We start from the raw sequence: 144,179 nt of genomic DNA on the forward strand, positions 1-144,179 counted from the left end.
CAATACAATTGTATTTGCAATTATCAAAGTAATGTTCTAAAAAATAGTATATATATATATATATATATATATATATATATATATATATATATATATATAATGGGCGTAGCCAGGATTTTTTTTTGGGGGGGGGGGGGGGTTGGGGGGGGATTTTTTCACCCACTCTCGCCCCCCCCCCCCCCCGAAAAACAAATATATATATGTTTGTATGGATGGATGTGTGTGTGTGTGTACATAATTAATCTCAATTACATTCTGACCCTTCATTCTTTTGGAAGACGTTTATTGTGCCTCAGAATAGGTTCTTCCTGGAGTTAGTGCAAAAAATTGTAGACTCCTTGCCCTTGCTAGCAAGGGGTCTGGGGGAGCGCTGAAAGCACTATTTCTGGTATTGAAAGCCAACTAAATGCATATCCTGAGGTAACTACAGTGCATTATTTTGCTATCAAAAAGTTTTATTTCAAAAACCTAATGTGCTATTCTTACTGACTTAGATTCTTCCGCGCCGTTCGGCGCATTTGCTAGCAAGCTGTTTTCACAACAATCTGTCACTGGTAATGTCTAACTGTAAAGCCTCTTCCCACCTGCTCTGAGGACCTCCATGAAAGTGTGGCGCCAAGTTATAATAGGATGTCATTGCAACTCTTATTATGCGTAATTCATTTTAACGGAGAACATGTCCCGCAAACCTCATGCGACGCTCTGTCACAATCTTACTAAGGGGTCGACTCCCAATTCGGCATAGGATTTCCTTGATTTAGACCCGATCTCTATAACTGACTCCTAAAATTCGTCTTAGCCATCTTTGTAGAGCCACATTTAGTGCTTTTCAATTTCATTGCACTTTAGTAACGGAGCCCAGCCACTGGTAGACACGTGTAACTTCTCTTGACTACGATCTTGGTAAAAGGTGACTATTTTGCTTTATATGTTATATCGAAAAGGGAAGGTTAATTGTCAAAATCATGTGTTGGGGGGTTTTAAACTAAAAAAATCTGGAGTTGTTTTTTTTTTTAAATTCAAAACCACATTTAGCTACGGTCATAGAATTTGCTTTAGAAATAACATTGAAGAGAGAGGCTTTCAACCTTAAAACGCTCTGTAGGAATATTTTAAACTCAAAACTATCTTGAGGGGTTTTAAACTTTTTAAAAAGCCATCTGGAGGAGAAGGGTTGAAACTCAAAACCCCCCATTGACTTGGCTACGCTCAAATAATTTTAGAGTGTATTTTGATTTTTTTTTATATTGAAGAGGTATTTTTTAGCATCAAACCCCTCTGAAGGGAAATTTAATCTCAAAACACCCAATAGGCTTGGCTAAGCTCAAAGCATTTTGATTGCGAAATGTGTTTTTTTTTTTTTTATTATTTTGAAGATTTATTTTTAGCTTCAAACCCCGCTGGCGGGGGGTTTAAACTAAAAACCCCTTTGGCTATGCTCATAGCATTTTTAATGGATAATTGCTTTTTTTTATATTGGAGAGTTATTTTTAGCTTCAAACCCAGCTGAAGAGGGGTTTAAACTCAAAACCCCTTTGTCTACGCTCATACAATTTTGAATGTGTAATTTGCTTTTTTATATTGAAGAGGGGTTTATCGTAAATTATGGTGAGGGGTTTAAAATCAAAATCTTCCTTAGATGTGCTTTTGGAATTTGGGGATTGTCGTTTGCATTTTTTGTTTTTGTTTTATAGAACAGGGGAATTTAAATGCAAACAGGGGAATGTCCTGTAATAAACACCTATTCTCGTGGACTTCCTATCTTTCTATTAATCAATAATAGTAATGTAGGGTTAGAGATAGGATTGCGTTAATGGATCATATGATAGTTTTGATATTGGTGCATAACAGTTTGAAATCTGTTTTCCTGCATTTCGGAACCTTATGTAGATCCGTCTAAATGTCGTGCGCGCGTGAAGTTTTCTTTGTATTTAATATTGGTGTTTTGGCGTATAGGAAGTAGTTTCTTTTATGTGCGTTTTGTTGTCTAGAATATTGTGTGTGTGTGTTTACGTCATCCTTAGTTCCCGCAAGAGAGAGAGAGCTTCTTTTCTGAGCTGGGTAGCTGGTTTTGTTGATTCCCCGTTGTAAGGGTACGTAAGTACATAGTTTTATTAAGTAGGCTGATCGTTCGGTACGGGTTTCGCTATTGAAAAGTTCTTCTTGTAGCGGCATCGCTAGATCTAGGTTTTCTTTTCGTTTCAGGGTGTTAGGCTTTGGGCTATGGGAAAGTGTGTCGCCTTTCCGCCCCTGGAGTCGTATAGTAACAATCGTTGTTGAGGTGTAGGAAGTTGGGATGAAGTGTGAGCGTGAAAGGTGTGTTATTGAAACTTATTGGTGTGGTATTGGACTAATTATTAATCAAATGCTAACATCAATGATAGTGATGTACATGTAAATGTGTTGTTAACTTACAATTAAGTATTATTAAATAGTGTTCCTCTTGCCAACTGTTGTTATTCACTAAATGTTCAGTTGAATAACTGTTATTCAATGTTCGTAGTTTACATGCTATTACCTTTAGGTTCTTGTGTTACTCTGTTCAGGCTGGGGATACGGGACCGTAATATCAAACCCTAGCTAAACTGTTATCCCACCCTGACACTAAATACCTTTTGTAAGATCATTGGCAAGCAACACCATGCTCTAATTCAGGGGTGGGCAACCTTTTTCTATCGAGGGCCGCATTAAAAGATTTTTAGGAATGGGGGGCCGCATAAGTATAGGCCTATAATATGTATTTACAACATAGAAAATATACATGTATACTGTATTAAACATTTGCATCTTTTTTTACACTACCAATTGAAGAATTACAACAAGATTTACCGATTTCTGAAACTAATTTTACGAATATTTTTCAAAATTTTGTTATTGCCCTTTTACATCACAACAATTCAGTTGTGCTGTTGTACATAATGTAAAATATCTAATTTTACACTCATGCATAATGTTCTGGAACTGTGGTGGAACTAGCTAACTAGTTGTTATCCTTGTGACTGCTGTCAAATTACAGTCTGTCAGCATCGAGTTGGTCTTACACTTGTTTTTTTTTTTCAAACAAAAAAAGCTTGTTCACGATTTATGTGAACCCAAATAATGTAAACATTTAGCATCAAGTTTTTTTAAGTGTGGAAATACAGCTTCTGGCACCCATAAAACTCCCGTGGAAGGTCTTAATTTGCTTGAAGGTATTTCGTCTGGAGCTGAATTAGCTTCTGTCCTAAATGGTGAAGTGAGGATATTGAGAACTGGTTTCAAGATCTTGATGTCTTAAAATTTGCATTGCAAATTCAACAAGTCTTGTACTTTTCAACCATTTTACTAGACACTTTTCAGCAAAGGAAAATGATTAAAACTGTTTTCATTTGCTTGCCTGGAGAAATGGAAAAGTTTTGTTTGGAAAGATGTATATACATTTCATGAGCAATCAACCCATTGATATGATGACGATGAAAAACATGAAGTCCGTCTTCCACTCCTCATTAGAAATATTAGAAACAAAGTCACAGTAAATGTCCCTCAAAGAACATAACAATTTCTTCCTTGAGATCATATAATCTTCTCAATACCTTGCCCATGCTAAGTCTGGGGACACTACTGTGGTACCGAACATCGGAATGTTTTGTTCTCACACCTTCAAGTAGTCTACTTCTCGGAACTGCGTGTGGTTAAGTCCCCTAGCTCTGATCAGTTTGATCGCTGATAATTGGGTCAATAACATGTTGGCCATTCAATGCAGTTTTGTGCAAACTTTACCACGTAGAGTTTATAGTGGGGATATTGTTCTTTCATTTATTAAAAAAAACGCTTTACTCATTCAAAGCACGGGCTCCATTTGTTGTTACACTTGCCATCTTGTTCCAAGCCAACCCAACACTTTCAACACAGTTCTTCATAGCATTGAATAAATACTGACTTGAGTTAATGTCTTTGACTAAATGGTTTGAAATATTGCAAACAAGCATAATCTTCATTTGTTTTAAACTTTTTAGAATGGATGCAGAGACAATGTTTTTTAGGCTCTTCGTCATAAGAGATAAGAAGATTTTTTTTTCCCTTTATTATATGTTTAATCTGTGGGCACACCTGAATTCTGTAGGTGTTCGCGGGCCGCATAAAACACTCTGGCGGGCCGCATGTGGCCCTCGGGCCGTAATTTGCCCACCCCTGCCCTAATTCAATCTTTTGACGACATGATATATTAACGTCTAGTGGTAGAGCTATAAAACACTATCCAAGGTGACATAACTCTGATTTATTGTAAATAAACATTATCTATCAAGACGAGAACCAAGCGGTACAAAAACTCGTTCGTCCCTTACTCGGTCAGACTATATCAACGCCACTTGTTGTTCAGGAGACATGAAAAGGACAAAGATGCCTGTCTGTAGTCGCGGAATGAACTCTTTATGTTGTGTCTGTTCTATTTATGTGAATGAATCTGCAGTGTTGTTTTATATGAGAAAGAGTCCTTGTATTCACAACCAATTCCTATAAGGATCAATAAAGCAGTCTTAGTCTTATTTAAAGTATATAACATATCTACTCAAGACTTAAGTTATCATCAGATCAATTCAACAAAAAAGTACATCGTCCAACACGGACTATCTAGGATAGGAACAACTTTCCTAATACAGCGTTTCTCGACTCTCTCAAACTCGAGTCATCAACTCTAACTCTCTCAAACTCCAGTCATCAACTCTAACTCTCTCAAACTCCAGTCATCAACTCTAACTCTCTCAAACTCCAGTCATTACCTCTAACTCTCTCAAACTCCAGTCATTACCTCTAACTCTCTCAAATTACAGTCATTAACTCTAACTCTCTCAAATTCCAGTCATTACCTCTAACTCTCTCAAACTCCAGTCATCAACTATAACTTTCTTAAGCTCCATTCATCAACTCTAACTCTCTCAAACTCCAGTCATTACCTCTAACTCTCTCAAACTCCAGTCATTACCTCTAACTCTCTCAAACTCCAGTCATTATCTCTAACTCTCTCAAACTCCAGTCATCACCACTAACTCTCTTAAACTCCAGTCATCACCACTAACTCTCTCAAACTCCAGTCTTAACCTCTAACTCTCTCAAACTCCAGTCATAACCTCTAACTCTCTCAAACTCTAGTCATCAACTCTAACTCTCTCAAACTCCAGTCATAACCTCTAACTCTCTTAAACTCCAGTCATAACCTCTAACTCTCTCAAACTCCAGTCATTAACTCTAACTCTCTCAAACTCCAGTCATAACCTCTAACTCTCTAAAACTCCAATCATCAACTCTAACTCTCTCAAACTCCAGTCATAACCTCTAACTCTCTCAAACTCAAGTCATAAACTCTAACTCTCTCAAGCTCCAGTCATCAACTCTAACTCTCTCAAACTCCAGTCATTACCACTAACTCTCTCAAACTCCAGTCATAACCTCTAACTCTCTCAAACTCCAGTCATCACCACTAACTCTCTCAAACTCCATTCATTACCACTAACTCTCTCAAACTCCAGTCATCAACTCTAACTCTCTCAAACTCCAGTCTTAACCTCTAACTCTCTCAAACTCCAGTCTTAACCTCTAACTCTCTCAAACTCCAGTCATAACCTCTAACTCTCTCAAACTCCAGTCATCAACTCTAACTCTCTCAAACTCCAGTCATTATCTCTAACTCTCTTAAACTCCAGTCATCGCCACTTACTCTCTCAAACTCCAGTCATTACCACTAACTCTCTCAAACTCCAGTCATCAAAACAAACTCTCTCAAACTCCAGTCATCAACTCTAACTCTCTCAAACTCCAGTCATCAACTCTAACTCTCTCAAACTCCATTCATTACCACTAACTCTCTCAAACTCCAGTCATTATTTCTAACTCACTCAAACTCCAATCTCCGACTCTGATCAGCTTCCTCTGTAGGAACCCATTTATTAACTAATTTTAACACCTCATATACCTCTACATACATTCACGTGGACCTGTTGACCAATATTTCAACATCTCGTGCTATCTCCCTTGCTAATACTGTTTGTGGGTGGTGGGTCTATATTACCTCCACTTGTTATAAATAAAAGGAAAGAAAGAAGAGTCGAGAAAGAGCGATGGCTGTTCAATTCAAAGTAACAAATATAAGAATTCAAGAGCTAAACAATATGACATAAAATGTTTAGTGCTGGTACTAAATAAACAATGGAAACGACCTTTTGGGTCACATCACGCCTGACTGAAATACACATTTCAAGCGAATCATAAGTTAACCATAACCAACTCATAGCGATCATAAGAGTACTTAATCTGTAGACATTCACATCATATCGCTAAACCATAAACGCTACAAATAATTTGGACGTAACTAGAAAAGGGACACAATGTAGTATTTAAAAGACGGACATATTCAGTTTAGAGCGAGAGAGGACTAAAGTAAAAGAATTTACATTAAATTGTTGATCAATTATAAGTTTATTGGTAGTTCCAGAATAATGTAATACTATGTAAATTTTTACAGTTATACTACCTTACATATTTACAAATAAGAAACATTTAATTGATGTTAACCTAACTATTAAGGAAAATGATATTATAAGTACATTCATAGTAAAAAAATACGACAAATACTATTGAAAATAATTTATTTTTTATAAATAGTGTGGGAGTCAATATGGTGAATAATACTACGAGTTACATCGTGTACTACTGAAGCATCAAAATGAATTGATCTGCTTCTCATATGAGTTCCCTGAAACAGAAATTGCAATGAAATCAGTTACGTATAGGTATTTAGCATGCATTAATAAACTAGTTTTAAAACATATAAATGTTTGTTACAAGATTAATCTGATATGAGTTGAAAAGAATAGAAATCGAAACAGCATGCAATTAAATTAGTTATTTTAAGTAAAAAGTACGATAGATAGATAGATAGATAGATAGATAGACAGATAGATAGATAGATAGATAGATAGATAGATAGAGATACATAGATATAAATATATAGATATATAGATTATAGATATATAGATATATAAATATAGATATATAGATATAGATAGATAGATAGATAGATAGATAGATAGATAGATAGATAGATAGATAGATACATAGATAGATATAGATAGATAGATAGATATAGTTATATAGATAGATATAGATGGATAGATAGATAGCTAGATATGCTAGGACAAATTTGTACAAATACTCCTTCTTCCCTAGTGCTATTAGAGCATGGAATGGGTTGCCTGAACTAGCCAGGAAAACCAGTGACTTGGCTGAATTTAAGTCAATGGTTAATATGCATGACTAAATGCATGACGCGTAGGACGTAATCATCTTCTTTTTTGAAGTAACGTCTGTATTATATAAGATAAGATAAGAAGATATAGCTAGATATAGATATACATAGATAGATAGATATAGTTAGATAGATAGATAGATATAGTTAGATATAGATAGATATAGTTAGATATAGATTGATAGATATATAGATAGATAGATAGATATAGACAGATATAGACAGATATAGACAGATATAGATAGATATAGATAGATATAGACTGATATAGATAGATATAGTTAGATATAGATAGATATAGTTAAATATAGATAGATATAGTTAGATATAGATATAGATAGATATAGTTAGATATAGATATAGATAGATATAGATAGATATAGTTAGATATAGATAGATATAGTTAGATATAGATATAGATATAGATAGATATAGTTAGATATAGATATAGATAGATATAGTTAGATATAGATATAGATAGATATAGTTAGATATAGATATAGATAGATATAGTTAGATATAGATATAGATAGATATAGTTAGATATAGATATAGATAGATATAGTTAGATATAGATAGATATAGTTAGATATAAATATAGATAGATATAGTTAGATATAGATAAATATAGTTAGATATAGATATAGATAGATATAGTTAAATATAGATAGATATAGTTAGATATACATAGATATAGTTAGATATAGATAGATATAGTTAGATATAGACAGATATAGATAGATATAGACAGATATAGATATATATAGATAGATATCGACAGATATAGATAGATATAGATAGATATAGTTACATATAGATAGATATAGATAGATATAGTTAGATATAGATAGATATAGACAGATATAGATAGATATAGTTAGATATAGATAGATATAGATAGATATAGATAGATATAGATAGATATAGATAGATATAGTTAGATATAGACAGATATAGATAGATATAGACAGATATAGATAGATATAGTTAGATATAGACAGATAAAGTTAGATATAGACAGATATAGACAGATATAGATAGATATAAACAGATATAGACAGATATAGACAGATATAGATAGATATAGATAGATATAGACAGATATAGACAGATATAGACAGATATAGATAGATATAGTTAGATATAGACAGATATAGATAGATATAGACAGATATAAACAGATATATATAGATATAGATAGATATAGATAGATATAGATAGATATAGATAGATATAGTTAGATATAGACAGATATAGTTAGATATAGTTAGATATAGACAGATATAGACAGATATAGTTAGATATAGACAGATATAGTTAGATATAGTTAGATATAGACAGATATAGTTAGATATAGACAGATATAGATAGATATAGATAGATATAGATAGATATAGTTAGATATAGATAGATATAGATAGATATAGATAGATATAGACAGATATAGACAGATATAGTTAGATATAGACAGATATAGTTAGATATAGACAGATATAGATAGATAAAGATAGATATAGTTAGATATAGATAGATATAGATAGATATAGATAGATATAGACAGATATAGTTAGATATAGATAGATATAGTTAGATATAGATAGATATAGTTAGATATAGATAGATATAGACAGATATAGTTAGATATAGATAGATATAGATAGATATAGACAGATATAGTTAGATATAGATAGATATAGTTAGATATAGTTAGATATAGATAGATATAGTTAGATATAGTTAGATATAGTTAGATATAGATAGATATAGACAGATATAGTTAGATATAGATAGATATAGATAGATATAGATAGATATAGACAGATATAGTTAGATATAGTTAGATATATATAGATATAGACAGATATAGTTAGATATAAATAGATATAGATAGATATAGATAGATATAGACATATATAGTTAGATATAGATATATATAGACAGATATAGTTAGATATAGATAGATATAGTTAGATATAGATAGATATAGTTAGATATAGATAGATATAGTTAGATATAGATAGATATAGTTAGATATAGACAGAAATAGATAGATATAGATAGATATAGACAGATATAGACAGATATAGACAGATATAGATAGATATAGTTAGATATAGACAGATATAGATAGATATAGACAGATATAAACAGATATATATAGATATAGATAGATATAGATAGATATAGATAGATATAGATAGATATAGTTAGATATAGTTAGATATAGACAGATATAGTTAGATATAGTTAGATATAGACAGATATAGACAGATATATTTAGATATAGACAGATATAGTTAGATATAGTTAGATATAGACAGATATAGTTAGATATAGACAGATATAGATAGATATAGATAGATATAGATAGATATAGTTAGATATAGATAGATATAGATAGATATAGTTAGATATAGACAGATATAGTTAGATATAGACAGATATAGATAGATATAGATAGATATAGATAGATATAGTTAGATATAGATAGATATAGATAGATATAGATAGATATAGACAGATATAGTTAGATATAGATAGATATAGTTAGATATAGATAGATATAGTTAGATATAGATAGATATAGACAGATATAGTTAGATATAGATAGATATAGATAGATATAGACAGATATAAACAGAGATAGATAGATATAGACAGTGGCGTAACTAAGGGGGGGGGGGGGATGGGGGGGGAGAATTTTCAAATCCCCCCGGGCCCCCACCTAGGCGGGGCCCCCAAATGGGTGCCGAAATAAATTTGCAAATACATAAATTAATATATTTGATTGACAAAAGTGTCAACAGGATTAAATTTATCACAAAGACTAAACCTAGATCTAGGTCTATCAGTACGTTGACTTTGTTGACATTCTAAAAATATTTTTTACCACAGAGATCAAAGTTGTTTTTTAAAGTTAGTTTTACATTTTAAACTTTGTTGCCACGAATAAAACTGCATGATATACAGCGAATTCCAGGTATCTTGTTACCTTTACTAATAATAGATCTAAATGGCGAGTATTTTGTGGCTAAACTAATTAACCTTGAACCAAAATTTACAGAATCGAGTATAACAGATCTAAAAGTTATTCTTAACAACGCTAAAATAGTCCATTATTCGGGTTTGGCGTCTATAATTTCAGAATTAAACTTCACACTCGAGTTATTACCCCTCTATTTATCTTTCCTCCATTCAATGGAAACTCCCTTTTTATTTCCATCTAATCCTTTTGCTTTCGCACAAAACATAAACAACAAACAATGACGTAATATCATATAATATTATCACACCCTTCCTTTTAAAGTTCTTAAGAGTGATATCTACTAAGAAGGCCTGCATTAGCGAAACGGATCGCGCGGGGCCTATTCTGGGTAGGGATAAGCATAATGTCAAAATTATTTTCTTTGAATTAGAAAATAGGCCTACTTTCGTCTTTGCAATAATTTTTTATCAAATGAAGGCTCGCAATGCCACTTTTTATTTATTGGCACCCCAAAATGTCAATTTCGTCTATTCTTCAAGAGATCTGAATAAATTCAAAAAAAGTTCAGGACTTTATCGCATATTTTGCCTTTTCGTGAGATTTCCTGGAGGCCCTGGAAAATCAGGAGGTCGCGAAAACCCTGTTAATTTATTTACGTTATAATGGTTTAATTTAATACTTAGAATTAGCGCGGGGCCTAGGCTGCAGAGGCCTAAGGCCGGCCCTGTCTACTTTAACAATTCGTCCACTTCTGGTTGTCTTGACTGGCACAACAAGTTCTCTAGACATTGGTCTATAACTGTCTGTTTCGTTTGTTCCAACAGTTTGTAGTTCATTGTCTTCATCGGTATCATAGTACTCAGAGATGTCTTCATTGAAACTCTTATTCAAAAAGCGTTGATTTCTTCTGTATGTTTTTCCATCGTTTGTCTTTATGATGTAAAATCTGGGTGCTGGATGTTTTTTTTTTATTTCAACATCTTTTGGCCATGTTTGACATAGACGAACTCTCCGACAGAATAATCTTTAGGTAGTCTAGCTTTTGCATCGAATTTCACTTTGCTTTTCATCTGTCGTTCGTTGAGTAATGTCTCTGCATTTTCAGCTACCGATGGTTTCAATAGTTTGGGATCAGTTGGAATGATTCCCTGAGTCTTCTACTCGTCAGCAGTTGTGATGGTGAATACGGTAGTCCGATTATCGGAGTATTTCTATACTCGAGCATAACGAGATATGGATCTTTCCCACTTTTGTATGCTCTGAATCCTTTTGCTTTCGCACAAAACATAAACAACCAACAATGACGTAATACCATATAATATTAGCACAGAATATTCTTCATGCAGTGGAAAATTAAGAATTTTTTGCCTATCTTGAATTCCGGTCAAAGCTCCTGCGTCCGATTAATATAGTTCGGAAGAAACTACAAAAGTCTGGACTGCATATACGGGAAGCTGCTAAAGAAATTAGTACCCTTTCATGCTTTCTGCAAAATGATGAGAAACTGACAAAAACCCAATCCATCGAAAAAGCAAAAGAAGGTAGTGAATACTATGGATTCCTTGTAATCAAAACAACCAGAAGAAAGAAAAGACTTGATGGGAAATTGAGTTCTAATGTAGTACTGTCAATAGAACTGCAATTCAAACGTGTTGCGACAGAAGTGCTGGACAGATTTCATATGGAGATGAAGGGCAGATTCCAAAGGCTGGAAAGAAAATGGATACCTTTGGGTTTCTTCTTGAACCAAGACACCTGTTAGATGAAGACACGCTTATGACAAACTGTGCTACTTTTCCTGTTTGTATGATGAAATAAATGGAAAATCGCTTTTTCAATGATGTCATTGATGCACGAGCACTTTTCATCAACAAACCAGTAATACAATCACCAATAGACATATTTAGGAAAAAGGCTTCATATGGGAATTACGTGTGCTCAAACTTTGCAACCTCCTCCGAATACCGCTAACTCAGGCCACTTCCATTACGTCATGTGAGAGATCATTCTCAAAGCTCAAGTTCATCAAAAAGTATCTCAGGAGCACAATGACGCAAGAAAGGCTTACATGGCTTTAATGTCAGTGAAGTCACAAATACTAGAAAGTATCGATGTAGTTGATGTTATAGATGTCTTTGCTGCACAGAATGCACGACGTGAAGCGATATCAATTGAGAGCTGTCACTTGTGCATTATTTAACTAATAAACAACGGCAATATTCATTAAAAGAGTCTTCATGATTATTTTTTTGTTAAGTTTACTGATATACTGAACCAATTTGATTTTGGGCTTATATATATTTGCGTACATTATCTCAGGTCATATGTCGAATGTCAAAATGCAAGGGGCCCCCAAAGAGGTCAATCCCCCCGGGCCCCCAAATCCCTAGTTACGCCCCTGGATATAGATAGATATAGATAGATATAGATAGATATAGATAGATATAGTTAGATATAGACAGATATAGTTAGATATAGTTAGATATAGACAGATATAGACAGATATAGTTAGATATAGACAGATATAGTTAGATATAGACAGATATAGATAGATATAGATAGATATAGATAGATATAGTTAGATATAGATAGATATAGATAGATATAGATAGATATAGACAGATATAGACAGATATAGTTAGATATAGACAGATATAGTTAGATATAGACAGATATAGATAGATATAGATAGATATAGTTAGATATAGATAGATATAGATAGATATAGATAGATATAGACAGATATAGTTAGATATAGATAGATATAGTTAGATATAGATAGATATAGTTAGATATAGATAGATATAGACAGATATAGTTAGATATAGATAGATATAGATAGATATAGACAGATATAGTTAGATATAGATAGATATAGTTAGATATAGTTAGATATAGATAGATATAGTTAGATATAGTTAGATATAGTTAGATATAGATAGATATAGACAGATATAGTTAGATATAGATAGATATAGATAGATATAGATAGATATAGACAGATATAGTTAGATATAGTTAGATATATATAGATATAGACAGATATAGTTAGATATAAATAGATATAGATAGATATAGATAGATATAGACATATATAGTTAGATATAGATAGATAGAGTTAGATATAGATAGATATAGTTAGATATAGATATATAGTTAGATATAGATAGATATAGACAGATATAGTTAGATATAGATAGATATAGTTAGATATAGATAGATATAGTTAGATATAGATAGATATAGTTAGATATAGATAGATATAGTTAGATATAGATATAGATAGATATAGATAGATATAGATAGATATAGATAGATAGATCTGAACGAAGTGGTCGTCTCCTCTCCATTAGGATTAAAACAGAAAGATTTAAAAACTCCTTTATCCCACTTTCGGTCAGAGTGTTACAAGATCATCTGTCGTCATCGAGAAGTACATAGAAGTTTAATTCATAAAGTGCTGGTTATGAGTGTGTATATCTTTCGTGTGTGAATGGTATTCGTATTTGCATCTATATTGTTATTGTACAGTAGTTACGCTGATGTTGTCAATTGTAGTCAAACAATAATTTCCGTTTGATTGGATCAATAAAAATTATTTTAACTTATCTAGATATATAGATAGATTAATGTTAATTTTGCATCAAATGTGTTTGTAAGTTTAAAGAAGAAAAAGGCAAAAAACACTTGTTTCATCCTGTCTCTCTTGTGACTCTTTGATATTAGTTCCCCTTTCAGACCATGTTGTCTATATGGAAATGAATTTAAGGTCATCTGTTTCTGTGATCTTCGGGTGTCATGTGACCAGCACAATGACCAACCGCTTCCCCCCCCCCCCCAACAAATGTCAAGTACCCATTAGAGCTGGGTGGACCTAGAAGCGCGCTTAAGATCTCGGTAATTAAAAATCCCAGTCTTCACAAGGATTCGAACCTGGGACCTCCAAATTCGGTAGCCAAGCGCTTTACTACTAAACCACTGTGGCTTCTTTTTAATGTTACGCGATACTTTAGAGGTTAAGGTTCTGCTCTAATACAACTTTCTCTATCTCTCCTTTCCAACCACAAAGATATTTCGAAAGAGCTATGAGCGAATCAAATGTTTCAAATTTTAGAGTTATGTCTGTTGTTACTTGACCATATAACATTACTATTAAAAACTTGTTTTTTTAATTTTACGCTCTATTAATTGTAATGGAAATAGATCGTGTGAAGTTATATTGATGCAATCCTTGATCATGGTGAAATGTATGTATAATTACAAGTCCTGGCTTTTTAATGTAGAATTAGAGAGTAGGAGAGTAGTCATTAAATTAATTAAGATGTCACGCATTATAAAAGGCACCACAAACGAGGACATCAAATCACAATGGCGATTAGGCCTCGTGATAAACGAGCAATGCAAAAAAGAAAACTATTTTAAAACTGAAGCTCATCTAAGGGAAATAACCACAAATTACTTCCATGTATCGAAAAATACAGGATTTAGCTCCCTTTCTGTTATATAAACAAAACTTTTCTAACTAGTACTATTGTTATCGACTATGAATGATTATGAAAAATATACACTTGATCCTAGTGAGAAGCGTGGTCAAGAGGCCAAGTGAACTTGGCTTGGCTTGGCTACCTAGAAGGGGGCTCGAGGTTCGACACCCGACTTAGCATGAAAGTAGCGCTATATAAAAGCTATAATAATAATAGAATGGTAAGTGGAATAAACTCAAATCGTAATAAGAAGATTAAATCCATATCTATCCACATCTTCAACTAAGTAGCATTTGTTCCCAATCCCTCAATTGGAAATCAATCAAAGTAATTAATCACCAAAAAATAATTAACTAATCGTGATAATGTTTTTGATTGATTCATGTCTTGTCGGGTTCAATTGATTAATTGACTAGATTCGAGAACTGAAAATAGGAGAGAAAGCTGCTAAAACTCATACCGTACATACAGACAGACAGAGACAGAGTGAGTCGATACAAGCTTTGTAACAATTACAAAACAAAAAGAAACCAAAGAGTGTAATACCTAATCACAATATCCTCTTGACTCAAAAAGACGTTTCTGCAGATAAAACTAGGAGAAAAAACAATGAAAGACAGACTAAAGATGTGATGGGAACAAAACAGAATAAACGTCCCTGACTTTCAGAAGACGAAACGTCCATCTCAACCAGGTTGTACGTTTATCGGTAAACAAGCATAATATAAAAGAATACTCTTAAAAAACAAAGCTTCTTTACCAGGACATAACCACTAATTTACTGTCATTAATTTCAAGATTGGCAGGGGTTAGCGACCTCTGAAACAAAATGTATTAATTGCAATTAGTATTTTTTTTAATTTCGGGATCTTTAGGGCGCCTCTGAGTTCACCCAGCTCTAATAGATACCTGAAATTAGTTGGGGAAACGTAAAGGTAGTTGGTCGTTGTGCTGGCCACATGACATCCTCGTTAACCGTGGGCCACTTAAACAGATGAGTTTTACATAATCTGCCCCAGAGATGGCAATTTTCTGAAAATGGAAACTTACTCTTTTGAACTACTATTTGTATATAGCCGTTGGTTAAAAATAATTATGAATAATTTCAACTTGATCCGAGAATGGGAAGTGGGAGAAAGAACGTGACAAAACATAATAAGGGAATAAATCCACATATGCATACACATCTCTCATTAAGTAGCACTTATTCCACAAATTTTGATATTAAACTAAATAATAATAGTTTTGATAGTTAATGAACTAGTTGATGTATTGTTTTAAGTGATTAAAATTGTATTAGGTACAATGAATAATTGTGCAAAGTTTCAGCTGGATCAGAGAATTGAAAGTGGGAGAAAACTCATGTTCAAACATTTTCCCGGACACACAGACAGACTGAGTTGATATAAGACTTGTAAAAATGGGTAATAAGCATGCATTTTGTTATTTACTATAAACTTTACCGTTCAGATAATCTATTTGTTGATTCACATTTAAATTTACAGGATACAAGTATGTACTAGTACTTCCATCGGACTCTACATCTAATGCAATGTCATTAGCTTCAGAACCTGGTTTACATGAGGCAAGCAAATAGTTTGGATCTTGGTCATTAATGTATGAATTTCTTTCACAAGGTGCATTCATCTCACAATAAGCTGCAAAAGCCAGAAAAAGATATGTATATAAGGGGTGCACGGGATAGTACCTCTAAGGTAACTAGGTATATTTCCAGATGAACAACACCCTCCCCCTTTTATTTGTTTAGTCCATCACATTGAATTCATTGATTGACAGGTGACCCCAAGTCAGATACGATGGACGTAAGCACTCTCTAGAGGTCACACGAGGGAACTATGTTTGTTTACTTAGTAGCTAATCTTAATGGGGGGGGGGGAGTGGACTGGACTTCAAGCCGAACATCTACACGGGTATCTGGACAAAGAGTTTGCTTATTTGGAGAAAAAACTTAATCACGTGGTTGGGCTAGAGGCCACACCTTTTCAATTTTGCCGAGTTACTTGAACATGAATCTCAATGGACCTCATTCACCAATGGATGGCTGCCTGGTCGTGCGGTTTGCGCGCTGGACTGTCGTTCGGATTTATCGATGGTCGAGGGTTCAAATCCTGCCCGCTCCCATCCCCCGTCGTCCTGCGGGAGGTTTGGACTAGGAAGTAAACTATCTTCAACTCTGAAGGAACATCCGAAACATATAAAACAAACAAACAATCGTAAACAAACAACATTTAGTCAAGTGATCTTATTGATAAAACAACGGAAAAAAACTGTCACGTGACAACCATCATGAATTAAACATGAGATCGTAAATTATATAGATGAGACAGAGCACCACGTGCTAAATGTTGTTTGTTTACGATTGGTGAATGAGGTACATTAGTAAGCTGGACTAAAGATCACACGCACCTAAACGAGTGACCTTTAGCTCCACAGAACACAAACCGCGAGATTATATAGCCCAGTAAGCCAGTAACTAATTATTTTGTAGAAGACACGACCAGGGCTATCTTTAAATGGAGAGCTAAAAATCCCCTACTCTTTATTTTATTTCTTTGGTCCTTGACACCCAATTTATTGATAGACATTTTCCATTTTTAAGGCCAGAATGAAAAAACACAACGTGCTAACAAAGGATATTACACTGTCAATAAATATTACGGTTAAATAATTTTTCTAACGTGTTAACTTGAATATTACTCCTGGAGTTAAGTGTCTTGATTTGATAACAATATTCTTAATAATTTGTGACATTCAATGAACTCCTTGTTATTACTATTTTTTTTTTACTTAAGATGCGTACTTGGCCACTGTGTATCAAGCCAGGACGACTTTTACACACCTGACATCCATAGGCACACTATCGTTCCCTTTTGTAACAGTGAGAAAATTTAAGAGTGCAATATGGCATGATTTGTAAGTATGTGCCAAATAATGCTAAAAAAAAAAAAAAAAGAAAGATTGTCTTCTAGTCCGCTATCAACATCAATGGCCACATTCAAAGCCGACAAAACTGCTGTCTGCGGACTCTGCCAGTGGACACTTTAGGATCTTTTTCTGCTGTTTACTTTCCTTCTCGTCAATACTCGGAAAGAAAGAATAAAACAATGACAATTACATATTTAAATAAAATGTAAGAACGAAAAAAAAAGACAAATATAACTACCATCAGAACCATTTCCTTCTTTGCTGGTATGTAAATGATAAGCATGCTCATCTGATGAGTGTTTTGCCAGCATATTATAACCTGGAAAATAAGACAAGATAAATAAAATAGAAAATTATCTCAGTTATATAACAAAAAAAAAAAGAATGGTATCTATAAATAATTGTTTTATAAAGTTGTTTTGTTTTTTTTTAATTTCGCTCTCTCTCTCTCTCTCACTTATTCTTTTGAAAGCTCAGTTCTCATGTCAATCTTATTACATCGCTAACTCTCACTCGCTCTCTCCCTGTCTTTTAAAATGTTTTTAAAAACCCATTACTGTAAAATTCTCAAAGATATCCCTTACTTCTCTCCCCTCCCCCCATTTTCCCAACTTTCAAACAAGGTCCGAAAATGTATATGAAAATTTTAAATATATAATAAAAAAATAGATCTTTTATACTGCAGAATTTTCTTATTCGCTAAGACTAAACAATATCAAATATAATATGAATAAATAATATTCTTTAAAAAGAAATATCTGAGCAATTAGAACGATATTGACGTATGAAAATTATCGAAAGACAAAATATTTGCTTTTGAAAGAACACAGAAAGCTGTTTGTTACATGTATTTAAAGTAAATTGGTTACGATGGTAAAATATGATTTTACAATAAAATAGACAAACAGAGACAAACGAATCATTTAGCTGTTACTTAAAGAGATCGAGTATGATTATGAAACATAATTTTGAAATCGCACAAGCCACTATTTAGATATAAGGTTTCTTGAAGCTTTCTTACCGTTTGAAATATTTGGATCTTCCTTTTCGTTCACCTCATTGTAGTCTTCGTGCTCAAGCTTGCTTATATGGTCATATGGATCCTCATCTGGTTTAGTGAATACAAGTGATAAACAAAATAAATCGACACAAATCTATATATAAACGAGAAGAAGAAGTAAAGGAAATATCACTCTCTTATTTCTTCGGATAGTCATCCCACGGCATAACAAGAGGTTGGGGGGGGGGGGGGGGGAGAACGCGTCGCTACGGATGGCTGCGCACTGGACTATCAAACCCTGCCCGCTCCCATCCCCCTTCGTCTTGCGGGTGGTTTGGACTAAAAAGTAAACTATCTTCAACTCTGAAGGAACATCCGAAACATGTAAAACATTTTACAAACAAACTTTTTACAAACACTAAATAGCAGGGCCGAACTTATTCATTGTGGAGCCCTATTCGAAATTGATTTCGCGGGACCAAGTTTGGGTAGGGAAGCTGATAATAAGTGAAATTCAAGAGTTTGTATTAGAAATAAAATTCGTCTTTGAATTTTATTCATTGTTTACTATATACGTACAGAATTACTTAACGAGCCTTGCATGTATCGAAGTCGTACAGTATATCATAATAATTCTGTTTCCTACATAGATCACGCTCAATAGCAAGAATTAACAAATGTTTTAATCTATCTTTGAGAATTGTTGACCTCAAGTAATTCTTCATTAGTGTGAGGCGCGAGAAGCTTCTTTCAACTGATTACACAATTACGGCTAACGCATAATGCCGATTTTATTTATCGCTATTAAGATTGGCGTTTTCCATTTTGAATGACACCCTGAAAATGACCATTTTTTTTCTATATATATCAGTATATTTTATGGGCTTTTTCGTATATTATGCAATTCCGGGAGATTTCCAGGAGCTACTGGTAAATCGACAGGAGGGCGCGGGAAATCTGTTTTAAGTTATAAAATGGTTTAATTTAATAATTTATACACCTTGAATTAGCGCTGGTCCTATGAATGTGCGGGGCCCACTGCGGTCGCATAATTTGCAGTGGCTTAATGCCGGCGCTGCAAAATAGCGGCGTATGCTACGCCACCGGTCGACTAGTAATAAATATTATTGTTTGTTCACAGTTTTACTTACCATTTACTATCTTTGGGGAATGTGTTACATCATGACTGTAAATAAATACATTACTTTATTATTATATTATTTTGATTTACATTGTTTGTTAATGAGATATTTTAATAACAAAGTTTTCGTCCTTATATTAAATTATTCTCTTCGTAATTATTTTTCCACGTTCTGACAGAATTTTTCATTTTTTTCACATTTGTACATTATACCCTGTTTTGATTTAACTTCAATAACATTTAATTTGTAATCAGAAAACGTTTTATTTTGCTATAGAATTATAGGAGAATGCATGCTGTTCTTATATAACACAAATTATACTTTCTAAAACCAAAAATTAATTTAATGTAATGGGATCAAATCGACGGTGGTATCGTTAATTAGGAGAGAATAGAATTTGCAAAGGCAAGCATTTACATAGTGAACTATTCGCATGAAATCATCAGTATAGATATTATAATTATTATTATAGCTTTTATATAACGCTACTTTCATGCTTATAGCATGCTCAGAGCGCTTTTCGTCCAATCTCATTTGTGGACCAGTGTGGGGGAGGGGGTATCTAGGAGTTGGTTTTCCGTGCTGCCTTTAGGGCTTAGGTGCTCAGTAAACACAACTCTGCCCGAGTCGGGTATCGAACCTCGAGCCCCCTTCTAGGTAGCCAAGCCAAGCCAAGCACTTGGCCTCTCGACCACGCTTCACATATAACAATATTAATATTCAGAAAAAAGATTTTTTTTTAATACACAAGGATTTCTAAATAAATTTTTGAAACTTACGCATTTTCCTTTGGTTTAAGACGCAATTTTCCTGTTTAAAAAAATAAAAAATTCTTGTATATAGAATAGAATTACAATTTTCGTAAAATTAAGTATGTGTCAACGGTGTTTATATTTTAAGGACAACAGTGGCAGAGAAAAAAAAAAGAGTTTCGTTGAGTCTATCTAGTGACATTTTAATATTACGTTATACTGAATCGGTATATGTTCTGAATACAACATCCTCCCTCCCCCCCCCTCCTCCTACCAATAGATATTTTGCATTATTTATGAGTGAATCAAATGTTTTGTTTGTTGTTAAGCTTGCTATTAAAAAGTTTTTATTGATTATGCACCAAACAACTTTTATTACAAAGGAAAGGCGTACGCATGGAAATAAAACAAAGCATTATAAATGTGCATTATATGCATAACTGCGATGACTGGCCTATTTTATTTTTTTTAAATTTTGTCTTGACCTTTAATTGGGCTAGTTAACAACGTCACGCTGACAAGTGTCTGTCCAGCTGTGTGGTAGAGAAGAACAACTCCCTCCCTCCATACTATTGAGTTCACAGATTGAAAGGTGACCACTTTTAATCAGGACGAAAGTGAATGTAAGAATGTTGGACACTGTTCGTTTAATTGGTTGTAAATCGTAATTAGGGGGGGTTGGACTTCAAGCCTTACTTTTACAAGGATACCCGTCACGCTGACCATATGTTTAGCTTAGATTAGTTCGTGATAGGCTGATATATTATGTTTTACTATCAGGTTCCAGATGGGTATTAAAATGTACGATCCCGTGCACCTCTATAACAAGCACCACAAACAAGGTCATTAAATACTTAATAAAAATGGCGATTGGGCCTCATGATATACTATCTCTCTCTCTCTCTCTCTCTCTCTCTCTCTCTCTCTCTCTATCTCTCTCTCCATATAGATATATATATTGATGATTGTATGTTACATAATATGGCTTAACAGTTAAAGTTTTGTATTTAATTGCCCTCTTGATAAATGCATTTTTAATGCTTACCATTGACTTTCAAAACTATAAAACCAATTACTATTGCTAGTGTCACTGCCAATGCTATTGATATTGCAATGGCTAAAACAGTCTGTTGAGAAAAACTTTCGCTAGCCTCGAGTACTGTGGAGTAAAATTACAATAATAAGGAGAAATGAGAGACAGTTGTGGTTATCGAACAATGTAACATTTTACTTAGAAAAAAGAAAGAAAGTATAATAAATAACATACAATTGTTTTTAAAATCGTGATTTAGAAAAGATTAGGGCGTACGCATGGGCAACATTGATAGGTTCATTGGCGAACACAGCTTTAGCTTTAAAGACACAAATTGGATGTGGCAAAGAAGCGTCATTATCCCTATACTTCAATGTCTCGCTCTACAGTGGTATTTTACGTCTCGAGAGACGATCTTTTCCCTTTGCAACTTCTTGTGTGACTAAAGAGGCCAATCCTTGATACACAGCTGCGATCGAAGGTTGGGCACATATAATCACCAGGCGCCATTGCAGTTTCACCCTTCTTTCTGCTTCTGTTGTGTATGACATCTGCAATCTGTGACCCTTCCTTTATGCTCTCTCTCCATGTCGATCTGTCCAGTGCCACCTCTTCCCAGTTGCCAGTGTCGATTTTGAAGAGCTTCATGTCGCGTTTGCATACATCCGTATGTCTCGCTCTAAAGTTGTATATACTAACATCATCACCATTTTTACTTTTACTTGAGTCGTACAGATGCTGACAGGTTGCGTAATCAAATGTCCATCTTTATTTTATTTTTGCGGTCAGCGACTAGGTTTAGAAGAATACCAAGAGAAATCGGTACATTAGTACAGGTAGCTTTTCTTCATGACGGTGAATCATGTCTTGCAAAATGACCGAACCAGCCAAGCGTTCATTTCCTTATGCATGGATGAGTTTCTCATTTTGTTCAAACTAGTGTATGGAATCGTAAGAGTAGAAGTTAGTGTTAAAGACTGTTTAGTTTAGTTGAGAGGCACACTTTAGTAGACGGACTTTGACATTAAGTGACTTTACACTGGGATTGAGATAATTGATATAGACCTTTAATTAATTTTAAATGGCTTTAAGACTCTTAAAGTGATTATAGTGACAGATTCGACCCTAACCCATTCTCTAATAAAGTTAACAATTATGTTATACCAGTTTGGACTTAGTCATTCAATGTTGATCTTGTTATGATGTAGGTTCCAAGTTCCCGGGTTCGCTATTCTGCCTCAACGTGGCACTCGGGTGGAAACAATCAACTTCATGAAGTGATTAGGCTAAATGAATAGCAAAACAAAACTCCCATGAGAGTGTCTAAGGGAATGCGAGAGCTTTCCCATTGCGCAGTGCGGTACACATTAAAATAATTGCGAGTCCTGCACGGTTACCTTGGTAAAAAATAGGAAAATGGCGGAAGGTCCCGGTGTGCCGGCCTTCGGCCATGTATTCTAGTACATGCGCCCGGAGTGCCAGATTCATCGGAAATAGCAATGTTTTACATAGACATTGACTTGGATCTCTTCCAGACAGAACGGTTTGTTCAAGCAGGCTTACACTCCTAGAATTCGAAGAGCCTTTGGCTCAACTCTTTTGGCAATCACAGGATTCCAAGTTCTCGCATCAAATAACACTCGAATAGTACGCTTGAGAATCTAGAGCTATTATCAAGTTATTGTAGAAATACGCGAACTTTAATCAGCCGTCACATTAATACCCCATACAAGTCATTGTATCTTGTTTCATAATGAAGCAGGTACATAAAACAAAAAGGTTTGTATTAGATTGAAAATTGAAAAAGAGAAAAAAAAAATTAACTTTCAAAAGCATACAGGTTTGGCTTGTTATGGTCGATTGTAACGCAGTGGCGTAGCTAAGAATCTGCCATCATTTGGGGGCCTAGGAGGTGACCTGCATTTTGACATTCGACATCATGACATGTGATAATGGCGTAATTTTTAATATTAAATGTAAACAAAAATTCGAACACTGATTTGGGGGCCCCCATCATGTGGGGGTCCGGGGGGATTATCAAATTCTCCCCGCCAACCCCCACTATCACTAGCTACGCCAAAATTTTGTAATGGGATATTCTTTACAGATTTTAATTTTTGATAATCAAATGTGACAGACACAATGACAAATAAATAGTGCAAAAACAATAGCGGTTTTGCCAAGGTGGGGCCGCTACATACAAAATACAAATATCCGCGATGCGCCATATATCTTCCGTGAGCTTACAGAGAGTACAGTTTGTTGAAGGCATACAGCCTAGATCACAGAATCCAGTTATACTGTCACATGATAATTCAACACAACTGTTGCTGCATTTGTTGGTACAGTTAACTCCCCATGATCCAGTTGCACATGCTAAACAGAGAAAAGATAACATAATTTAATTTGAAATCTTTATAGATACAATAGTTTTAGTTTCTCTTTATTACATGTAACATGTTATTAATTTTGAATGTATGGATAAGATTAATAATTTTTGCTTTTAAAAATATAAGTATACGCTAAATTAATATATGGAGTTGCTGTAGCAGAGGGGTAAAGCACTTGGAACTGGAAGTCCCGTGTTCGAATCCTGGTGAAGACTCTAGGTGGACCACTTCGGGGGCCGATTTTGAGTTTGTGTTTCCACACAAACTGTTTATGTAACCTTATTTTTCTTATGTTTAATAGTTATATTCTGTTCGAAAATGTCTACTTTTAAAAAATGGAGAAGAGAGCACACTATTGCATTGTTGGTAATGTTGTCATGTGTCCTAATCGATAATGAATTTAACCCTAAATCTGATCGAAAGTTATACCGAAAGTTACAACAAAAGTATAACCATACCGGTGGTGCAGTAAGGTGCGTCACTGAAGCCAACACATCCACTGTCACACCATCCAGTTTTACTGTTGCACGATAAGTCAACACATCTGTTGCACTTGTTAATACAGTTGATACCCCAGAAGCCTGTGTCACAATCTGGATGAAGAAAATAACATTTGAGCTATCTAGATATTTTACGCAATGTTAAGTGATTTGTATCGTGTGGTATAATTATATGTCGCCCTCCGATTTCACTATAATAATAAAATCAAATATTTAGCTGTTTACATATTTTAATCGCATTTAATGAAGGTCCCTTTTTTTTTATAATTTCGCAAATTAACTCTTTTTCTCCGTAATTATTTTCCATAATGGACATAATTGTGCTCATTTGTAGTTCCCAGTTATGATTAAAATAAAGTTCCCCTTTCAGACCTTGTGGTCTATAGGGCACATGTAAAGTTCATCTGATTCTGTGGCCTATGGATAAAGTGGGTGTCATGTGGCCAGCACAACTACCAACCGCCTTTACTTTTCCCAAACTATTGTCAGGTACCCATCAGAGCTGGGTGGACTCAGAGGCGCCCAAAGATCCCGAAACTAAAAATCCCAGTCTTCACCAGGATTCGACCCCGGGGACCCCGGTTTAGAAGCCAATCGCTTTACCGCTAAGACGCCGCGCCTCCTCCAGTTATGTTTTAACTTTAACAACTTTATTATCAGAAACTTTGTTTTGTATAGATGTAAGGATAAATAGGCGGCGCGGTGGTCGAATGGTTAAGCGCTTGGCTTCCGAACCAGAGGTCCTGGGTTCGAATCCCGGTGAAGACTGGGATTTTGAGTTTCTGGATTTTTAGGGCGCCCCTGAGTCAACCCAACTCTAATGGGTACCTGACTTTAGTTGGGGAAAGTAAAGGCGGTTGGTCGTTGTGCTGGCCACATAACACCCTGCTCGTTAACCTTTGACCAAAGAAACAGGATGACCTTAACATCATCTGCCCCATAGATCGCAAGGTCTGAAAAGGGAAACTTCACTGTAAGAATTAATGCATGTTCTTTTTTTTTATATATATAATACAGATTAGTGTTTCTAATTCAAACATTGAGTTAATGGGACCTAATCAACGAGGCTATTTCAGTTAATTCAAAGATTAAGGAAAGAGACAAGAAAATAATGATTATGTGATTAATTGCTGCAATATTTATCTCCTCTATGAAAAAATGTCTTTATAATTTGCGATTTAACTTTTTAAAAATTATAATGCATAGCCGTATCTTAACATTTGATTAGGCGTTTAGTTGCACAGCTGTACTTATCTGGCATTTATATTTTGAAACAGTCATTTAGCTGCACAGCCTGATTCATTGCAAATCATTTTTTATTTTTTTAGCTGTCTAAACACAATTGAGAAGGACGAACTGGTTGCACGTGAAAAAAATGACCAGCCTCCTTATTGACATTATGTTGACCAGTTGAGGGATTTGATTAATATTTGATTATTCACAAACATTCACAAAATCGAAACGAAGCCAGTAAAGAGACTTTTAATCATGATAGTGAATAAAATAAACATATCTTAATAGTAAAATTAATATACAAAAATATGTAAGTGTAAGTGTCAAATTATGTATGAACTACCTGTAGTACAATGCGGGGGATCCCTGTATCCAATACATCCTTTGTCACACAGTCCAGTTACTCTGTCACACGAAGAGATAAGACAATAATTGCTGCATGTCTTGGTACAGTTTAATCCCCAGGTTCCTGATCCACATGCTAGAGAGATGAAAATGCATATCAATATAATACTAATGTTGTCTTAAGTTTGGCAGCTTTATTTATAGACACTAATTTTCCAAGCTGTATGTATACTGATGCAGATCACTGGACATGTATCTATCTATCAATCTATCTATCTATCTATCTATCTATCTATCTATCTATCTATCTATCTATCTATCTATCTATCTATCTATCTATCTATCTGTCTGTCTGTCTGTCTGTCTGTCTGTCTGTCTGTCTGTCTGTCTGTCTATCTATCTATCTATCTATCTATCTATCTATCTATCTATCTATCTATCTATCTGTCTGTCTGTCTGTCTGTCTGTCTATCTATCTCTTTACTTTCTTTTTTTTTCTTTCTTTGTGCGTATATGTAATGACGAAAGTGAAGAACTTCTGATGCTAATAAAAAACACTTATTACTAGAATATATATATTACAAATATGCCAATGTAAATGCCAATGTTTGATAAGTTGTAAAAAATACTTACCTTTAGTACAATACGGGGGATCACTATATTCAATGCATCCTCTGTCACAAAGTCCAGTTATTCTATCACATGTCGAGTTGAAGCATTGATTGCTGCATGTTTTGGAACAGTTAAAACCCCATCTTCCTTCTTCACATGCTAGTCAAATGAAAATGCAATTCAATAAAATATTTGTATCTAAAAATAATTAAAAAACAAAACAAGTTACTTTCCCTTTTTTCAGACAATGTTATACCGATTTTCCCTTGCGTATCACAGATATAGTCAGAGATATAGTGTATTAGAAACACTTGAAAAAATACTTTTAAGTAAAGCGAATGAGTAAAAAAAATATAAATGGAGCTATTTAAACTAATCGACCTAAATTCATTAAAAAAAATCAAAACATCTATTTTATATATAGTTATATAGATAGTCTAGAAGCTATTATAAATTTATGTAAATTTATATCTCATTTTGGCCCTCTTGTTGACCTACATTCAACAAAATCCGAAATAAAGACTCGTTATTAAACTTAAGATGCCTAATATAGTTGTAAACCTGACTTAAATTACATTCATTTGTTTAAATTAAGTAGAATACATCTACTTTTACTGAATGACTGCCTGGTCTTTCGGTTTGCGCGCTTGACTGTCGTTCGGACTTGTCGATGGTCCCGGGTTCAAACCCTGCCCGCTCCCATCCCCCGTCGTCCTGTGGAAGGTTTGGACTAGGAAGTAAATTATCTTTAACTCTGAAGGAAAATCCGAAACATATAAAACATATTACAAATATAAACAAACACTAAACATTTTTGGTCTATCAGTTTTAAGAATAGAAAGGCACAATTAGCTTATTAATTTAGTATTTCATGTTAGTATATCTAATATCCCCCATAAAGAGCCTCAATTTTTTACCGTGTCATATCGTAGTGTGCTTACACTGTATATGTAAGAAGCAAGCGATATCATGAATGGAGCTATTAACATGTAAATTAATACGGCTAAAGTAGCAGCTATAGCCAACGAATTTATGTAAAAATGCTTTTGAAACACAAATTTGAAGTTTGATTTTATTAAATACAGAAATGAATGGACTATATTTCTCACATACCTGCGTTAAAGTGAAAAAATTATCTTTACGAAGAGTAGATGTCATGTAAACATGGCTCTATGACCTAGGTTCATTAAATTGTAATCCTTTCATAGAGTTAGGCTACTCTAATTTTTTTTTGAAGGTCTTTAGTTTGTTTTAGGGTTACTTAACATTTGTAAGCTTTTCGGTTAGTAACCAAGGATAATTTATGCGAAGGTTTGCCAAACAATTTTTTGTTTGTTTTGGACATACATGCATTTACATTACTTTCTGCTTAATATTATAGATGCTTAGTTTATCCAAAATTGTGGCGAAGACTTCGCACAGTATTACCATGTCAAGAATTCGGCGCGGAAATAAATGCTTGACATGTTTCCTAATCATGAATGAATATAATCCTTAATATGATATACATGTTACAGGATTTAGTATTGTTTATTATTAAATAAAACTGTAACCGTACCTATGGTGCAGTAAGGAGCATTACTGAAACCAACACATCCTCTGTCACACCATCCTGTTTTACTGTCACAGGATGAGTCAACACAGCTGTTGCAGCTTCTATATTGTCCAAATCAGAGTCCAGCAGAACATAGCTATTTGTAACGTAAGTCTTGCCAGAGTATGCTCTTTGTATGGCTCTTTGTATGGCGAAGGTAACTTTGATGGAAGCGTTGGAGGAGCCTTACTTGCCTTCGATCGAGCACCAATGTCTCATAGCATGCAAAAATGTGGTGAGAACCACTGCTTTAAAAATATTAATTTCTATTGTTTAGTGAAGAGACCTATTCCTCCATACTATCAGTTAGAGGTGACAAAAGCGAGATTGGCCCTTAGCCACATAGTTGTCTAAATCTGGACAGTGATACATCGCTGGACACTGTGCTACTCAGGCTGGTGAAGTGAACAATATTAAGGTGATGATCATTGAATTACATTAGCATTACCTTGGGGCGCGGTGGCTGATGGTTAAGCGCTAGACTTCTAAAACTTGGGTCCTGGATTCGAATCTCGGTGAAGAATGAGATTTTGAATTTTGGGATTTTTAGGACGGTTGTTTTTTGTGCTGGCCACATGACACCCTACTTGTTAACCGTTGGTCATAGAAACGGATGACCTTAACATCATCTGCCCCATAGATATATAGATTACTTACCTTACAGTCACTGAGTCAGTAGCGCGAATAATTCTTGGCAGAATAATCATTGACAGATACCTCGATAGTAATCAAAATGTTTTCTGAAAGTCAGCTTACTTTCCGAGCTGGTAGCGGCATATCGTCAAATGCAGTTTAAAATGGAGAATTTGTATTTGCATTCATCGATCACGCCAAAGCATTCGACAGTGAGTCGCGATGGCTTGTTGAGGTTTCTATCTCGGCTTAGACCCCATCTAAGATTCATGGTTATTCTAAAGTTCTAAAAATGAGGGTCGAAAAATCTAATAATATACAATGATGATCTATCAGCTCACTTCTCTTTAGTGAATGTTGTAAAGCAGGTTTGTGTGCTGGCTCCAACAGTATTTGCAATATTATTTGGGGCAAAGCTAAATAAAATGAGACGACGCCTTCGTGAAGGCATCTACATCAGGCTCCGCATTGATGGCAGCATATTTAACAAACGTTCCTGCTCTACCGAAAAATTGAGATGATCGCTACTGTGCTTCTATATGTGGACGATTGCGCCCTACTTGCACAAACAGAACTTACTGCCCATCAATTCGCGGAGACTGCTACCTCGTTTGGTCTCTCAATAAACTAAAAAAAAAAAACGGAGGTCATGTTTCAGAAGTCCACACCTTAGAAATAGTGTAGGCACATTTAAGAACAATACATCGGTGCGTTAGAAACACAATCTCATCTTATCGTATGATAAATGAACCGGACAGGAAAATGTTAGTAGCGTTCTAATTTGCTAAAATTCTACTACGATATAAGCAAAAAAAAAAATAAATAAATAAAAAATCTGCTAATGATTTAAAATTAGATCTAAAGCACAGACGCATTTTGTTGTTGTTTGTTACTAGTGAAAACACTAAAGGGAACATAAAGAAACTGTGGTCTCGAAACAAATTTTAACCCGGAATTTCAATTTATATTGTGTTCACGAGTTGAACGATCTGATTACGTAAAAGTTCATAAAACCACAATGTCGCAAGTCAAGGAACTTTAGAAAATGTTAAATGTCAAATATATTATTTGAACTTATATTTATATTAAAATAATACACCAATGAAAAGGTCAAAGTATGCATGTACCTACCTGTAGAACACCGCGGGGGATCACTGTATCCAATACATCCTATGTCACACAGTCCGGTTACTCTGTCACATAATGAATTTAAACAATGATCGCTGCATGTCTTGGTACAGTTTAAACCCCAGCTTCCAGCTGCACATGCTAGAGAGATGAAAATTCATATCAATATATATACTTATATATATATATAATATATATATATATATATATATATATATATATATATATATATATATATATGTAGATCTAGTCTATATCTAGAGCTAGTCTAGAAATCTAGATCTTGTCTAGATCTAGATTCTAGATATATTCTATATTCTGGATCGAGTCTAGATATATTAAGTTAATAGAGCAATGATTATCAGGGTATTAGTAGGCCAACTAGTGGGTAATAGTGTATTAGCCTATGCTGTTCGCATTGGAAACCTGTTTAGTTGTGCAGGCCCTACTACGTGTACTCCTATATATTAATCAAAATTGTTGGGAAGAAGTAGGTATCTTGGAGCAGTGTCGTCATTGGATGGGGCGGGGGTGCGGTCAACACCGGTTGACACCATTTTCGAGGTGGCAAAAAAGTTTGAAAAATTATAACTTAGCAAAAGTAGACACACTGGAAATGATAATAATAAAATCTCGAGATATATCTTAAAGCAGTGGCGTCTATATGGGGAGGGGGTGTGAGGGGTGTGGTCCACACCGTTCGACACCATTTTGGAGGTGACAACCAAATTGAAAAAGTTATAACTTGGTAAAAGCAGTCACATCGGAAAAGATAAATATAAAATCTCTAGATATATGCCTAGACACATCTAGATGGTAGTTTAATTGTAAACGATACAGCACAAAGTCATACTATTACTGTCTTAAATTATAACAAAAGAAACCTGTTCATATAATGTTAAGTCTGTTTCTAATTTTAATTATTATTGTAAAATTTGCAATAACATTTGAATAAATGTAATAAACATTGGGATTTTACATTTGAGTAAAAATCAATAAAAGTAAATAATCAGATCACTGTATTGGTTCAACAAAAAGTACTAGCTAGCAATAGTGTTTATTGTAACACATTTAAAGAAAGTTGATGTGGAGGGGTGATATCCTGAGCTACCGCACTAGGTGCCACCGACACTGTATCGGGAGGTTTTCATGTTGATCCTAGGTGATCACTTAACGCTACTCTACTTATTTTAGAAGAGTTAGAAGAGTCTTATCAAAGACGACGTGTTGCACTGTTTGCTTTTATGTGAAAAATAACGCCAATTGTTTACAATTTCTTAAAACGATCAAAACAAGACTATGGCTTAAATATTGTTCTCGTCCATTGGTGAATTTGATGGGGCTTGGCTCTGAGTTTGTGTTATAACACAAACTATCTTTGTAACTTAAAAAAAAAATAAGATTTAGTTAAGTCATTGCATTTTGTCATCTTATTGGTAATTTTGGATGGATTTGTTTGTTAAAGGAACTTATTAATATAGATATACTGATAATTGTACATCTTTGCATATTTTACTCAGCTGGTCTTGCTAAATTTATGCATCTGATATGTTCCATGTTGACCAGTATCTAATTCGCGCATTATTAAAGTCTGAATTCAAACCTAAGTCTAAACAGTGGTAGACGGTTGTGTTTTGCCAATGAGCTATTTAAGTACTTATAAAAATAGATGTTTTTATGGTCTATTATTGTGATTATTATTAAGAGTCCTCTTTAAAGATTTAGTAGTTTCCATTTATCAAATAATTGGTTTATTATCGATTGATTGATATTTTAAGATCGATAATAAATTATTTTTCTAAGTTTCAACTTGATCCAAGAATGAAAATTATACTGAAAGAAATTCGGCTGTTGTGATTTTGACCAGACTTAAAAAGTGCATAGATTTTAGCTCGGTGAAAATGTTTTAAGCCTTTGTTCCATGTTGCTAAAAAACATCTCATTTGAAGAATTTGAGGAAGAAAAGAAGAGAGAAAAATAACACAATGTAATAACAAAATTAATGATGTATGCAAGTTTTCATAACTACCTATTGTACACCTCGGTGGGTCACTATATCCGAAACAACCGTTATTACACAGTCCATCATCAAAACGGCACAGGTGTGGGCAGTCTTCATTGCAAGTGTTTGTACACTGTACACCCCAGGTTCCTTCACTACATTCTTAAATAAGATAGAAATAGAAAATGCATAATTAAGACTAATACAACAGTGCACAGCACACATTTTCAGCATAATGCTATAATAAAGGAACCACTCATTGAAATGTTAATTACATGCTAATTTGCTAAAAGGAAAAACAAAATCTATATCTATCTGTATAATGGTCAAGATAGGGTTGTTTTCTGCGTCTGTCTTGTCAATGCGCATCACCAAGTCAGGATAGTTTTTCTTTTGTCACTGCTAGGCCATCAATGTCATCTGCGAAGCGCAAGCTAGTAATTCTTCTTCCTCCAATGCTTACAGTATCTTCAAGAGCTTTTTCCCTTTCAAGGAAGATATTGAAGAGTGTTTGTGAAAGTAGGTAGCCTTGTCTCACTCCAACTGTGGTTTTGAACCAGTCTCCAATATTATTGTTAAAGTACACCGCACTGGTAGCCTCCTTGTAGAAGTTCTGGATAACTTTAATTATGTTTTAATTTATGTTGTACTTTTCCATTGTCGCCCAGAGTGCCCAATGCCATACTCGATCGAAAGCTTTTTATGAATCAATAAAGACATGAAAAAGATTTTCTTGTTGTTTGAGATATTTTTCACAAAGTATTCTAAGGTTTAGTATGTGTTCTGTTGTGCTGATACCTTGTCTAAAACCATTGTCTTGAACATGTGTCCGTTGTAGTGCATCCTGGTACACTTCCGCCATGGCCGCTAACCTTAGTCTAGAAGGCTGTTCGCCCAGTGGTGCCTTGTTATCACCACTTCCCAACATGGTTTTGTCCGCCAGCTGAAGAGGCTTTCCAGAGGATGTTCGCACGGAGCCACATGTGGAGACATTTAGGAGTTTGAAGGAAACCAGTGAGGCCGTCTACATAAAGGTGCAGCATGCCAGACCTTCAAAGGTACTACCTCTTTCCAGTACCCACTAAACCTATATGATCTGAAATTAGGTATTGTAAATAAAAAAGGCAAAAAGAGAGAAGAAAGAGTGGGGAAAACAAAAAGAAAGAGAAGAAAAAGTGGAGAGAAAAAAAGAGAGAGAAGAAAGTGATGGAGAAACAATAAAAGAGAGAAGAAAGAGTGGAGAAAACAAAAAGGAGAGAGAAGAAAGTGATGGGGAAACAATAAGAGAGAGAAAAAAGAGTGGAGAAAACAAAAAGAGACAGAAGAAAAAGTGAGAAAACAAAAAGAGACAGAAGAAAAAGTGGAGAAAACAAAAGGAGAGAGAAGAAAAAGTGGAGAAAACAAAAGGAGAGAGAAGAAAAAGTGAGAAAACAATAAGAGAGAGAAGAAAAAGTGAGAAAACAAAAAGAGACAGAAGAAAAAGTGGAGAAAACAAAAGGAGAGAGAAGAAAAAGTGGAGAAAACAAAAAGAGAGAGAAGAAAGAGTGGAGAAAACAAAAAGAGAGAGAAGAAAGAACAATGTATAGTTAAAAAGTAAGAGGATATATGTTTGTATCATTTTTTGCTAAAAAATTCCCTCACCAGTGAAAGCTTCTACTTCACAGAGTAAAAGTGTAAGGTTTGTATAGGTAGACGAGCTGGTCAATTCAAAAGTAAACGCTTTTGTAAGTGTATTATCTCTTGTGATGAAACCATATGCGTTAGCTGAATTTATTTCAGAAGATTTGAATGTATTGTATATTTCTCCATCGTTATTAAATCCTTGAAATGTGAAATATCTGGAGGCGCCTGAAATATTTACAAAAAAAAAAACAAGTAACATAAAAACATTTTTTTTTAGACAATCTCTCCTTGACAAAGCTGCTATTAGCATTTCTAAGAGATATTGTTACTCACCAACAATAAATTGTCATCAACATGTGTTTAAAATTAAAAGCAATTTTTATAGATACTATATTTATTGCGATGTTTTCGGATGAAAATTAAAGGAGAAATAGAAATTTATAAAGCTTTTATACATTTTTTGCGATCTTAACGTGACGTACAGACAGACCGACAGACAAAACGCACAAAATTAAAAATCTTTTACCATTACGGGTGCAATAACAAAAAAATAAAAGAATCTATTATTTTAAAACTATTTGAGGGGACTGATTTAGAACTTTGTGGCCGCTACCGTCACGCTACTGCACGAAAATCGTTGAATAAAAAGTCGATATAAAAAAATTACATTTACATTCAAAGTGAATTATTAGCTTTTATGAACAAAAATAAAATTCTGTTATCATTTTAGTAGCAAGAGTATATAAATAAGTGAAACTTTCTCACCTTATTGACGACACCATCCTTGATTTGTCCTCATTAAATTAAATTAATGTTTAACTTTATAAATTTTATTTTGTGTTATATAAAATGAGGATTATGCACTAAATAAAACATTTCCGAACAACAAACGACAAAGCTATTGAAGCTGAATCATAACAGGGGAGTGAAATAGTAATGAGCAAAATGAAGAATTCCTTCAAAACGTGGACAAATAATTACGGTGAGAAAGAGTTAAAATGTATGTCATCTGTCTTTGTTAACATATTGAAAAAATAATAATATCCCTTACATTTATTTATTGTTTTAGAAGTGGTGTATTTTTTTTTAAATTGCTTCCATAAATAATTTTTTTAAACTAAAGAGTGTTGCTTTTAGAAAACTAAAAGTAGCAGTTGCACCTGAACTTGGCAAGCCACAACGTATGATGAAATAAGGTTGTTTATTTCTCTTATAGAATTAGTGAACTGAGTGTAATAGACGGACAGAGGGACATACGACATTTTACACAAACCTAACAGCGGCTTTTTTTTTTCTTACGGAGGACGCAAAAAAAAAAAAAAGAATGATTATAGTGAGAATTCATGAACAAAAGACATTTTTATGTACAGAGTATTGAAAGAGATAATTGGCGATAAATGATTCACGTTCTAATTACCTTGTCTTTATTTTGTTTACCTTCTTATAAAATAATAAATCATTTGGTAAGAAGCAAACCACACTTGGACACCTATTCAACTTAAGCAGTGATGCTCAAAATACGGCCCGCGGAGCAGATCCGGCCGCGATGAGGTTTAATCCACCCCGCCGAAACGTCGGCACAAAGTGTCGAAGATGTCCCCTTCATAAAAAGGTTACCTACGTTAGGGCCCTTACTATTTATCTCATTGATTGGTACCATGCTCCTGAACATTTGTGCGTTTACGTAATGGGACTGTAGGATGTAGAATCTATCAGGAAATGTGAATTGATGTTTACTTTTTGTGTAGGATTGTTGACAGATATTGCTTCAAATCTTTGTAGCACTGGCAAAACTTAAAACAATTTGGAAAGACAAAAGGCATATTCCTCAACACTTTTGTCAGACTGATTCGTTCCCTGGTCATGGCAACATTTTTATAATGTTTGTGAGTCTTGAACGCTGACTGCAGATCTAGAGAGGAGGATCCTAGCAATGGAATTGAGATGCTTCAAATCCTAGGTATCACATTTAAAGACCGCATCACAAACGAAGAGATTAGAGACAGGGTTACTGTTTAGCAATCGGACCCCACGATGACCTGCTAACTATCGTAAGCAAATCGGAAACTAAATCCCTATGGCCATATCAGAAGGTTTTGCAAAGACCTTCCGTCAGGAAACAGTACCAGAAAAAACAAAAAGAGGCAGACAGAGAAAGCGATGGGAAAACAACAAAAAAAAAATGGCGGGCCTGCCATTGAAATAGGCTCTATCCAAGGCAAAATAAAGATTGGAATGAAGAAAAACGGTCGACTAATCTTGTGTGGAGCCCCAACGGTCCAACATACTACGAGATAGGTGAAAGTGTAGGTAAATGAGACCATTGAACGCAATCCTACTTCCAAATAAAAACTTTAAATATAATGTTTAAATGAAAATGGTAAAACATAATGTATTGCGTGCTATCAATCTTTTTTGTATTTGCTCATTAAATGTATTGTGATATGTAATGCACAATGTTAAACACTTTTATTAAAAAGATAAATATATAGTTTATTTTCATTATTATTATTATTATTGTTGTTAGAAAAGAACGAGTATTCATTCTCTTGCGCTGCCAGGTTAGAATTTCGGTAAAGAGAAACAAAAGTCATTGTACTCTCTCTATCAGTTTCCACTGAGGAATTTTCTGGTGATATGGAAGGTCTGCAGCAGTACCGCCCGATGACAGGCAACGAGAATTTCCTAGGAATGTTAAGGGCTTTAAAGGTATCTGTGAGTTCAGTTGTTATTATCCCCTCGGTTGATACAACATTGGGGTATATTGCTATTCTAGATAACTTCCATAAACGCCCAATCTCCAAGCCTAGGTTCCCATATTTTCTTTGTTTTTCCATTTCAGTTTTTCTTAAATTATGAGACAGTGGTACGGCGATATCAATAATGGTAGTTTTTTTTTTTATATCAATGAACAGCAGATCTTGGCGATTAAAATCTACCGTTATTTCGGTCGAAATAGGCTTATTATTATTATTATTATTATTATAAAAGAGCGAGTATTCATTCTCTGGCCCTGCCAGGGTCAAGTTTCGTTAAAGGGAAACACAATTCATTGTAGTCCCTTTAACAGTTTCCACCGAGGAATTTTCTGGTGATGTGGCAGGTCTGCAGAAGTACCGCCCTCTGGCAACGAGAATGTTCCTAGGAATGCCAAGGGCCTTGAAGGTATCTGTGAGGTCCGTTGTTATTATCCCCTCGTTTGATTCGACAATGGGGTATATTGTTATTTTAGATAATTTCCATAAACGCTTAATCTCCAAGCCTATTATTATTATTATTATTAGTGTTATTACGAAGAAGAAGGAGAAGAAAAATTTAGTCGATATTTTCAGTTTTGTGACAATATGCACTTTTTCGCTCCATATGTTTTGACGAATATATTTACCCCCAAAATGTTAAATATCTTTGTAAAACGTGTTTTACTGAATCTACATTTAATTTGTCTGTTCTATTAAAATAAAAACAATTTAAGAAAATATTCTTACCGAAAACATCGTTAAAGTAAAAACTATATTCATTGAGAACAAATGAAGAGTTCATTACAATCTCCCAGTAAATCCCAGCATTTTCAGAGTCATATGTGTTACATGTATAAACTCCATCTGAAGCTTGAGGATACTGTGGTAAGTCTGTGTCAATTTGACTTATACTTAAATTACTATGGTAGACATTCTGTTTTGTCGCCACATTCTGACCTAATAATATAAAAAGTGGATTATTTTTAAAATTATTTTTTTTAAATGAATGTATGATATAAAAGTTTATTTAAAAAAAAAAACGCATTAACAAAAGATAGTAAAATGACTACCTCACTAACTGAATGATTAAGTCTTCATTTACTCACTTTGAAAACAAGGAGACATTTAAAAGAAATCCTTTATATAACTTAACGCTCAGTTTTCTCTTGATAACTAGTGAATGCTAGATTAGCAAAACAATGGAACATTTTTTACCCCGCCCCATTCCCTTCATCCCCCCCCCCTCCAATAAAGACACCTGGTTAAGCGAATGTATAGATGTACTAGACTTTACACAATTCCAATGCTAGGCCTTTAGATCTAGACTTAGAAGACGATGTGCAACATTTTCCTGAACATTAATTTCTTTTGAATCAATAATGCCTTACATTCGGAAATTTCCTAACGCGATAGTTCTTTCAAGATCAATGTTTATTGTTTATTGTCTCTAGGAGAAAATCGCGTTTACAGACACTAGCACTATAGAAAAGGCCTATATAGAAATAAATTTAAATTTCCTTTTTTTTTTTCTTTTTCTAAAATATAAACCTTAAACATATGTTTGACTATTTGTGCTTATCTATTAAGAATATTATACAGGCTATATTTCAATTTTAATGCACTACTTGGGAGCCGAACACAAATCCGAACTCAAGTAAAACAGTTCTTTGCACTGGCGGATCCAGGGGGGGGGGGGGAAGGAAGAGTTTTAGTAGAAAAATTACACAATTTATATACGAATTCTATACTTTTGTTAATAATGTTTACACATTATTTAAATTTTAATATATTTTTGAATTATATCGCCCTTTCCTCTAGTATAATGGACGATTTGGTGGGGTGGGACAATGGCATCAATTCCGCCCCCAGCCTTTATCTTTCGAGTTGGGGGGGAGACGATCCAATTTAATGCAGAAATCGCATATGCTTGGCAGAGCACGTTTCCGGTTTGAGAAACGACACAATTCTAACTTTAAGTTTAAAGATGGTCGCCGTGGTAGATGTGCCCCCTTCCTGTGAGTGTCAAGTAATATAGGTTCGAGCCCCCTTCCTGTGAGTGTCAAGTAATATAGGTTCGAGCCCCCTTCCTGTGAGTGTCAAGTAATATAGGTTCGAGCCCCCTTTCTGTGAGTGTCAACTCATATAGGTCCGAGCCCCCTTCCTGTGAGTGTCAAGTAATATAGGTTCGAGCCCCCTTCCTGTGAGTGTCAAGTAATATAGGTTCGAGCCCCCTTTCTGTGAGTGTCAACTCATATAGGTCCGAGCCCCCTTCCTGTAAGTGTCAACTCATATAGGTCCGAGCATGTACCCTAAAGGGGGAAGGGTTTGTCCTTGCAGTAAGAGATGGCTCTTCCCAGATTCCTAAGTCCGTACATTCCCCGTAGACTGGATGCTAATGTAATCACAACTGTTGTTTACGTCAAGACTGGATTCAACTATCCAAGCGAGGACTGAGGCCAATCTTACTAGTAGTTCATAATGAAAAATGGTTTGTGATGATGTAAGGCATATTATGATAAGCTCAACCATCCTACATAATGTTGATACCTTTGTGGTGCAACTGTTCGTAGAGACATGAGTTTTATTTTAACTCTTTCTATCTGTAATTATTTTTCCACGTTTTGAAGTCATTCTTCATTTTGCTAATTACTGTTTCACTCCCCTGTTATGATTGGGCTTCAATAGCTTTGTTGTTTGTTATCAGAAAATGTTGTATTTGGTATTGAATTAAAGGGAAATGCATGCTCCTTTTATATAATTCAAAGTCAAGTTTAAAAAGTTAAACATGTTTTTAATTTAATGAGGTCAAAATCAGCGATGGTATCGTCGATTAGGAGAGAAAGAGTTAATACCAGCTTAGAAGAAAAACAACATGTTCAGTACTAATAACCCAACAAGTCTATTATTGTGTAATACACATCGATAGCTGCAGCTACTTCTATTGTCTAAGAGTAACCTTGTACTTTTAAATAACAAATTGTTATAAACTTGGTGATGGCACAGAGAGGGGTAGTGGTGTGTGTGTAGTCAGCCGATGCAAATCGCCCCAGGCCAGCGCTAGACGAGCGGTCAACCGTGACGAGTTACGACGGTCAGCCGAGACGGGTATCCACATGAAGGTTCGAGTAGGATCGTCGTCGTGAACAGAGCTCAGGAGCGTCACGAGAGTTGTAGTCATCTGACCACCTAGAAACCTCGAGCGGCGTTCTGTCCGGTTCGAGAAGGCCAGTAGGGACCCTATATAAGAGCGGAGGCGACGCAGTCAAGACGGTTCAGAAAGCGGGTTCACGGCAGGGGTTCACTACAGTCCGGTCGACTACAGCACAGTTCAGCGGTGTGGTTCTGTACGGAGCATTACGACGGTTCAGTGCGGAGTACTATCAAGTACAGTTGAGACGAACGGCGTCTTGATCTTGGTCTGTGATCGAGTCCGACACAACGAGCCTAGTGTGTGAAGTCAGTCCTGAACTGTTGAACCCAGTGCAAGCCCGGAACGAGACGGAGAGGCCAGTGCAAGACTTGATACGGCGGTACGGTGTTATCGGAGAGATATTTGTACAGTCTTGTGTTACGTGCTGCCAATTGTACAGTATTGGCTGTTATTTATTCAACCATTAAACTGTTACGTTATTTTGGATCCCTGACTTGTCAAGTTCTTTAATGTATGGTGCAGTTTGCTGAGAAAGTGAGATTCGTAACAATATTTTTAGACTTAACATTTTCCACTACGTTTTGAGAAGGATGTCAGATGTATAAAAACTTACCAGAAAGTATCCAAAGTGAACAAATTCGTTGTATCGCTTCACCTTGTAATATAATGTAGTGTATAAAATCATAATTAACTGAAATGTGAATATCTACAACATTCTCTTGAACTAACAATCTCTCCTTTGATGTTGCATTTACATATTGGGAGTTATTATCCCGGAAAGATATTTCTAATGTGTATAATAAATCTGTAGAAATATGAATGAATACAATTTTATGTTAAGACAATCAATATTTTATAATTACATATTTCAATAGGACTTTCTAATCAACTAAAAGATATTTATTAAAAGAGATTTCTTATAATCTAAAAATAGATACACACACACACATACATACACATAAACATGTATATAACCTGGAACCCGCAAGGAAAGAGGAAGCGGGGACGTCCCAGGAATACATGGCGCCGAGATTTGGAAGCAGATGCCAAGCAGATGGACCAAGACGTTGGGACAGTTGGAGAGACTCGCCCAGAACCGAGATAACTGGAGGAAGCTGGTTGGTGGTCTATGCCCCAGAAGGGACCACTGGCAGAGATGATGAGATCATATATATATATATTGAAATAAAGCCATTTAATTGTAGCCTTTATATAGCGCTACTTTCATGCTTATAACATGCTCAGAGCGCTACGGTCCAATTTCATTTGTGGACTAGTGGGGGGAGGGGGGTGTCTGGGAGAACGTTTTCCGTCCTGCCTTTAGGCGTTCTTAAACACAACTCTGCCCGAACCTCAAGCTTCCTTCATAGGTAGCCAAACCAAGCCAAATTCAATCATACTTATCTTCTCGACCACGCCTCCAACTTTCCTATTAGTTTCCATTGACATAATTTTTCGAAAATTCTAGATCGAAATAATTCACGTCTGTTCATTTAAAATCATGTTATGTAGGACTATATTTTAAAAATATTTATTACCTAGATTTTATAGATTATGTATCGAAAAATTGCAAAATAATAATTATTATCGTCAATTAGGAGAGAAAGAGTTAAGTCTGTAAATAAAATGCAGGACTAATTGACACATCAAAATGAGTAGGATGTAAATTATCTTCTGTACTTTATAAGATCAGAAAGGTTCTAAATAATCATATCGGGAAACATCCTTAATAGATGTTTAAATACGTTAAACTTGTGCATTGCTCTGAGATCTGAATGCTCTATCGAAGGCATTTAAGGCTCCTCGAACTCTTCTATCAAAGATGCCTTCGCTTCATTTTGGGCGCATGCTGGCAAGACTGCATTACAAATAACTTTGTTCTGATGGAGGCGGTTTGGACAGTATAGAAGCAATAATAATCATTCGACAGCTGCGCTGGATCCAATTCTTAGCCTGCATGGCAGACGACCGCATGCCTAAGTCGATCTTCTCTGGCGAGTTAAAAGAAGAATGGCGTCACAGAGGTGCCCCCCCTCTCCCTTTAGCCCTATAAAGATAAACTAAAGTGCCATTTCGCTTTCAATGATAAAGAGGAAATTAGCTGACAGCAGATGGCCTCTGAAAGAGACAGTGGGAGAACTGCGGGACACACATTTAACACCCAAAGGAAAGCCATTATTAAAGACACTATATCACTGTAAGTTAAGATCTAAATATACTTCAGAAGATATCTTGTAAACCAAAACCCTTTGACACTTCTTTAAAAATTATTTACCTGGTTGCTGTGTAAACAATCGAATCCATGGGTTATAGTATATTGTAGTTAAATTTATAAAAATCTGTTCAGCCTCGATTTGAATGCACGTAGTCTCATCATTGTCATTTAATAGAGTTGTGAGATCAACTTGGGAATAAAATGTTTTTACTTTGTATTGAACAAGACCTTAAAAAAATGTATGTATGAAAATAATATAAGAATAGCTATAAATATTACAAGTGTGAGGGAGAGAAAGAAAGAAATGAGAAAGAGAGGAATAAAGAGAGAGAAAAAGAATGAAAACGAGATAGGAAAGGGAATACATGCAAATAGTGTGAATAAAATAAAGAAGGAAAGAGTGAAGGAAAAAGAGAGAGAGAGAGAGATAAAATAAGATAGAAAGAGAGAGAAATTAAGGTAGAGAAACAGAGAGAAAAACAATGAGAGAAAGAAAGAAAGAGAAAAAGAGAGAGAAATTGAGGTGGAGAAACAGAGAGAGAACAATGAGAGAAAGAAAGGAAAAAAAAGAAAGAAAAATAGAAAGACATAGAAAGAGATAAAAGGAAAGAGAGAAAAAGTGAGAGAAAGAGGAAGAGATAGAGAGAGAGACAAAAGAAAAAGATATTGATAGAGACATAGAAAGAGAGAGAGAGAGAGAGCCATAGAAAAAAAGAGACTGATAAAGCTAGTTAAAGTTATTACCTTACTCTACAATCATACATTGGATAGTAAAAAATAGTTTGTTTTTGCTGTTTATTTATATTTTTTAAAAAGTATTTTTTTTTAACTTTCTTTAGATCTGCATATGTGGCATGTTGGGTCTGAGTTGTAAAACGCTTGCTTTCTGAAACGAGGGGTTTCGGGTTCAAATCTCGTAGAAGAATGAGATTTTAAATTTTTTGAGACTTTGAGGACTCTATAGTCCACCCAACTCTGATGGGTACCTGATACTAGTTGGGGAAATGTGAATGCGGTTGGACGTTGTGCTGGCCACATGACACCCTGGTTAACGTTCGGCCATTGAAAAATTTGATCATTTCATCATCTGGCCTATAGCTCGCAAGGTCTGAAAGAGTCACTTTTCCTTTTTTTTTTTTTTCTGATCTATTTGTAAGCAATAGTTTCTGTTCCAACGACTATTCTGTATTGGTCTATTTTATTCCATATCTGTGGCATTTTACGTCTCGTGAGACGATCTTTTCCCTTTGCAACTTCTTGTGTGACTAAAGAGGCCAATCCTTGATACACAGCTGCGATCACAGGTTGGGCATATAAAATCACCAGGCGCCATTGCATTTTCACCCTTCTTTCTGCTTCTGTTGTGTATGACATCTGCAATCTGTGACCCTTCCTTTATGCTCTCTCTCCATGTGGATCTGTCCAGTGCCACCTCTTCCCAGTTGCCAGTGTCGATTTTGAAGAGCTTCATGTCGCGTTTGCATACATCCGTATAACGTAAAAGTGGGCGACCAGCGGCTCTCCTGCCTTCAATTAGATCGCTATACAGGATGTCCTGTGGAAGTCGACCTACTGGCATTCTACGAACGTGGCCAAGCCAGCCAAGGCGTCTGCTGCTGATAACAGAGCGGATGTCCTGGCATCCTGCTCTATGTAGCACTTCCTCATTTGTTATCTTATCTTGCCACCTTATTTTAAAGATCCGCCTTAGGCATCGGAGGTGGAAGACATTCAGCTTTTTTTCCTGCCATGAGTAGGTTGACCATGTTTCACTTCCGTACAGCAAGGTGCTCAACACACAGGTCCGGTAGACTAGGGCTTTAGTACTGCTAGTCAGCAATATGTTGTCCCAGACTCTTTTCTGCAACCGTGACATGGTGGCCATTGCCTTGGCTATCCTGTTGTTTATGTCTTTATCCAGTAGAGTGTTGTTGGATATGATGGAGCCAAGGTAACAAAAGTGATCAACAATTTCTAGTGGTTGGCCATTAATGCTTACTTGAGGTGCAGTGTTTGTGTTTTGGACAAGTATCTTAGTCTTGCTTTGACTGATGTTTAAGCCGAACTTCTGGCAAGCAGCAGATAGTTTGTCAACCATGGACTGTAGCTGAATATCAGAATCAGCCACAATAGCTGCATCATCAGCATACAGGAGTTCCCTGACGAGTAGCTTCCTAACCTTGGTTTTTGCCCGCAGCCTTGATACATTAAATAGTTTTCCAGAGGATCTTGTATGGAGAAACACACCTTCGTTTATGTCGCTGTACGCATAATGCAGTAGACAGGAGAAGAATATGCCAAACAGAGTAGGTGCGAGCACACATCCCTGCTTGACACCACTGCAAACCTCAAAAGGTGCTGATTGGGCTCCATTGAATTTGACAGTACATTTAGTTTCCTCGTGAAAACATTCAATTAACTTCAGTAGTTTGGGAGGGCAACCTATTTTCCTCAGGAGTTTGAAAAGGCCACTTCTGCTGACCATGTCAAAAGCTTTAGTCAGATCGACAAAAACAATGTAAAGGGGTCTGTCTCTCTCTCTGAATTTCTCCTGCAGTAGTCGTAGAGAAGATATCATGTCTATAGTGGACCTACCACTCCTGAATCCACACTGAGACTCTGGGTAGACTCTAGAAGCTATCACTTGCAGCCTGGATAGTGCCACTCTAGCAAAGATCTTGCCCACTATACTGAGGAGAGAGATACCCCTATAGTTGTTGCAATCACTCCGATCCCCTTTGTTCTTGTATATTGTGACTATAGTTGCGTCACGCATGTCCTGTGGGACATGACCTGTTTCCCAACAGCGGCAGAGGAGAATATAGAGTTCAGGGAGCAGGAGTGATTCGTTGACTTTCACTACTTCCACTGGGATACCATCACTCCCAGGAGATTTTCTATTTTTTAAGCAGTTAATGGCTTTTTTGAGGTCACTAAGGCTCGGAAGCTCATCTAGGCATTCCAGTACTGGAAGATCTGGTAGAGAAGCCAGGGCGACATCGTCTACTGTATTCTGTGTGGCATAGACTTCGAGGTAGTGTTCTGTCCATCGTTCTAGCTGCTTGGTTTGATCTGTAATTTTTTCTCCTGATTTGGATAGAAGGGGGGCAGGCTTAGACACTGCTGGACCCAGGGCCGCTTTAATGACATCAAATAGAGCTTTGCTATTTCCTGAGTGGAGACTGTCTTGGATTCTGTTGCAGGTATCCCTCCAGAAGTTGTTAGCACATTTTCTAGCCATTTGTTTTGCCTCTTTATTAGCACTTTTGAAGGCCTCCAGAGATTTTGGATTAGGCTTTGTCTTGTGAGCGAGGTGTGCAGATCGTTTTTTCTCGATGCAAGGTTCCATATGTGCTAGATTCGCCTCAAACCAGTCTACATTTTTGTGTTTTTGAGGCCCAAAGGCGGTGATTGCCGAACTGTAGATTACGTCTCTTAATTTCTCCCATCTGATCGAGATGTCTTCTTCATCACTTAACGAGGGGATTGAACTGTTCAGGAGCTCGCCAAAGAGTGCACACTTCTCTGGGTCACCTACATGGTTGACGTTAATTCGCCTAGTTCTGGGTTGAGTGGAAGTGTAAGCCTTCTTGAGAAGTAGTTTGATTTTGCTTAGCACTAGTGAATGGTCTGAGTTGCAGTCCGCACTATGGTATGAACGGGTGTGGATGACACTTTTCAGATCCATCCTTCGGGTGATGCAGAGGTCAAGCTGGTGCCACCTTTTTGAGCGTGGGTGCTGCCAAGAGACTTTATGGCGTTCCTTGCCAGAGAAGAATGTATTTGTTACACACAGTTCATGAGAGCTACAGAACTCAAGTAGCCTTTGGCCATTGTCATTTATTTTGCCAACACCATGAGGTCCCAAGCATTTTGGCCATGCATCATTTCCATCACCAACACGGGCATTAAAGTCTCCATTATATAGAGGTGCTCGGACTTTGGAATACTTTTAATTACGTCCTCTAGAGCTTGAAAGAATCTGTCTTTGTCCTCTTCTGGTGCAGCAAGGGTTGGTGAGTAAGCACAGATTATATTAACTTTGCCTTGCGGTGATGCAAATTTCATGTGTGCTACTCTTTCATTGCCAATGGGAAACATTGCAATGCAGGGGACGAGACTGTTTCTTATTGCAAAGCCGACGCCATGTATTCTAGGGCTTTGTTCTGGTTTTCCTTGCCAGTAGAATGTATAGTTGCTTTCTGTAAGCGATCCACTGTCTGCCAGTCTGGTTTCTTGCAGGCAGGCCACATCAATGTTTAGTCTGCTGAGTTCTCTGTCGATGATAGCTGTTTGTCGCATGTCGGTGACGAGTTCAGGGTCAGTATTGAAGCCGGGACACATTGTCCGTATGTTCCAGCTTGCTAAACGCATTAATGTTGAGGGTTTTCTTTTCATTTTATTTGCAGGTGCGGGTGAGCAGCTTGCTTTTTGATTTTGTCTTAGCACCAAGCACCCAGTGGTGCGGCAAGCTGTGGCGGGATAGCACTTTATTGTCCGAGGGCTGCTCGGCTTAAGGCAGGCAGTAGCTATCCAGTGAGGCTAAAAAGCCCCTCCTACCGTCAAGAGTGGTCCCTGGCGTTCCAGCTTACGCCAATCGGCTAGGAACTTATCACCGGTAACTACCACTCTCCGTGTTTTTTCAAAGACATTACTGTCAGAGATGGAGTGACCTCTCCATTGCTGGGGGAAAGCCTGGGCGGTAAATTTGCGAGTGCTGGGCTGCCCACACGTCAGCACCCGCCTCTCTTCCATACTGACCGGGTCCAAAGGGATGGCGAGCCATCACAATTTGGGGACAGGTGGCTGCAGGAGTTTGCCAGAGAGCAGTAGTCTTACTACTGTCCCCCCGCCTACGGGGCTCCAGGACCGGATTTTCTGTTAGGGTTTACTCCCTTAGCCTTAGACCTTACAGGGACACACACACAAGGCAGTGCGGCTATTGACCTATAGCTAGGGGTTTGGTTTGTGGGCAACAGGGCGTGTCCGCACGCCGACGGGCCATGCCTGCCTCACATCTTGGGGCCAAACCTCCTCCGAGACCCTTGCAGTTTAGCCTGAGGCTTCGCAGCCTCAGTTTCCATCTGCCACCACGAGGAGGTACTGCATAGGAGTTGCTGTGGAGAGGCTATGTACTGGCAAGAGAGACTTACAAAGTTGCTCCCCTTTCACAAATGCTAGCCAGCGGTGGCAACAAGTTAAGCTACCACACTAGACGCTTCACACAGCCATTGGACAGATTTTATTCCATATATAGATCGTTAAATTGTGATTTTATTTTATTTTACATTCTCTACCAATAATGTTTTTCTAACACTTACGATATTGACACTTGTAACCAAACCATCCATCCTGACACTTATCTGGGCATTCACCTTCAGGGCTACACGATTGTTGACAGCGACATTTATATTGACATTCAGGTCCAAACCAACCTTCTTCACATGCCTGAGCTAAACAATAGATATTTTTTTTTAAATATGCCATCTGAAGTTGACAAAATACGCATTTCAATTATACCACGGATTTTTTCACATTAGGTCAATATATTAGAACTCGATTTGAAATTATGAAAACTATCCATTTGATTTTATGTATACATTAAGGTGTGCCCATCTTTTTATACGCAGCCGTAGCTAGTTTTATTGCGGAATTTTTTTTTTCGTATTATGTAAATTGTATAACAAAAAGAGAGCGCCGGTTTATTATATTATTCAAATAACGCGCCACGTTCATCTGGATGGTTCATACGTTCCTGTGACGTCATTTGACACAGTGTTAATAGTTGTATATTTTTTTATTAACGCTTTGTCAAAATGTATTAAATTTATTATGACGTCATTTGACTTTTTTAAAAATATATTTGGGGTCTTGTCGACATTTTGAGCGTTTTACAATAAGCCGTGTTTTTTGGTCTGAAATAGATTTTCGGCTTTTAACCTAGAGTAAATTTTAGCCATATGGCTTGGAACTGTCAGTAGATTATTGGCTAGAAAAAACAAGGCAAACATTTATCGATATCTCTTTTATCAAGGCTAGGACAACGATATTATAGAAGTGTATTACAACATTTTATAAATGCCAACTATAAAGAATTTCACTAAGATGATGCAGGGTAGAAACTGACAACATGAATATTATTGCAACTTTGTCTACAAAGAGGCTGTAGCTATTTTTGGAACACTACCGAAGGTTGAAAACAAAAACAGATTTATTTTGTTACCTGTTGAAATTTTAACTAGATTATCTGAAGCAATACACAAAATCAATACATGAATTGTATTTGAAGCAATAAATACTCAATTATTATATCTTTTATATAGCTTATAGCATGCTCAGAGCGCTCTTGGTCCAATCTCATTTGTGGAATAGTGGGGGGGAGGGGGTATCTAGGAGTTGATTTTCAGTGCTGCCTCAGTAAACACAACTCTGCCCGAGTCGGGTGTCGAACTTCGAGCCCCCTTCTAGGTAGCCAAACCAAGTTCAAGCGCACTTGGCCTCTCGACCACGCTTCCCACCAATTCTGCCAAATAAGTGTACTATTGACTATGTTTGTCAGTTTATCGCAGATTTATACAAGGAAGTTTATAATTTGTTTTTAAATATTGAGGTAGTAAATTCTACCCCATTAAATTCCAGTAATGGATCGTTGAAATGTTTTCTAAGGAAAGTAACGCAAAAATGCCCAAATGGATTGAAACATAAAAGTCAGAGCAGCACTCTTTGCTTATGGAGAGTTGTCAAATAGGATTACAGGCATATTGCCACATTAGATGGTCATTGGAAAACAGATGAGAGAACCTTAGTATTATTGAACAAGGATGAGGAGGACGAATACAAGAATGTTTATTCATAACTTATGAAACCGAAAGAGAAATTATATTATGTAACGTCAATTGCTAACAGAACTAGTGATGTTATCAAGCATGCATGGGAAGCACATTCTGACATACATATGAAACTTTGCCTAATTGACCTCATTTGGTAATTACGAACCAAAATATGCAAATTTACGAAAGCAACAAAGACTATGCTTTATTGTCCTATATTATCTATTATTATTTATTATTATGGATTGCACACAATGAAGATTCTTTAAATTTCTCTTAAATCGTAAATTTAAGCTGCAGAATTCAAGTGGAAGACCCTAAACATAAAATTCTTAATTATCGACACTTATTAATGCAGTCCCTTTCTTTTGTTATGAAGTAAAGTCTGTAATATATAAGATAAGAACGCACTTCGTCAACTAGTTTAGATGGCGTGTGCAAGGCAGAGTAGCAATGGTATTATAATACATTTACAAAAAAAAACATTTTAACTCTGTAATAATTTTTCATAATTATTTAATATCTAATGCGGAGGTGAGTTATAGCTGAGAGGTAAAGCGCTTGGCTTCCAAACCGGCCTACCCGAGCTAAAATCCTATTGAAGACTGGAATTTTAAATTTAGGGATCTTTGGAAGCCACTCATCTTTAATGGGTACCTGACATTAGTTTGGTAAGTAAAGGCAGTTGGTCGTTGTGCTGGCCACATGACACACTCGTGAACCTGGACCATAGAAACAGATGACGTTTACATCCTAGCCCTATAGATCGCAAGGAGAACTTTACTTACTTTACTATGTGGCAATTGAAAAGGTTTGAAATTAGATATTCGTCATTTAGAGCATTTTTCAAAACTTTTTAATCATAAAATCTACACAGTTGAGCTGGTCCGCAGTAAAATTAAAATAACTCAAAAGACACATTCTTACTGAAATATATCATTTTAATTTACCTGAATGCTGATAGGCACACAAAATAACACAGACAGCTGAAAAAGAGAAACATATATAAAAAGTGCAGTACAATAATGAATACAATATTACAATACTATATTAGAACGATATAGCCTTTCTCAACTTATTGTCGTGTATACCGATTGGTGTACTTAAAAGTTACGCATAAAAAATCTGATTATGTTTAACAATTTGCAATGTAGTTAAATCTATTTAATTTGTCGGACCAAATATAAAGTAGTAGCCAAGTAATACTATTAAATAGTTGATGACAATATTCGGTCTAGTGGCGTGGCTGGGGTTGGGGGGGGGGGATCCAAAATTGAAAATCAACACAGGCCCCCACTTGATGGGGCTCCAAAATGAGTGCCCGAAATTTATTTTTTGTTGTCTTTTTTTTTACATTTAAAATTACGCCATTATCTTATGTCGTGATAGCGAATGTCGAAATGCAGAGGCCATTAAAGAGGTAAAGCCTCTTCCTGATGGCCCCCAAACCCCTAGCTACGTCACTGAATGGAACTAGCCAATGTGGTCCTATTAGACACACAATCAAGTGTCAGTTCGTGGGTGATGGGCGTTTTTCTATTCGTAGTAATTCTGCTCATTATATAAATTGTAATATTAATTAGTTATTGAATCATCTCTTCTGTTCATTGATTTTTTGCCGTAAAGGTGTTATAACATTCAGGGTTTGAATATCTCTCCGGATGTCTGTCTCAGTAACTGTTCTTAGCAGGATGTCAAGAGACAGGATTGTCCATTCTTTCAGCCTTTATTCTGTCAACCCTTTCTTCCTGCTCTGTCTATTGTACCTTATAAGATGACTTTTTATTTGTCTACAAATGGACTTTACCAACTAAACATAAATAGCAGTGAAATAAACAGTCGCCCTCTAAAAGAAAAATTGGTATAGAATGTATCTTTACCATTCATGAAAATACCAACTATTTCCTGAATTTTATTTTTATTATTATTTTTTTCTTTTTTCAATTTAAGAATACATAATCTTCAGCAGTGGCGTAGCTAGGTTGGAAGTGGAGGGGGGAAAATTTGAAAGTCCACACGGGCCCCCATTTGAAGGGGTCCCAAATGAGTTCTTTTTACATTAAATATTATATAAATATTATCAAAATGAAGGGGCCCCTAAATGGTGAAAAATTTCTTGCTACGCCCCTGATCTTCAGCAGCTTCGCTTACGCAGTCTCTTAACTATTTGCTATAATAAGGAACAAAAGCAAGACATTCATACTTCCTTTGTTTAGGTGAAGGTATGCTTGCTTTTGTTACCTGGATGTTAATTTGCAATTTGAAATATGAGAATTACAGATCCTTGAAATTAAAACGTCACTGTGTTTTAAGTACCATAAAAGTGACTTATATCTAGATTTAAGGAGTGCCTTTTATTAAGATTCTTTTGGGCTATTATTTTGGGTTTTAAAAAAACGTCGGTAGTAGTAGTAATTGTAACTGCTATAAAATAAGTTATTGTAATATTTAAATATACATTTATACCGCATATCATATGGAAAGAAAGTTACATAAAATGTTACATACACATTTTTTTTCCTAAAGTCGCTTGATTAACAGGCAGTCTGAATAAAAGTCAGAAACTGCAGGTTGAGACACAATATTTTTATGTTTGATAGTTTAAAATGTGCTGATTGGCTACTCCTGCTACCCTTGTGTGATTTCCTGGTAAATTATTACAACATATTAAATTCCAAAGTTAATAAGAAATGTTAAATTTATATTTACACAATAGTGATCCGACCTTTAATTCCTGAAACAGAATTGATGATGAGCTGTGGTTCTAGTAGGTTGTATGGGAAATTGTCCAATTGTCATGTGCAGCGTCATTTAGAACTAACAGAACATAGAAGTGACTCTTAAGATGGCTAGTCATTTTCCAATCGCTCATTTTCGTCTTATAAATGTGTTTCTAAAATTAGTTCGTGTAAATACCCTTCAGCGATGGTAGAATGGTTAAGCGCTTGGCTTCCGGACCTGAGGTCCCTGGTTCAAATCTCAGTGAAGACTAGGATTTTGAGCTTTGGTATTCTTTATTAAGACCCCATTGAGTCAATCCTACTCTAATGGGTACCTGACTTGAGTTGGGAAAAGTGTGCTGGTTAATTGACACCCTGCTCGATAACCGTTGACCAAGGAAACAGATGACCTTTACATCATCTACCCGATAGATCGCTTGGTCTAAAAGAGGAACTTTACTTTGTTGCACATGACAATGCAAACCCTGTTGTGACCTACATATTTTTGCGCATCTCATGCAGACAAAGTCGTGGTCTGATAGCGGTCTATTTAAATTTTATTTCCGTCTTCTGCGCTTGTCTTCAATACGGGCTTTCCAATGGGTCTCGAAAGTGTGCTTTAGTGAGACCTCTCCAACTTTCTATTTTAGAGGCCATCTGGTCGTAATAGTGCTTACGGAGGGCGCACATGTTACGCCGTCTTCCTTTAAGCCCGCCAAAGAAGAACGCTTTTGGCATGCGGTCGTCTTACATTCTGGATAGGTGTCGGACACAGTGCAGCTGTCAAATGGTAATTGGGGCTTCTATACTGTATACACCGGCACCATGTTATATTTTACCGGCAAAGTGCAAAATTCGGACATATACACACATTTTTTAAATACCAAATCATAAGCGTCAGTGTCGAGGTAGCTAAATGGTAATCGCTTGGATTCAGGTTCAAAAAACTATTTACAACTTGGAATTGATTCGTGCTTTTTTTTTTTGGGACGCCTCCTACGTCCACCCAACTCTAATTGGTACCTGACGTAGTTGGGTAAGTCATAGTAGTTGGTTTTTGTGCCGACCACCTGACACCATTATTAGCCGTAGAACCAGGATACCCTTACATCGCCTCTTCCTCATTGCAAAGAGTTTTCTGTTCAATTTATCAATGTGTAGATTGCTGTATTATTTATACTTGATATTAATTCATATAAATATTTATTAGAACAGGTTTAAATATGGTGGTAAACATTGTGCATTTCCGCTGAACAGTACAAACTTTTTTGTGTCATTCCTTTTTATTCATTTTCTTTTAATTCATTATTCACCAACACAATCATCTCAAAGTCTCGCACTTTGTGTTACACAACTATTACTTAGCATGATGAACACACACACAGATCTAGTTCATTAAACACTTAATGGTCACTTTTATTCTTTTTAAGTGACCATTGACTATAAAAAATATAGCAATTACTATTTCGTACTTTTTAAAGAATTTTATATTATGGATGGTTACCACTTTTTTTACCATTATTACTTTGTCTCTAATTATTTACAAAATATTTTACTGGACACATTAATTGGTAAAAGTTTATGTCGCCAACACAATATACAAAAATATATATAAAGAACAAGCGATGGATTGTTTTATTGTACTTAGACAAATGAAAAAGATTAGTACAAAAAGGACTTACTATTATGTGTGTCAAGCGTTACGTATTATAATTTCATGTTTTTAATTTCCAATGGCATTAACAATTTTGTATAAAGTAAAATTTTCTTAACTTTTATATTTAACTGTGTTTCTTCAGAAATTCAGATTATTACATCCTAGCGAAAAATTCCTGCACGACAACAGAACATGGTTTAAAGCTAGCACCATATGATGACAGTCCAAAGAGGGTTTCATTTGACAAGCAAACGTTTCTACACTTACAAGTGTACTTAAAAATAAAAGAAGAAAAAAAACACTTTTTTAAAATTACACTGACTAAATTTACCTATTATACTGTTCAAGAGATGCATCTTTATATTTGTATGTTAATCTGTATAATTTTGTGTTTCGTTCCAAGCATCATTAACTATCTCGTCAACAAAAGCTCGTTGCAGATTAAGTCCTATTATTTTATAATGCGCTATGGCTGGCAGTTTCGTCTCATTACAAGGAAACGAATTAATGTTTCTGCTTGAATGACTGTCAGGTAATCGTTGCTTCTCGTGGCACGTCCCCCCTATGTGGCTGCATAGGTTTCAAAGGCCAAGAGCCGGCCCGGCTACGCACCGAACCGTTGTAATTGGCGTTAAATATATTGTTACGATCTCTCTTAACCAGGCGTTCTGTACACACTGCTAAACACACAACACATCAAGAACTTGACGACAGGGCTCCAAATAATCTGGTGCTTTGCTTTAATAATGGTCAATTAAAACAGCCAATATGACACAATTGGCAATACATCAACACTAAAAATGCTATACTGTACATCATCGTACTAAACTAATAAACTCTCTATCTCTTCCTGTACTCGTACACTCACTTCAGGACTCCGCCAGGTCCGACTTCATGGTCTACTCGCTGTCCTGTCTTGAACCACACTGCCTTACACATACTGTGTCTCTGGTCCACGCAAGCTTATAATCAGATGACCATAACACGGTTATATTTGTGTGTAATAGAAGTACTGTCCCTTGTCCATCGACAGCCGTTGATCTGAGTGATTGGCCTGAGTTCACGTGTGTCAACTAAACCTACAGTTAACCCTATCGCCCCGTCGATAGGGTTATAACAATATATATATATTTGTGTGTGTGTGTGTGTTTGTATGCCATAATACGTTTATATATATTTATAATGGAGAGAGAGAGTTCTCTTGTAAAAGCATTATTATCAAGCGGCAATGAAAATTGCGCTGTTATTCAAAGAATGATGACAGGCAATAGTCGAAGGCGCCTTAATAAGTTAGTACAAGACACTGTTTCAGCGTATATATATATATATATTTAGAAGTAATAAATCATTCATATATCGACGAGCCAAGTTTGTTTAAAATAACTAGTGTAAGAGTAGGGTGAATGGATTGAAAATTGATTGTATAATTAAATATATTAAATTTAAAGACTTTGATTTGTAAAAGAATGTATTTTATATAGGACGTTGAGAGTAGAAGTTATCGAACATATAGGAGACCCTGCTTTTTCAATTCAAATCAAGCATCGTTTGGGCCACGAGGCCTTCACCAGCTTTAAAGAAACACAAAGAGAAACAATTAACCTTTAAAAATGAAAAGTATACCCATGTAGCAATATTTTTTTTATTATCAAGTTTTTGTGCAAGACTATTTTGTGCTACGAAAACATTTTCATACATCAATAGAAATGTATAAATAGCGAGTCTTTTGTAGTATCTTGAGTAAAGAATGCTGAAGTATTAATGAGCAAAACAATATAATTATTTTTGTGAGCTTAATGCCACTGTAGATATACATTTCCAGGATCTTTAACTTAAAGCACTAAGTAATGTTTGTCGTTTTGTTGGCAATAGTGGTTTTTTATTTCTATTTTCGTCTTGACATTGCCAACTTTGTCTCTTTATTAAAAAAAAAATATCCCATAATTCTTCTTTTCGTAATTTTACGTTTTTCTTTATATTTCATAACATTGCCACCACGTTACTACAGATCGCTTTCTCTTCTTTTTCTCACGCACTTTATTCTATTGTTTAAAGAACGTTTGTTGGATGCTAAGAATAAACATTTTTTCTGTCAGAGAATCACCAATTCTTTCCATCTATATTACAGGAAACATAGATACACAATTAAATTGAGACATCCATTGGATCAAAAGAGAGTTTACAATGTACAATTACAAGTTTGGTTTTTAAGGAGAATACAAAGATAAATAGTTTCTTTTTTTTGTTAGACTTCCTTTCATATGGTGATCTATTTCAACAACCACGTATTATAGTACCTAAAACAGGATTCTGAAAAGCGTGTCCACTGAAATAGAGACATAAGAAAGAAAGAAAGAATTATGATCTCTTTAAGTAAGGTTTAAATTTGTTAAAAGTAGAACTAGCTGGATATGACCCGCGGTCGGCGGGACTTAGTTAGGGTATAACTGATCTACTGGATTGAATTTAGATTTTTGTCAAACTTGAACAATTTTTTTTATTTGACACGAAAATAAAAGTAGAGTATGAAAATGGGTTTACCCGTTCATATTTGTATCAAACATAAAATACTGTGAAAATTGTTTCATCCTTTTGTTAAATATTAGATATATTAACCAACTAGTTTTCAATTCTTAAAAAAAAAAAATTAATTAAAATTATATTACTTTAAACAATCAAAATAAGACTATGGCTTGAATATTCCTGATCCATTTGGGACCGCATCTGAGTTTATGTGATAACACAAACTCTCTTTGTAAATCTTGTTTTTATTCTTTTAAATTTACACTTTTGTATACAAACAAATAGATAATAATTAAAACAAGAACTACCTTTCTTTATGTATTGTAAGTTATCCAAAACTGGAGTCATCTGTTGATGGCATTGCTAATCTGTCATAATCTTGAAAACGATGAGAGTAACAATGTAAAAGTATATATAAATGACAAATAATACTATTATACTCAAATAAAGTAAGACATCTCATTCTACTTTTCCGGTCTTCAAATTTTGACTCACTCTCTTTATTATAATCTATCTCTTTATCTTTATTTCGCACATTTTTAGAATTTCTCGTTGTCTTTTTGTCTGTGTCTATCTAGATATGTTTATATCTACATCCGTCCGTCCGTCCGTCCGTCCGTCCGTCCGTCCGTCCGTCCGTCCGTCCGTCCGTCCGTCCGTCCGTCCGTCCGTCCGTCCGTCCATCCATCCATCCATCCATCCATCCATCCATCCATCCATCCATCCATCCATCCATCTATCCATCTATCTATCTATCTATCTATCTATCTATCTATCTATCTATCTATCTATCTATCTATCTATCTATCTATCTATCTATCTATCTATCTATCTATCTATCTATATCTATCTATCTATCTTTCTATCTATATGTCTATCAATCTAATATATATATAAATATATATATATCTGTCTATCTGTATGTCAGTCTATCTATCTATTATAAACAGGATTAGGGTTTACTAGGACTATGGTTACTTATTTGTATACAAAAATCGTCCCCTATCAAACTATTTTTTAACCGTCTTTTGAATAGATAAGGAAGCAGACTTTAGAAAAACTGATAATTCCAAAAACCACATCACGTCGGTACTTCCTCGTTTTTGCACTAATCACCAGCTAGTCTGATTTATCTGATTAATTTGGTACTTAACAATTTGGTCTGAATAAGCGCCAAGCGATTTACACATGAACCAATTTACTGGTATGTAATTTTATTTCGATTGTCTCGTGATTGTCCCGGGTTCATACCTTGCCCGCTGCCACACACCCCCCCCCCACTCGTACTGCAGACGTTTGGACAAAGAAGTAGATTATCTATACGTCTGATGGAGCATCCAAACTGTGTAGACCGTTTTACAAAATGTTTTTCTATTATTTCTTTTATTATTTTTTACGTTATTGAAGATGAAGTACTACTTTTAAAAAAATTAATATATGCATATAGACCAGAAATACCTTACAAAACATGTATGGTCAAGAGAATAATTACGCTTGAGCTTATTTATCTCTCTCTGTATACCTTTTATCAGGGGCGTACCTTGGAATTTTCCATAATTTCAGGGCGCGGGGGCTTGACCTCTTTTGGGAACCCTTTCATTTTGCGTAATATTTAATGTAAAAAAAAAAAAAAAAACACAAATTATGGGGCCCCATGAAGTGGACAGGGGATATTTTCAAATTCCCACCTCCCCCCCCCCCAACCTAGTGACTGGCTTTTTTAAAATAGCAAAACTATTATGCTTATAGCATGATTAGAGCGTTATGATCCAATTAAGCAACTTACAAGCTTATAGCATGCTCAGCCAAGTTCAAGCATAGTTCATTAGCCACTTGGCCACACATGCCACATATTTACTGAGTTTACTAAGCTCCTAAAGTAAGCACGGAAATACCATGACGCGCTGAGCATGCTATTAGCATGAATGTCGCGCTATGCTATGAAGAAAAAAAAAAGATTTTTAAAAAGTTAGCTAACGCTACTTACTCGCATTGAACTCTCCATTATCATTTATGCTTACATAGCCACCAGACGCAAAGTTTTCTAGGATAATTATATATATATATACATAAATCATTCATGTTTTTATAGTCATACAAATATAGTGTACACAAATATAATAAATACATTAATGTATAAAATTATTAATTTTATTATTCAATAAATATTTTTCAAATTTACATACCTTCTGGCCTCACTTCAGGTTGTGGTATTGTACGTCTGTAATTAGATGCATAATTTCGTATTTTATTTTTAGGTATCGTTTTGATTTATAAGCAAAGATAGTTTATTAATGAAAGCTAAAATGAAATAGACCTATGATTCGATAAATTAAGCTATAAGAAAGCCCAGATGAAATAAGCTAGAAGAAAGTCAAGACAAAATGGGCAAGATGAAAGCCAAAATAAGAATAGCTAGAAACAAGATTACAAAGAGAGTTTGTGTTGTCACACAAACTCAGAGCCGGCCATGTTGGAGTCGTATTCCAGTCGGATCCGCTTATTCGCAATTGATATTAAAGAGGTGATGTTGTTTTGATTGTTAAAAGTCATAATGTTTAAAAAATTCATTTGGTGTAGTAAAATTATTTTTTTTCTGTAATATATTTTACATGTTTTGGATGTTCCTTCAAAGTTAAATATAATTTACTTCTTTATCCAAATCTTCCGCCTGACGACGGGAGATGGCATCGAGCAGGGTATGAAACCGGGACCGTCGAGACAATCAGCTCTGTGCGCTAACCGCACGACCAGGCATTGCTGTTAACTTAATAACAAACTTATAGCCTATTATCGATAAAGAGATATATTACACATTACGGCAAGACAACTACAGGATATGTACAATATGTCAGACGAGCGATTTTAGATAATCTTTTGGTATTGATTTGTAATTAAAAGAGCAAGGCATCGAGTCTGTACTTTCCAACGTCTGCTCGATGTCCCAGCACAGATGGAAATAAAAATCTACACTTTAAGTCTAGAAAGTGAAATTATAGATCTTGATCTAGTCTAAATCATGGCTGTCTGGTCGTGCGGTTTGCGCGTTGTACAGTCGTTTGGATTTATCCATGGTCCCAGGTTCAAACCTTGCCCACTCCCACTCCCGGCGGGAGGTTTGGACTACAACTCTGAAGGAACATCCGAAACATGTTAAAACAACAAACATTCTAAACTAGACCAAAAAATTATAGATCTAGAGTCTACAATGATTTTAATAAGTGTATAAATCTAAATCTAGTTTTAAAAAATCTAGCTCTAGTGTTAAAAAATCTAGATCTAGTGTAACAAAACTAGTTCTAGTGTAAAAAACAACAACACTAGATCTAGTGTAAAAAATATAGATAAGATCTAAATCTAGTTATTATGTCTTTTTAAAATACAAGTCAGATTACAAGGTTTAATGAACATTACTATACCGAATTGTTTTAGCATTTCATTAAAAGAATCTATTCCATATGTCGTCAATGAAAAAAAATTCGTTACGTCACATGGCCTAGTTAGACTAAACAAAAAGTCATATATACTAGCAGCTTGTTGAGGGTTCATAGACATAGATCTTTTAGCAGTTCATTTAAAGAATTAAATCCATATGACGTCAAAGGAAAAAAAGTCGTCACAGTGGGCTAGTTAGAATAAATATGTATGTATGTATATATATATATATATATATATATAAGGATTAAAAATTAGATTTTTAATAGCCTTTAGTGTTATTGTTTTTTGTTTTTTTTTATCTAAACGTTACGGACAGACCGACCAACAGACAAAACGCACAAAAAATAAGAGTAAAATCTGTTTATCGAAAAAATTTTGAGGGAACTGATTAGTACCATGTCTTGAGCTAGTTGTCACGCTACTGCACGAAAGTCGCTACATGAAAAGTCTATTTTTTTAAATGTGCGTAATATTTACATACAAAGTGCATTCCTAGCCTTTAAAAACAAACATAAATGTTTTATTTTAATTTAAGCAATTAGTTGACCAGAAAAAACACAATAATATTTATATTAGTTTTGATCATTTCTTGTACATTTTATAAATATATTTGAATTAATGATACCGAAAATACACAAAAAATCATTCTTCTTTGTTAAAAAATAGCTATCATGATTAAGTTTAAAAGTTAAACAGTTTGCTTTTAGAAAACCAAAAGTAGCCATTGCACCTAAACTTTTTAAGCTGCAACGCATGGTGAAATAATATTTTCCATTTTTTTTCCAGTTTTCGAAATCTGAGTGTGACAGACGGACAGACTGACATTTTGCACAAACCAAATAACGGCTTTTCCCGTTTACGAGGGCCACTAAAAAGCCAAGATAAAATGAAGGCAAACAATAAAATAATACATTAATTAACTATATGAATGGTTGCAAATAGCTAGAACGTATCCTAATTAAAATAATAATTGATACTCATTTGTCCAGTTTTAATACTGTAACTCAACTATTATACATTTTTTTCCCTATATTATATATTTAAACATTTGTAGTAACTTACATTTTTTTCAAACATATTGTTCCTGCAAAAATAATTTTATTAAAACTCATTATCAAAGTCAATGTTTTTTTTTACATACATGTTATTTATTTGATTACTTTAATATCTATATCTATCTATCTATATATATATATATAATTCTCTTCTTCCCTCAACAGTTTGGATGAGCAAGAAGTAAAGGAAAGACACTCTCTTATTTCTGCAGATAGTAACCCCACGAAACAACAAGCGGGAGGGAGTAGAACAAGTGGGTATTTATACATCGCTACGGATGGCTGCGCGCTGGACTGTCAAACCCTGCCCACACCCATCCCCCTTCGTCCTGCTGGTGGTTTGGACTAAGAAGTAAACTATCTTCAACTCTGAGGGAATATCCAAAACATGTAAACAATTTTACAAACAAAACATTTTACAAACACTAAATAGCAGCACCGGACTTAACCAATGTGACCAGGAAGTCATGGAAAGAGAACAAGTAATCTACTATGTATATTCAACCGCCACTAAATAGCAGGGCCGGACTTAAGCATTGTGGGGCCATATGTGAAACGGATTTCGCGAGGCCAAGTTTGGGTAGGGAAGCGGATAATAAGTGAAGTTTAAGAGTTTGTATTAGAAAATAAATTCGTCTATGCAATTACTACGTACAGAACTACTTTACGAGCCTTGCGTGTAGCAAAGTCATACAGTATATCATAATAATTCTGTTTCCTACATAGATCACGCGCAATAGCAAGAATTACCAAATGTTTCAATCTATCTTTAGAATTGTTGATCTCAAGTAATTCTTCGTTAGTTTGAGGCGCGAGAAGATTCTTTTACAAGATTACACAATTACGGCTAATGCATAATGCCGTTTTTATTTATCGCGTGTAGGATTGGTGTTGTCCATATTGAATGACACCCCAAAATGACAATTTTTGTCTATATATTTTCGTATATTTTAAGGACTTTTTCGTATATTTTGTAATTTCAGGAGATTTCCAGGAGCTCCTGGTAAATGGACAGGAGGGCGCGGGAAATCTGTTTTAAGTTATAAAATGGTTTAATTTAATAATTTATACACCTTGAATTAGCGCGGGTCCTATGAAAGTGCGGGTCCTATGAAAGTGCGGGGTCCACTGCGATCGCATAGTTTGCAGTGGCCTAAGGCCGGTCCTGCAAAATAGCGGCGTATGCTACGCCGCCGGTCGACTAGTTAATTGATATGTAGCTTAGCAGTAGTTTTCCCCTTTCCACGCAGATGATGTATACAATAGAACGGCATGTGCCGATACAGTTTGGGGTCAGCGGCGTCGTAGGCTCTGTTAGGGTATAGCACTGTGTTATGCACATTGGCTAAGGGCCAGCCGCTCCTTATTTTTCCTCTTGGTTGACTCCCGAAGTCTTTCCCATGATTGGGTACAGCAGCAAGGCAGCAGAGGTATGAATTCAGAGTTTTCATTCATCTATGTGGGTAGCAAGCAATCGCAAAAGAGCCCCTCCTGCCTGAAGCTTACTAGTTTAGGCGCTACTAAAACAGTTTCGCTAGACTCAATATCTGAGCCACACGTTAAGACCCTGAGCTGAACTGCTTGTCTAAAACTATTTGAGAACATTTCCATAAGGATTTATTACAAAGTTAGTGAAGGGATTACATTCAGTACCACTAATAGATGGCAAAGTGGAAATTATAAATATATATATATATATATATATATATATATATATTTATTCATTTATTAGTGGTATGAAATAGATAATGTTGCTGGCTAACACATTGTAGCCTATTTTTCTGTAACATAAATTTGTATTCATTAAAGAAATTAATACTTTTATTTTTCGTACGCTCACCCTTGAGTTTTAAGACTATGATACAAATTATAATAGCTACTAGCACTGCTGTTGCTGATGCTGCAATAGTTACAATGGTCTGTTGTGAAATTACTTCACTATTCATGATTACTGTAAAAAAAAAAAAAGAAATAAAACTATAAAACTTATGCCATGTAAAAATGAAAATGACCAAAGTTAGTGTAGGCTTTTGTAAGACAAATATTTTTGATCATAGGGAATAATACTGGGTGAATGCGAAACAAAAAGCAATTTTGAATCATGTTTCACAAAGGGTTAAAATATTTGCATAACACTTACTATTTCTTACATACATACATATATGTCATAGTTTCTGTTTATGTACGAACTCATAGTTATAATCGAAACAAACAAGATTACAAAAAAATTGTGTGTTATCAGACAAACTCTCGGGCGGCCCCCATCGAAGTCACCAATGGACCAAGTAGAGTAGATATCCAACTGATCACCTAAAAACAGAATGTAAACCTCCCAAACAGTGTCGGTGGCATCTGGTGCAGTAGCTCCTTTCCCATCAACCTGAATGCAGCCTGTTTTAATGTATTTTTATTGCATCGTCGATGTCTACATTCGTCTTGATTTTCAAGAATTCCACCGTCTGTTGTGACACAACAATTTTTTTTTTTGCTTTAGACACGTCGCTGAATCTGGACAAAATGTTACTAGATGCCTTATTCTCTTGCTATTTTCCACAGTGATTCCGATGGACGCTATCAAAGTCCTGTGTTGGTATTCTAGGCTTTGTTTGTTTCGCATGACGTAAACCCGTTCAGTGCTTGATTTACCTTTTATGAAGTATAATTTAAAACCATTTTTCGTAAAGAGTTCTTAAATAAAATTGTTCAACTCAACATTTCTCAAATCAATAACTGTATATTTTAAATTTATATAATCACTTTTGCTAAGATGTTAAAAACTAGTCATTTTAAAATATCATCAAAAACCCATTTTCGGGTGTAACAATTAATGAATTAGCTTACAGTTTTAGTGTTGGACATAGAGAAACACAGTAAACAATAGTTCATTGTTTTTTAGATGTAGAGTTGTTGTTTTCTTCTTGGGAAGTGGTTGACACCCTGACCTTACCGCACCGGGTGACTCCATCACAAGTGACGCCACTGAGCCGCTGTACCTCTTTTAAGTATCTTTAAGGTACACTAACTATGACTTTAATAACTCTTCTAGCAGTAGTCCTTATTCTTATAATATAAAGACGGGAGATTGACAAACAAACTGAAAATACTGATAACGTCATTTTCTAACTGAGGACGCTAAAACTGAATTAACGAGATATAAATAAAACAAATAAATTAAAATAAATTAACTTACTGATATTACAATGTAACGAACCATCGTTACCGATACATCCTTGTTTACAGAATCCAGTTTTACTGTCACATGATAATTCAACACAACTGTCGCTGCATTTACCGGTGCAGTTAACTCCCCATGAACCAGCAGAACATGCTAAATAGAGAGAGAGAACAAGGTTACAAAAGACAGTTTGTGTGGAAAAACAAACTCAAAATCGGCCCCCGAAGTGGTCCACCCAGGCAGGCTTCAAAATTTTTGAGAAGGAATAGCCAGATCTTGCCCGCGACGTGAGTCCATCCGGCCCGCCGAAATGTCGGCACAAAGTGTAGAAAATCCCACCTTTTTCCCAAAAAATTGCAAAAATGTGTCTTTACTTATGTTAGGGGCTTAGGGCCCTCAATTTTTCTCCTGATGATAAGTTCCATGATATTTAACATTTGTGCTTTTATGAAATAGGTGAGTGTAGAATGTACATTTTCTACCAGGAAAAGTGAACGGTTCTTTACTTTTTGGTGGAACATGATAATAAGCCAACATATTTGTTTTATAAAGAAAGTGTAGCTATTTAAAGAAACAACAACATATAAACGACATTATGAAAGAAATATGGCGGCATTCTTGGTTTGAACCGCGAATAAAAGGTTGTTAAACTAAGCCTAGAAATTGGAGGATTGTTGGGAATATTTACCAAAAAGAGACAAGAAAATGACTCGGTTGTAAAGCTAGCTACAATGTTGCTCATATTCTAAGCACAGAAATGAAGCAAAACCTTGCTTATATTTTAAGTATAGAAATGAAGCCATCTTCTGACGCGGGAAAAAAAAAGATACATTTCAAATATCCCATTAATTAATAAAGCACAGGATCTACGGATTCAGGTCAATATCGTTTTTGTAGGCCTACTTTTTGTTCATGTGGCCCGCGACACGAGTGTCGGAAATAAAAATGGCCCGCAGGTCAAATTAGGTTGGGCATCACTGTAATCAATTTGAACAAGATTTACATCTATAATCTCTTAAGCAAATAGCTTATCTTCCTAAAGCTTAAGGGTGCAGATTTATTTATTATGTAAGCAGTAGTATCACATTAAGAAGTGAATAAGATGCTAACAGCATAAGCGCACTTTAACCCAGTAGTAGGCCTACAAATCCTCATCATAGTATTGGTTTAGCTCTAGGAATTTAAGATTAAACGTGTAAGGTGATACGAGTTCTAGTCTAGTTCTAGATTCTATTTCTAGAGTCTAGTCTAGATTATAGATCTAGTCTGGATTCTAGAGTTAGATCTAGATCTTGCATTCTTAAAAGGACCTCAGAAACAAAACAAAAAAAGCAAATGTAATTTTTGTATGGCCTTGTGTCAAGTTAAGAAATTATAATCTCATTGCAATGAAAATATATTTAACATTATCATTTTCTCATATAGCTTGTAGATTGCTTAACTTAAATTACCTAATATAATAATAATATACTAATGTCACATATTGTCTAGTTAGACTTAACCCTAACAATAACCATTTTTATAGCTTAATAGTTCAACACATAGTGTCTACATAAGTAAGCTTTGGGCAATATTGCATATCTGGCCTTGGCTGGTTATCCAAGAAAGAAAAGAAAAATTAGAATTGAAACTCTAATTTCTTTGCAGAGATACCCAAACATAAAAAGGTCTTCGAGAGTCAACCCCAAAATATTGTCTTAAAACTTCTTGAAAGTATTGTAGTTCCTGATATATTTATGTAGTGAAGAGGATTAAAAATATGTCAAAATATGACTTTGATGACTTACTTTGATGACTTACTTTGATGACTAACTTTGATGATTTACTTTGATGACTTACTTTGATGACTTACTTTGATGACTTACTTTGATGACTTACTTTGATGACTTACTTTGATGATTTACTTTGATGACTTACTTTGATGACTTACTTTGATGACTTACTTTGATGACTTACTTTGATGACTTACTTTAATGACTTACTTTGATGACTTACTTTGATGACTTCTTACTTTGATGACTTACTTTGATGACTTACTTTGATGACTTACTTTGATGACTTACTTTAATGACTTACTTTGATGACTTACTTTGATGACTTAATTTGATGACTTACTTTGATAATATACTTTGATGACTTACTTTAATGACTTACTTTGATGATTTACTTTGATGACTTACTTTGATGATTTACTTTAATGACTTACTTTGATGACTTACTTTGATGACTTACTTTGATGACTTACTTTGATGACTTACTTTGATGACTTACTTTGATGACTTACTTTGATGACTTCTTACTTTGATGACTTACTTTGATGACTTAATTTGATGATTTACTTTGATGACTTACTTTGATGACTTACTTTGATGACTTACTTTGATGACTAACTTTGATGACTTACTTTGATGACTTACTTTGATGGCTTACTTTCATGACTTACTTTGATGATTAACTTTGATGACTTACTTTGATGACTAACTTTAATGACTTACTTTGATGACTTACTTTGATGACTAACTTTGATGACTTACTTTGATGACTAACTTTGATGACTTACTTTGATGACTAACTTTGATGCGACAAGAAAAAGTAACTAACAGTTAGCTCATTGCGTAGTTTAGTGTTAACTTTTAAAAAAAAAATTTTACATAACATATTTGTGTACATGCTTGTCTAAAAATAAGAAAAGATTAAATAAACTTTTATATTATTGTAATAATATTTTGGTCACTTATAAACCTACCTAAGGTACAGTCAGGATAGTCACTGTATCCTAAACATCCTCTGTCACACAGACCAATTTTACTGTCACAAGACGAATTGAAACAATGATTGCTGCATGTGTTACTGCAGTTTACACCCCAAGTTCCTGGTCTGCACGCTAGAGAGATGAAACAAATATGAACTTGTAAAAAAAAAAAATTACTTTCTGTATGGAGATAATATATCCATTTAAAAGTCCTTGAGAGTCTACTTTTTAAAACTTCTTTAAAAACTTATAGTTACTGATATAGTAATGTAGAGAAAAGGGGATAACATATATGTCAACATATAAACTGTGCCTCATCGAGAAAAATAAAGTAACTGTTAATTTATTGATTATTTTAGTGTTTCTGTTTTAAGTTTTACATAACATGTTTGTGTATTGTGCACATGCTGGGCTAAAAAATAAGAAAGGTTTAAATTAACTTTCATATTAAAGTAATAATTAACCTACCTAAGGTACAGTCAGGATAATCACTGTATCCTAAACATCCTCTGTCACACAGACCAGTTTTACTGTTACATGATGAATTGAAACATTGATTGCTGCATGTGTTACTGCAGTTTACACCCCAAGTTCCTGGTGTACACGCTAGAGAGATGAAACAAATATGAATTTGTAAAAAAAAAAATTACTTTCTGTATGGAGATAATATATCCATTTAAAAGTCTTTGAGAGTCAACCCCAAAAGATAGTTTTTATTATTGTAATAATATTTCTGTCACTTATAAACCTACCTAAGGTACAGTCAGGATAGTCACTGTATCCTAAACATCCTCTGTCACACAGACCAATTTTACTGTCACAAGACGAATTGAAACAATGATTGCTGCATGTGTTACTGCAGTTTACACCCCAAGTTCCTGGTCTGCACGCTAGAGAGATGAAACAAATATGAACTTGTAAAAAAAAATATTACTTTCTGTATGGAGATAATATATCTATTTAAAAGTCCTTGAGAGTCAACCCCAAAAGATAGTTTTAAAACTTCTTTAAAAAATTATAGATAATGATATAGAGAAAGGGGATAACATATATGTCAACATATAAATTGTATTATTTCGAGAAAAATAAAGTAACTGTTAATTTATTGATTATTTTAGTGTTTACATAACATGATTGCTGCATGTGTTACTGCAGTTTACACCCCAAGTTCCTGGTTTACACGCTACAGATATATATATGTTATATAATGTTATTTATGTCAATGTTCCATCATTCTTGTCAGATATTTTTTTAGAAAGAATATCAGATTATAAATTCTCTGGCTTTAATACATCAAAAGCATTACTGGTGTATTATAGTAAGGAAACTTACTGCTTTATTTGAAGATTATGCATTTGCAAAATGATCCTTTCGATGTTAGTATTTAAGATTATCCACTGTAAATATTTTATTCCGGTTGAGAGTATATGTACTTATTATTTAGTGCGAATTTATGCCAACTGTAAAAAAAAAATATGATTAGGTTAAGACAGTATAATAAATCTTACTTATCATGCAGTAAGAAGGATCATTAGCAACAACACATCCTTTGTCACACCACCCTGTTTTACCATTACATGAGAAGTCAACACATCTGTCGCACGTATTGATGCAGTTCAAACCCCAGAAGCCTGTTTCACACTCTGAATGAAGAAAGAAAGAGAATAACATTTGAACCTTCACTATAATAGTTTAGATGATGAGTTACTATGTGTATATTCACTTATCGATATCAAGTCTCCTGGAAAATGTTTTTAGAGCCATGAACAAAAAAGTCAAAACACTTTTAGTTATGAAAAATAAAATATCTTGTAAAACACAGCCTTCAACTCATTACAATTTGTAAATAAACATTGTAAAAATAACAACTGAAACTGAAATATAAAAATATATACTCTACAAGAAGCTTATCTAAAGGGAAATGACTCTGTTCTTAAAACTATATCTACCAATAATTTACAAGCTATTTCCCGTATTCCATATCAAACAAATTACCAATATTTATTTGACTAATTGAGCATTTTTGTTTATTGATTCATGTTTTCTTAGGTACAATAAATAATTGTTTAAAATATCAACTTGATCGGAGAATGCTTGAGGGAGAAATAGCGTTAACAGTTGTTTCTGTGGACTAATCACAACAAATTAGTGAATTCTTGAGTATAAGTTTCACTTGTAGCTATGAAACAATATAATGAATTACCAGTAACTGCCTTATTGGTTACTTTTTATATTGATTCATGTCTTGTTTATGTCAATGAATAATTGTGCGAAGTTTCAGCTTGATCCAAGAATGGGTGTGGGAGAAATAGCACGTTTTACCAGACAGAGTGAGTTGATCATAGCTTTGTAAAAAGTACGTTGATCAAGTATTTCCAAGACCGACACTTTGATTGTGATTATGCGCCTCATAACAACTTAAAACATGATTACGTGAACATTGAAATTCTGACGATATCCCATAGTTTCTCTTGTGTCCTCTTTATATAGATAAAACTCAGTTAAATAAGCGTTGGTTGGCTTATGTAGATAAAACTTGGTTACATTTTTGTTGGACAGGTGAGCAAATTAACCTTTCAACGTTTGTGGGAATTTGTTTACTTTTGCACACACATCTACAAAGTATTGCCTTCTCATTTGACTATTCAATAAAACTAACATTCAATTATGTGTTTTACACAAATTTCCACTACTACACGTTCCCTATAGCTGTGATTCCGATATGACACAACCTAAAGGGTCAAATGAAGCACAATCTGGGTGTTTTGAACGTGCAATAATAATAATAATTAATAAGCTTAAAGATCGCTCCTATTGCAGCCTAAGCATTGTATAGTTAAACCTAATTTAAACAAATAAATCTTATTTAAATCTGCGTCTATGGCTTTATTGTGCTTTATTTTAAAGACTTTTACATTGTCATTATTTTGGATTTTATAGACCTTTTGGATTTGTTGACCTCAAAGCTCAAAGCAACTTCAGAGAGTCAGTTATTCACGAATATCTAAGCATCTCTTATCTAATAAAAAAAAATACATTTTAACATTACTTTTAGCAACAATTATTTTTTTTACTAATGCACTAGATAAGTGATTTACAAATTCAGACCCGCGGAAAGCGGGTCATATTCTGCTAGTATCAGGTTTAAATTACCCAAAGTACAGTCTGGTGGATTACTGTATCCAAGACATCCTTTGTCACATACTCCAGTATTTCTGTCACAGGATGAATTAAAACAATGATTGCTGCATTTCTTCGTACAGTTTAGACCCCAGGTTCCTGCTTCACATGCTAGTGAGATTTGAAAAAAATTAATAATGCATTTATTAAAGCATTGTAAAATGCAGATTTGAACATTTTAAATGTTTTTTTAAGTGAGCATTAAATTGTGAACAAAAAGATGATTGTTTTACATTTAAAATTACGAAGCTTATTATTTTGAGATCTTAATATTTTAATCTTGAAACATCAAAAGAAAAATTCATGGATATTTGGACTGGACATTTCGACAATGAAACAAAGAGATACACTTATTTTTTAATTTTGACCAAGCTTATATCAACTCACTCTGTCTGTCTAGTAAAAAGGCAGTTCACGTTAGTTCTCCTACAAATAACATCAGATCAAGTTGAAATCGTGCACAATTATTTATTTTACTCTGCAAAACAAAAAACTAATTTTAAAATATAACAAATTAGTTACTTAACTATTGGTAATTAGATATCTTGTATGGTATCTCGAACAACGGAAAGAAAGTGTGCTTGACTGATGTGATCATGTTATAAGGTGAATTAGCCCGTTTTACACTTTGTAGTTCGCTGCTATAAAGTTTGAAGCTAACTATATAAGGGAAATGTGTGACACAGCATTACCTGAAGGGATAGAAACAATATCGATATTGAATGCTACATTTTTTTAATTTACCTTTTGCACACCTTGGTGGGTCACTATATCCGAAGCAGCCATCATTGCACAGACCATCGTCAAAGCGGCACGTGGTAGGGCAGCTTTTATTGCATGTGTTTTGACACTGTACACCCCAAGTTCCTTCATTGCAGTCTGATAAAAAGCAGAAATTTAAATCTATATAAATATCTATCATTTTTTTTGTTTGTTTTTCACACTGCCTCTCAAGATTTGTTTTTAATATTAGAATTCTCCCTCAAATGCCTCTTGCCTTTACGTAAGCACACTGAAGTAATACTGTTGGATATATTTTCAGTTTAGTAAAACAAGTAGAACAAAGATAAAACAAACACAAACTCCTTTGTACATATAACTTGACTAACATATAGTAATGGCAGTCAATAACAATCATGTTGATATAACATAAAAATAATACAAAATTGTCTCTTTCTGAAGTCGCTAAAGAAAGTGATTAAATGCTAAACACTGTCACAGTGAGTTCTCGTTTAAGTGTTAAAATGTGAAGATAACTTGAGGCTACTATAGTGTTGTGTAGATCAGACAATGCTTTTTTAGTACTTGTTTTATTGAAGCCTTTCATATCTGATCTTTATTAGACACTCAAAAAAACGTCCTGTATTGCCGGTGATTCTTATATAGACTCTAAATATCTTTACAAATTCACATTATGAATATCCTTTAATTAAAAATACAAAAACGTGAATTCAGAAACTAGAAATCACATACAATGTACATATTGGAGTAAATGAAACAGTACAAGTTCAATATCTTCTATAAAATTGATTCAAACAAATGTATTAATTCTACAACACAAAATTATGCGAATTATCTCTCTAAGTTTAGTCTACAAACTCTAATCTACAAGCTTCCTCTAAGAAATCTTGTCTACAACTGACGCTAAAACAACTTTCCGGCAAACCACGCTTCCATGGACGTCGTAGCTTTTACCAGGGCCGGTCTTAGACCACTGTAACCTATGCGGTCGCAGTGGGCACCGCGCTTTCATAGGCCCCGCGCTAATTCAGGATGTAAATATTAAATTGCAAAATATATACGAAAAACTCCTCTAAATCTCCTGACTTTATTAAGATCTCCTGAAAACTCTTTAAAATCTCCAGAAAAATAGACACAATTGTCATTTGTGGGTGTCATTAATTGCGGAAATAGCCAATCCTACGAGTGATAAAAGGAAAATAGGCATTGTCAGCATTCATGTAATAATCGGGCGAATTTATACCTTTATCGAAATTCCAATACTTTATTTACTTTTATAGTCACTAGCATATAAATATGCCATTGGTTACAAGGTTCGTAAAGTACAGATCGCAATTTTTAACTTAGTAAAGTCGATTTTTTTTCTTACACAAAATCTTAATTTTCACTTATTATCCTTATTCCCACACAGACTAGGCCTCACGCAATCAGTTTCGCATAGGGCCCCGCAATTGCTAGGACCGGCCCTAGCTCTTCCGTTAAAGAACCTTCTAGAAACCAAGACGGAGCTGAATGCTAAGGTTGCTGCAGTTAAAATTAGATGCAGCTAGTCCGCTACGTGATGCTTAAACGTATCAGCAAATTAAAAACAGAAATTGCACTCACCTGAATAAGCTAAGACTTCACACAGTAAAAGTATTTGATTTGTATTTGTCCCCGAGTTTGTCACTGAAAATGTAAATGCTTTAGTAGGGGTAGTATACCAACTGACAGAGCCGTAATAATTATTTGAAGGCCCTGTAGGCGTGATGTATACGTTGTACAAAGCATTGTAGATATCAAATTTTTTAATAGTGAAATATCTGGATCCACCTGAAATAGAAGGGAAAAAAATTGTCAAACGCGAACCAGTTCATATAGGTTCACATACACTATGTTCTGGAATATTGGTTAATCGGGGGGGGGGGGGGATTGGCTTATCGGTTAAGCGCTTAGCTAGGAATTTGATCCACGGTATTTTTAGTGTGCCCTTGAGTCCATCTAACGCTAATGGGTACTTAGCGATTGGACGTTGTGCCTACCACAAGACAGCCTGCTCGTTAACCGTTGGTCAAGGAAACTGATGGCCTTAACCTCATCTTCTTTGAAAATCGCGTGGTTTAAAATGGGAAACTTTTTATTGCTACACCAGACCTATTTATATATTTATAGATAATTTTCTTATAGATAGTGAGATGTTTACCAGAAATAAATGAAGTTTCGGGGGTTGTTTACGAGATAAAAACAAGGAAAGATATTTTTTTCTAGATTTAAACGAGATGTTTACGAGAAGTCAGAGGTTTACGAGATTAAAATGAAGAGTTTAAGAAATAAATGTAAAAGTTTTAGAGAATATAACTAAACTAGCCCGACATTACCTGAAATAATAATGAAATAATGATACTTTTATAGAGTTGGGCAACATTTTAATGAGATGTTTAAATTTTTTTAGGGCTATGATACATACGTTACGGTTTCAGTTAGTACCCAAAGAACATTTAAGTCAAGTTTTATAACGATTGGTGAAACGGTTTTGATTTCTATGCGGGACATTCATACATACGCCTTACTTTCCACTTGAAAATATAAAAAAGAAGATAGTTTACAATATTAAAAAAAAAGAAATGGAATGACTTGATATTGACTAAAACCACTTAAAAGTTAAATTTAGATGCCATTTGTCAATACCTCTAGTCAACTGGTACTTTGGAAACTAAAACTCTAACTCTCATGTGTCCAGCACAAGGCCCAACCGCCTTTACTAACTAAATGCATTAGAGATGGGTAGACTCAGTGGAGCTGTAAGAATCCCGTGTTTCAAAATTCTAATCTTCAGGATCCCAGGTTCAGAAGCCAAACGCTTAACCTCTCAACCACCTTGCCCTCTGGTGAAGACCGTAATATATGTTCTATGTCCGTCCCACAAACGAAACGCCCTAAAAACTTTAAACAAAAACAAAATGAGTAAACCCATTTCTACGCTTAGCTTTTATTTGATGACAAAATTTAGAAAATGCGAAGAGAGTATTCTCAATGTTCGACATAGATAGAAATCCAATACACTAGATCAGTAATATCCAAACTAAAGCCCGCAGGCCGCGGGTATATATCCTGCTAGTTCTAAATATAAGAACACGCCTGAATCTAAGAATGCACAGACACTACGTCAAAGATGCTACAGATAGCACCTGACAGGTTTTCTGTCCTGCTAAGGATTTGAAGATATGATTCTGGTCAAACATGTGAACAGCATTCATATCAAAACTGCATTTCTTTGCTTAAATGGTCTGTATAAATCTAACCATCCTTAATTGTATACAGAAAAAACAAAAAACAAATTACTAACCAATTGAGTCGTTAACAAAAAAGTCGACCTGCTTGATAAGGAACGGAGTTTTTAGTACAACCTGCCAGGTAGTGCCAGCGACCCCATCGTCGTTTCTGTTACATGTAATTGCTTCATCTGTTGCTTGGGGGTATTGAGGCAAGCCTGTGTCTATTCCAACTATATCTGAAGTACTATAATAGACGCTCTGTTTTGTTGCCACGTTCTGACCTAGTGTAGAATTTATGTTTCTTAATTATCTTAAGTGTATTACAATGATTTGTATTGTAGTGTGAACATATATTAAGGATATACTGCTGCAGGGTTGAAAGGCTTTATGTAAAATATCAGAAGCATGCATAAAGGTAGCGGCGTAGTTAGGGATTTGGGGGCCCGGGGGGATAAACCTCTTTGGGGGCCCCCTTGCATTTTGACATTCGACATCATGACATGAGATAATGTACGCAAATATATAAAAGTCCAAAATCAAACTGGTACAGTATATCACTTAAATTAACAAAAAAATATCACTTAAATTAACAAAAAAGAATCATTAAGACTTATTTAATGAGTAATACTATTGATTATTAGCTAAATAGTGTACAAGTGACATATCTCAATTCATATGGCTTCGCGTCATGCATTCTGTGCATCAAAGGCATCTATAATATCATCTACATCGATACTGTCTATTATTTGTGGTTCCACTGACATTAAAGCCATACTGCTAAGCCTTATTGCGTCATCGTGCTCCTGAGATAGTTTTTAATTCACTTGAGCTTTGAGAATGATCTCTCACATGACGTAATGGAAATGGCCTGAGTTAGCGGTATTCGGAGGAGGTGGCAAGGTTTAAGCACACATCATTACCATATGAAGCCTGCTTCCTCAATATGTCTGTTGGTGATTATATTACTAGTTTGTTGATGAAAAGTGCTCATGCATCAATGACATCATTGAACAAGACATTTACCTTTATTTGCAAACAGGAAAAAATAATACAGTTTGTCACAAGCGTGTCATCATCCAACAGGTGTCTTGGTTCAAGAAAAAAACCAAAGGTGTCCATTTTTCCAGCTTTTGGAATCTGCCCGTCATATCCATATGGAATCTGTCCAGTACATCTGTCGCAACACGTTTGAATTGCAGTTCTATTGACAGTCCTACACCAAAACTTAATTTCCCATCAAGTCTTTTCTTTCTTCTGGTAGTTTTGATTACAGGGAATTCATAGCATTCACTACCCTCTTTTGCTTTTTTGATGGATTGGATTTGTGTCAGTTTCTCATCATTTTGCAGAAAACATGAAATGATTTAAATTTCTTCTGCAGTGCAGTCCAGACTTTTTTAGTTTAATTTGGCGTAGGAGTTTTGACCAGAATTCCAGATAGGCAAAAAAAAATTAATTTCCCACTGCATGAAGAAGATTCTTTGCACTACTTCTAGTGTCCATTCTTTCAGTTGTAGATTCAGAACGTTTCTCCAACAGCTTGATGGCTTTGTCGAGATGCAAGGAAACCGCGAACCTAGCTTCTTCTCTTGTATTACTCTTTTTTAAAACTTCCGGTTTCGTCTTCTTTCAGTTAGGCCCATCTATGAGGTTAATTAGAAAAAAAAGTTGAATAATTCATGTACAGTTCCAAAAAAAGGTTACAATAGTGGGATCTATCTCAGCAGGATGAGAGTAAATGTCGCAATTCCGAAATGTTGCCTTTGGTTATATGTCTTACAGACAGACCAGAAAGACGGCAACTCATTGTTACATTATTATTTTAGGTTTAACCTCTGCGCCACGCGGTTTTGTAGCCCCACTCTGGTCAACTCGGCATAGGGGGAAGTTCCCATAGAAAGAATAACACTTTTTTTCCGTAAATTAAAAATATGCCATGATTGTGAAATTTTCTCTGACGAAGACACATACATTTAGTTTTTTTTTATTCATTTTTCCACCTTTGCAATTCATTCTCTATAAGAACAGTTTTTTATTTTATTTACAAAACCTTGTTTCCATTGGATTGAGGAAATGGGAGAGTAATAAGTGTGAAGTTTAATTCTGAAATTTAAGAAGCCAAACCCTAAAATGATCAAAATTCTAGCATCATTAAGAATAACTATTAGATCTGTTATACAAGAGTCTGTACATTTTGCTTCTAGGTTAATTAGTGTAACCTTAAAATACTCGCCATTTAAATTTAGTATTAGTAAAGGTAACAAGATACCTGGAAATTACTGTAAATCATTTTACAGTTTTATTTGTGGCAACAAAGAGAGAAATATTTTTAATTCTTGCTGCAAGCACATGTTTGATGTCTTTTGAAAGGAAAATAAATATATTGAAGAATTGCGTTTTAAAATTAAAGACTAACTTTAAAAAAACAACAACTTTGATCTCTGTGGGAAAAAAATATTGTTAAAATGTCAAAAATTCAACTTACTGATAGACCAAGATCTAGGTTTAGTCTTTGTTATAAATTTAATCACTAAATGTTGAAAAAAAAGACTACCCGTTGACACTATTTATCAATTAAATTCATGTATTTACAAACAAATTTCGGACACTCATTTGGATACCCCATTTGAGAGGGGGCCCAAGGGGATCTTCAAACTCTCCCCCCCCCCCATCCCCCAATCTAGCTAAGTATATATAACAGAGAATAACAACAATAGTGGGCATATTACAATCAGAACAGTGTTTCTTAAACTTCGGCAAAAGTTGCTGGCCTTGGCAGCGGTGCTCGGGGTGACGCCGCAACGCTAAGCGTCTACTTGAATTCTTCTCTGCCAGAAACGCATTCTCGTGGACATCTACAGCTCACTATTCATGCTATTAAAAAAGGCAGGTCAAATTTAGTAAAATAAAGTAACGTGCCGATACAGAAATGTGAGCGACTAGTAGTGTAAGTATATCTATTTATATAGGGTCCCTAATGGTCTTTTATAACTAGTTAAAATATCGCTCGACCTGGGTGGCCGCGTTACTATATCAGAAATGAATGTCTTGAGTACTGTTAAAAACACATATGTCTTCCGAAATGTAGCCATGTCGCGGTTGATCGTCGCCACACGTCACGGTTTCCTGCTCGTCTCTCTCTGGCTTTGTTACGCCCATCCGTGTCATCACCAGGTACATAACACTGTTCTCTCTTTATATCATTGTCGGAGTGCTACTCTATGGTAGCACCGGATCGGCCAATACTATTTTTTCTACAAGGATTTCCGCTAGGGTGGTGGCTCCTTGGTTTGGTCTTGCATACGCTTCAGTCCATTTAGTAAAAAAAAAAAGTCGATGGTCGTCTAACCAATTTAAAAAAAAAATTACCTTTTAATATCCACAAGGAGCACAGTCTTTGTATAGCTTCGCCTTCTAATATCATACGGCGTACAAAAAAATTTTCAACCAAAATATGGATATCGACAATTTCATGTTGAACTATATATCTTTCTTTGGAGGTTAAAACTGCAGACTGATTTTGTTTGTCTAGCAGGGTAATCTTTAGGCTGTAGAGTAGGTCTGAAGATATATATATATAAGGGAAACAAAAAAAATAAAGAAAAAAGTTCTTAAAAAATCAAGTGTGTAAATTGTACATTGTAATGTTTTTTTGTTTATAAAATGAAAGAAACATGGCAACAATATTGAAAAGAGCTTCAAAAATAACATAGCTTTTCTACGGGGGAAAATATTCAAACGTACAACTATTTCTCTCAATAATGCACGTTTTTTCTGTTTTTTTTTTTAAATTAAATTAAATAATTATTTACCAATAATTTGTTAATTTTTTTATTATTTTATTCTTAGGTACAATAAATACGTGTTTAAACTCTGAACTAGATCCGATAATGAGTGTGGGAGAAATAACGTGTACAAGTTTTATTACCATACAGAGAGACAGAGTAAGTTAATAGAAGCATAGACGCAACGAAATTAGTGTATATAAAATTTCATTTTACATTGACAAACGATCTAAAAATAGTACCAGACAGACAGAGTGAGTTAATATAAGCTTTGATAAATTGTCACAGTAAATATGAGATATATTTGTCTAGATCTAAACTTTCTTTTTAATAGCGTCATTATATTTGACTGTACTTCAGTGTTACAGCACTTCAGTGTTACAGCACTTCAGTGTTACAGCACTTTGTGCGAATTTCCTCCAACTAGTACCACTAGCTTTAGCTCAGTCGGTAGACCATTAGACGGTAAATCGCTGGGTCAGGATTATAATTTACAAATCGAGCGAACTTTTATTTTAAACAGCGTTTTTCGCACAATTTCATTTTAATAATTTGGTGTACATAAAAATAAGACATGCGAATTCTAATCTATATTTAAATATCTTGATTTACACGTTAAATCATCTCTGTCTAAAGTTATCTTCGCGATCATAACATGGGCGTAGCCAAGGTTTTTTTATCGGATGGGGGGTTTGGGGGGGGGATTTTTCTCCCCCCCCCCCCACCCCCCGCTAAAAAATTCATATGTGCATGCGTACATAATTAATCCCTTCATTCTTTCGGAAAACGTTTATTGTACCCTAGAATAGGTTCTTCCTGGAGTTAGTGGAAAAATTGTAGACTCTCCGCCATTGCCAGCATAGGGGTATGGGGAGCGCTGTGAGCTTCCCCAGAGCGGGACTAAGCCCCGCCTCCAAGCACTATTTCCAGTATTAAAAGCCAACAAAATTCATCTTCTGAGTTATCTACAGTGCATCAGTGGCGTCACTTGGGGGTGCGGGGTTATGGTCCGCACCGGGTGACACTCGTTCGGGGGGTTGGGAGGGGGGAGGGGGAAACACCCAAGGGGAAAAAAATGCACTTTTGGAATAACTGACAATTAAAAAAACTAAGTGTTATTAATATTGGAACATGTTATTCACATTTGACAAGTAGATCTTTATATTTTTTCTAAAATATTTCGACCAAACATCTTTATATTTTTTAAATGAAATTTTACAAATAGTCCAAAACGTTACATCATACTTTATTTTAAAAGCAGATGTGAACCCTTACTTTCTATCTGTCTGCGTTTGTATAAACACTGCTTTGATTTTTAACAAGGTTTTTATCGAATCTATTGAAATAGTAGCTAGTTTAGTAATATCAGGATGCCAACCATTCTTCAGGCATACGTAAAGTTGAATAGGAAAGTAAATAAGCGACAATTGACATTTCTGAAGATGATATAACTTCAGAAGTTGAATGTAAAAGAAACTCTAGCTAAGATGGAAATGTTAGAATGAATCAGTTGAATGATAAAGACCTCAATATTTTAGGGGGTAGATTTTCCAATTCCAATTCCAACCCCCCGGGCTACGCCCATGATATCCTCTTCTATTTACAAACGTCTATTTACAATTATTTTTAATTAGACATAGTTCCTTCTGAAAGACGTAGGTGGTTTAAAAATCATAAAATATAAATAAGTGAATAGATAAATTAAGTTATAATCAAATTGAAAAGATATATTTTTTTTAAATAAAAGTATACCTGGGTCCTGCGTGTGCAAACGAATCCATGGTTTATAACAAATATTTATAAAAGTTATAACAATTGCCTGGTTGCCAATAGCAACACAAGTATTCTCGTTGTTGTCATTTAAAGGGAATGTAAGATCGTCTTGAGACTGTCCTGTTGTAGCAGTGTACGTCACTAGACCTAGACCAAAAACATGACTGGTTATATATGTGACAGCCGAAAAAATAATAAGGCTGATATAGATACATAGATAAATAGATAGATAGAGAGAGAGAAAGAAATAGAGAGAGATATAGAGAAAAAGAGAGAGATAAATTGAGAGAGAGATATATGGATATACTCAAAATTTGTGTTTTTTGACAATGCTTACAAAATTAACTATAATTTATTTATCTATAATATAAAGCATAAAGCAAGGTATGTATGTATGTATGTAGAGCGTATGACCAATCTTTTGGTACTTACTGGAACCGTGACGTATGTGTAGTGGCCCTAAAAGAAACTTAAGACTTTAAAAAAAAAAGTTTCCAACTTTATGAAAGTATTACTATTTTATGAATTTAGGCCTTGTTTATATTACACAAGTTTGAGAGGATCTAGATCTACATTGTATATTTGAAACTATATGTTCCACTGATGTTTTTTTTTTACTTTCACAAATCAAAATACTAAATATGGTCTTTTGATTTCATTATTTAATTAAATTAATCTTTACTTGTATGTTTCAAAACCAATTTAACATAAATTCGCTCCTTAATCTGCGAATTTAGAAGTCATTTATAATCCCATTCATTCAAATAATCGGGTAGACTCGTTTAAATTGTACTTTATATCCATTCATCTCCCTTCTTTGATTTTAATAGCTAAATTTATCTCTTAAAGATGCTTTTAACAAATCGGGTAAGTTTGACATAGATATAAATTCAATCCACTTGATTAGTAATACACAAACTAAGGCCCGCAGGTCGCGGGTAATGTCCGGCTAGTATTTCATAAAAGCACAATTTTAAGACAACACTTACTATATTGGCACTTGTAACCAAACCAACCAACATCACATTGACCAGGACATTCACCTTCAGGGCTACACGTTTGTTGACAGCGACACTTATATTGACATTCAGGTCCAAACCAACCATTTTCGCACGCTTGGGCTAAAATAATGCATTAGAACTTCATTTATAGTTGAACTAGTTAACAATTAGACAGTCTCATAAGATTTAGCCTAAACACACTTTCATGGGCGCAAGGTTGCACTAGTGGATTGTCTTTGATTCTAAGTAACCAACTTTTAGCCATATTTATGCAACTTTTAATCTATTAACTTTTAAGTTACCAAACTGTTCAGAAGTGTATGATAGGTGTTGGGACACAGTTACTATACCGATGTGTGGCCAGCCGTGACACACGATCAAGTGTTGTGTACCTGGACAGTTAGTGGACTGGAACAATAGGTAATTATTGTAATATGGTTAATCAGGAGTTGATAGCTAATTATTGTAAGACGCCTCCTATCTGTGTCTTAAGCTGATAAGTCTAAACCAGTGATGCCCAAAATACGGCCCGCGAGCCAGATCCGGCGCGCGACGTGGTTCCGTCCGGCCCGTCGAAATGTCGTCACAAAGTGTAGAAATACTCCTTCTAAACAAACAAACAAAAATAATAAAAGTTTGGGCCCTCACTTTTTCTATGACGGACTGGTATCATGATTTTAACATTTGTGCGTTTATGAAATTGGAATATAGAATCTACCAGGAAAAGTGAACATATCTTTACTTTTTTGTTGAACATGGCAATAAGCTAACATATTTATTTTATATAGAAAGTGTGTCTGTCTACTAAAACAACAATATAAAAACGGCCTTGGCGGCTTTCTTGGTTTGAGTGGCAAATATAAGATCGTTAAACTACGCCTAGAGGTTGGAGGATCCATGGATCACAAAAAGAGACCACAAATAGAGACCACAAAAATGACTCGGTAGTAAAGGTACCGACACTGTTGCTCACATTTTAAGTAGAGAAACGAAGATGTTTTCTGATGTGTAAAAAAATATAATTGTATAATAACCTATTAGTTTTAGTATTAACTCTTTCTCTCAGTAATTATTTACCACATTCTGGTGGACTCAACGTTGGTATCGTCAGTTAGGAGAAAAAGAGTTAAATCCACAGGTTTCTACCAAAATAGTTTCAGAACGATTTGATTTCATTTTTGTAACTTTTCGCTCATGTGGCCCGCGAGACAAGTGTTGGAAATTAAAATGGCCCACGGATCGAATTAGGTTGGGCATCAAACGAAGGTAACACTCAAATGTCCATATCAATGAACACACGCAAAAGGATAAAAACAAATGCAGAAAATATTCGACGCTGATGAACGATGTCAAATAAGGCGTTTAGTACGTAATGAAGGGAACCGTCGAATGTCGCTAACTCAAATATCTACTCCAGAAACTAAAGCCGACCTCTCTCTAATGCTATCAAGAGTACTCTGATTTTGATTTCGTTACACATCAAAACCTGGTCATGGTTTTTACTAGTCGCGTCATTGTCACAAAGTAAAATTTTACCATTTTGATGAAACAAATAACTTCTAATGCAAAATCCCTAACAGTGTCCTAAAACCATATTAATTTTCATTCAAAGATTCGGCATTGGTCCAAACAATCGGCATTATAAGGTCACAATGGAAAAAACATCAATGAATCATTATGAATATATATATTTTTATTTATTAACTAACACATGACAACAGACACTAATCAGGATAAGCGTTCATCGCCAGCTTGTTGATTTCGACTAGAAGATTTTTATGAGAAAAGTTATCGAGAGTTTCGGCAGCCACAGGCTACGTTTGTAGTTTTCGGGAGTCACGGGCCGCTTGGATAAACTTAACAAAGTTTACAGTCGACAGTTGGTTCCATTGTTTAGTTTAATTCTGTCCCGTGAAACGATATTTACGGTGCACCTGGTATTGTCATTACAATCTTAATACTTTGCATATGTATTGATTTATGCAGTGTCCAGTCTCCCAAAGTGGAGTACGCGTACCTCCATGAAACGGGAAGATTTTGGAAACGATATGCATTGCGCCTCATTAAGTAAGCTGAATTTTTTTTAAAGATTCATTTATGGTGTTCTATTAAAAAAGTAAAATTGATTATCAATTAATTTTAATTCTTATTCTATAATATTATTTGATATTTTTTTTAAACAAACTTATAGTTTTTGTTATTATACTTCTTTAAAAAAATTCACAAAGATCGGGTAATGAATATGGATGTTTTTCATGATCAAAAAGATTATTTTTTTTTTACTATGAGATTTTTACTAGAAATGTATAAATTAATTCCGCCTACTTGAATGCTTATTTGAAAACGGAAAGTTAAGTCTTGGATGTACCAAAAGGTAGATACGGATTGATTATAAGTTTTCATAATTTCGGCTAAAATCATTTATAAATGTCTCAAAATATACGTTTCATTTGTGTGGTTTAAAAAAGGTAAGAATCGTCAAGCATTTTAACTCTCTGATATCTGCAACATCTTGTCTTTTCCAACTTCATAAAAGTACTAAGATTAGACAGACAAGGACAAGAACTATTTGCTAATTGTAGATAAGGACGACAGCTTGTTAATGAAGTTTATTTATAAAGATATTAATCTATTATTTGTGAAGATGTTAATGAATGTTATAAGCTTAAATATTTCATTAAAAATAGTTTCCTATCACGATAAGTCCACTACTTGAGTTCACATAAAACTAACAACTTTAAATTACAATCTTCAACCGAAACTTGACTTGTTTCTTCTACAGACTATTTGATCTAATACAACTAGTCTTACTACCTTAACTGCCTTACTCGACTTAAATTTCAACTCCAACTAACTTCTTCAAACTAACCCCTGTAGACTCCAATTCACTACTGTGGACTGTTCAATTAAAACCATATAGCCGTCTACCTTTCCTGACTACTTACCTGTAACTAACTAAAATCTCATTCTCTCATGCTACCTTATTCCAGGTTATACATACCTGTTTTTTACTATATTTACATATTCACGTTCTGTATATCATTAAATAAAAATTAAAGTCCAGTAAGTTCAGAATTTAGACTGTGACACTAAGCATATGCGTGTTATTGAAATGATTATCTGAAATCGATATTCTAGCTTGTATTATAATTATTATAATTATTATTTTTACTTAAATTCTATAAAAGTCAATAACGATAAAATATTGCTTAGTTTTGTTTTTTGTTGTTGTTGGTGGTGTTGTTTTAAAGTCTTTGACATTTTATTACTTTAGACTATCAAAACAAATTCATGCTTTCAATATTCTTCGATATAAGTTGGAGATTGTCTGGGGCCGCCACTGGCACACAAGCTCTATTTTCAATTATCCTATTTTTTTTAAACATATTTATTAAATCGAAAAATATTAAAGCGACCTGATAAATGTTTATTAATTCTAGGCTAAAATGTTTTTGCTGTGGCCATTGTCTTTCTTAAAATGTGCATTTGACTGTTTTCATTAAATGAATGACTACATACTCATTTGTAGTTCCTTCATTTTCTGTTCTATTTAAAATTAAAAATAAATAAATAAGGGGTTCTAGATAATAAAAGAATAAAAAATGTCATGCGCAAACTGTGGCTAAAATTAGCTGCTTTTTTATTTTGTTTAGTCACAGCAGATTCTGGTGCAATTTAAGGAGCAGAAAACTATACCAAAAATTATATATATATATATATATATATATATATATATATATATATATATATATATATATATATATATATATATTGTGACGAGATGTTAATTAGTTAACATTTGGCGCGTTTATTTAAGTCTAGGGGAAATTTTATTAATTTTATCCGGCTCACATATAAGATTTTGTACAGGCACACCGCAACTAACAGTAAGAACAGACCAATATTATACGTTTATAAATAAAATAATTTAATAAATAAAAGTTTACAAGAGATAAATGATTAAATAAAATTATAATTAAGAAAATAAAAGAAGTAAAGGTGCTAATATCTATAATAACTGTTCATCATGGATTGCTAATTATTGAGTGATTGGAGGAGAAGAATGTTCCTATGTCTGCTACTTATTTTTCTTAGCTGCTAGCCCGTGGGTCGTCTTCTGGCGGTCGAAGGACTGGCCCTCAGAAGGATGAGTCATCCGGCTCTGTCTTAGGACGTCGGCTCGAGATGTTCTCTTGGCTTTAGGCAAACTGGCTCTAGGGTGAGGCCGCTGCCTGTTTAGCAATAGAGATGATTGGTGCTGCAGACTAAGTTGTAGTGGGACGATCTCTCAGCTGTGATCTCTAGCTCGTAGAGAGCCGAGCTAACTCAACACCAGTTTATCTTCTGCTGCGAAGCTTTCTCTAATCTGTCGGCATTAGGCAATAACTATTGGGCAGTGGACAGTTTGGGCCGGATACTGGGCAGATGATACTGGGCAGTATAGGGTACTGTGGACACTGGGCAATATGTTAGGGCCAAGGACAGTAGGCAATGCCTTCTTGCTAACAGGTATGTAATTGGGGGGGGGGGGTGTATCTGGTGTGGTCTGCCTCGGTTACAGCTTTCTATGGAGATCTGGTAGTTGTAGCAATCGTGTGTAGTAGCCAGGGGTAGCAATCAGGGGTAGCAACCAGGGGTAGCAACCAGGCTGGGGATAAGACAGACAATTAGGAACCTCCTAAAGACATTGAGTAGGGATTCCCATATGCCTTGCAATCATTCAGATGTAGGCATTGGTATCAATCCCAATAGGGCATTTAAGACAATTAGTTATAAGATGTCAAAGCAGGCGCATATAACTCAATAACAAAAGGGTATAAGTAAGATAACCACAATAAATGTGCTATTGTACAATGTAGGATGATACTAGTCAAGATTCATCCATTAAATTTGATTACGACGATAAGTAATCAGTTACAGTAAAATGGGGAATGAGCATATTATATACTAAAGGATAAGATGAAAATAAAATATTAGGGATATGGCTACAGTAATAAGGGTTTGAAATAGCTAATCAAAATTACATTCATCCAAGGAACTATAAGTTCACAAGGGTGGGAGACATAATAACATGTATGAGGGATATACAACAGAAATAACTAATTTCACATGGGCTCTGTAAGTTTAGAGCACTGCGACCTAAGTTCTTAGACAGTACTTAGATTCACTAAAGGGTATTGTTTACATCAATCGCTAAAATACAGGAATGGATGAAACATAACAAATTAAATGTAATAACTATAGTTTCAAATGTAGACAACCATAGCGGCATTAATAATACTATGTGAAGATATAGCATCGACATAAAATAGTACAAGATACATACATAATAAAGTCATAATGTAATGACGGGGAACGTGGTTGTGTACTAATGTGTACTCACACATTCCTATAAGATAAAATGAGTATAGTAAAATGTTTACACTTACCCGTTTGTCCCTAATGAAATCTCACAACTAAACTTCCTAACAGAGGAGACTGTATGAATCCTAGCGGGCCTAATTTGGAATGCTTTGGTCTCTCTCTATATATAGATGGGACTTTTCGTTTAACGGGTGGGGAAGAAAGCTAGCTGATTTTCTCACCTGTATCGATGTACCGGAGATGTCAGGCGTCAGGTCAGATTTATGGTCAATATTCGTTGCCTACCGTGAGAGTAAAGTCTTAAGCGAATATGTATCTGTCCAGCCCGAGTGCAATGCTATTCTTAGAGCGATGTGTATCCTGCGGGGGGGGGGGGGGGGGATAGGTGTGAAAAGTTATTAGGCCGCGGAGCGACTTGTTGTGTGCTGGTCACCTGTCCAGCGGTCAATAATTAAAAGTTAGCCCTGGAGAGGCTAGTTAATGTTTTACGTCGAGATTCGTCCCGTGAGAAACGTGCGAGGGGGGATAAATCATACAAGAAATTAGTTATGGGTGGACAAGAAAATAATTGTTTAAGTTAAAAATTAAAGTTTCTCACGGTTTGCTGGGAAAAACTCAAATGAACTTTTGCATGCAAGTTTCGTATCGTCACATATATATATATATTAAAGCTTTTGTAAACAAGTAAAGACATACACTCTCTTACCTGCTTGTTGGTATGAATTGAGTACAGCGGAAGCAGCTGTATGAAGACAAAAAGAAGACATTTTTAAAACAGTTTAGCCTGAAAAAGGTTTTGTTTTAATTTTAAAGGAAAACGACATTTAGCAGTCGTTATTTGCGAGTCGTTGGTCGTTGACTGGTAGCTCTAAACTTCACAAAATATGTGTAGTCGTTTTCTGCTCTTGAAGCCAATTGGAATAAATCTTTAAAATACTTGTAAAAAAATCCGCTCCGAATCCGCATATGTATATCTCATAAGAATTATCAAGTAAAACAAAACAAAAATAGTTCTTGGCAAGAATATTTAACTTTTTGAAATCGTCTGACAGAAATATAGTCCAGTGACTTAACCTACTTAGGTTTATAAGTTAAAACTTCTTATTTAGAGTTATCTCCTCCCTTGATTTTTAGCTTAGGATTTAGAAATCGGTACGCACTTTACATTAGATTGTTTTAAATAATCGTATCTTATATAACTTCAAAAGAGATAATAAATAACTTTAAATTGTGATTCTGAATTAATAAAAGATACTGGATGTAACATCGTTATTTAGTAGCTTTTAGGAATTCGACTAGTCTAGCTTTTAGGACTTCGACTAGTCTGGAAGCACGGAGTACACTGATTATAGTGTTTAATATGTTTCACGTAAAAAAAAAAGGGTCTTCACTGGAATTGTGGGTAAAAAAGTCTTATTCTGAGAATCGACCACATGATCAGAAATCAGTCGACACCATGGATTTATAAGAAGACAGACGTACATTATTTATTGTGTAAAAAGCATGACTAGCTAGGTACTTGAATTGGTGTTTTTCAATCGGATAATATTATTGAATTCTGTGAAGTATCATATGTGATTTAATGATGGCTGAAATTGCCAGTTTACTATGTATTTCATTTTTTATGATCAAATGAATATTCTGTCTGCTGATCATGGCCTTGATCGATGAATTTTAATATTTGTAGTGCTGTACTATTTAGAGTAGACACACGCGACAACAAGTAATGCAATAGTTCAAGGGAAGGGAGGCAACTCTAATTACAGTAGACAACTCTTACAAATGTCACTCAATAAGTAGTAACACTGGTGGTATCCGTAGTATACTCCCGTTGATTTGTTTCTAGGCTTTATATTGTTTATTATGGCCGGACCAACCCATATTTTTCTTTTCCTTTATTTTTTTTTAAAGGAATGTAAAAAAAGAGGCTACATTTTAACGATCCATCTAACGTACTATTTACCTCGTGCAATCTGTTGCAATACAATTCAACGTCACACTCTCTTTCTCTTTCCTCTTTTCTCTATTCCTAGTATTTTAAAAACACGCATTGTATTTTTTAACCTATGTTATATTTCAACCATGACCCACAAACACAGTGACACACACAGATAACCACTTTCACACTGTTAGACCCATTTTTAATACAATGACAACATTTAACTTTTTTAGCATCTTTCAATTTCTCAAATATTCAGCACCTTTCAGACCTAGAGAGAGAAATGAATTTTTCGATAGCCTCAATGAAATGCTACATCCCAGCTCATACCTCCACTTTTGTACAGCTATTGTGTTTCTTTAATAAAAAAAAATTCAATTGTTTTTATTAACCCATTTGGAATACACTTAGTAGACAATGAAAAAGAAAGAAAAATGGCTTTAAATGTTGACATTTTGTGACATTTTAAAAATGTTTTATTTGTAAAAAAAAAAAAATGGCGTTTTGATAAAATACTGAAAATAAAATACAAAGAATTGATAGAGCCTTCAGTTTTTCGTAAATTGCGGTTATCATGTTGCAAATCTGTCAAAATCGGTTTATAGTGATCTCCTAGGAGATAAAACGAACCTATTTACGAAATTTTATCAGAATCCTTATAACAGTTCAAGAGATGTCGTGATCAATCACTGGTATATTCGCGTATATAATATAGTATAATTAAAGGGTTATTATTTTTTGTTCCTTTTTTTCAAAAATCTTATTGCTTTATCAATTTTTTTTAGTTCTCCAAATTAAGTGATTTTACACTAAAAACAAACTTAAATCAACTTAATTTAATCAACTTAAATTTGAACATTCGATTGCAAAATATTCACGGCTCTATTTTGATTCAATACAATTGAGAAGTTCAAACAGAGGATACATATTCTTAATTTTCTTTTGGTTTAGATTTTTTTTAAATTAGATTTTACGCAAGCCTATTTCCGAAATTTTTTTAAATGTTAAGCTTTGCAAAAAACTTAGGAAAACAGTAGGAGCTTAACTGGGCACTCCACAAAATATCATGAAATCAATCGAAATTTTTCATTCGTGTCTCTTTTTTTTATTATTATTATTATTTTTTTTTTTAAATCAACAAGAGACTAAAAAAAAAAAAGGACAGACGGTGAGACAGACAGACAACACAAAATTACTTCTGGCTTTAATAGTTATTGGGTCACCTAACATATACAGACATGGCAATTTCCCAAGATATATCTGCCCCTTTTGTTTATTTAGTGAATATACGACAAATGAATATGGGTTAAGCTTAAAAAGAAAACGTGTTGCGTCTCGCTCCAATAGATACAATGCAGTAACGTATGCCAGACCTTCTCAATTCAATAAGCACGATAAGACCATCACAAAACATCACCTTTCCTAGAAGCCTTTCTTTTATTCTTAGAAATACACATCTACACTTCCTTGTTAAAAATAGGAATGATTTGAGCATAGATGGATTAAATGTCCTAATAACATCAACATTGGCGGAGTTGCGATTTTTTTTTTCTTTATGGCTCAGTGTCATTACGTTGCCCCTACTCACACCTAACAAAAACAAAAGATATAATTCTTTTAAATCAGTGGTAACAGTTCAATTAATAGCTATTAAGAACACTAATTTTATAATTAAATATAGACTTGCACATACGTAGAGGTAGAATAACAGAAGCACTAGCAAAACTAAAAAACAATCTTGAAAAACAATGGCGTAGCCCTCAAGTTAAAATACGACATTGCGCTGCATTGTCATGGCAATATTTTATATGTTTGCGAATCTTGGACACTAGCTTCTCTAAAGGAGGATCCTATTCACTGAGTTAAGGTGCTACAGAAAGATATTAAATATCACATATAAAGACCGCATCAGAAACGAAGAAATAAGAAAAAAAATCATACAGCGTTTAGACGCCGCGATCATCTGCTAATTACTATTTTAAACATATACACAAAAACTCGATAGTCATTTCGCAATGTACTCATAAAATTATAATAATAATAATAGCTTTTATATAGCGCTAGTTTCATGTTTTTAGCTTGCTCAGAGCACTAGGGTCCAATCTCATTTTTGGACCAGTGGGAGGGCGAATCTGGGAGAAGGTTTTCCATGCTGCCTGTAGTCGCTCAGTAAATACAACTCTGATCGAGTCGAGTGTAGAACCTCGAGCCCCCCTTCATAGGTAACCAAGGTAAGCCAAGTTCAAGCGTACTTAGCCTCTCGACCACGCTTACCATTTCTGGCAAAGACCTTCTGGAAAATGTCGCGATTTTTCATATTTGAAGTAAAATATAGAAATCTACATCTTCGTAATAAATATATATATATATATATATATATATATATGTATTAGACATTGTTTAAATATCAATAACTTACCTACAATGCATACAAAGAAACAAGTATACATATTTAGATATTATTATGATACAGGACGCTGTTTGGAAATGACTTGAAAAGAAATATTGTATAACTTGGCTAGGTTATATTGGCTGTCGTAGATGAGCCTACACATACATGCCGTTATGCCTGGCTGCCTCTAAGAAAATAGGGAAAAGCCGCTCTTACGTTTATCTACTTGGTCTAGTTCTAATAATTGAGGGGGCGGTAGTCGAGTGGTTAAGCGCTTGGCTTCTGAACATGTGGTCATTGTTTCGAATCTCGTTGAAGACTGAGATTTTGAGATTCGGGATTTTTAGGGCGCCCCTAAGTCCACGGTCAGTTCACCTATGGGTACATGACTTTAGTTGGGGAAAGCAAAAGCGGTTGATTTTTGTGCTGGCCACATGACACCCTGCTCGCTAACCGAGGGCCACAGAAACAGATGAACTTAACAACATCTGCCCTAAAGATCGTAAGGTCTGAAAGAGGAACTACTTTACTTTAATTAAGCTGATCGCAGCTGTTGACCCAAGCATCATTATCTCTTCCTTAATTGTCAAATACATACGTATCATCATCCCGGTCGTGCACTTTAATAAGAAGAAATCTCTTGCAGACAAATAATTATCTATTCAAATACATTTGCGGACTAAACAATTACTTACTTTTCAAAACGTCTACTTCAGTTATCATAAACCTTCTTTAAATGTAAGTGCGAATAATGTTCAGTTAAGGTTTCATGGTCGAGCGGAATGCGGGTCGGACTGCCATTCGGTCTTGTGGATGGTTTCGGGTTCTTCCCCCCATCCTACCATCTCCCGTCGTCCTGAGGGAGGTTTTGACTAGGAAGTCAATTATCTTCAAATTGAAAAAACAACAAAAAACATCCGAAACGAGTAAAAGATTTGTATATACGTGACTCTAATAGTATAAAGAACATTACCTAATATGTACACAAGCATTGTTCACAATTGAAATGTTTTGTATGAGTACACTAGTTAATATTTATCTACTTATATTTGATTCTCAAGTAACTGTGTGATTTCTCACGATTTGCTTTTCTTCTCGCTTTTTTTTTCTCTTTCTCTCTCTTTAACTCTTTCTCTTATTTTCTCTATCTTTCTTTCTGCTTCTTTATTTATTAATCTTTCTGTTTCTCGCTCTCTTTCTTTATCTTGCTTTCTCTTACTTTTTCTCTCTCTTTCAGTTCTCTTTCTCTCTCTCTTCTCGCTCACTTTTCTTCTCTATTTCTGATTCTCTTCTCTTTTTTCTCTCATCTTTCTTTTCCCCAGTCCTTTTCTCTCTTTCTTTCCCTTCTCTCTCTTTTTTTCTCTCCAACTCCTTCTCTCTGTTACTTTCTCTTTCTTTTCCTACCCCTTTTTCTTTTTTTCTTTCTATTTCACTCTTTTTTTTTCTTACTCTGTTTTTCTATCTCTTCCTCTCTCGTTTTCTTTTCTTTCCCTCTCTTTTTCTCTCTCTTTTTTTCACTCTTTTTTCTTTATCTATCTTTCTTTCTATTTTTCGTTGTTTTTCTCTTTCTATCTATTTTTTTGTTCGCTTTGTCTGTCCATCTCTCTTTTCTTTATATTTCTCTGTTTTTTTCTCTCTCTATTTATCTTTGTTTCTTTTTCTCCTATTATTTTTATTTCTCACTCTCTTCTTTCTCTCTTTTTTTCTCCTTAAGTATTTTTTCTTTGCTTTCTCTTTCTTTCTCTTTATCTTTCTTTGTATCTCTCGTTGTCTCTTTTTCTGTCTAAATATCTCTCTCTTTCTCTTTCTTTCTCTTTCTCTTTATTTCTCTTTCACTCTATTTCTTTTTTTTTATTCGTTTAGTCTTTAACTTACTCTCTCGCTTTAATTATTTCTTTTACTCTCTTTATTTTGCCTGTCTTTCTCACTTCCGCTTTCTCTTTTTTTCTATGTTTTTTCAATCTTTCCTTCTACTTTCTTATTTCTCCTCTCTCTCTCTATTTTTCTATATATTTTAATATTTTAAAAAACGCTCCGCCCCCCCCCCCCCCCACCCAAAAAAAAATAAAACAAATACTCTAAATAATATTGAGTAAACAACATATGTAGCACTGAATCAATGAGCATAACAATGATATTATTTAAGTGAGATTGCAAGGACACAACATACTTCTTTAGTTTATTCTGTCCATTAGTGAATTATGTGTTTAGGAGTCTATCATTTCATTTTTGGCCTTTATAATTATCTTATCTTCTTATCTCATCTTAAAAATCACTAATACTCATTCCAAAGATCTGTTATTATGTCCTACGGGTGTCCATGGGCCCGGAGGAATTTCAGCTACCCGTCGCCTCAGCGTGGCGCTTCCGGTGGAAACGTCTAGTGGTGGATACTAGATAGGCTAAGTACGAGTACCGAACAAGGCCCGGCAGGGCTTCCTTGGGTGAGTTTTTTTTTTTCTCTCACTTGAGGGATGGAAAGAACGCACGGAACCCAGTCCAAAAAGTCCGCCACGCCGTTCCACGTGGGGGCCGTCATCAATGTCCCGTTAGCTGGAGTGGCGGTCCTTGCACGGAACAGTGGCGGTTACAGTAAAGGAATATGAGACAAGCTCCCCGCAGTCAGCACTGTTCTCCGCCACTTATAGCGAGTGGGGCCCAGGAACGGGGACGGTGCGCTGTGTACACGGCACTGCCTTGTCTGGCCCAGTCAACCGATATGATCGTCTACCGTTGGGTGCCCTCAGACAGGACAAGGGTGAAGAGCCCCATGTCCAGGCCTGATGGTTGGATAAAAGCCTTTCTAACCTTCAACGGGATAATGGCGCCTACGGCGCCGACGCCCTACTGGACTTCACTGAAGGTGTCCATGGGCGTATGTTAATTAAACACTAAAAAATGACACCCTCGTTAACCATAGGCCACAAAACCAGATTCTGCCCCATAGATCACAATGATTGAATGGGAATTTAGATGGAAAAGAGCAGGTAACGATTGCCCGACTAAGAACTGGGGAGTGCCCGGTCGGAGACTATTTTGTCAAAATAAAAAAATGTTCGTTGCTAGAGATTAGTGTTCTAAATACGGCGCCTCCGGGGCAATGAGATTTACACAGCCTCAACATTGACCCGCGACGTCAAGTAAAACATTAAATTAATTTAAATTTGACTAGAGATCTATATCTAGGAATTGTAGGTCCAGATCCAACTTCAGTTTTTAAAGCACTATGACCTTCTGGAAAGAATGTAAGGCTTTAATGATCCAAGAGTTTAATAAATTAATGTTCAAGAATATTTTGCGCATCGTCTTTTAAGTCTAGATTACTCTTAGATCTGATGGCATATCATTTAAATGTTATAAAATGTAGTAGATCTATACAGTCGGTTAAACTGGATTCTTTCTCAGGGAGAAGGGGGGAGAAGGCGGGGTAAGAAAATGTCACATTGTTTTTAAATCTAACATTCATATTGTTTTACATTTTTATTTTTAAAATATTAAAAGCTTTTAACATAAAGATTTAATATATTCATGGGAGCAATCAAACCTTTAATTTAATATTATCTTGGGAAAATGTTTTGCCACAAACCACTTTATATTTTCTCCGAAAGATTGGCGTTGGAAAAGCACTTCGAGACCTGACTAGTGTGAACACTCCTTATGCTAATCACAGCATTCCCAGAAAGAGTTTATTACGAGCTGAGCCAACAGTACAATTCTCTACAGTAAATCGCTTATACTGCACATCTTTCATGCTATTCTTTATATACTTAATCTTTTGTTTTGATTATTAAAGTAATTCGCCAATTGAGACTACGTTGGCAAGTGTTTTTGTTGATTTTGTCATGTGGTCCAACATTAGCGGAAAGCGTGTAGGCTGCCTGGTCGTGGAGTATGTGCTCTGGAATGTCTTTCTGACTTTTCGATGGTCCCGGGTTCATACCCTGCCGCTAAAATTCCCCGTCGTCTTTCGGGTGTACTGGACTCTTCATCATTATCTATTCCTTGACTTTCGTCGTAGGCGGTACTGTGACATTTTAAGTCACCAAATCCCCCCAACACAAACACACTTTTCCGAGTCAGCGGGGCTAGGAAGAAAATAATCTTCCACTCTTAACCCTAAGAAAGCGTATGGTAGTTTAGCCTCTAAACATCAGAATTGTAATTCCATTTTGTTTGCTCTCATTGAAAAACAGCTCAGCACTTTAAGGGTTAAGGAATATCCGAAAAGGTAAAGCAATTTACAAACATGATAGATAGCAATATTTACAAATAATCATTTCTACAGTTAAATAATCAACACTTGGTTTTACATATTAAACTAAACAATAAAAGAAGTAAGCAAATCTCGCTAATACTGATCATAATACTAAAAATTAATATACAAAACAGTCATATACATATCTTATGAATAGATATAACAATTATATGTACTTCTTCTTCTAGCCAGAATTTTTGCTGCTGAGCTGTGAGCTTTTTTTTTTTTAGACTGCCAAGGAAAAATATTGTGCTGTTCTTTTCAGTTGTTTAGCACTGTTGTACAGAGTGTTGGTTGGGCTGTAGTTGTAGTAGGGTCTGCCTAAAGATGAATTAATTTTATGTACACTAATGGAAATTAGAAGAGTTTTAATGGTTTCAACTCTTCCATGACCTTTTCAAAAGTTGATAATCTAACTAGTGTTTCCTTTCTATCAAACCGTCATCAGTATGTTCATTTTATGTAAAGAAGTAATATGATTTGAAGTAATATAAAAAGAAAAAAATCTAAAAAGATTTGGAAAATAAACATGAACAGATGCGGCTATTACTATTATCTATCAATAGAAGATGATTAGCTGGTTATTTGTAAACATTAGGTGTTTGAATGATATTCGTATTTGTATCTATATGGTTATTGATATAGTAGTTACGCTGAGGTGGTCAATTGTAGTCAATCTGAATTTCAATTACATTGGACAAAAACAAATTATCTTATCTTATGATTAAGTGTTAAGGGCACACACACTAAAAAAACACCTTTATAGCATTAACAATTGAAATGTCAACAGCGGCAATCCTTTGCTTTTTGTTTAATAAAACGAAAAAACAAAAATATTGAAAACTTGGTTTAAAAAAAAAAAAGAACACAATGCTCAATATAGGCCTACAGGCCAATACTAATATAAGATTTATTTAATTTTAGGTTTAGATCTATAAACACATTGATCTAGAGATTAAAGAAGAAAAAACTATCACAATAAAGCAATATAACAATAAATTTGTTCTTTCAGCTTTGACGTAGAGTTGTAGCCACCTTGAACTTAGAACGTGTCATCAAAATGGAGAGATCGGTTTCTCATATTGGACATCTGAAATAAAGAGTAGCATTATGCAGCTAAAAAGAAGGAAAACAATTTTAGGTGTGGGAATATATATATATATTTAATGATCAGTTCACTTATATTCAAACGCTACCTGCCTTTGCGCTATATATCTGTAAAATATATTCAACTTTTCGTATTTTTTTTTTCGTGTTTGAAAAGTGGTGAAAAGGTGTAATTTTAACGAATCAAGTCACATTTTCATACGTCTTTACAAAGCTTGTTTCAACTCACTTTGACAAAAAGTTTGAAAACGTTATTACTGCGACACCCAATCTTGGATAAAGGGGTAAATTTTTGCATACTTATTTTTTTTTTACTGAAAAAACAAGGATAAATTTAAAAAAACAAATAACCAATTAGTTGATTAACTATAGCTTTTGTATCTCGAACAAGGGAATAGTAGTAGATGATTGATGTGGTGGTATAAGATGAAACAGGGACTTCCACGTATTTCTAGGCGCCACGCCTTCATGGAGGACCTCAGAACAGTGGACATCAGGTGGGAGGAGGCTTCAGACAAGGCCAATGACAGATCTTTATGGAGACAGCTTGCCGCCCAATGCGCCGAACGGAGAGGGGGGATCTAAGTCTAAGTCTATGTCCAAGTAATAAGATGAATTAGTCCCCTTTTATAGATAACTGTTTTAAATTAAGTTTTTTTTAACAAAAAATTTATACAATATTCTATTTTTATAGGTACTACACTTAAGTAGTGAGTTCGAACTCTGATCGTCCCGCCATTTTATTTATTTATGCTTTAAAAAGCGAATACTGTAAAAATTTAAACAGATAAGTCTTTCTCCCATCCCACCCCCACCCCCATTTTTTCAACTAGTTTAGACTAGTAATGGGATCACAGCGCATTGAGAAAGCTAAAAGCATGAAATAGCGCTAACCAAAAGCTATTGGTAAAACAAATGGTAACAATGTTACAGACACAGTTTGTGTAGAAACACACAGTTTGTGTAGTCCCCGAAGTGGTCCACCCAGCCAGGTAAAAAGGCAGGTTTCAATATTATCAGAATTTAATTCTATCAAAGACAAATGACTGAAAATAATGGAGAAAAAAAGTTAACAGATCTTCTGTGGTGCCCCAGCAGTCCAGCAGACCATGGGATAGGTGGGAGTAAATGTGAACTGATGCCTTATAATGAATATCTAATTGATCTAATTGTTTTGTAAAGGGTCGATCTCTTATTCAAATCGTAAAAAAAAAGAAAAAAACATTTTCATTAAAAAAAAAAATAATTCCTTTAGTTAGGTGTTCTTTCGCCTTATGGTAGCGCTATAGTTCACAAGATAATATGAAAATCTACTTATTAATTGTTGTTTTAAATTATGTGAAACTTTTATGCAAACTAAATAGTTTTTTCCCTTTAAAAAAAGTAAACATTATTTTTGGGTAAACTTAGTAGTTAGTAAGACAGAACTTACAATAACGTAGCAATACATATGTAAAAAAAAATATATTATTTTTACAAAAAGTCTAAAACTATTGCATAAATATGCTAAAAATATGGTAAGTAGGCATCACCCCTACTAAAGAGCCTCCGTATTTATTACTATTAATAGTGAATAGTTGTAAAAGAGGTGTATTTTTATAAAATAACTAATTAAAAAAATTAGATTTTTCGCTTTTAGAAAAGAAAAAAGTAGCCGTCGCATCAGAACTTTGAATGGACTAAAGTATTATGATGTCAGATTTTCACTATTTTTTCTAGTTTACGAGATCTAAACGGGACGGACGGACAGACATTTCACACAAAACTAATAGAGTCTTTTCCCCTTTCAGGGGACGCTAAAAATATTTCTAATCGCACAGATTTAATGTTTTTGGCCTAGAACTATTACGAATTTAACTGATCCAAACTATTTTGATACAATAACAATTTGTATTAGCTTTGTAATTTTTATGTTTTTCTTGTTTTTATAATTATTTTTGTATTGATTGATAATCAATGCAATCAGATAAATTATAATTAAAAAAAAAATTACCGTTTCTGTTTTCGTTAGTATTTAACTCATTGGTGTGTCCTTCTTGTGAAAATATTACAGGCAAAGCATAAGCTTAAAAGAAAAAGATAATCAAATGACTGTTAAAAGTTATAAATTATATATATATATATATTAAAAATAAATTCCCCATATTTCAATCTTTTTACCCCTTTTTAAATCATTCTCAATTTGCTTTTCATTTTGTTGCTATTATTTTCATTTTTGAACCTCAATCCTTTCCTTTCTTTCGTTTTTTTGCCTATTTCTCTATTTTTTTCTCTCTTTTTTTTCTTTTTCTCTCACTTGCTTTTTTTTTCTTTTCTTACTTTTCTTTATTGTCTTTTTTTTTCTCCTTTTGTTCTTATCTTTCTTTTCTTTTTTATTGATCACATTTTTCCATTTTCCTTTTTTTCACACTTTCTCTGACTCAGGCCTGCCAATCTCTCCTCAAGCTATGTTTCTTTTTCTTTTCCAGGCCGTCTTGAATTCATACATTTATTTAAACCAATCAGAACCACAGACGTAGCTAAATTCTGATTTGAAGGATGATGATTTTCATTGGTAGAAGAACAGACATAATTCTTGCATAATTAATGTTATTTGTAATGCACAAATGTAAAACGAATTTCGGCACGGATAATGAAGATTATTATTATTATTATTATTATTATTATTATTAAAAAGAAAAATAATAATGGCTTTAGTTAGTAAAAGTATAAAATAAATTTTCAAATGTAGCTTAAAATTTATTAATATTTCATTTATAATTTTTAATAACTGAGCATAAAAAATGGGTTAGCTTTGTTATAACCCAGAAGGAGCGAATCTACAGAACTCTAATGATTAACTGACTTTAGTTGGAGAAAGTAAAGATGGTTAGTCGTTGTGCTGGCCACATGACACCCTGCTCGTTAACCGTTAGCCAAAGAAACAGATCATCTGCCCTATAGATCGAAAGGTTTGAAAAGGAAACTACCTATTAAAATCAAACACAATAACTAATGAGGTGCTCCATGTGCCCCCTTACAAATTCTTCCCTTACAATTGAGAATACGAGTGCTACACGAGGCGAACAAAATTTATAACAGTATAAACAACGAACAGGCTTTTCTTTTCATAAAAGTGCAACTAAAAAATTAGTTCAAATTATCTTACCGTTAGAATAATTTTGAATTTCAATTTCATCAATCTTACTATACATTTCATCTTCAGGTTTCTCAATATAGTCATATGGATCTTCACCTAAGTTTTATACACAAATATAAAGTAAATAAATATAAATTGAACAAAAAGTGTATAGCGTGAGAAAATAAAGATAGTAACGAAATTCCCTTACATTTTGGAATCACTGAAGGTTCTGGCAGATTTCGACTGTAAGTAAATAAGGAAATAATTATAAAAATGTATATATAATTGCTACATTATATTTTTTTATATATAGGGTCTCTAAATATACTGATTTTACTAATGGTGTTATACATGCAAGTATTTATTAATTCTAAATCACATGCTCCATTTAGCCATTGCACTAGTTTCTTTATGCATTTTTGAGTTTGATGAATTTCAAACAGAGGAAGCATATTTCAATATTGGCCAACTTACATTAAAAAGAATTTTAGTTTTATAAACTAGTTTAAAAATATAATATGTATAGTTAAGTCTATAGTAATTACGCAATGACTTTTATGTTAGTCTTTTTAAAAAGAATTCACATATAAATATAAACTGCTTTTAATGCTTTTAACAAAAGCAAAGAAAAATGTTTTAATTATATTTATATTTTCCTATAAATGTGTTAGAAGATCATCTGTCGAATATCGAGAAGTACACAGAAGTCTAATTCATAAAGCACTTGTTGTGAATGTGTATGTGTGTCGTGTGTGAATGTTGTTCGTACTTTTCATCTATGTTACGCCGAGGTTGTAAATTGAAGTCAATAAAAGTTATCTTATCTAATATTTTACATTTTACAAAACGAGTTCTAATTTTGAATAAAAAGGTAAAATACAATTTAAACTTTTAGATACACACAATAAAAAAAAAAACTATTTATAGTCTTATCATCTATTCTTTCATGTTTTTTCAAGCACATATTTCAAAAAAATGAGAAATTAATAATCCGCACCACAAGTTTCTGGAGGGTCGGTGGCTGAGCAGTAAAGCGCTTAGTTTCCGAACCGGGTTTCCGGGTTCGAATCCTGGTGAAGATTGGGATTTTATAATTTCACGATCTTTGGGCGCATCTGATGGGTACCCGACAATAGTTGGGGAAAAGTAAAGGCGGTTGGTCGTTGTGCTGGCACAAGATGACCTTTACATCATCTGCCCTATAGACCACAAGGTCTGAAAGAGAAAGTTTACTTTTCTTTACAAGTTTCTCTTCCAAATATTATATTTTATTACTTTAAAAATAAGGTTAATTTGTGGTACTAGAAGAAGTGACATAGCCTATAAAATCAATTTCACCTTTACAATATATACATATATACATTTTTAGTGATATGTTCAGTATACTATGTTAAAAGTGTTAAAACTTACATGTTTTCCTTATGTTCAAAACATAATTTTCCTGTAAAAAAAATTATTTATCCATATAGTATAAATATTTTTGTACATAACATATGTCAACTCAGTCTGATATAAAGTATGTACACGTTATTTCTCCGACACGCCATCTATCTCGGATCAAGCTGAAATTTTTGTACAATTATTTCTTTTAACTGACAAACAAGAGAATCAAGAAAACAATTAACCAATTAGTTAATTGAAAATTGGTAATAAATTGTTTTGTTTGGTATCTTAAAGAAGGGAAAGAAATAGTACTTGGCTGAACTGGTGGTCTAAGCTAAATTAAAATAATTATAATAGACCTTTAAACCGACTTAGCGATAGTAGATAGTTACATTTATTTAAGGATTACATATTACTAATACCCTATTATTAAATTAAAAGAGTGCAAAGGTTCGATAAAACTTTCAATTTATTTTTAAAAGAACACAAATACTTCTATTGTAGTTACAATATATTTTGGAATATCCAACTGTCAAAATTAGCATTATTAACTATATTTCCAATCTAAACGTACAGAGCACAGTATCAAGATACAATAATAATAATTAATATTATTATTATTTAGAAACTAACTGATATTCATTCTCTGGCACTGCCAGGCTGGAGCGTCGTTAGAGAGAAACAAAATGTATTGCAATTCCTTTAACAGTGTCCACTGAGGAATTTTCTTGTGACGTGGCATGAGATCTGAGAAATATTAAGGGACTTGAAGGTGAGGTCAGTTGTCATTATCCACCTTGAAATAACATCAGAACATATTGTTGTTTTAGATAACCGCTTAATCTTAAAGCTTTGGTTCTCTTATTTTCTTTGTTTTTCCATTCAGTTTTTACTTTGTTATGGGACAGTGGTTCGGCGATGCCAGTAATCTGTCAGTAATAGTAGCATTTTTTCCTTTTTTTTAAATAAATAAACAGCAAATCAGTTGGATTGAAATATATTATCTTTACTATCATTATTATTATTATTATCAATTTTGTATCTTCGAAAAAATCCTTTGATAGAAGTAAATGAATAAAAATAAAATATGCTTGGTATAGTAGTTGAATAAACTCTAGAATGACTTTTATGTAACAGGTATGGATCTTAATTTAAGTTTCAATGCACTTGAATCTCCTGACCTACCTGTGGCTTTTAAGGCTATTAGAAAGATCACTAAAGCTATCAAAGCTGCTGATGCTAACGAGACTGTGATAGCTATAATGGTCTGTTCAGAGAAACCATCACTTTTCTTGATTACTGTGTAATAGTAATACAGTTGATGGCATTTTCTTACACTCAAAAAGAAATATTTTAAAAAATGTGTTTCATACAAACATGATGAATGGCTGTATATAATGTATTATGTTATACAAATGTAAAACCAGATTACAGTAAAAAATGAATTACCGGGAACTGTTTATTAACCATTTGTTCCTAAAAATGTGCGTATGTATACAAATATAATTTTCCCTGCCAAAGGAATTGCAACTCTGTCAAAAGCTCATGAGTAATCCTAGCAAAGTCCTGTTAAAAATTATGCTAAACTGTCCACAACCTGTACCAGACTAAACTATATCAAAAGAACAAACGAGTTTTAAACAAGACAAATCCTACACCAAAAGATACTCTGCACAAAAAAATACTATTCACACCAACAGAATCTGTTTCATATCTTTTTTTTTTTTTTCTATAAAACTTTCGTCAAAGTTTGGCATTCGACACATTCTCCAACGCTTATAAGTACAATATAAATAAAGATATAATAAAAGTAATCTAGAACCTTTACATGCAGGAAATTAGTTGAGTGTGCTTCAACAATAACATTGTGACTAGCTTATGTTGCAGTGAGACAAGGCTTCTTTGAAAGGATAATGGAGGTTATGAATTTACTTTAAGCATTATAGGATGAAGAATTACAAAATTTCGCTTTGCGGAAGACGACCTAGAATGACCAAGATGGTCTAGCAGGAACAGAAGAAAAACTCGCTGACTCAGTGGCGCACAAGAGAAAAGACTTCTGCATCATATAGTATGCAAAAAAAATGCCTAGAAAAAAAAACACAATATAACACAAATAATCAATAGAGCTTTGGCGGCGAAATTCTTTAGAACTGTCATTTCAGGTAAATAAACCAAACCTAAAATGCTGGACAGAATTGCATGTGCACAGTCCACCGCAGTACATGCAAATCTAAAAACAATCTGGAAAGATGAAGTCGTAGACCTTGACAGGGACAGAAACAAAAACAGGCTTACTCTGCGGTGCACATAGCCAAGACGTCTGCATTGTATGTTATGCAAACCAATGCATAAAAAAAAAATTTGAAAAATAGCCAACATGGCTTGTATAATTGACATCATAATTCAAAGCAAAATACTTCAACGCTGCCTTTTCGGATAAATAGACTAAACACAAGCAGCAGGCCAGAGGTTCACGGTCCAAAAATCAAAACAATCTGGAAAGATAAAAGTATAGACCTCAACGCTTATATCAAACAGATGAGTTGTTTTAAAAATCAAAGTGACATCTTTATACCCTTGCAAATCTTGGATGCTATTGGCCGAACTAGCGTGAAGGATATAACAATGGAATTGAGATGCTTTAGAAGGATTTTGGGTACTAAAAAGGGCGCATCATAAAAGGAGAGATTGTAAACGGCGATTCGACCCCAACAAGACATGCTGGCGACGGTAAAAAAACGCAAACTAAAATTGTATGGTCATATCATTAGGTTCTCTTGGCCCGCAAAGACCTTCCATTGGGGAACAGTACCTGGAAACAGAAGAAAAGGCTGACGGAGAGAGCAATGAAGAAAATAACTGTCACAAACCGCTGTGAGCCCACACCCGTTTGTGTGTGTGTGTAGCAGAACACAACAGTCCACTACGGGCCTGGCTAAGGAATGTTGACCTAACTGACCCCTTACCCGCCTTAGTTATTGTGGAATGTTTTTTTTTTTTTTACTGTTATTTCTATTTTAAATCAAATACAATTATTTATGTTTTAAGTATATTTCAATTAATTGAATTAGATTTATTTTAGTATTGGGAAGAGAAATAAGTACTTTTTTTAATACTTTAATATTTATTTTATTGTCACGTGACCAGGTGACCTGGTCTACAACGAGGCAGGGTGACCTGGGGACTTTGAGGAAAAAGGGGCAGTTGGCGTGGGCTTTGTAGAGCGGAGGGTCGCATTTTCCCGCTTCTTAGAATACTATATTGAAATCTAACGTTTAGAGTCATTTAGAGATCTTAGTTTAGTCGTGGTCAGTTTTGTTGATGTACCTGTATTTAAATGTTTTAGGAAGATTCTATATTGTATGTAAATAAAGTTATACGCCTACGTGTTTCTAACTATATTCTGGTTTTCAGTGTTATATGTTAATTGTATACACAAACACCTAAATCGCGACCAGCTAAAGCCACGAAAGATTAATACACGTTCCAGCGTCAACAGTCGGGCCTCCAGAATCACCCTAGACAACGACCAGTTGAAGTAGGCGCCAGCACACTGCTAGCGTCTTGTGACAATAACACATTAAAGAAAGTAGGTGTATATCATTGAAAGTGATTCCATACATGGCAAAAAAAAAAAAACAGAAAAGAACGAAAAACAACTATTAATAGACCTTGCGGAATGTATTAGTGGATTATATTGTTTACAGAGGAGGCGCGGTGGTTGAGCGGGAAAGCGCTTGGCTTCTGAACCGGGGATATTGGGCTCGAATGCTGATGAAGACTGGATTTTTTTTATTTCGGGATCTTTGGGCACCTAGAATGGGTACCTGGTGTTAGTTGGGGAAAATAAAAAAAAGGTGGTACGTCGTTGTGCTGGCCACATGAAAACCTCGTAACCGTGGGCCAGAGAAACATCATCTGCCCTATACATCAGAAGGTCTGATAGGGGAACGTTACTTACTTTACTTATTGTTTACAGAAAGCAGCTATTGAGGTTCAAAGTAGTTAGGGTTATTAACGGAAGGTTGTAAATTACACCGTGTTTTTCTGTTTTAATCTCTGTATATTTAATTCTCTACGTCGCCCATGCATGCGGGACACCACGCATGCACGCCAACTCTCTAACCCTCCTCCCTCCCCCTCCCGCCGCGCATTTCTCGCACCCAGTCGTTTGCGCAAACCCTTTTGGACAACTGTGTCTTTCAGGAAGTGTTCACCCTTCACTAAATAGCGGTGCATGTTATGCCACGGGTCGACTAGTTAATATATTTTGTTAAAATGTATTTTATGTAGCTTTTAATTGTTGGAAGCAGAGTTTGCTTGTGTCCCTATATTTTATTTTAATTATATCAATCACATCCCACCACTGAAAAAAACACAAAAAAAAAAAACAAACAAAAAAAAAAAAAAGAAACAACGATAGCCTTACATGCATAAAATCATCACATCTCAGAAGACATATTTAGTGATTTGCTGTAACCGAATTCACTCTTTGGAAATCATAAATGTAATAAATAGAATTTTTTACCTTGCTCACAAAATAAACCTTGAAATCCTTCTCTACAACGAATACAATGCCCAGTTATTGCATCGCAAGTCGGATTTAGACACTGGTCTGAACATCTTGAAGAACAGTTGATACCATAGAGTCCTGCTGTACACGCTATGTTGAAACAAAAGTTTAAAATTATTTCATTTCGAGTGTCCCGATGTCAATCTAGTCATGCATGTTTATTAAGGGTGCACCAGATATTACTTTTTAATATCCGACCTGAGCCGAATATGGCCGGCTATTCAAATATAATTAATATTCGACCGGAGCAGGATACTTATCGAACTTTTAAATGTCTCGTTTTACTGAAGATTTTGCTAATCTTGTAAATAACATAACTATATTCATATTTTTTTTTACTTTTAATTACCTTATTGTTTTAAACTCTATTACTGATTGATAAATAAAAATTTAACAGCGTTTATTAACAGATAGGTCTTTCACAAATTAATCTTTGTAGTATATGAGATGGTGTGGGTTTATGTACCAACTGTAAACGCGTATGTGTGATGGCAAATTTATATACCTAAACGTATATTTAAGTAATGTAAATCTTTCAAAAGTAAATTGCTATCTGGATTGCATAATGGGTAGATGTATGTGTTCATGTATTTCATACCATCAACAGGCTTCTTTTTTTAATGGCATCACCGACCAATACCTGTGTTGGCTTCTAATGCTTGATAGTGTTAGTGGCTGTTAGTTTTCAGTTAGAATCTGAAGGATTGTAGGCCAATATTTAGTGGTTTAGAGTTTAGATTAATTAATTTGCAGCAAACTATAGGCCTATTTAAGTAACAGCGAGAACTTCAAGTATACCTATTTATAGAATTAGTTAAGAAGGAGTATACAATTGGTTAAATTGCAGTCTGTATGCCTGTTTTTAAGATCTAGGTCTAGCAACTTTATTGTTTTAAACTATATTAGACATTGATGAATTAAAGATGATCCGAATCTTTTAGTATATATTACATAATGTATTATATTTCATATATTACAAATTAATCTGTACTTGTATACTGCACACATTTTTATTTAGGTCTAGAAAATATAGTGCATTCTGGATTGCATAGCGAGTAGATGTATATGTTCATGTATTTCAGACAATCTATTCTGATCTCCAGAAATCTGAACCTTTCTTCCTGTATATACATTAAAATTATTTAGGGGATTACTGAGCAAAGAAATAAAATAATATACATTTGGTTTGTGTAGCAAACTATCACTCTTGTAGGTGTGTATTTTATGTCAAACCTCCTAATTGGCATTTATCTCAAAGTTAGCAATCTCAGTAACCGGAGATTTGCCCGCACAAATTAACAGACGTCTGGTCAGCGTGACTTGTTAGGAAATATAACTTGTTATCTAACCCATTCGTAGGTCAAGACAAAATTTTAAAAATGTGTCAGCCATCGATCGCTGCTATGTATGTATTTCCGATGTTGTATGTAAAGTTTCAATTTCTATTTAAATTAATACCCCTTGTCTTGGTAATAAAAGAGGTTAGGTACATATCCATAGTTTTAGAAGCACATTATTTTATTTTAAAAATGCATGCGTTAATGCATGTAATGAGCGACATGTTGTGTATTTATATTTCTTGTTGTGTGTTGTGAACTGATCTGTTCTAGTGTGTCAAAATGTCATGGTGTCCAGGTCAGCTTGTGTGTGTGTGTACTGTGTTATTGTGAACAGTTTTGTCATTCTTGTTCAATAAAGCCTAGAATCAAGACATGTCTTCATGTAGTATTTTATTAGGTTACTACACGACATTATTGGAACCACACATACTTTGTGCATAAGGCTATGGCAAGATTTGGAATTAGTTTTGCTTAAGAAATTGTGACGTGAATACTAAACACTACAAGGATTAACAAAAAAAAAGAAAACAAAAGTAAACAGACTATTTTGGGCGGCTTTAAAAGATTTTATGGACATAGAGATTTAGTTTGTCGACATTCGACGGTTCCCTTCATTACGTATTAAGCGTCGACTACCCTTATATTCTTGGCCTTTCGCCTGCGTTGTTTCAGTATTTAAGTGTAACCTCCGTTTGACTTACCTGCACAAGACAGAGCTCGGAAGCGCCTAACAAAATTAATAGAAATATAGGTACTACGGTGTACATTTTTCTATTCGGCCAACTATCTAGCAGGCATGATCGGCCGGAGCCGAATATGAATAGTGAAAAATGACAGGATATTCGGCCGAAAGCGGTGCTGGTGCCGGATCTACTATCCGATGCACCCCTAATGTAAATCAATGCCTTAAACTTTACAAAGCAACCAATCCATTCCATGCTCCGGTAGCACTAGTAAAAGAGTAGATGACTACTTTTATTACTTTTGTTCTGTATTTATATATATATATAAATATATTTGTTTTAAATCTAGTCATTACATATTATCTAAGAGCAAATATTATAACACTTCGCTGCGTATTCTAACCTTAAGAAGTTGTTTAAAATTGTTTTTATATCTTTTAATTGGATTTGCCAGTATGTACAGACAACATTGTTCATTTAAGCCAGTGGTTCCCAAACTTTTTTGTCTTGTAGACACCTTGCCATGTTTTCTGGTTTTCCGTAGACCCCCTGCTTAAGTTATATTGAATTTTTGAAAATTCATCAATTTCAAATTACACATTTTGTTTAAAATAATATCTAACCAGTGACACGAGGAGTGAAAGAGTAATTTAAAACTACATTTTAAGTTGAATCTATTTTTTAAAATAAATTAATAACAAAATTCAAATTTCAACCCATTATTTAATAGTTAACACAACACATACAGCATACAATCACTAAACACATTGGAAACATTTGTTTTTATAGGCTTGCAAGCTCACCATCCGTTGCTACGGAGATTATTTTTCATATAGGGATTTGTTGTTTTATGAAGTAGTTCTTCAAAACATTAAAGATTAATGTGCCTTAAGTATCATAGTAAAAGTTTTCACAAAGAGCAGTTTTTCGTGGATTTCTTGATCCATAATAATTTGAATAAAAAAATCATTACTAGACAAGGTTGACTCAGCTGCATAGAGAAATATGTTGATAGCAGAAATATGTTGTTTGCAAAGACTTACATAAGAAGAAAGAAATATTTGACTATATTCCAACAGAGCTCAAGAATTTAGTGAACTCTTCTACAAATCCATCGCCCTAACAACCGATAAGTCAGAGTTTGCATGGATGGTTCTCAGAAAGCCTACACAAACGGAGGAGCTGGTATACTCATTTAACGGCCAAATGGAGAAAAAATAATTTTAAAATTAAGTTCATTGTAACTAATGAGCTCTATGACAACCACAGAGATGAAATATGAGCACTGAATCTAACAGCTACCATGCTAGCAAATCAGCCAAATTCACCAAACAGTTAAATTTATTTCATGACTAATATAAAAATTGTCCTTCAAAGCTTGACAAACTCTGATGCCTCATGATGCATGGACTGATGTTCGGTTGTCACCTTGCCTGCTCGCATCTCCCGTCGGGAGATTTGGGATTGGATGTTATTATCCACATAATCTGAAGGAGCATCCAAAAGATTTTGTACAAAACATATTGGGTCACATTGTAAAGCACAACAACAGCAAGAACACTGTTCTCCAATATTGAAATAGAAGGAAATAGAAGGCTGACTGACTTGCCAAATGTGAGAAAACAAATACACACTTGAACATCACACTCTATCAGGAAGAAATGAAGAAACTAATAGTGAATTGTAAAAACGAGAAATGGACAAGCTCTTATTCAATATACAAGGAAGATGAAACCTATTATAAACTATCCAATAGGGCCACCTATAACTGTTCACATCAGAACCGTATACATTATAATGAGAAAATATATGTTCCGGAAGCTTAAAATTGGGACCATTGTAATTAGCCCTTTTGGAGTGTCACCAGAGAATGCCAACCATGTCTTCAAAATTGCATTCTTCATCAATAGTCCCAAAACAAGACACCGGCCACAAAACCCAAACATGAAATTCTTTTAATGATATAAGTTTGTGTTTACAAGAGATTTTGTGGGTGTATTCTGAACTTTATCTTTGAGTGTTTGAAAGTTTTGCAAACTTTTATCTTTTTATCAGGGTGGCATCATCTCAAATGATTCTTCAGCTTAATTGGTTTCATAGCATCATAAAAAAGGGCACATTAACACCCCCTTGTTTGACTAGTAAGTAATGAAGTTCAATTTCAAATACTTAACGCTGTACAGTCTACATTTCTTTTGTTTAAATTTTAAACTAGACAAAACTACACTATTTAAATATAGTTATCAAATTAAATTGAACAATATTTCATTTAATCAGCAGGATAAAATTTTTTAAGGAATCCCTAAGGTACAAATCATAAATGTGTGGATGAAAAAAGTCCAATTGTCAAAATTAAAGTCACGACATGCTGAATTGCGATTCTTTATCGTAGACCCCCGAGCACATCTCATAGACCCCCAATTCCCATTTTAACTTTCGTAGACCCCTTTGAAGTCCTCGTAGACCCCTGGGGGTCTATATAGACCACTTTGGGAATCACTGATTTAAGCAGATTTACTTTTTATTTTTTTTATAATTATTAATGTTTAAATGTATTATTTATTTATTTTAATTTAATGGCAACATGTTCGATGCAAACAATTAAGGATGAGTGCCGAGTGCAGCGTTTCACATGGCTTATGCAAACCCACTTGCCAGCTGTATATATGTTCATATTTGATGCAAAATATAGTTGTTTTTTTTTCTTCCGCGTGTCTATTAGGGCATTCTCTCTGTCTTCTGCGCCCGTCGTAAGTCTCCATGCACTAAGGATCCGTTATGAGATTGATACCCTATAGTACGTTTCAGGTAACTGGCATTGTTCTGTAGGGTTTGCATGTCTCCGAACAGGCTAAGAACCTGTAGGCAGGTAAGTGAGTCTGTTAAGAAGATTTCAATGACCGGTGCTACCGTACGTTCCACAATATGATTTTCTAGGTGTTCCAGAGTGTTTCTGATTTCTTCCATTTGGTAACATCATTGCTTTGTCTGCACATTGAGGGGGGGGGGGGGTAACCCTCTACCTGTGACTATGGAACTAATAGTTGCTCCTAACACAAATGTACAACAGGGGAAAAATGCACATCGACAAGAAGTAAATGCAGGGGCTGAGTCTCCAGTTACAGAGCCGCCCATGACACCAATTCAAAGCAACGGCAGTATTGGTCCTGGTAGATATAACCTAAGACCAAGAAGACGAAGACCTACTTATTAGGTCTAATATGTATTTACTTATTTTTCCATATCACAAGTTCTAACTCTGTATATGTAGGCTTAATATGACACACTTAGAGCTGATCATTTTATAGTGTAAATCTTTTCTAGTTAGACTTTTTGTATTGTATTACTTATTACATTATTATTCAAGACTCTTTTTCTCTAATGGTCTAACCTAATATTTGTATGCATAATATGACACTTAGTGACTGATAATTTTATAGTGTATAACGTGTTTGTTTATAGTTATACAATGCTTTTCAATAGAGTCACTCTGTAAGTATTCTGTAGGGATACTTAGGCCCCCTATATCGTTGACCTTCACTATTATTTACATGTTTATGTTCCAATAACTTTTAGGCGGGGTGATTGTAGTGTAACTGAGTTGATTTTCTGGGTGCGTCCAGCGTGTCAGAAGGTCCTGTCCAGTGTGTGTGTTTCATGTCCAGTGTGTGTGTGTTTCATGTCCAGTGTGTGTGTGTATATACTATATAGTACTGCATCAGTGTTATGCGAGACGTGCTGGTTTCATTCACTGTTTACTGATGTCTAATTTTGTGGAATAAAGCCATGGTATTGGTATTCTAGTATTTTTTGGTTCAATACAAATGTAAAATAGCTTTATCTAGGTTTCAAATGTGTGCCCCATGTGTCTAGTTGTCTTTACCTTTATCTTAAAGCTTACTTTGATACTTGCAATGAAACATAATTAGACCCTGAAAACGTGTACAAAATGGCATCTCATTTCAATGAATGTTGATTCTGGTAAAAGGAAAATTAAAATATTCGTATGTTAGAAAAATAAGTCTATCGTACCTAATATACATTTAGGTGGATCGCTATATCCCAAACATCCTTGGGTACACATTCCAGAAATACCATCACAAGACGAATTGAAACAATTTGTTGGACATATTTGATTACAGTTGATACCCCATTTACCAAATGTGCAACCTTAAAATTTTATAGAAATATAAAAAAAGGTTAAAAACAAATTACTACCACAGTTGACATCATCGTCAAACATCCGCACTCCTCAACATTCCAACTCCGACTATTTCAAAATGCACTAAGCTTAATTAAAATAAATGTATTTTCTTTCCTATTCTCGTGAAAATTAACCCCTTTCATGATACCCAAGGTCAACTTCTCCATAGCAGGTTAAGAAGTGAACTAATTTCATTATTGTAAAAAAACAACAACATTAGAGACCACTAACCTATATTGCATACAGCTAAGTCAATGTACCTAAATATTAAACATTTAACCGTAACTTGAGCTGCAACAAAGACGGCTAGATATAAAGTAAATGATATTGCTGTCACAATTTAGAGGATTGATATTATTTAAAAGTCAAAATTATTGGATGCACTGAATATTTTATTAACCACTGTACGGTGTAACTATATATATATATATATATATATATATATATATATATATACATATATATATATATATATGAAGGTGAAAAGGCTGAGTTGTAAATTGCAAAGCACCTATCTTCCGAACAGAAGGGTCCTGGGTTCGATTCATGGTGAAGGATGGACCTTGAATTTCTGGATATCTCTGGTTTCATTTAGCTCTATAGGATACCTATAGGATACCTGAGTTAAATTAGGGTAAAGTAAAGGTAGTTGGTCAGTGTGCTGGCCACATGACAGTCTCGTTAACTGTGGACAACAGAAACATATCACTTTTACATCGTCTATTCTATAAGTCGGAAGGTCTGAAAAGAGGACTTTACTATATTGTAACTCACTCTCTCTCTCTCTCTCTCTCTCTCTCTCTCTCTGTATATATATATATATATACCAAATCGTAAGCCACCTTAACAGAAGTGTCTCTCCAAAATAGCCACAGCCACATAAAAAAGTGTTCGAGATGAACCTTAGTCGCTCTATGACTGAAGGAGGCCGAAATTATATAAATATAAATATACACTCACAATCACACCCATATATATATATATATATATATATATATATATATATATATATATATATATATATATATATATAAATATATATATATATATATATATATATATATATATATATATATACATGGCGTAGCCAGAATTCTTTTCCGGGGAGGGGGGTTTGGGGTGGATTTTTTTTGCATTGTTTTTATTATTAAAGAGGTATTTTTTACCTTCAAACCTCGCTAAAGTGGGGTTTAAACTCAAAATTGAGTCAAAACCCATTGAGTTACAACATCTGTCACTCAAACCAAAAAAGCTCTCGTCACCTGATAGAAAGCTATGATTTGATTGTTTACGCCACAGGAAGTAAGAAAACGGACGATAGGTGGAGAAAAAAGACGCGGAATATAGAATCTAAAATCAGCAGTCAATCGGGAGTTTTCATAGGGTTAAGATGCAGTGGCGTCATTAGGGTCGGTGTCACCCGGTGCGAAACGTTTGGGTGTCACCAAAAACGATCCTTGCGTTATGGAGTATTACGTGTATGTGTATAATATGGTAATAAAACTTATTATTGCATTTTTTATTACTCTGAAAATGGATTGTTGATTTAAATTCACAGTAAAATAGTTACAGTAAAAGAGTCACAGTAAGATAGTCACAGTAAAATAGACACAGTAAAATAGTCACAGTAAAATAGTCACAGTAAAATAGTCACAGTAAAATAGTTACAGTAAAATAGTCACAGTAAAATAGTCACAGTAAAATACAGAGGCGGACTGGGTATCAAAATCGGCCCGGGCATTACCATATAAACCGGCCCGGTCATTACCATATAAACCGGCCCGGGCATTACCATATAAAATGGCTGTCACTTTTTTTTTAAATTTGTTTGCATTGATTTTTTTTTATTTGCTCGCGACCAGACCGGCCCATTTGGTACCGGCCCACCGGGCATTTGTCCGTTTGCCCATATAGCCAGTCCTCGCCTGGTAAAATAGTCACGGTAAAATAGTCACAATAAAATAGACATATTAAAATAGACACAGTAAAATTGTCATAGTAAAAAGGTATTACTAAATAAAAGAACGAATCTTGATGCTTTCAGCGATAGAAAATAACTTTTAGTTTATGTTTTTGAAAATGATACTATAATAATTAAATGTATTTTCATTAACTTAATTTAAGTGAACTTGATGACTCTATAAATCACATACATAGGTGATAGCTATCGACTCAAGTGAGTTTCTTCAAAGAAGATCATTATTACTTTTAGAAAAATAATTTAAAATACATTAAAGCAAGTGGTAGGTAGAGGTCTTATCGTAATTAATAAATGGTTTCATACCTATTGACTGTAGACTGTCTTTTTGTGCTAGGACAATAGCGCGAAACAAATTTAATCTCTACTTATATTTGGTTTACCATTTGTACATCTTAATGGGTCACTATATCCGAAGCAAGTGTTACTGCACAGTCCATCATCAAAGCGGCACGAGTCTGGACAACTCTCATGACATTTGTTTCGACAGTGTACACCCCAAGTACCTTCTCTGCATTCTGGACAAAGAAACAACCAATGTATAAATATTCCTTTTTTTTTAAAATAAAAAACAAAGCTTTTCTAAAAAAAAAAACTAATAACCCTGTCTCTAATCTATTTGCTTTATATATATATATATATATATATGCTATTACTTATATGCTTATTTAGTCACTGACCTGTAAATGCCTCAACTTCACAGAGTAACAATGTCAAAGTTTTATTCGTAGACCAGCTGGTCAGGGAAAATGTAAGCGCTCCAATAGGTTCAGATGATTCATCACTAACTCCATATACAGTAGCGGACTTCGTACCAACAATTAAAGAACTTTCAATCCATTGTGCGAAGTTATTAAATTTTTTAATTGTGATATTTCTGTAGCCGCCTGAGAAAAAAAAATAATTCCGCAATGATTCTCACTGTGATATGTAGCAATGCTCATTCAAAGGTTGATTTTTTTTTAGGATAACAACCTTAGCTCTGTTCGTCGACAATACAAATTTGTAATTTGTATTAATTATATGTATAAAAATAAAGTTGTAAATGAGGTGTTAAAGTTTATAAATCATTGTATTGAGGAGTGTAGATAATTGTGCTCAAAATATTTTTTAAAAATTGACTAATTGTAGATTAGGGTTTGTATAATATAATTACTTGTTTTTACTTGTTTTTCACTTAATATAAGTAATACAAGTAGTATTACAGAAATTTATAGCATTATAATTTATAAAATTTTGATTTAAAGATGAAGGCGCTGTGGTTGAGCGGTAAAGCGTTTAGCTTTCGAACCGGTGGTTCCAGGTGAAGACTAGGATTTTGAATTTCGAACCGTTGGGCTCTTCAGAGTCCACTTCAGAGTCCACCCAGCTCTAATGGGTACTTGACATTAGTTGTAAAAAAGTAAAGGGGTTTGTTCGTTGATCTGGCCACATGACACCCTCGTTAATTGAAGGCCGCAGAATCAGATGACCTTTATATTATGGGCCCTATAGACCAGAAGGTCTAAAGAGAAACTTGAATACATGTAATAGATTTAAAGATTTATTTTGAAGTGTAAAATATTATTAAAAACAATGATAGAACGTGCAGTGTTATTAAACTGTGTAAAGATGTAAAGACCTTAGGCCTCTATGAGTTAAATCTGGCCTTGATATTGTTATTCTTCAGTTTTGCTTAATTCAGTCAAATTTATTTAGCTAAAAGTAAAAGAATAGACCGGCTTCTGTCTTGAAATTCTGCTAAGAACAGCTGCTGACTGGGCATGTGGTTAACTGTCACTGCATCCACACAACAAGAGATGAGATAGAGCAATAATTATATAACTTTATTGCATTTGGGCATTTAAAGATTGTCATTAATATTTCTGGTTCTTGTGATAGTTTTTTTTTTATATAAACAATTCTCTGTGAAATATTTGTTTGTTTTAATCCTGGGCTCTAAGTCTTTTTCTCATAAATATAAATAAAAGAAATTATTTACGAATTAAAATATTATATTGAATCCCAAAACAAAACACCACAGTATAAGAAAATTAAAGTAAATTTAGTAAGGAAAATGGAGGCGCGGTATGGTAAAGCGCTTGGCTTCTGAACTGGGAGGCCACGGGTTCAAATCCTTGCTAGGACTAGGGTTGTACATTTCTGATCTAAGGGCGCCTCTAAGTCCACCCACCTTTAATCGGTACCTGATATTATTTGGTTGTTTGTTGTGCTGGCCACATAACACACTAGTCAACCGTGGGCCAAAGAAACAGATAACCTTTACATTACCTGCCATAAAGATCGCATGATCTGAAAGGGGAACTTTGTAAAAAAAATGCTATTATTTTTTTTTTTGGTTTAGTTTCTGATTTCCCGTATTATTAGTATTTTTTTGTATTTGTTTTGCTAGTAAACTTCAAAACATTTTCTTACCAATTGTGTCATTGACATAAAAATAATAAGTCTTCATGAGAAAAGAAGGATTCATCACCAGTTCCCAGGTGGTGCCAGCAATTCTTGTGTCGCTTGTGCTGCATTCAAGTAATCCATCTGTAGCTTGAGGATACTGTTGTAGGATTATGTTTCTTTCATCTATATCTGAATTGCCATAGTAAACCTTCTGTTTTATCGCAACGTTCTGACCTGATTATATATAAAAAAGAATAAATCGTTTTTTTTTTTAAATAATTTACATAAACTTAATAGAATCCTAAATGCTGCTGGCAAAATCATTGGCAAAAAACAAACCCCATTTGGGCAGTTGTTTGAGACAAACATCTATAAAAAAGCTGAATGTACACTTTGGTTTCTTATAGTTATAATGTTTTTTGTTTGGTGTAATGCACAAATTGTAAGACAAATTTCCTTACGGATAATAAAGATTATTATTATTATTATTATTATTATAACCAGAAACAAGTACAGAAAATCTAATATATATATATATATATATATATATATGTAGAGAATCTCACTATTCTGGCTCTCTGCAAACTGCACCATACACCACCAACTCAAAGAACTTGGCTACTCAGGGCTCCAAAGTAACGTAACACTTTAATGTTAGATAAATCACAGCCAATACTGTACAATTGGCATCACGTAACACAGGCTGTACAAATATTTCTCCGTGAACAACCGTACCGCCGTATCAACTCTTGCACTGGCCTCTCCGTCTCGTTCCGGGCTTCAATGGGTTCAGTACTGACTTCACACACTGGGCTCGTTGTGTCGGACTCGATCGCAGACCTAGACCAAGACGCCGTTCGTCTTGAGTGTACTTGACAGTACTCCGCACTGAACCGTTGTAATGCTCCGTACAGAACCGCACAGCTGAACCACACTGAACTATGCTGTAGCCGACCGGACTGTAGTGAACCGGACTGTAGTTAACCGTAGATCCGGAAGCTGTGACTCTTCCGCTCTTTATATAAGGTCCCTACTGGCTTTCTCGAACAGGACAGAACGTCGCTCGACCACTCTAGTTTATCAGATGACAACATCCCTCGTGACGCTCATAAGCCTTACTCACGACGCAGATCCTTCCCGAACTGTCTTGGTTGACCGTCGCAACTCGTCACGGTTGACCGCTCGTCTAGCGCTGGCCTGGGGAGATTTGCGTCGGCTGACTACACTTACACCACTACCCCTATCTGTGCCACCAACAGGTTTATATATATATATATATATATATATAACAATAAGGCTTGTTTTCGAGTCGCAGTTATCTATATAGTTGGTTAGTAAATATGTTCACATTCTAATAGCACCGCTTTCATCACCTTTTGATGACGTCATTTGCATTAGTTTATTTGTGTGTGCAGTAGGTGATTTCCCTTTGTCGCTTCGTCATAAAATTTGTATGACGTAAACTTTCGTTGTAGATCGTTTTGTGCATTTCACGCCATGTGGCTAGACTGAAGTAGGCTCTATTCTGTTCAGCTCTTGAATTTCTCCTTGTGCTTCTTGTATTGGATAGCCTTATCGTTGGCCTTGGTAGATATTCTTAAAGGATTATCTTGACCCATGTTCAGGGTGAGTTTTATTTCACATTATATAGTTATTTTTATTTGGATTCGATCGTATACGTATTTTGTGATTATATTAGAAGAGTAGAAGAATCTGTTCCTTTTCTTTTTATAGGGTCTTAGTTTTAGGTTTCAGAACTGAGGTTTGCATCTCAGGTGGTCTTTCTGATGTTTCAAATTTGATTTACGATTTTGAGATTCCAGATTTCAGATTGCGGGTTGCTATATCCATACCTGATAATATTTTATGAAGTTGTGAGCTTTGATGCTACTTTGAATTATGATTATTCATCGCCGGTGAACTGTATCTTGACTAGAAGATATTTGGACTGCCATGAACATTTGAACATGAAGTATGATGAACCTTTCATGGAGTCGTTGTCTTGAGATATTGTTGTGGATAATATTACTGAACCTTATAAGTTAAGTTGATTATTCTAGTTTTTAAATACAAATTAAGTATTTATTGTAGTCCTATTTTAAGTATTACATTTTCACATCAAATTATATGTACTTGTATTTGTTATCATTATCCTTGATCATATGTCAAATTCATTATATAAATATCATAAGATTAAATTTTATATTTTACTTTAAATCATCATACACATCGTTTATTAGTCTATGTCCAACTGGGTGTGTATGGTGTGACTGTCGGGCTGAACTAGGGCATAAAATATTACAAGTTATATAGTAATTATAACACATACACATTAATAATTCAGTAATTAAAATATTAAGTCCTGACAGGGGGGCATTAGGGTAAAGTTTTTTTTTTTGTTCCTTTATTTGATTAATCAATTGAGCATTAGTTTTGAGAGAGAAGTAAATACAAAGAGGTAGCTAAGGGAAAAGTTTCGCGTGACGAAAAACGCCACATACACTTTTGCTCTTACAAAAAGATATCCACTTCAAAAAGGAGGTATTGGTTTTGGGTTGTTGTTGTTGTTTTTCTTGTTTTTTGTTAAACATTTTCATGTAAATGGATTCTGTGATGTCTTACAGCTTATAGAGTTATATTGTCAAAACCTAATATCTGTCAGGGGGAGGTATGGCGAGAATGAATGTTAGTTTGATATTTTGGTATGATTGTTATATCCCCCTTGTTATGAATGCAAAGTGTTGTACGTGTTGTGAACTGAGTGATTAAGTCTTCGTTGAATGTGCGAGAGAGTGTGTTAAGTCAGTAAGGTCTTGCTCCAGGTCCAGGAATGTTAGGCGTTTACTTCCTGGACTGGTGTTTGTTTATTAATATTTATTGTGCATTATTTGAGCTATATTGGATATTAAAATATCATTGTTATATTCTATGACATCTGGAGTATGAGTCGATGTGTATTGAAGTATAATTGTTCTTAGTTGTAATATTTTAGATTTGAAGAATTTAAGAATCAAGTAATATTTGTTCATATAAGTAAGCCACAGCAACCAAGTCAAGAAGCACAACAACCCAAGTCAAAGCATATAATGTGAACACTGACAATATCCATTTGTGCGAAAACTCACCTATAATGACCCAAAGAGAGCAAAGTCGACGTATTGCTCCTCCTTCTAATAAAATACTTGTGATATACTTATTTTCTATTGAAATATGAATATCTACAAAGTTGTCCTTAAGTAAAAATCTTTCCTTGGAATGTTTTGTTAAAGGCACACTGTTTCCTCCAAATAGAGATATTTTCAAATTGTATATTAATTCTGTTGAAATACAAAATGTAAATGATTTAAGTTATTTTTTAAAATAAAACTTATATAATTTAATAGCGAGATTTTTTATAATACAGGTATCCAGTATACACTCGTAGAGTTGCAACATAAGTAAAAACAAGGATACAAAGACAGTTTCTGTGGAAACACAAACTCAAAATCGGCCACCGAAGTGGTCCACCCAGACAGATAAAATGGCAGGTTTCAATATTTTCAGAAAGAACATCGGAATGAAATTCTAAGAAAGACAAGTGACAGAGAAGAATGGAGAAAGAAGGTTGACAGATCTTGTGTGGTGCACCAGCGGTCCAGCAGACTAAAGGAAAGTTAAAAGTGTATATGTAGTTAAATGTGAACTTTGCGTATCTAATGTCTTATAATGAATATCTAATTTATCTAAGTGTATTGTAAAGGGTTAATCTCTTATTCAAATTCTCAAGAAAAACAAATTCCGCAAAAATAAAAGTTATGTGTACTATTTCTGCAGCAGACCACTTCATTTTGTACACCAATGATTTTCAATCCGATAGTTCTTGTTGCTCCTTCACAAAATTCGCTGATGATGCGGCTCTTCTTGCCCTGCTCTCAGAGAGCTCAGACGTAAATGAGTATTTCAAAGAACTAGAACACATTGAGGAATACTGTAAAGATAATTTTTTATTATTAAATGTAAAAAAAAACAAAGAAATGATAATCGATTTTCGTAGGGACAAGAAGGGAAATGATATTGTTTCTGTAGCTGGAGAAACTATTGAAATTGTGCAAACCTTTAAATACCTTGGTACTATCCTAGACAATAAACTAAATTTTACTGCAAATACTGATTATATCAGCAAAAAAGGGCAGCAAAGATTACGACTACTAAGAAAACTGTCCTCGTTTAATGTTAGCGAAAAGGCCATGGCTATGTTTTATCACGCTCACATCTGCAATATTTTAAGTTTCAATATCACTGCCTGGTATGGCAATCTGAGCATTAAAAATAAAAATAAACTTAATAGAATCCTAAACGCTGCTGGCAAAATCATTGGCAAAAAACAAACCCCATTTGGGCAGTTGTTTGAGACAAACATCTATAAAAAAGCTAACAAGATCCTCGAAATAAAGAATCACCCTTTGTGTCAGGATTTTGTGATTTTACCATCACAAAAGAGAAACAAGACACCGATAGCAAAGACAAACAGACATAAACACTCTTTTGTTCCCCTGGCAATCAAATCATTAAATAAGAACAATCTGGTATAAACTTTGTCACATGTAAATTATGAGTGAGTCTGGTGTGAATGTATACTTTGGTTTCTTATAGTTATAATGTTTTTTGTTTGGTGTAATGCACAAATTGTAAGACAAATTTCCTTACGGATAATAAAGATTATTTTATTATTATTATTATTATTATTATTATTATTATTATAATATGAACAACTACTTATAATTGTTGTTTTAAATGATGTACAAATTATATTGATACTAAAAAGATTTTTTGTCTTTAAAAAAAAAACAAATTTGTGTAAATGTACTAGTTAGTATGACAGAAATTACATAACTTAGCAAAACAAATTAACTAAAAAGTTTTGACAAAAAATCTAAAACCATTTGAATAGATATGTTAAAAATATGGTAAATATCTCCATTTCTAAAGAGCCTACCGTGCAGAAGAACTGAAAAATACTACACACTATTGAAAATAAATAGATATGAAATTTTAAAGAGTAATTTTGTTATTAAATGCATTTGTTTTATATTTTGGTATTTCAAACTCAAATTTTTAAAAGAATTTCCTATGTATTATTTATAGTACCAAATATGTGGTAGGCCAGATTAACCAATCTATTCAACTGGCCGAAGTTGGCCTGAGGGCGGTCAATGTGCCTATCACTGGTTTGTACCATGAGATTAAAAGTAAATCCCCTTAAATTTCAAATTCTGTTAAAGAACAATGTCAACCAGTCTTCTTATCATCTTCATTGTCACGCCTCATTTTTTTTAACTCGATCATCGATATTTTCTTTGCACAAAACACATTTTAACATTATCAAATATAAAATAAAGTTCCTCTTTCAGACCTTATGGCAGATGATGAAACGGCCATCTGTTTCTTTGGCCTACGGTTCTTGAGGTTGTCATGTGGCCAGCACAACAAACAACTGCCTTTACTTTTCCCTAACTAATGTCAAGTACCCATTAGAGCTGGTCGGATTTAGAGGCGCCCGAAGATCCCGATATTAAAAATCCCAGTATTAACCAGGCGCCTTAGACAAACTTCACTATGCACAATATAGCCCACACGAAAGTGTATATTTAAAGGTGACCTTATATTTGGGGAGGTAAAGCAGGACACAGGACGTTAGAGGCTTAAATTGTTTCTAGCAGTATTGCTTTCAACAGCGTACACGTTATTATAAGATATCACCATGTACACACACACGATGTAGACCTACAGACACAATAATTTGAATGCTTGCAGGCTTTCGACAGAGGTATTTCAAGATAGATAATCTTTCTGTGCGATCCATCTGAATCCCTCGATTTGTCAGATTCTTTTTTTGAAATACCCGGTACTCGGCACAATTTTTGTTATAGCATTTTGAATGTCGATGCTGAATCACTGAATCTAATTACCTCGCGTCATCCAAATTGATATTAAGTCTCATGCGTAATTCTTTGAGGAGCAGAAGTGACTTCAAGAGGACTGACATCATGTCCATCGATATAAGGAACTGCTATATGGAATATTGACATATTTTTATGTAGTAAATGCAACCACAATGCAGCACACACGTTCTCAAAGAAGCTTTTCATTATGGTGGATTACTTTTCTTATGAAAAGAAATATGATTTCAAAGCAGGATTTAACTTAAATAGTCTCTCCACAGAGGGCATCTGAGCTAACCAACTGAACTTTCCATAAGCGGAATTTCTGCTGTATTCTAGATCGATGAATTGGCTTTAAAAAAGATTTCGCGCAAAGTATCTCATAAAAAATAGCATTTTCAGGTGAAACAAATTAACTTTGTAGTTGGCTCAAAGCATCCGTGAACTCTGTCAAAAACTGGGCACCATTAACCTAATTCCTTACTTTGTTCATTATATAGGGCCCAAAAACTTTAGTAATGATCGCTTCACACTTAATTCTTGCACATTAGTATTTTGGGTCATACATTTCTAAGCAATTTTAATGTGTAGTCCATGATCGAAATCTTCAATGATAGAAAACTGTATGAACTGCAAAAGTACATTTAGCAGCTGCGAATAGATGTATTATATAATTATTTCAATGCTGGAGAAGTACCTTGATGGAAACATACTAATAGCTTCCAAGTTAAAATTTTGATCTGCATTCAGATGTTCGATTTAATCCACATGTGCGACAGAATACCGTGACTGACATTTGTAGCATAGCACTCCCCTGTGGTTGTTGATTTTTCTTGCCTTCCCTATAACCGGGAACTGTAGGTCGTTAGGAACTTTGATGTTCCTTTTGTATACGACGTTTCCTACCCCTGTTATCCATTTGACAGATGGGATCGGCGAGTAAAGGCATACTGTATGCTGGATTTGATTGACAGAATCAGCAAGAAACATGCAGAACAACAACACCCCAAAAGGCGAAAGAAAAAGGGCTGACGTCAGTTTCGGTAAAGACGACCGGATGTTGCAAAGTATAAGCACTACTTATGATTTAAAACAAGAGACTGCTAACCAACGAAAATGAAATAATGATCAAGAAGAAAACGCCGTAAGATGGTTCTTTTATTTGTAGAAAGATTAAGAAAGATATCTAAATAAAATGGGGACATTGATCGAGATTTTTTTTTTATGTAAGCGGGACATTGGCAGTCCCGCCAAGACACTATATGAAAAGCGTGACAGACAGTCTCAATCGGCACGTCTTTTTACCTTAAAAATTGAACATACATACGATATTTTACGCTGAAGATTAAAAACATTTATACATTTTTATCCTTACCTGGTTTCAGGGTAAACAATCGAATCCAAGGATTATAATAAAAATTGTGTAGTTGTACTTGAATTGTTTCAGTTTCAATATTAATGCACGTTGCATCGTCATTATCCGTTAAAATAGATGTAATATCAGCATCTTCTGTCAGAGCATTGTATTCAGCTATACCTGTTAAAACGTATTTACAGTAGATAGAAAATATAAATATTTATACAATCTAGGAATATATATATCTATGTATATAGCTATGTATCAATGTGTCTATGCATATATATATATATGTATCTATCAATCTTTTTTTTCTCTTGTCTATCTATCTATCTATCTATCTATCTATCTATCTATCTATCTGTCTGTCTATCTGTCTATCTGTCTGTCTATCTGTCTGTCTTCTATCTGTCTGTCTTCTATCTGTCTGTCTGTCTGTCTGTCTGTCTGTCTGTCTGTCTATCTACCTATCTACCTATCTACCTACCTACCTACCTACCTACCTACCTACCTACCTACCTATCTATCTATCTATCTATCTATCTATCTATCTATCTATCTACCTACCTACCTACCTACCTACCTATCTATCTATCTATCTATCTATCTATCTATCTATCTATCTATCTATCTATATCTACATATATATATATATATATATATATATATATATATATATATATATATATATATATATATATATATATATATATATTCTTAATTGTCAGACTACTTTTGATTTTTAAATTTGTATTATTATTATTTACATTCCCATTTTTATTCTGACGTGGCTAAGATATTTTAATGAATAGAATTAACAGAAATCAAAACTTACGATATTGACATCTATAACCAAACCAACCAATTTCACATTTATCTTGACATTCACCTTCATGGTTACAAGATCCCTGGCAGCGACATTTATATCGACATTCAGGGCCAAACCAACCTTCTTCACATGCCTGAGCTAAATAAGAAAATGGAAATAGCATGCTATGATCCTTAACTTATCAACTTAACAGTGAAAGAATAATAATTTACAAAGCTTTTATCAAGTAAAACTGTGTTTCTGTCTGTCTAGTAAAACGTGTACACGTTATTTCTCCCACTCAAATTCTCGGATGCAGCTGAATCTTCACAAAATTATTCATTGACATAGACAAGTCGAATACTTTAGTATTCACATATATGGCTATCATGGGCGTAGCCAGGGGGGGGGTTCTTGGGGTTCAACCCCCGACCCCCTAAATGAAATACCGCCCTCCCCCCCGCAGGAACTTAGTGACTGATTTTTTGCTTTGATTTTGTTTATTTTAGGTGAGATTTTAATACTAAACCATCACTTGCCACAGCACAGCCAAGGGGGTTTTATCTTTAAAAACCCTTACCAGGGGGTTTTGAGTTTAAAACCCCTTTCCAGGAGGGTTCGAGTTTAAAAAACCCTACCAGGGGGGGTTTGAGTTTAAAACCCCCTACCAGGGGTTTTTGCAGTTAAATCCCCCTCTTCCATAAAACAAAACAAAAAAAAATGCAAACGACAATCCCCAAATTCAAAGAGCACAGTTAAGAAAGATTTTGATTTTAAAACCCCTCTCCAAAATTTACGATAAACCCCCTCTTCAAAATAAAAAAAGCAAATTACACACTCAGAATTCTATGATCGTATCCAAAGAGGTTTTGAGTTTACCTCCCCCCCCCCCCACTTTAAGTAGGGTTTAAGTTAAAAAAATACCTCTTCAATACCCGATATAAAAAAAAAAAGGAAATTACGCACTCAAAATGTTATGAGTGTAGCAAAATGGGTTTTGACTCAGTTTTGAGTTAAACAACCCTTCAGCGGGGTTTGAGGTTAAAAAATACCTCTTTAATATTAAAAACAAAGCAAACTAAACATTCAAAATGTTATGAGTGTAGTCAAAGGGGTTTTGAGTTTAAACCCCCCGAAAGCGGGGTTTGAAGCTAAAAAATACATCTTCAATGTATATTAAAAGCAAAAGGCAACACTCAAAATGCTATGAGCGTGCCAAAAGGGGTTTAAACTCCCTTTCAGAGGGGTTTGATGCTAAAAAATACCTCTTCAATATAAAAAAAAAGCAAATTACACACTAAAATTATTTGAGCATAGCCAAGCCGATTGGGGGTTTAGAGTTTTAATCCCTCTCCTACAGATGGCTTTTTTAAAAAGTTTAAAACCCCTCCAGATGTTTTTGAGTTTAAAATCCCCCTACAGAGCGTTTTGAGGTGAAAAACCTCTATCTTCAATATTATTCTAGAGCAAACTACAGTTACTAAATTCTATGACCGTAGCTAAATGGGGATTTGAATTTTAAAAAAAAACAACTCCTGAGATTTTTTAGTTTAAAACCCCAAAACAGATGATTTTGACGATAAAACTTCTCTTTTCGATATAAAATCTAAAAAAAACAACAGTCACTTAATTCCAAGTGCGTATTCAAGAAAGGTTACACATTTCACCAGTGGCGGAGCTCCATTAATAAAGTGCAGTGAGTAGTCATCTGCCAAAATTGAAAAAAACTAAATGTGGCTCAACAAAGATAGCTAAGACAGCTCTTAGGAGTCAGTTATAGAGATCGGGTCTAAATCAAGGAAATCCTATGCCGAACTGGGAGTTGACACCTTAGTAAGATTGTGACAGAGCGTCGCATGAGGTTTGCGGCACATGTTCTCCGACAAAATGAATTACCCTATAAGAAAAGTTGCGATGACATCCTAGTACAACTTGTCGCCACACATTCATGGAGGTCCTCAGAACAAGTGGGAAGAGGCTTCAGACATTACCAGTGACAGATTTTTGTGGCAACAGCCTGCCGTCAAATGTTCCGAACGGCTCTGTAGGGTCTAAAAGTCAGTAAGAATAGCAGATTAGGTTTTTGAAATAAAACTTTTAATAGCAGGAAAATGCACCGTAGATACCTCAGAATATGCATTTTGTTGGCTTTCAATACTAGAAATAGTGCTTGGCAGGGGGGCTTCGCTCTTAGCGCTCCCCCAGACCCCCTTGCTGGCAATGGCGGGAGTCTACAATTTTTCCACTAACTCCAGGAAGAACCTATTCTAGGGCACAATAAACGTCTTCCGAAAGAATGATGGATCAGAATGTAATAAAGATTATGTACACACACACACATATATACATATAAAAAAAAATTCGCGGGGGGGGGGGGGCGGGAGGGAGGGAAGGAAAAAATCTCCCCCCCCCCAAACCCCCCCCCCCCCCGAAAAAAAATCCTGGCTACGCCCATGATGGCTATATTTGTTGTGTTTAGTCCCCTTAAATAATTGATAACACTTTTTCTCCGTCACGCAATCTCTGACTAAGTTGATACTTTAAATAATTATTTATTGTACCTAAAAAAGACAGGAATCAATAAATAACAAGACCACAAAACGGAGTTTTTGTTATCACACCATTACAGAGGCAGCCCAAGTTGTATCCAAAGTTTTCCCGCGGTCGTAACGCTACTGCACGAAAGTCGATACTTATCATATCTTTTTTAAAAAATGTGCGTGATATTTACATAAAAAAGTGACTTCTTATCCTTTATAAAGAAACATAAATGTTTGCTTTTAATTTTAGCAGCTAGTTGACCCGAAAAAAGACTATTTAGTAATATTTATATTTGTTGTGAACATTTCTTTTACATTTTATTAATATATTTGACTTATTGATACTGAAAATTTAAAAAAAAAATCTTTATTTGTTAATATATAATGTCATTATCTCCCTTACATTTATGTATTGTTTTCGACTGGGTGTATTTCGGTGAAAAAATCGATTCCTTAATTACTTTTATAAACTAAACGGTTTACTTTTGGAAAAGAAAAAGTAGCCATTGCACATAAACGTTGCAAGCCACAACGTATGGTGAAATAACATTTATCTTTTTCTCTTCTAGTTTTCGAGATGTATGTGTGACAGACGGACAGATGAACAGACGGGCATCTTGCACAATCGAAAGAGCGGTATTTACCCTTACGCTAAAAATACTCAATTTGTCTTTTAGTTATTGATAATTATTTTTTGTTTGTTTGATATCGAAAAAAAGGAAATAATTTGTGCATTATTGGTAGATAAAGTTTTAAGGACGACTTTCCCTTTAAATAAGCTTTTTGTTTAAGTAATATATTGTATTTTGCTAGTTAGATCTTCTTTTCTTATGAGCTAGCCAGGAAAACCAGTGACTTGGCAGAATTTAAGTCATTGGTTAATATGCATGACTAAATGCATGACGCGTAGGACGTAATCATCTTCTTTTTTGAAGTAACGTCTGTATTATATAAGATAAGATAAGATAAGTTCTGAATACTTAGAACTCGATATTTGCCTTGGGACTACATAATTTACTAACCGTGTAAAACGCAAGTTTTTAAAATAAGATCTCTCTCCACGACCTTTGAACTAGTTTCAAATATGACTCTAAAGTAAATCTTATTAACCCGAACAATACTGATGTTTGTATTTATTTGAATGACGGTGGTCATGATATTATGTAATGGGAACAAAAAGTACTCCACGAAGGGTTACCTTCTTTGTCAAATGTTGACAAGATTGACAAGGCTGCTTCCTTAGCATAGCTTAAAACTGCTATTATGCTCTCTGAAACCGATGACTTTGTCACAGCGGTACAGGGCCGAGTTACTGGGGCTAACAACTATGAAAGGCGCATCCTTAAAAATTCAATAAAAATAATTATAATAACAATCCAGGCATCTGAAAATTATCAAAAGAATATCCCAAAACTCGATGATGTTGACAAATGCATTAACGCGGGTGAGACGATTAGATACTTAATAACAGAATGTTCAGCTTCAGAATCTGCATACCTAGATTTCCATAACAATTTACAAAACTAATATGTCAACGGTAAGATCAACACCTGACATTGACACATAATCTGATCTAAAAAGACACACCATCTTACAATAACTACTCGCCAAGATAGACTATTGAGTAAACCGATTACCTTGTATATATGCATTTTGACTGATAAGACGATAAGGTGGGTTCTAATTGCCCAAACATACTATTCATAGTCAAAAAAGAAAAGATCAGCTATCATCATTGACAACGCTGGATCACTATCCCACACTATAATCAGGGTGGCCGCGAGGGTTGTGGCTTCCTTTGTGCGAAAATAAAAAAGATGACGCCAAATATTTAAAAAAAAAAAAAACAACAACACTAAAACTGAGTTGAACTCTGCACCAAAAGCGGTCTTTGATTCACATCCATTTTCGTAGACCATTCCTTTTTTTCCCTTTCTTATTTACACCGTTGTCGCATCCCGATGCCCTCTAAAATGTTTTATTTTCAATTTTAACTTTGCATTTTGTTTTTAAATGTAATGAAAAAGAAAAGAAACTTAGTCTTATAACAATTTTCAGTTGTATTTGTCCTTTATATTAATTTAACACTATGTAAAGAATTCATATTTAAGTAATGAAGTTTCACTTAAAAGAGTCAGTTGTTTTATTTTCCCAAATAGTATTGCATAATTTTTTTAACGTTATAAGAAATTCTTTCTGGAGATAGAATGGAAGATGCGGGAGGTTTACGCTTAAGTCAGCAAAAATCTGATTCCTGGTGGGGCACGGCGCTAGCCGTATTCTGGCGTTTTCAACCTCAGAAATTATTTTGTCCTTTGGTATCATGAAGTGCAATAGTCGGAAGAAATACGACCAATCTTACACAAAAATCCAGAGGAATGACAAAAGCGGAGACGTATTAAAATGTTTTGTTCAAAAAGTTTTGATTCATATTGTTGCATACATCTATCGTAAAAAAAAGGTCTCCTTTTGACTAGACCATACTTAAGATATTTTAATTTTTAAAACCGCCACTCAGCCACCGCCCCCCCCCCCCACAACAAAACATCTTTATTCTTTTATGTTTCAAGATCGTGAGCTGTTTTAAATTTTGCATTACACTAATTTCATCATCCTCATTGCTTAACCACCAATCTGCCTGGTTGTGCGATTTGCGCGCTGGACTGTCGTTCGGATTTATCGATGGTCCCGGGTTCAAACCCTGCCCGCTCCCATCCCCCGTCGTCCTGCGGGAGGATTGGACTAGGAAGTAAACTATCTTCACACACTCTTTTACACCCCCCCCCCCCCCCAATTTTGTCGCTTCCTAATAGGGGTGCACCGGATAGTACTTTTTGATATCCGGCCGGAGCCGGATATAACCAGATAGTACAATTAGATATTCGGCCGGAGCCGGAGCCGGAGCCGGATACCTACATGACTGAAACAGCTCGTTTTACTGAAGTTTTTGCAAATCTTCTATATAACATACCTATATTCATATTATTTTGTTATTTACTTTCTTACTTTAAACTCTATCACTGATTGATAAATTAAAATGAACAGCATTTTTTTTTACAGATATGCTTATCATAAACTAATCTTTGTAACATGAGATGGTGTGTGCGTATGTATTGTAAAGTAGAATGTGGGATAACTCATGCTGAATATATAAACATATATATATATATCCTAATTATTACAACTCACTCCCCCATGGGGGGAGCCAAAGTTTGAGAAACGCTGCATTAAAAATACAGATGATCAATAATGAAAACAGAATAATAGTAATAATAATCCTATACGGAATACTTGCGATATTTCTAAAAATAAAATACTAAAATAGTGTTATACATAATTACATATAAAGTAGATCTAATAAAAACAGATTCAGTTTTTAACTGATTTTACTTCGAAAAGAACATGTATTTTAAACTAGAACACAAATGAGCTTAATGTAGATCTACATCTAGACTATAATCGGCCAAAATACTTTACTCTAGACTCTAGACTAACAGCCAATTAAAATAAAAGTGAAAATGTTTCTAAAAATTACTAGGTCTACTTACAGGGCGGAATATTCGACTAGAAAAAAATATAACAAACAGCACGCTAAAATTCAAGGCCAGAAATAAATCGGTGCCTATGGAAAAACCCTTTGAGAATCCCTTGCTTTATTTTTTTTTTTTACTTTCTTTTTTACAAAGTTTCCAAAATAACTTCTTATTGTACGAATATCTGTCTAAAAGATATATATACCTTGTTGTTATATCAATCAAGGGATCATAACAACTAACCTCGCAGGTACCTTCATGCATGGGCGTAGCCAGGATTTTTTTTCGAGGGGTGGGCTGGGAATTTTTTCTCTCCCCCCCCCCGGCAAATATATATATCTGTGTGTGTGTGTGTGTATGTGTACATAATTAATCTTCATTACATTCTGACCCTTCATTCTTTCGGAAGACTTTTTTGTACCCTACAATAGGTTCTTCCCAGAGTTAGTGAAAAAATTATAGACTCCCAGCCATTGCAAGCAAGGGATCTGGGGGAGCGCCGAGAGCTTCCCTATCGCGGGGCTGAGCCCGCCGCCAAACTCTATTTCCGGTATTGAAAGCTAACAAAATGCATATTCTGAGGTATCTACATTGCATTATCCTGCTTTATTTTTTATTTTATTATTTTTTTGTTTTTGCTTTATAGAAGAGTGGGTTTTGACTGTAAAACCCCCTGGTAGGGGTTTTAAACTCAAAACCCACTTGGCTGTGCTGTGGCAAGTGACGGTTTAGTATTAAAATATTAACTAAAATAAACGAAATCAAAGCAAAAAATCAGTCACTAAATTCCGATCTCCCCTGCGGGCGGGGGGGGGGGGAGGGATCTCATTTCGGGGGGATTTGAACTCCAAAACACCCACCCTAGCTACGCCCATGCCTTCGTGGCCCTAAACACCCTAACAGAAGCGCCACATCACCAGAAAATTTCATGGTGGATACTGTTAAAGGGACTACAATGAAGTTTGTTTCTCTCTACCAAATCTCGACAATGGCTCACGTGACTGAGGCAAATGACACAGGTCATCGGCTGTCAATGGACAAGGGTCATCACGAATCCAGGAGTAAACAGAGAGACTTGTGGGGTTAAGTTAAGCAGTTTGGTAAAGTACAACAAAGCATTTGTAGTTAGTGTAGCCAGTTGTGTAGTATTGACTGTTGATGTATTTAACTATTAAACTACCACACTGTTTTTAGAACTCTTTTGTCAAGTTCTTGTGCTAGATGTGTTGTTAAGCAATGTTTGCTGAGGGCCCGATACAAAAATCGTAACAATATTTTATGAAAGTGTCTTAGTATCTGAAAAATACACGTGACTTTCACATTTTGAAAAAAAAAATATTTTAAATACCGTATCCATAAACTTTAATTCATTTTTTTAAACATTCAATACAAAATTCAATTACACACAAATTATTATATTTTCACATTATGTTTATGAAAATACGATTCATTAAACGTTACATGTCCGAGAATATTTCACACAAACTTTAAACGAATCATATTTATCTGTTTGATTGTTTACAAAAAAACAGAATAAATTTGTTGAATTATTTAATACACAAATTCTTCCCACCTGGCATGTTGATGCTAACAAGCAGACATGTAGAAAGAACTAAAGAGGTAAAAATGCGTGTCCTCATTTATTTAGAGCAGCCAAATTAATGTGAACATGACAAATTGTTTTGTGTAATCAACATTGTTGAACAGGGAAATTAGTTAAAAAGCAATAGTTTTTATCTGTAAACGATTAATTTTCTATCCGGGTAGCTATATTTAGAATGTAGCTTTCGCGAAGAAAATGTTTAATGTGAATAAGATTTGCGTTGCATCGGCTTCACTATCTTGCCCTTAGCGGGCTACATTTAGAGTTAGGAAACGAACAAAACCTGAACCAAACGAACAGAACTAGAAATTTACTCACGAGCAGCAGGGGCACCGTGAGTCGAAATTTGGCTTAAGGCGTGAAAATATGTCTCAACGGGAATGTGATCCATTCTGCAGTGTGCTATAATAATTTGCATGAAGTCCACGGTCAGGGCGCTTCATGTACTCCAAGACTTGTCGAAACGATGTCCGAATGTTCTGGCTAGTTCATAAGCTAAACATTAAACTGAACTTTGAACTTAACCTCGCTGTTGCAAAGGCGTATTTAGTTCACTATATAAACAGGGCATTAAGAGAATTGGTTTGATAGTGGAAATAAAGTGGAAACAATTTAAAAAACAAACTAAAACAACTTCTTGAAGATAATGTTTCTTATTTTTGGAATAGTGAATTAGTTTTAGCAATCCTTTAGCTTCCATCTTCTACCAAGCGCTTCTCCAGGTGGCGGATAACTCTTAGATATAAGGGTAATCTGTGAATATCAAATAAACAGCCGCGAACTAACTATTTGCAGTCATGGAGGATGAGGTGGGTTGTTCCAGTGGTTAGAGTATTCACTTGCAAAACCGGGTATATGATGCATAAACTCTAAACCCGGTTAAATGAAACTAGTTAACTAGGGATAGAAATTCATCTAGGAGAGACAACTCTGAAATAAAATAACTGTTTCCTTGCAGAAGATCTTGGCTGATCAAAGGGAGCTTATCCAGAAAGAAAACCAGGCTGAATCTGGAGTCACTGCGCCTCATGGCGCATAACACATTGACACGCAACCTAATCATGAAAACGACGAAGAAGAAGAAAGTGTTTGCATTCGTAATCATGCATTTTAGCTGTTGCAAGTGAGTTTGACGAATGTAATTAGTTTCTTAACAATGTTAATTATAGATTATGTGTAATGTTGTTGAATTTTCGCTTCCGTTTTTAAAGGCTCCTATAAACTTTCACATGATATTGTGACGACATTGCTGTTTATCTATGTTTATCTATGATAAATGCTATGTCGTCAATAAACAATCAGTAACATCATTAGTTTAGATTGTCACATTTAGTGTGATTTAACGACAGCTTTTCTGTATTAAGCCTTTGTGAAACTTTGTAATATTAATTTAGCCTTATTTCGAATATTTTGTCTTTTGGAATGCAGATAATGATAAAGTAATAAATTTAAGTCTTTTTTTGTACAAACCAAGTAGTATCAAAGCACTCAGATAGTGCACGTATATACATTTGAAAACTTTTATTTGTTGTGACAATCTCTTTTCAAAAAAGTAACGTTAACCCTGATTCATGTGATCTAGATACAGACTCTAAGACATCTGTTGGCTTTTTTCTGATAGACATAACATGAGGTTTAACAAATTTTGCATAATGCCCTTGACTGACTGATATTGATTTCTATTTTAGAAATATCATGTTTTTAAAAGTTAAGCTTCTAGGAATGTCATCGATATTCTAATATTTTGGCTATTCCTACCACGAATACTGACTTTAATAGTATATTTTGACACAGCTTATAAAAACCCATTATGTCTGGTAAAACGTTTGTATACGTCATTTCTTGCACGCCCAACTATGGATTAAGCTGAAATTTTACGTAAGTATTTATTTTACCTGACAAAACAAGAATTACAAATAAATAGTTAAATATTGGTAATTAATTATACTGTTTGGCATCTCGAACAAAGGAAAGACATTGTACTTGACTGGTGTGGTGGTATAAGTTGAAGTTAGGGTTAGTTAGTATATGTTTTTTAGGTCATCGCTTCAAAGTTTAAAGCTAACAATATATAACTATAAAACTGTATTGACTTGAGGAAGCTGATGAGGCTTTAGCCCAATAGTTCGTTTATTATTTTTGTTAAAAGCATTAAAAAAGTGATAACCGAGGTACCCCATTTTTTCTCCCCCTAACCATGTAATACGAAATTTAACGATCATATAATAGAGCTAAACAAAAATAGTTGGTAAAAATATTGGTAATCGTGCAGTTAGTTTAGATTCAGGACAAATTTAACTCTTTCTCCTCCTAACTGACGATACCAACGTTGATATCACCTAAATGTGGTAAATAATTACGGAGAGAAAAAGTTAAATACAGGACTGGTCTAAACAAATTGATAACACTACACTTAACTTAATTTTTTTTTTTAAATGTTATCTTATTAGATTTTGGAGTGACAATGAGCAGTCAAATGGCTAGGCTAAACCATAAACATTAGCTAGAAGAGTGGTCTTAAAACTTCAACATGTAGCCCTGCTTGTAAAACTGACAGTAGACTATTCAAGCTACTATTATTAGCGTTCAGTGTCATACCATAAGTTAAACATTCACTGCTTTGATGGTTTCTGTTCTTTCATTGCCCCAATTCTTGAATTAAATGTTTAAAATAGCAATACATTGCAATAAACCTTATAACTTAAATGCTTAATTGTTAATTTCATAAAATAGAACACAACCTGAACCCAAACTTTAGATCTTATCTTCTTATGTTATGAAATTCAGACGTGATTTCAAAGAAGATGATTACGCCCTAAGCATATTCCTAGGTCAATTAAGACATGCATGTTATCAATGACTTAAATTCTGCCACGTCACTTGTTTTCCTGGCTAGCTCAGGCAACCCATTCCATGCTATAATAGCACTAGGGAAAAAGGAGCATTTGTATAAATTTGTCCTAGCATATAGAAAAGCAATGTGCCTTTATCTTTGTCTTTCTGAGATCTGATAGAACCAAACCTTAACGAAACACGTTATCTAACCGAACCAAACTCGAATATAGATCTAACTAAAAAGAACCGAACCAAACTCGAATATAGATCTAACTAAAAAGAACCGAACCAAACTCGAATATAGATCTAACTAAAAAGAACCGAACCAAACTCGAATATAGATCTAACTAAAAAGAACCGAACCAAACTCAAATATAGATCTAACTAAAAAGAACCGAACCAAACTCGAATATAGATCTAACTAAAAAGAACCGAACCAAACTCGAATATAGATCTAACTAAAAAGAACCGAACCAAACTCGAATATAGATCTAACTAAAAAGAACCGAACCAAACTCGAATATAGATCTAACTAAAAAGAACCGAACCAAACTCGAATATAGATCTAACTAAAAAGAACCGAACCAAACTCGAATATAGATCTAACTAAAAAGAACCGAACCAAACTCGAATATAGATCTAACTAAAAAGAACCGAACCAAACTCGAATATAGATCTAACTAAAAAGAACCGAACCAAACTCGAATATAGATCTAACTAAAAGAACCGAACCAAACTCGAATATAGATCTAACTAAAAAGAACCGAACCAAACTCGAATATAGATCTAACTAAAAAGAACCGAACCAAACTCGAATATAGATCTAACTAAAAAGAACCGAACCCGAACTCTATAAGATATTATTGATTCCAATCTCATGCTACATTAAGTTGAGCAGATTGTGACTAACAAAATACAAACTTGATTCAAATGATTCTAACTTTTTAAAAACCTTGATCCAACAGTGGAGTACAGAATAACGATGAAGAATTGATAAACTATATCATTTTTGTGTTTCCTTGTGTGGAGACAGGAAGTCATTTTACAGACTACTTCCTTATGCATTTTGTTTAGATAGGGATAAACGAACTACGATAAGATTGTCTCAGGTGGAAAGCCAAATGTAATATATCATTGGTTCAAAATATATAGGGGAGGTAACGTAAATGTTCCCCTTTCGGACCTTGTGGTCTATAGGCAAGATGATGTAAAGGCCATCTGTTTCTGTGGCTAACCAGGATGTCATGTGGCCAGCACAACGACAAACTGCCATTACTTTTTCCAAACTAATGACAGGTACACATTAGAGCTGGGTGGACTCAGAGGCAACCGAAATCACGAATATAAAAATCCCAGTCTTTACCGCTAAGCCACCGCGACTCCATATTGGGGGAGGGTGGTGGCTGAATGGGTTCTCGGTTCGAATCATGGTGAGGATTTGAATTTTTTTTTAGAGATCATGAGAGCGCTTCTAAGTCTACCCAGTTCTAATGGGTACCTGACATTAGGTAGGAAAAGAAAAGGCGGCTGGTCATTGTGCTGGACACATGACACCCTCGTTAACTGTGATCATATAGAAACAGTTGACCTTTTCATCTCCACTAATTGATCGCAATGTCTAAAAGAGAAACTTGAATTTTACTTAAATGTAGTGCTGACCCTGTGAGAACTCTTCTGTTATTGAGGAAATTTTATTTTGTTTATTGAATGGCCAAGGTTGTGACTTTTTAAAAATGTAAGTCCTACTCTGTTTGCATCGGGGTTTATCGATAAAGCGAAAATATGGAAATGAATGTTGTCATAAACCGCCTCTTTGTAGAGTTGCCTGGTAGGTTGTGAGGGTCGTTTTCTGGCAAGCCCCTGTTCAATAGTATGATAGCCGATACCGCTTGAAATCCAAGTGCTTACACAAATAGAAGTTATCTATTGTTAGTTTTCCAACATTTGAGCGACGACCTAATTCGCCACTCTGCTATAAAGGCCCAAAAGGGGGACTAATTCAACTTATACCACGACATCTGTCAAGTACAATTTCTTTTCCATGTTCGGTACCAAGCAAAAAAATAAATAACTAATAATTAATTAACTAATTTAATTAGGATGGCTGCCTGGTCGTGCGATTTGCGCGCTGGACTGTCGTTCCGATTTATCGATGGTCGAGGGTTCAAATCCTGCCCGCTCCCATCCCCCGTCGTCCAGCGGGAGGTTTGGACTAGGAAGTAAACTATCTTCAACTCTGAAGGAACATCCGAAACATGTAAAACAGACAAACATAATTGGTTAATTATTTGTATTGCTTATTGTACAAGAAACATGACTTATTATGCCATTTTTTACTTGATCCGAGATTAAGTGTGGGAGAAATAACGTGTACAGACTGTTTACCAGACTTAAAGACACCATGATCGACTATATAATACCCACGTAATTTAACATATGCCACCAGATCTATCAAGTACTATTTCTTTTCCTTGTTTGTTATCAACAAAATAGGGTCAATTCTTTATTTTTTTATTCTTGTTTTCTCGGATACAAGAAATGGCCTAACTATGCAATATTATATCACATAGTGACGTTTGGAGTGGAAGAAATAACGTTTGCAAACATCACTTTAGACATAGAGACAGAGTTGATATAAGCTTTGTAAAATAATTAGTTACTAATAATTAATTGACTAATTATTATTTTCATTATTGATTCTTGTTCTATCGGGAAAGTTTTTAACATGATCCAAATTTGTTTTAGGAGAAATAACGTGCACAAACTTTTTAACACAGGGACAAACAGAATGTGTTGATATGAGCTTTGTAAAAATATAGAAAGCAATAGCCTCCCTTATTTGTAGAGACTATCCCCTTATTTTACAAGTAATTAAAAAATATTGTTCAAACAATGTTTATTTTGAAAAAAAAAGTCTAACAAACGTATGATAAAACGTTTACCTTTTTTTTTTTTGTTAAAAAGAAAATACGTTGCTATAGCAACTAAACTTAATAATAAATATTATCATATTTTCGATTACATTATCTAGCTTTTATGATAAAAAATGTGACTAACAAACCGACGAAAGGACAGACACAGGGCCGGCGTTAGGCCCATCAAATTACATTTATAATATCACTAACAGTCATAGTCAAGCAATAGTAATAGTTATTATTGTTAAGAAAAAATAGAAGAGGGGCCTCACAAGCGTCCATTAAATTGGGCCCCGCGGTTTGTAAGGTCGGCCCTGAACAGACCATACACAATAAATACTGACTTGTGTCCTCCTTTGGGTTCCGTCAGAACGAAAAATGTTTTTCTTATAAATGTTCAAGAAATACACACATACACACACTCCTAAGAGTTTTTAATTGTTTACGTTTTATTTAGAAAAAAAACAAACTTAATATATAAAACAACAAAGATTCACAAATAATTTAAATCTTACGTAGTTCTTCACAAGGTTTGAAAAAATCCCACATGTAAACGATATCATATCACATGTTCAGAATGCAAACAAGTGTAAAGGTATAACAGTTATGTTATAAACACAGTAGTTATAAAATATTTTATTTGATTTTCAAACCCAAATTCAAAACTTAAAATATTATCTATAATAAGAAAATAAATTATTTTTATATATCATCGATACATACCCTACATAAACTGCAGAGAGGTATTTTATATTACGATCATTGTAACTATAGTTATCATTTTTAGCATTGTTTAAGTATATTGTTTCACATCATTAAACTGTTAAATAAAGTTGTAATAATGGAAAAAGACATGTTATAAAAGAAATATTTCCATTTTGTAGAGCCCGGCTGGACATTGAGAACAGTTGCAGGGAAGCGTCGTTACATCAAAATGGAGTGACTTGATATGGATATTCGTACTCTGAAATAGATATATGAAATTAAGATAATAATCTTATAATATTAGACCGAAAACATTTATTAATTAAGAGCAAGCAAATATGCACTGTAAGATTATAAGAGTTATTGTTTATAAAAAAGGGTTAAAAAGTATTGTTCTTGTTTATATTTTTCTTATTCCCGTTACTGTTCCTTGTAGGAAGATCTTTGCAAGGAAATAAAACGTATTGGAATAGACATCCATTTTTAACTTTCATTTTTATGTAAGGTTAGAAGGGTATCATGTTTCCCAATAAACCTAATGGTCGTATGTTTTCTTATTCTGATATGATCTTTGCACGTGATACCAAGGATCCTTTTATAGCACTGCTATTCCATAGCTAGGATCCTGTTATAGCACCGCTATTCCATAGCTAGGATCCTTTTATAGCACCGTTATTCCAAAGCTAGGATCCTTTTATAGCACCGCTATTCCATAGATAGGATCCTTTTATAGCACCGCTATTCCATAGCTAGGATCCTTTTATAGCACCGCTCTTCCATAGCTAGGATCCTTTTATAGCACCGCTATTCCATAGATAGGATCCTCCTCTCTATTTCTGAAGTTCAGCTTCCAAGATTCCCAAGCATACAAGAATGTCGCTACGACTTAGTTGCCCATCAATCTTAATTTAGTGCTAGTTAAAATGGCATGGTCTTTCAGACTGCTTTGAGTATTGCAAGTGCAGCTGTTGACCGTGGAGTTCTGTCCGGTTGCTAGTTAAAATGGCATGGTCTTTCAGACTGCTTTGAGTATTGCAAGTGCAGCTGTTGACTGTGGAGTTCTGTCCGGTTGCTAGTTAAAATGGCATGATCTTTCAGACTTCTTTGAGTATTGCAAGTGCAGCTGTTGACTGTGGAGTTATGTCCGGTTGCTAGTTAAAATGGCATGGTCTTTCAGACTGCTTTGAGTACTGCAAGTGCAGCTGTTGACCGTGGAGTTCTGTCCGGTTGTTAGTTGAAATGGCATGGTCTTTCAGACTGCTTTGAGTACTGCAAGTGCAGCTGTTGACTGTGGAGTTATGTCCGGTTGCTAGTTAAAATGGCATGATCTTTCAGACTTCTTTGAGTATTGCAAGTGCAGCTGTTGACCGTGGAGTTATGTCCGGTTGCTAGTTAAAATGGCATGGTCTTTCAGACTGCTTTGAGTACTGCAAGTGCAGCTGTTGACCGTGGAGTTCTGTCCGGTTGTTAGTTGAAATGGCATGGTCTTTCAGACTGCTTTGAGTACTGCAAGTGCAGCTGTTGACCGTGGAGTTATGTCCGGTTGCTAGTTAAAATGGCATGGTCTTTCAGACTGCTTTGAGTATTGCAAGTGCAGCTGTTGACTGTGGAGTTATGTCCGGTTGTTAGTTGAAATGGCATGGTCTTTCAGACTGCTTTGAGTACTGCAAGTGCAGCTGTTGACCGTGGAGTTATGTCCGGTTGCTAGTTAAAATGGCATGGTCTTTCAGACTGCTTTGAGTATTGCAAGTGCAGCTGTTGACCGTGGAGTTCTGTCCGGTTGCTAGTTAAAATGGCATGGTCTTTCAGACTGCTTTGAGTATTGCAAGTGCAGCTGTTGACTGTGGAGTTATGTCCGGTTGCTAGTTAAAATGGCATGGTCTTTCAGACTGCTTTGAGTATTGCAAGTGCAGCTGTTGACTGTGGAGTTCTGTCCGGTTGCTAGTTAAAATGGCATGATCTTTCAGACTTCTTTGAGTATTGCAAGTGCAGCTGTTGACTGTGGAGTTCTGTCCGGTTGCTAGTTAAAATGGCATGATCTTTCAGACTTCTTTGAGTATTGCAAGTGCAGCTGTTGACTGTGGAGTTCTGTCCGGTTGTTAGTTAAAATGGCATGGTCTTTCAGACTGCTTTGAGTACTGCAAGTGCAGCTGTTGACCGTGGAGTTCTGTCCGGTTGTTAGTTGAAATGGCATGGTCTTTCAGACTGCTTTGAGTACTGCAAGTGCAGCTGTTGACCGTGGAGTTCTGTCCGGTTGTTAGTTGAAATGGCATGGTCTTTCAGATTGCTTTGAGCATTGCAAGTGCAGTTGTTGACCGTGGAGTTCTAGCCAGTTGTTAAGGATTAATTCAAAAGGCTGAAACGTAAACTGTAATGTATTGAAATCTATTTCGCGGCAGTGTTACCGATGCTTCTAAATCTGATTTCCATTTTTAAGCTTTAACGAATATTGAACATAATGAGTTGTTGTTGGTTTTTTTTGGCATTAATTTGAAAACAATATTCTGTTGATATCTCATCTACGAGCATTTTTAAGTCAACTAGCTCTATTCTCTGTCTCTTTATATATCATCGGCAAAGCGCAAGTCAGTAATTCTTCTTTCCAGTAACTATTATAGCACGAACGTAGACTGCGGGTTTATAGGTTATCCCCTCTTACAAAAGTTGAGGTGTAATTCATTAATAAATAAACAAAGTAACTCCCTAAGAATAAATAAGGAAAAATACAGTCACTAAATTTAATTGGTGTATGAAGTTAGTATGATGTTGCGCTGCAGAAAACTTAAACGATTATTAGAATACCGAAAAAATCCTGCCCCAAAACATACAATGACCAGACTAGCTTTAATAAGCATTAATAAAGTGTGTAAAAAAAGTGAAGTTCTTCTTTCAAATATTGCCATCTATAAGGCAGGTGATATAACGTTTATTTTTAGTGGCCCACGGTTAATTTTTTCCCCATCTGATATAAGCTGAGTATTTTCAGAGGCGCCCAAAAAACCTGAATTAAAAAATCCTTGTCTTCTCCAGAATACCAACCATGGACCCTCGGCCAAGCGCTTTACAACTCAGCCACAGCGCCTCCTACATAACGTGTGTACAAATATAAAAAGAAAAAAATGCGAGGGTAGGCTAGCTGCGTTCAGGAGAAAAAGATATTTTTTTTATAAAAAAAAAATATACATTAGTCCAGTAAAGCTTAATTAATGCTAATAAAAAAAAATCTAGATTCTGTTACAGACTGTTGAAAAATCATTTCATCAAAATACTTTGTAAAAATCTAGACGTTACGAATGGATAATCGTACAGAAATCATAAACAAGACAGCATTTTTTTTCTAAAAGTAAGATGCTTATCAATTAATTTAAATAAATGCACTGTTAAAACTATTTGAAATTTCTTTTTTGATCTGTCTTCATACAGTCTTCGTTCAATTTTTTTTTTAGATCGTTTTATGGATTTTCATGTGTTTTTTTAAAATTGTATTATAAAATGCTAGTCGACCCGCGCGTAGCAAGCGCTGTTATTTTCCATGGCCGGCTTTAGGCCACTGCAACTTCAACCGCATTGGGAACCGCACTTTCAAGGCCCGCACTAATTCTAGGTGTAATTTATTAAATTAAAGCATTTTATAACTTATAAAAGATTTTCAGCGGCATCAAGATTTACCAGGAGCTCCAGGATATATTCTAAAATTGCAAAATATATGAAAGAAATGGAATTATACAACACACGTATTTGTGGAATCTGGTGAAAGAAACTTCTCGCGCCTCAAACAAATGAAGAATTACATAAGATAAACAATTCTCGTAAATAGATTGAAACATTCATAATTATTGTTATTGACCGTGATGTATGTAGAAAATATAATATTTATGATATAATGTATGACTTCGCTACACGCAAGGTTCGTAAAGTAATTCTGTACGTAGTTCTGTATAAATAAAATGCAAAGACAAATTTACTTTCAAATACAAACTCTTTTTAGTTTTTTAGTTATTATCCGTTTCCTTACCCAATTTGGGCGCAGCGCACTCCATTTCGCATAGGGCCCTACAATGGTTCAGTAGGGCACTGCTTATTAGTGAAGGGTGAAGACAGAGAAGATAGCTTGTTCTCTCTCTCCCCCCCCACCCCTTTTTTTTTCAGTTTTTTTTTCCGGCGTGAAAGTTACGTTTGATAACTCTAGTCCGACTTGCAAACATAAAAGAGTTATCTTTCCAAGACTTTTGATGGTGTCCCGAATGGTTGGATCACGAAGAGAATTATATATATAGATAGATAGAGAGAGAGAGAGAGAGAGAGAGAGAGAGAGAGAGAGAGAGAGAGAGAATAATAAATACAATGAAAAGTGCTTATAAAATTCTTTTTTTTTTCTTCAATTCTTCCTCACCTTCTTTATTTGTTGGTAGCTGTAAAAGTTCATGCCTGCGAATAAAAACACTACTGATTAATATTGTCTTTTGAAGTTTTTCAAATTTCTATAACAAAACTTTTTGTAAAATTTACTAATTTTAGCTAAAAATTACAAACATCGGACACACAAAGAAACAGTAATATTAAATGCAGCCTTAACGAAAGTGGTATAACTACTGCTCTATATGATTCAAGATAAAAGGCTTAAACAAACTCTGGAGACGTACACGGGTTCATTCCGTGGTGAGCAAAGTTTCCCTGTAAAAACGAAAATATTCAAATTATTGTAGTCAATTTAAATACACGAAAATCTATATATGTATACTAGGATGCTAATAGTAACTTTTACATAAGAAGCCAAAGAACGCACAAATGCACGGTAGATTAAGTAGAACACTTAAAAGTATTATCTTTTCGGACACCCTTTAATAGATAAATAAACCCATTTTTTTAAAGGAAATAAATAAGTATGTCTCTATTTTTTTTTTCTTAAATGGTTTTAGTATATTTATATTTATATTTTATCTCATTAAAATTCACGAAGACTTACCTTTCACCTTCAAGACCATAAGACAAATAACAAGACAGAGCAGGGCTACTGATGCTGCAGATGTTGCAATCTTTATAATGGTGCTTTCTGAGAAACTGTCTCTATTCTCGTGTACTTTGAAGTAAAAACAAATCGATTCAAGGTTGTGTACCAAAAAAACTTACTATAAGCACAAAAAGGATACACTCCAATTTAATGGAAAGGAATCCTCTTTCATCACCAAAAGGTTTTAAAGATGCACTAGCTTAAAGTTTTAATCCGGGTTTACATGTTTAGTGAAGTGGTGTAATTTCTAAGTATCTTATATTCTAGCTGCTTGAGTTTGCTGTGCGGGTGTATTTAGTGTAAACAACCTGTGACTTAGTATCAAGGATTAGCCTCTTCGGCAACACAAGAGGTTGCAAAGGGAAAAGATGGTCTCTCTAGACGTAAAATGCCACGGAGTATTTAGTGTAAGAACGCTTACATATCGAACCTAAACACTGGTCAATTACTAATTTCAACCTGATACAGGGGCGGACAGGGTATCAAAATCGGCCCGGGAATTACCATATAAACTGGCCCACAAATGGCTGTCACTTTTTTTTTTTTTTATTTGTTTGCAGTGAATTTTTTTTTTCTTTGCTCGTGACCAGACCGGCCCATTTGGTACCGGCCCACCTGGCATTTGCCCGTTTGCCCATATAGCCAGTCCGCCCCTGACCTGATAGATTAACAGTTACGTTAATGCAGAATGGGCCATGAGTCTCTATCACTAACGATGTAGTCAGCTCATGAGTCGAATACCTACTGCCTAATAATATCAGTAAATTTACCCTTAAGATTGGGTGGCATGTGGCCAGGTAAACAAACAACCGTCTTCATTTCCCCCAAATAAAGTCAGGCACCCATTTGAGTTGGGTGGACTCATGGGCGCACTAAAAATCCCTAGATTCAAAATCTAGGTTTTAACCGAAATTCGAAACCAGGACCCCCGGTTCGGAAGCTAAAGCACTTAACCTTTCAGCCATCGCGACTAGCCAAAATTAATGCGTTGGAAACCTATAGGAAAAAGAAATTTAGAATTTGGACTTTAAATTTCATATACGGGTCTAGAAAGTAATGTCGATGTTTTTAATACTTTCAACGTCCAATGCATAACAACAAAACTGAAGTCTTTCCGGGAAAATATTTCTTACATACAGTTGTAGCTCTGGTGGTAATGCGAATGGGTATGTGCGTGTGGGAGTGTTTGCGGCGGGTATGTGGGCGTGCGTGCATGTGTGTGTGTTTATATATATATATATATATATATATATATATATATATATATATATATACAGTGCTTTTTTTGTACAGAAATAGGTGCCGGTAATCAGTGATGGATTGCCAAACTTCTAACTACTAATAAATTAATAATAAATGTTAAAATACAAGAAAAGTAATATTTTTTCTTACATTGTAAAAGGTGCCAGCACATCGTACCGGTGCGTACAGTCACAGAAAAGCAATATATACATAGATTCTTTTATATATAAGAAAGTAATCTTAACGTACGTGTCGTGCAGTATGGAGGATCACTGTGATCAACACATCCTCTGTCACACCAGCCAGTTCTAGCGTCGCATGATGAGTCAACACAACTGTTATTACATTTATTGTTGCAATTAAAGCCCCAAAATCCTCTTCCACACTCTGGTAAAGACAAGGAAAATTAAATATCAGTCCCGCAAGAGACTCTTTGGACCACTAAATTTAATTAAGTGAACACAAATACTGCAGACTTGAAATTTATGTAAGTTGTTTTATTCTGTGTTAAAGAATACAAACTTCCTTTAATTTTGATCTTTGTTTATGTCACGTCATTATTTGCCTTCCAAGTTTTATCAAGATTGGTCAAACGGTTTTGATTACTATTCGTAACATACATACGCCTTACATTCTACTTTATAATATAGATTTAGATTTTTATGTACATATCTCTTTTTCAAGCTCTAAGGGAAGTCGCCCTAGTCAATCTTTTCTGTCTTAGAAAAATAATGATCTTAAGTTTTCAAAGTTTAGAAATAATGCAAAATCATTTCTCGGATTTTCTTTACATTGGGCTTTTAGTCACAGAACTATATATTCACGGTAATATATGAAAGAAAGCCATTTCCTGTTAGTTTCCATTGAGATAATGTTTCAAAATTCCTAGATCGAAATGATTCATGTCTGTTATTTTAGTTATCTTATGTACATTTAAATAGATTGACTACCTAGATCTTTCTAGATTATGTATCTAAAAATAGCAAAATAATAATTATGAGACGAGAGTATTCTTATTTTTGATGTTCAATTACTAGATCTAGATATACAAATTAACTTACATATTACATAAGTTAGAGTTGAAAAAAATATATTACTTCTTTTACTAATATACACAAATAAGCTTTGTTTCAATTTTTAAAACATGACACTTTTTGTAGTTTTAAAAGATTTACATGTCCAGTCTAGATACAATATATATAAAAGTCTATGTACGCAATACATTCATAGGAAACATTCTACCGTTTCACCACTCTGCACTCCAACTATAATAATGGAATTATAATGGTAATATTTATTTTTT

General features: G+C 34.7%; 4 protein-coding genes across 12 annotated transcripts in view; all 4 read right to left on the bottom strand.

Annotated features, from left to right (window-relative positions):
• Positions 1 to 6,588: 6,588 nt before the first annotated feature.
• On the bottom strand, positions 6,589 to 53,559 carry LOC106074076 (multiple epidermal growth factor-like domains protein 10). Of its 3 annotated transcripts, none has more exons than XM_056029075.1 (20): positions 53,328 to 53,554; positions 49,570 to 49,605; positions 47,111 to 47,242; positions 41,850 to 42,017; positions 40,188 to 40,379; positions 37,171 to 37,380; positions 33,704 to 33,910; positions 32,090 to 32,224; positions 30,064 to 30,201; positions 26,727 to 26,864; positions 26,092 to 26,229; positions 24,474 to 24,608; positions 23,873 to 24,001; positions 21,638 to 21,751; positions 20,620 to 20,650; positions 19,850 to 19,884; positions 18,720 to 18,806; positions 17,937 to 18,017; positions 16,216 to 16,410; positions 6,589 to 6,730 (listed from the first exon to the last, which is right to left on the bottom strand). In XM_056029075.1, exons 1-20 carry the CDS (start codon positions 53,350 to 53,352, stop codon positions 6,696 to 6,698), a joined length of 2,361 nt encoding a protein of 786 aa, XP_055885050.1. In that variant the 5' UTR covers positions 53,353 to 53,554; the 3' UTR covers positions 6,589 to 6,695. The 3 variants fall into 3 exon arrangements, with proteins under 3 accessions (XP_055885050.1, XP_055885052.1, XP_055885051.1); XM_056029077.1 differs by lacking the exon at positions 53,328 to 53,554 and adding an exon at positions 51,128 to 51,146; XM_056029076.1 differs by lacking the exon at positions 6,589 to 6,730 and adding an exon at positions 15,306 to 15,346 and having other exon boundaries at positions 53,328 to 53,559.
• Positions 53,560 to 54,622: 1,063 nt separating this feature from the next.
• Positions 54,623 to 89,555, bottom strand: LOC106075751 (multiple epidermal growth factor-like domains protein 10). Of its 5 annotated transcripts, none has more exons than XM_056029086.1 (20): positions 89,396 to 89,555; positions 85,744 to 85,779; positions 79,662 to 79,793; positions 78,652 to 78,819; positions 76,484 to 76,675; positions 73,186 to 73,395; positions 71,466 to 71,672; positions 69,864 to 69,998; positions 69,093 to 69,230; positions 67,448 to 67,582; positions 66,692 to 66,829; positions 66,408 to 66,545; positions 65,934 to 66,071; positions 63,233 to 63,340; positions 61,853 to 61,963; positions 60,020 to 60,041; positions 57,706 to 57,740; positions 57,507 to 57,563; positions 55,828 to 55,897; positions 54,623 to 55,322 (listed from the first exon to the last, which is right to left on the bottom strand). In XM_056029086.1, the coding sequence occupies exons 1-19, from the start codon at positions 89,424 to 89,426 to the stop codon at positions 55,848 to 55,850; spliced, it is 2,181 nt and encodes a 726-aa protein (XP_055885061.1). In that variant the 5' UTR covers positions 89,427 to 89,555; the 3' UTR covers positions 54,623 to 55,322; positions 55,828 to 55,847. The 5 variants fall into 5 exon arrangements, with proteins under 5 accessions (XP_055885061.1, XP_055885060.1, XP_055885062.1 ...); XM_056029085.1 differs by having other exon boundaries at positions 63,203 to 63,340; XM_056029087.1 differs by lacking the exon at positions 66,692 to 66,829 and having other exon boundaries at positions 63,203 to 63,340.
• A 4,946-nt stretch (positions 89,556 to 94,501) lies between these two features.
• On the bottom strand, positions 94,502 to 130,362 carry LOC106065539 (uncharacterized). 3 transcript variants are annotated; one of them, XM_056029094.1, is made up of 15 exons: positions 130,139 to 130,355; positions 122,520 to 122,651; positions 121,703 to 121,864; positions 117,532 to 117,723; positions 114,431 to 114,640; positions 112,696 to 112,902; positions 112,399 to 112,533; positions 109,866 to 110,003; positions 103,766 to 103,900; positions 100,420 to 100,533; positions 99,262 to 99,292; positions 98,060 to 98,094; positions 97,879 to 97,965; positions 96,724 to 96,795; positions 94,502 to 94,713 (listed from the first exon to the last, which is right to left on the bottom strand). In XM_056029094.1, exons 1-15 carry the CDS (start codon positions 130,203 to 130,205, stop codon positions 94,679 to 94,681), a joined length of 1,752 nt encoding a protein of 583 aa, XP_055885069.1. In that variant the 5' UTR covers positions 130,206 to 130,355; the 3' UTR covers positions 94,502 to 94,678. The 3 variants fall into 3 exon arrangements, with proteins under 3 accessions (XP_055885069.1, XP_055885071.1, XP_055885070.1); XM_056029096.1 differs by lacking the exon at positions 109,866 to 110,003 and having other exon boundaries at positions 130,139 to 130,362; XM_056029095.1 differs by lacking the exon at positions 100,420 to 100,533.
• Positions 130,363 to 136,343: 5,981 nt separating this feature from the next.
• The window catches only part of LOC106063244 (uncharacterized), a 21,088-nt gene continuing 13,252 nt past the window's right edge, over positions 136,344 to 144,179 (bottom strand). Inside the window, exons 9-13 of the mRNA XM_056029098.1 lie at positions 143,126 to 143,263; positions 141,590 to 141,703; positions 141,267 to 141,297; positions 141,017 to 141,051; positions 136,344 to 136,882 (exon numbers count right to left, since the gene is read on the bottom strand). Coding sequence (XP_055885073.1) covers positions 136,848 to 136,882; positions 141,017 to 141,051; positions 141,267 to 141,297; positions 141,590 to 141,703; positions 143,126 to 143,263 — 353 coding nt within the window. The 3' untranslated portion in view covers positions 136,344 to 136,847. The remainder of the gene's footprint in view (positions 136,883 to 141,016; positions 141,052 to 141,266; positions 141,298 to 141,589; positions 141,704 to 143,125; positions 143,264 to 144,179) is intronic.

This window comes from Biomphalaria glabrata, chromosome 5 (genome assembly GCF_947242115.1).
Source record: "Biomphalaria glabrata chromosome 5, xgBioGlab47.1, whole genome shotgun sequence".
Classification (NCBI taxonomy): Eukaryota; Metazoa; Mollusca; class Gastropoda; family Planorbidae; genus Biomphalaria; species Biomphalaria glabrata.

Bases quoted from the DNA above. Each gene is read 5' to 3' on its own strand.
- LOC106075751 (XM_056029085.1), bottom strand. From the start codon at position 89,426: ATGTATACTTGTTTCTTTGTATGCATTGTAG. The intron at 78,820-79,661 runs GTAAGTGTTGTC...TTTTTGGTCTAG, and splicing joins TGGTTACAAGTGCCAATATA to GTCTAGTGACGTACACTGCT. The intron at 66,072-66,407 runs GTAGGTTAATTA...TCATCTCTCTAG, and splicing joins TTATCCTGACTGTACCTTAG to CGTGCAGACCAGGAACTTGG.
- LOC106074076 (XM_056029075.1), bottom strand. From the start codon at position 53,352: ATGCATCTCTTGAACAGTATAATAG. The intron at 37,381-40,187 runs GTAAGTTTTTAT...TTATATTATTAG, and splicing joins TTCACTTTGGATACTTTCTG to GTCAGAATGTGGCGACAAAA. The intron at 21,752-23,872 runs GTAAGCTCACGG...TTTACTCCACAG, and splicing joins TTCAACAAACTGTACTCTCT to TACTCGAGGCTAGCGAAAGT.
- LOC106065539 (XM_056029094.1), bottom strand. From the start codon at position 130,205: ATGAGGACACGCATTTTTACCTCTTTAGTTCTTTCTACATGTCTGCTT. The intron at 122,652-130,138 runs GTGGGAAGAATT...TTTCTTATTTAG, and splicing joins TGTTAGCATCAACATGCCAG to CTCAGGCATGTGAAGAAGGT. The intron at 94,714-96,723 runs GTAATTTTTTTT...TCTTTATTTCAG, and splicing joins TACTAACGAAAACAGAAACG to ATGTCCAATATGAGAAACCG.